At 35.5% G+C, this 144,179-nt stretch overlaps 9 protein-coding genes, 1 long non-coding RNA gene, 7 other non-coding genes and 3 pseudogenes across 20 annotated transcripts; 17 read left to right on the forward strand and 3 right to left on the reverse strand.

Moving 5' to 3' along the window:
• The first annotated feature begins 4,134 nt into the window (after nt 1–4,134).
• LOC115949651 lies at nt 4,135–5,163 on the forward strand. The gene is made up of 2 exons (XR_004083033.1): nt 4,135–4,516; nt 4,619–5,163. It is a non-coding gene; the product is annotated as an uncharacterized LOC115949651 (long non-coding RNA).
• On the forward strand, nt 4,152–4,347 carry LOC115951115. Its single transcript, XR_004083240.1, has one exon. It is a non-coding gene; the product is annotated as a U2 spliceosomal RNA (small nuclear RNA).
• A 2,875-nt stretch (nt 5,164–8,038) lies between the features above and the next one.
• On the forward strand, nt 8,039–8,234 carry LOC115951077. The gene has a single exon (XR_004083213.1). It is a non-coding gene; the product is annotated as a U2 spliceosomal RNA (small nuclear RNA).
• A 10,472-nt stretch (nt 8,235–18,706) lies between these two features.
• Nucleotides 18,707–18,902, forward strand: LOC115951072. The gene has a single exon (XR_004083208.1). It is a non-coding gene; the product is annotated as a U2 spliceosomal RNA (small nuclear RNA).
• A 1,038-nt stretch (nt 18,903–19,940) lies between these two features.
• Nucleotides 19,941–45,402, forward strand: LOC115994373 (uncharacterized N-acetyltransferase p20-like). Of its 2 annotated transcripts, XM_031118498.1 has the most exons (3): nt 19,941–19,970; nt 20,478–20,522; nt 44,529–45,402. In XM_031118498.1, the coding sequence occupies exon 3, from the start codon at nt 44,555–44,557 to the stop codon at nt 45,059–45,061; it is 507 nt and encodes a 168-aa protein (XP_030974358.1). In that variant the 5' UTR covers nt 19,941–19,970; nt 20,478–20,522; nt 44,529–44,554; the 3' UTR covers nt 45,062–45,402. The 2 variants fall into 2 exon arrangements, with proteins under 2 accessions (XP_030974358.1, XP_030974359.1); XM_031118499.1 differs by lacking the exon at nt 19,941–19,970 and having other exon boundaries at nt 20,478–20,521; nt 44,522–45,402.
• LOC115994630 lies at nt 20,826–35,116 on the forward strand (annotated as a pseudogene).
• On the forward strand, nt 42,818–43,013 carry LOC115951085. Its single transcript, XR_004083221.1, has one exon. It is a non-coding gene; the product is annotated as a U2 spliceosomal RNA (small nuclear RNA).
• A 2,886-nt stretch (nt 45,403–48,288) lies between the features above and the next one.
• On the forward strand, nt 48,289–48,484 carry LOC115951075. Its single transcript, XR_004083211.1, has one exon. It is a non-coding gene; the product is annotated as a U2 spliceosomal RNA (small nuclear RNA).
• Nucleotides 48,485–60,664: 12,180 nt separating this feature from the next.
• Nucleotides 60,665–63,344, forward strand: LOC115994370 (cytochrome P450 CYP82D47-like). Its single transcript, XM_031118496.1, has 2 exons — nt 60,665–61,722; nt 62,456–63,344. The coding sequence occupies exons 1-2, from the start codon at nt 60,769–60,771 to the stop codon at nt 63,077–63,079; spliced, it is 1,578 nt and encodes a 525-aa protein (XP_030974356.1). The 5' UTR covers nt 60,665–60,768; the 3' UTR covers nt 63,080–63,344.
• Nucleotides 63,345–86,281: 22,937 nt separating this feature from the next.
• LOC115994371 lies at nt 86,282–93,246 on the forward strand (annotated as a pseudogene).
• Nucleotides 93,247–103,488: 10,242 nt separating this feature from the next.
• LOC115994372 (uncharacterized N-acetyltransferase p20-like) lies at nt 103,489–105,084 on the forward strand. The gene is made up of 2 exons (XM_031118497.1): nt 103,489–103,526; nt 104,412–105,084. Exon 2 carries the CDS (start codon nt 104,439–104,441, stop codon nt 104,943–104,945), a length of 507 nt encoding a protein of 168 aa, XP_030974357.1. The 5' UTR covers nt 103,489–103,526; nt 104,412–104,438; the 3' UTR covers nt 104,946–105,084.
• Nucleotides 105,085–108,663: 3,579 nt separating this feature from the next.
• On the forward strand, nt 108,664–108,859 carry LOC115951074. Its single transcript, XR_004083210.1, has one exon. It is a non-coding gene; the product is annotated as a U2 spliceosomal RNA (small nuclear RNA).
• A 1,048-nt stretch (nt 108,860–109,907) lies between these two features.
• Nucleotides 109,908–110,985, forward strand: LOC115993927 (uncharacterized N-acetyltransferase p20-like). Its single transcript, XM_031117922.1, has one exon. The coding sequence runs from the start codon at nt 110,433–110,435 to the stop codon at nt 110,964–110,966; it is 534 nt and encodes a 177-aa protein (XP_030973782.1). The 5' UTR covers nt 109,908–110,432; the 3' UTR covers nt 110,967–110,985.
• A 563-nt stretch (nt 110,986–111,548) lies between these two features.
• Nucleotides 111,549–112,293, forward strand: LOC115993929 (putative [ribosomal protein S5]-alanine N-acetyltransferase). Its single transcript, XM_031117923.1, has one exon. The coding sequence runs from the start codon at nt 111,598–111,600 to the stop codon at nt 112,111–112,113; it is 516 nt and encodes a 171-aa protein (XP_030973783.1). The 5' UTR covers nt 111,549–111,597; the 3' UTR covers nt 112,114–112,293.
• A 382-nt stretch (nt 112,294–112,675) lies between these two features.
• LOC115951081 lies at nt 112,676–112,871 on the forward strand. Its single transcript, XR_004083217.1, has one exon. It is a non-coding gene; the product is annotated as a U2 spliceosomal RNA (small nuclear RNA).
• Nucleotides 112,872–113,638: 767 nt separating this feature from the next.
• LOC115993607 (uncharacterized N-acetyltransferase p20-like) lies at nt 113,639–115,260 on the forward strand. The gene is made up of 2 exons (XM_031117545.1): nt 113,639–113,771; nt 114,626–115,260. The coding sequence occupies exon 2, from the start codon at nt 114,672–114,674 to the stop codon at nt 115,176–115,178; it is 507 nt and encodes a 168-aa protein (XP_030973405.1). The 5' UTR covers nt 113,639–113,771; nt 114,626–114,671; the 3' UTR covers nt 115,179–115,260.
• Nucleotides 115,261–116,375: 1,115 nt separating this feature from the next.
• On the reverse strand, nt 116,376–117,291 carry LOC115950606 (uncharacterized N-acetyltransferase p20-like). Its single transcript, XM_031067812.1, has one exon. The coding sequence runs from the start codon at nt 117,035–117,037 to the stop codon at nt 116,507–116,509; it is 531 nt and encodes a 176-aa protein (XP_030923672.1). The 5' UTR covers nt 117,038–117,291; the 3' UTR covers nt 116,376–116,506.
• Nucleotides 117,292–125,788: 8,497 nt separating this feature from the next.
• LOC115994634 lies at nt 125,789–126,618 on the forward strand (annotated as a pseudogene).
• Nucleotides 126,619–128,849: 2,231 nt separating this feature from the next.
• LOC115995335 (uncharacterized N-acetyltransferase p20-like) lies at nt 128,850–129,735 on the reverse strand. The gene has a single exon (XM_031119854.1). It carries the CDS (start codon nt 129,518–129,520, stop codon nt 128,987–128,989), a length of 534 nt encoding a protein of 177 aa, XP_030975714.1. The 5' UTR covers nt 129,521–129,735; the 3' UTR covers nt 128,850–128,986.
• Nucleotides 129,736–131,311: 1,576 nt separating this feature from the next.
• Nucleotides 131,312–139,190, reverse strand: LOC115994864 (50S ribosomal protein HLP, mitochondrial-like). 3 transcript variants are annotated; one of them, XM_031119172.1, is made up of 4 exons: nt 139,091–139,190; nt 134,825–134,880; nt 132,735–132,826; nt 131,312–131,917 (listed from the first exon to the last, which is right to left on the reverse strand). In XM_031119172.1, the coding sequence occupies exons 2-4, from the start codon at nt 134,856–134,858 to the stop codon at nt 131,543–131,545; spliced, it is 501 nt and encodes a 166-aa protein (XP_030975032.1). In that variant the 5' UTR covers nt 134,859–134,880; nt 139,091–139,190; the 3' UTR covers nt 131,312–131,542. The 3 variants fall into 3 exon arrangements, with proteins under 3 accessions (XP_030975032.1, XP_030975031.1, XP_030975033.1); XM_031119171.1 differs by lacking the exon at nt 139,091–139,190 and adding an exon at nt 135,431–135,564; XM_031119173.1 differs by lacking the exon at nt 139,091–139,190 and adding an exon at nt 135,047–135,159.
• Nucleotides 139,191–144,179: the final 4,989 nt, after the last annotated feature.

Genomic DNA, 144,179 nt, shown 5'->3' on the forward strand with positions numbered 1-144,179 from the left:
TAAATTATTATATAAATTCAAAATTGTAGCATTTTTTTTCTTTCCAAATATAAGTATGTTTATATCATTAAAACTTGAATTTGAGGGTTGTAAGAACTGAATTTAGATTGGACCCAATATAGGATTGAGTTTTGGTCCAACGAGCCCAAACAATGAATTTATAGAGTATGGATGTGTAGGGGGCTTTTTTGCGTATTGTGCGTTGGGCTGGGCTGTCTTTTGCGATAATGGACCCGGATGTTTCTGAGTAAGGGAGTTGAGACCGGTCTAACTGTAACTCAACTTGGGCCGGTTTGTGCACAAACTATGCCTTGTCTGCCTGGAGTAGGCTTATGGCAAGCAAAACTGTTTCAGATGAGTTACAGTAGGCAGATATAATAATAATAACAAAATAGAGTACTCTGACTATTTAATAAGAATGGCCAAGTAATCCCTACTTATAAAACATGATTACAGTTGTGATAATGTCATTTACAGAGAAAGTAAAGGAGAAAGAGAATAATATGAACTACTCAAGAATGGGCATAAAGTCAAGTTTTAAGTTTGGTCCGCAGAAGCAAAACCAAAGAGGGGAGAACGCCTCCTCTCAATGCAAATAATCTCCCAGGAAAAGATCCTGCTGTGGGGATTAATGGCTTTGAGGGAGTCGAACCTGAATGGCTAATGCTCAAAAGGAATCCCTGTTATGTTTTGGAAGAGAGCAGGATTTGAAGGGGGAGAGAGGGAAATCAACCTACTTATGCATGCCCATTGTGTTATCTCTCTTTTTCCCTTAATTTCCTCTCTTTTTTCCTCTGTTTTCTCTCTTATCTTTTTCCTTTCTTTTTCTTGTTTTCTTTTACTCTGTTTTCTTTTTACTTCGTGAATACACTCTGTTTTTCGATCCCTTATTCAGGGCATGACAAAGGTCCTTTTATAGTGCCTGCCATGACTAGTTTTTTTTACTACTTTACCCCTTAACCGCCTTTGTCTGGTCTGGGCGTATTTGCCGACCACCAAGTCTGTGTAGTACTCACCCTTGCCAGACAAAGGTAGGTTTGTTTCATTCCTCAGTCCACCGTAGCACTCTTACCTGCCACGGTATAAATGCTTTATCTCTCTTTCCCTCAAGGCATGCACCTAATGGTTCCCCCCTCAACCTTACCTCTTTGGGTGGTCTGTCATCCCAGCAGGACGTACCTCCCAAAAGGGCTTGGGCAGGAGCCGCAAAATAGGTCTTTTCCCCTCTCCCTACCACCAAACCATACCCCCTTTACCTCTTACCTCTAGCCCATGGCCCCACCACGTCCCATATTGGCTGGGTACAGGCTGGTGGTGCCTGGGCCTTACGCGTGCTTTCCTTTCAAATATGTCCAAAAATCTGCCTGCTGCTCATGCGTTTGCCATGATCTGGAGGCTCGCCGTCCGTGTTTTTTGACCTCTTATGTGGGCTTTTCTTTGCTTTCCCGCTCCATTTAAGAGCTGGATTTTGTCTGATGATGGGCCTTATATTTCTTTGGCCCACTCTTGGTTTTCTTTATTTCTTGCAATGTTGTATTGTTATTCCTACCGTAATAACTTAATTCTCCTGGGCCTCTTTTGGGCCAGCCGTTTATTCCTTCTCTCAGTGGATTGTCATGGTCACTGTTTTGCTTTTACTTATGGGCTCTTATGTCCCTTTGGGCATCCACGGCCCGTTTGCTTTCTTTGGGATTCCTTAGCCCATTTGCTAATTTCACACTCCCATGGGCTTTTTTACTAACTTCATTGGGCTTCCCTAGCCCAATAACCTTATTCTCATCCTTGAAGTTCATGGGCCTGCTATAAACCCCTTACTCTCTTAGTTTGCATTGCCTTGGGCCTGCGGCAGCTCTTTCTCGCTTTTCTTTCTTATACATTGCCCATGGGATGCTATTTCTTTCTTCCCGGGTTTCTTTGAGCCCACTTGCTTCTTCAAGACCCATTTGTTTATTTCTTGGGCCTGTGATCTATTATTCCTGCTGCTTGGATCTAATGGTTTTTTGCTATCTATTTTGTCAATTCCTTGTTGCCCTTATTATTGGGTTTTCTTTCTTTCTGTCTGGGCTCTCACAAATGGCCCTCAACAGGATGAAAGAACTAGTTCTATTCGGTAAGAAAGACAATAATAATTGTTTATTTAAGAGAATCAAACACAAGTAAGGTAAGAAAATCGGTCATCGGCACAATCCGAGGAGCTATGTTATAATGTTAAGCTAATGATTAAGGTTACAAGAGTTCAAAGGATTATTACAAAGATTTCTTGGTTTTTCCTTCTCCCTCTTTAGGTCACCTTTCTACACTATATATTGTAATTTTGGTATCATCCCCATCACACACATGTAGGTTAGGTTCTAGGAACTCCTTCTTGTTCCATCCAACACCTCCTAGAACCTTCAATTAGCAGCTGTAAGGCTGCTTCACCATTGTTCAGGTATCACCTCCACATTAATGCGGTCAGAGAGTTAGTTGGGATGCATTTAATTTGGAGGTAGCAGTTTTTGTAGACATTTGTTGCCTCCCTCTACTCCTCCCTTATCCAATGTTTGACTTTTAACCGTAACGCAACCTTGAAGGATGTTCAGGATGATAGGACATTCCTATTGACCTCGGATCTCTATTTCCGAGATGACTTTTCTCCTCGGACATATTTTGAACTTATCATATATAATCTTTATTTCTTCTTCTTCTACCATTCTTATAATAACCATATTTGACCATCCCTGGACTAGTAAATATCCTCGGATTGGGCCATAGGCCCAATTCGTACAGTTTTAATAGTACCTTTTGACTAACTGGCCCCTACAAGGGTAATCTTTGGAATATTTATTATTTTTATGGTTTATATTTCTAATTTCTAATGCCTTTTTTTTTTTTTTGTATTTTTTAGTTCTAAAATAAAGAGTTTGGCCCAAAATTTTTTTTTTTCCAGCCTAAGACTAAAAATGAAGCCTACAAAGAATAAATTTTAGGCTCAATTAATCCAAAATGGATCGAATAAGATGGAATTGAACCGAAGTGAACCAAATGGATAGTTGTTCACTGAATTAGACCAAGTGGACTTAATTGACCGAATTAGACTAAATAAGACTAAAGTGGACTGAATGGATCGAAAGAGACCGAAATGGACCAGAGTGAATTGAATATACCGAATTAGGTTGAATAAGATTGAAGTGGACCAAAGTATAAGGAATAGACCAAAGTGGACCAAATGGACCGTAGTATTGGAATGGACTGAATGAACCGAAGTGGACCAAATAGGCAGAATGGATCGATAAGAACTAATTGGATTGAATAGACCGAATAAGACCAAGGTAGACCGAAGGGGACCAAAATGGACAGAATAAAACCAAATTGGATTGAATTGAACCGAAGTGGATCAAATAAAACTGAATATACTAAATGTACCGAACAGACTAAAGTAGACCCAATTGACTGAATGGATCAAAGTTTTATGCTACTGTGGCTCAAAAGTAACATAGTAACAATAAATATTGCGTTTCAACTTTTAAATATTATATAGATATATAGATATAGATTTGTAAGACTGATGTAGTAAATTATGTACTATTATTGATGCGAAACTAATCAATCATGTCACTTTGTAAAATTTTTAGTTAATGAATGATATAGTTTAAATGTTCTTTTTACTTTCAAAATCTTAAATCAAAACATTCGCATTATCTAAACCATATTTCTATATTGTGAATCTGCAGTTGCCACAATCATCTTGGGAATTGTAACACATTGAATGTTGTCATTAGCATCTATCATCCTTGCAATGGTAACAGGCTACATTTCCGGCCATTTAATGCTGCAAAAAATCATCTATTCTTTTTTTTTTTTTTCCTCTGGACAGCCACTTACAGAGCATCATTTTGATAATCTCGTAAATTATTTATTATACCCAAAGTTTCGATCTGTTTTAGACTCAATAGTCAATAGCCTAATCAGGATCAATCATAAGAATCGAATCTGTTAATACAAAACTGGTTTAACTTTGAGCTTTGTATTTGACATCTTAGCCAGAAATACAAAATTAGATCTAAAAGAAGTGTACATAGGTTACCGCAGTATTGTCCCACACTGCCTCCAGAAAAGGAGAACCAGGACGAGTTGGACAATAAAAGATGGCATGTGTGACAGAAATACTCATACCTTTCTCGGCCTTTTGGCTAAGATCAAGTGTAGTATCTGTTCTTATCAGTTTAATATCTGATATGTGGGTCATCGGCCCACACGATATTAAATTTATTTCTTGAGGGGGAGAGCCCACCACAGTAGCTTGCTACTGGGGCTCTCAAGCGTCGCCCATGCGTTGCACTACTGCACGGGCCTGGCGCACCCCACCCAATTCTAGTACGAAGCTTCACATGTTTTCTTAATTTATGTGGATGACCCAAATCTTCTGTATGTTTTCTAAAGCCATTAAGGTTTATCCATGTTTTCTAAGCCATTAAGCTGCAGTCAGTTGCTTTCTGTATGTTAATCACAGCTGAATTAATAGTGTAGAATAAAGGTAGAGCTGATTTTGACTCTGGTATCTTTGTGTGTTAATGCTGATTGATTAGTGCTCAAGTATTTGAAATTTAATTTGTTGTTAACCGTTTGATATGTGCAGCATCCAACCATGTCAAATGATCCACGAACAGTTATGTGAAGTGTCAGCCAATTATTGTACTCACCATGTGAAGTCTGGTTGCAACGGGTAGCATTATTGTACCAGTTTGTGCGTGCAAGAAGACTAATCAGAGCCATTCCTAGTATTATATAAAAGAGGAGAGTGTTTGCTCAAAAAAAAGAAAAGAGGAAGAGTGTGGAGTGAAAGAGCAATCGTTGACAGTCTTGCCTAGTTGCCTTTATCATGTTGAATTAATAAAACTTGTGTTTTGGTATAACTCGCTAGTTCTTGTTGCTTCATTTAACTTGTACAATAGAAGTCTCATAGTACAATAATACATGAATAGGTGTCCCAATAATGCATGGTTATGTACAACTTTTTTAATTCGTGGGAGCCATACTGTTTACAAGGATCCACCAAGCTTCACGCATGCGGATCCTATTCCTCCATTTGGTTAATGAGATTGCGAAATTCTTGTTATGATCGCAAAGAAATGTCATCTGCTAGTAAATATAAGTCATACAGCACATCAAGATATTTTCTTATGGTCATGTCTTTTTAGTAAATCTTTAGATTTTCTGACTTGATATGCAATACAGCAAGATATTTTCTTATGGTCATGTCTTCTAGTAAATCTTTAGATTTTTTGACTTCATCTATAGTTGGCGTGTAGTTGATTGGTACTAGAGTAACCCAAACTGGAACTCGTCGTTGTACCTGACGATTTGATCCAGCTCGTTTTGGATCGTGTAGTCGCGGACCGCCGAGAGTGGATCCATGTTGAGAAAGAGAGAGAGAGAGAGAGAGAGAGAGAGGGGTGAGATTAGTGAGTAGTATTAAAAATGGATGCTAGTATTAGAAGGAGAGAGATGGCACGTTAAACGACTATTGATTTTTTAAAATGACTAAACCAAGTAGGTGTTTTTTTTTTTTTAATGGTACTTGATTTCATAAAAATCAATTACCATGTAAATTTTTTAAATTAATTTTTGGTTATATTTTTCAAATTTTTTAAGGAGCACTTCTGTGAATTTAGTTTGAAAAAACATCTCATTCCTATCATTATTATGGAAGCACATCTCTGAATTTTAGGTGTTTTTTTAGAAGATTAGTATGTATATATATATATATATATATATATATATATATATATGAAAAACATAATTTAATCAAAATATTTAAATTTCATAATTATAATATTTTTTTTATATAAATGGAGATGATGTTATTAAAAGGGTTTTAAATATACCATAATCAGTTGACTAATTTGAGCATATCAAGAATATTAAAAAAAAATGTACACCCTCAATCCATGGAACACATGTAACATGTTACATTAAGTTTAAATTATTAAATAAGTTTAAAATTGTAGCATTTTTTTTTCTCTCTTTCCAAATATAAGCATAATACTTACATTATTGAAACTTGAATTTTAAGGCCCCTATCTCTAATTTTTAATGTCTATTTTATTTGTATTTTTTTAGCCCAAAACTACAGAGTTTGGCCCCTAAAAATTGTGAAAAAAAAAAATTCAGCCCAAAACTAAAAATGCAATATATAAAAAGAATAAATTTAAGGCCCAATTAGTCCAAAATGAACTAAATGATCCAAAGTCGATCGAAATTGACTGAAAAGGACCGGATAAGACCAAATTGGACTGAAGTGAACCAAATGGATAGATGTGGACCAAATTGAACCAATTGGACTGATGGACCGAATAAGAACTAAGTGACCAAGCAGACTTAAATGGACCGAACTGGACCAAGTGGACTGAATGGAATATAGGGGAATGAATTAGACTGAATTGGACTGAACTGAACTTAATGGATTGATATAGACCGAATTGGACGAAGTAGAGTGAATCGATCGCATTGGACCAAATAAATCCGAATTGGACTGAAGTGGACTGAATAAGACTGAACTGGACCGATTTGGACCAAATATACCAAAGTAGACGAAATGGACAGAAGTGGACCAAATGGATGGAAAAGACTAAATTGGATTGAAATGGATGGAATAAGACCAAACAGACTAAGTAAGACTGAAGTGGACCGAAGTAGATAAAATGGACTGAATTGGACCAAGAAGGGTTGCTTTGGATTCAGCTATAAGAGGATCCTAAACATCAATAAAGTCAGAACTTCTCCCTTAAGATTTTGTTTTGTCATCATTGATGGTTGCATTGAAGTTCACTTTTAACAAAAGGGGTAGAGGTGGGTTCCAACAGCTGCCTACAAATTCCCAAGATGTTAGATAATCAATATATATTTTGTTTATTTGTCTAAGAACAAAGGATGGACTACTTCCCTTTCTGATTTTCTTATGAACAAAGTTTAGCTACAAAATTGATTGTAACTTTAGGCTACAAACTCACTCAATATCTTTTTATTGAAGGTGAATTTTGACAAATCTACCATTGGATTACATCTTCTTCTTATATCTTCAATGTTTGCAAAATTTCAAGAAATTTAAAAATCAATAGTTATGTTATCAATAAATTTTTAAATTGCAAGTTTTTGTAATATAAAATTATGCATAAAATATAAGATTATAGATTATATAGTAAATAATATCTGATTGATACAAAAATTGACATGTGTTTTAAGAGCGTAAAGAACATTTAATTCAACGGTTAGATTTTCAAAATATGCAGTAATATTTATTATATTGAGTGACTTTGTCATTTTCTTATATAGAATGTTGTTCCTTTTCCTTCATATTTATACCACAACAAACTGCTACGAATGATGTAAAGTTTGTTGCATCTCCTTTTGAGAACTTCAACTTTTCTTGTGATTCTATCATTAGGCTCATCCATCAATGATGGAGTCAAATTGCATATCAAAAAGGGCCATGGTGAATTGATTTGACCCAATTAGTTTTTGTGGCTGGTGAACTTTCAATGTTTCACTTATTAAAAAAGAACGTTCTGTTTCATGTCTAAACCCTAAACCATGTTTCTATATTGAATCTGCAGAAGCCACATTCATCTTGGGAATTGTAACACGTTGAATGTTGTCATTACTCATTAGCAATCATCATCCTTGCAATGGTAACAGACAATATTTCCTGCCCCTAATGCTGCAAACAATCCTCTCTTCTTTTTCTTCTTCTTCTTTTTTTCTCTGGACAGCCACTTACGCTGCATCATTTTGATAATCTCGTAAATTATTTATTATACACAAAGTTTCGATCTTCTCTAGACTCAAATCCTTATCAGGTTCAATCACAAGAATCGTTATCTGTTAATACAAAACTGTTTTAACTTTGAGCTTGTATTTGACATCTTAGCTAGTAATACAAAATCAGAGGTAAAAAATAAGTGATAGGTTACCACAGTACCTGTCCCACACTGCCTCCAGAAGAGGAGAACCTGTACAAGTTGGACAATAAAAGATGGCATGTGTGACTGAATTACTCATACCTTTCTCGGCCTTTTGGCTAAGATCAAGTGTAGTATCTGTTCTTATCAGTTTAATATCTGATATGTGGGCCATTGGCACACCCGATATTAAATTTATTTCTTGAGGGGGTGAGTTCACCACAGTAGCTTGCTACTGGGGCTCTCAAGCGTCGCCCATGCGTTGCACTACTGCATGGGCCTGGCGCACCCCACCAAAACTAGCCCAAAGTTTCACAAGTATGCTGTATGTGATGGATAAGCCTGATCATTAAAGTTTGTAAGAGCTCTATTAATAGTGGTGCAAAATAGTTATAATACTATTTTTAGCACCATTAATACTTAAAATACATGTTATGTTATAGCAGTGGTGTTATAGCTAAAATATATATATATATATATATATATATATTTTATTAAATTCTTTTTCTTCTCTCATTAAAAAAATATTATGTCTTTTCTTTCTTTTGGATCTCTATCTCCTGCTCGTTTGTTTTTGTTCAGTTTTCTAGTACTTTTTGAGTACGTTTATATGTATATACATGTAGTTACATTTGTACGTTTGTGTTTGTTTTTCATTTGATGATGAAAATGGGTATTTAGATCTTTGTTTGGAGTGTATGAAAATGGATTTTTTAGTGTTTTTTTTATTCTGGGTTTTGGTTTATGTGGAAGGATTTAGATGAAATGAGAGTTGGGTTTTCTGGGTTTATTTTGTTTTATGGTTTAGTTGTAATGGAAATTCAAATAGTTGAGTTTTCTGGGTTGAAGGAAATCATTATTAAAAGTAAACTTTATTACTATAAAAAATATCAAAATCACTTCAATTTGGCCAAGTTAGCTTGAATTTGATTTCTTTTTGGTGGTGATTTGTGTGGTGGTTTTTGGCTAATTTGGATTTTTGGTAGTGGTTGTGGGTGGTTGTTCTTGGTTGGTACTGGTTGTGAATTGTGCCATTGATTGGTTTGTGATGTTTTTCTGATAGTGGGATGTATTATTTTATTATAGTAGATATATTATTTTATTGTAATGTTTATATTATTTTATTGTGTTGAAAGTTAAAATAGATCCACTACTGTTGGATGTTTTGTAAAATGAGTAGGTAAAATAGATAAAGTAGTTTTTTGTGGTGCCAAATAGCTCCACTACTGTGGATGCTAAGAAACTCATAACCTTAAAGCAAATCGGTCTTGCGACCATTGGGGGTCAATTTGGCATTACCCCGCAAGTAATCCATAATTTTAAGAGAAATTGTTCACACTTATGCAATTAACAAGGATCCACCAAGCTTCAGGCATGTTGATTTCATTCCTCCATATGGTTAATGAGGTTGTGATATTCTTATTCATCTAATGATGGAGAAGAGCTAAGACTTTAGCTATCATCAATCTAACGTAAGACTTCTATACCATCTGCTAGTAAAGATAAGTCATAGAGTAAATCCGGATTTTTTTTCTTGTGGCCATGTCTTCTAGCAAATCTTCAGCTTTTCTGACTTGATGTGCAATTGGCATGTAGTTGATTGATATTTGAGTAACAAACAACCTTTTGCCACCTATTACAATAATTTTTTTGGAAGGTTGATTCCTATATTTCTTTTGCTCTATCAAAAAAATTAATTAGATTTGTGCCCAATAATTTGTTTTATCAACATAAGCTAATTCATATGAATTAACTATTCCATCTTCAGCAAATTCTTCTTCCTTTGTTGCCTTTAAGAACCAAATTTGATATGGCTGGAAGAATTTTCACCTCTTTTTCTCCATCATGCTAAACTTGTGGCCATGTCTTGAATTGATTTGTTGATAAAGCTTGAAAAATCAATTGGTTAATGGTTCCCCCTTTTTTTTTTCAATAGGGAAAAAGTTTTGCTGCATAATGAGTCATGTGGCAGCAAAAAGAAGGCAACATATGCCAATGGTCATGTGCAATGCACATAATCAAGTGAACTGTTAGACACTTTTTGCTTTCTTTTTGCTGTCACATTGTTAGGACATATGTGTTTCATATGTTAAGAACATATGTCTTGATTTTATGTAATTGGCTTATCCTTTGACAAAACGCACTTTACTTGTATTTGGGTAGATTTAGGATATTTTAAATACTTCAAGAAACCTTGTTTCAAGATCATGTATTGAAGCTTTCAAGTCTGTTCAAGAAAACAAGTTCAGAGTGCAAAATCATTAAAGCTCGACAGCTGGTCGACAACTGCATCTATCGAGCTTAAGGAAGATGTTCTTCATTTGGTGTGCTCGATAGCTGCTTGACAACTGCTATCTGTCGAGGTTTAAGATTTCAGAATTTCAATATGATTTTCTTGGGATCTGTGAATGTGTTTTTGGGCCTTCTTTTCTCCTAAACCTAGACATATAAAAGGATCAGTTTAAGGGCCGTCAAAGGGTTCACAAGTTGCATAAGCATTGAGCAAACTTTGTTCAAGAAATTGTGACCGGAGACGAAGTTCTTGCCCTAGTTCATCTCCTTCTCTTGAATAAGTTGCTGTGTATGTGCACCGTTGGGTTTTGTGACCAAGCATCTTCATCGTTTGGATGAACTGAAGAACTTTGCAACCAACAACCTTCTTAGTTAGTGATTGAAGTCGAGTACTGGGATCCGTGCAATTGGCTAGTCACGTACTGGGAGTCTTGCATTAGAAAGGGGAACTGTCACTACAAAACAAGTCCAATTGGGTATTGGGGTAAGGGTTTAATTGTAGGTTGGTAAGGTACTTAGATTCCTTTACTTGTAACCACTTGTTGTGATAATAGTGAAGTTTCAGGAGTGGTGACCTGAAAATCACCCGATGAGGTTTTTGCCGTTAGGTTTTCCCCATTCGTAAACAAATCACCGTGTTATTTATTTTCCGCTGCATTATTAGTTTATTGTTGATTTGTTTGTGCTACCACGCGTTTGCATGTTAATTGATTAATTAATAACTTGGCTAATTAATTACTTAATTTCTATCACAAGGGGTCATTCAGTTTGTGGCCTATCAAGTGGTATCAGAGCGGGCACACTCTGATTAGAGTTTAATCTTTGCTGTGTTGATCCATTGACCCCTGTTTGTCATGGATAGAGGACAGTCATTAATCATACCTCCTTTGTTTGATGGCACTAACTATGCATACTGGAAAGTACGCATGAGAGCTTTCTTGCAGTCTTTAGATGAGAAAGTGTGGCAAGCTGTGGAGTTAGGCTGGACTAAGCCTACAGAAGCGCCAGCCGACTGGGATGATGCCAAGATTAAGGCAACAAACTTCAATAGCAGAGCTTTGAATGCATTGTTCAGTGCTGTTACCAATGAGGAGTTCAAGAAGATATCCTCCATTGAAACTGCCAAAGAGGCTTGGACCATTCTCTAGACAACCTATGAGGGTACTAAGGCTGTCAAAGACTCAAAGTTTTAGAGGCTCACTACAAGCTTTAAAGAGATAAAGATGGAGGAGGATGAGTCCTTCGATGAGTTCTATGCCAAGCTAAAGGACATAGTGAACTCAGCCTTCAATCTTGGGGAAATCATTCCTGAACCCAAGATTGTGATGAAAGTGCTCAGATCTCTGCCAGAGAGATTTCATGTCAAGATTACGGCAATAGAGAATCAAAGGATATTGACAAGATTCCTCTGACTGAGCTGGTTGGAAACTTGCAGACCTACGAGCTAGGGTTGACAAGAATAGGCAAGTCGGGTAAAAGCAAGAGTATGACACTGAAGGCCAAGAGCAGTGAAACAGATGAATCTTCTGATGATGAAGATTCCAAGATGAAGTCTTACATCACCAGGCAATTCAAGAAGTTCATGAAGAACGCTAATGGAAAGGGTTTCGACAAGGACCGCAGGCAATCCAGTTCTTCTCAATTTAAAGGCCAAGACATAGGGAGGAAGGATGCTAAGGAAGGTGGTCAATACATTGTTCCCTCAGGACTTAAGTGCTTTGGGTGTCAAGGCTTCGGTCACATGAAGCATGAGTGTCCCACATACCTCAAGAGCATTGAGAAGAGCAAGGCACTTGTTGTTACCTTGAGCAACACTGAGCTTGAGGATGATTTCGACAATGAGGATGATGAAATCTTAAATGCCTTCACAGCCACGGTCAATCCTACTGATGGGATTGTTGAAGATGTGGTTGAAGAAGAGGAACTGGTGGAATCTAAGTTTAAGAAGATGGATGACCAAGATGACATTCATACAGCCTATAAGAAGATGTATAAGCTTTCCAAGAAACATGAGAAATTATATAGGCTAACCACTAAAAAGCTCAGTGATGTGGAACTTGATCGTAAGGAGCTTTCCACAAAATTTGATGAAGCCAATCAGATTATTGGAGCACTGAGATTCGAGAACAATTTCTTGGCTGAGAAGACTAAGAAGTTTGAAGTGGAGCTGTTTCAAATCAGAGCTCAATTGGAGAGGACTTCAAGCGCAAAGCTGGATGAGATACTGAGTATTCAGAAATCTGCTTCAGATCAAACAGGTTTAGGGTATGGTCTTTCTTCCTCTAATACTGCTTCTTCTAGTACCACTGTTTTTATTCCTCCTACTAATAATGTTAAAACTGAGAACAATAAGATTAAAACTGAATTAGCTAGTGAGAACTTAGACAAAGTAAAATCTATCTTAGGAGCACCCCCTAAGCTTGAGATGAAAGATGTTAAAAACTCTAGGGCTAAGAAGGCTAACTCTCAAAAGCCTAAACAAAAGAAGCAGCATCTCTGTCATCATTGTGGAGCTGCCGGTCATACTCGACCAAATTGCTACAAGTGGCTTACCACTCAACAGAGCAACGACATGATAGCATCTGGGAACCAGAATCAGTTTCAATCATCTCTTGCTCCTCTTGGAGATCTTCTCAAAGCCCTCATGTTCCTTTTGAACTTGAATGGGTTTAATTCTTCCCCTTCATCGCCGGTTCAAGGGTTTGCTAGACGGAAAGGTTCTTCCAAGGTGTGGAAGGAAAAGGGCTCCAAGTGATTTTATCACTTTTCTCTCTCTCTTCATGTTTTTTGTGTGTGTGCATTACTTGTGTTTTGCTTTCATGTTTTGAGTCAGTCTAGTTTTTATGCTTTGTTTGTTTAACATGTTTTTGTTTGGTTATTTTTCAGTTTTTGCTTTGTTTTGTTTTTCTTTATAAAAATTAAAAAAAAAAAAATTGAAAAATCAGAAAAATACAAAAACAGTGTGTGTTTTGTACATTGGTACTTGTATACCTTGGATGGCCATTGAAACAAAGTCTTCTAAATTTTGTATCATTTGTAGCTTAGATGAGCATCTCTATGCACAACTAAGCAAGTGAGCTTTGTGGCTCGTGTTTGTGATGAGTATGATTAAGTTGTCTCCTAAACTTAACATGCATATCACTCTTTTTGAAGGGAATGACTAAAAAATCCTGAGAGAAAGGCATAAATAACCATCTCATTACTGTTGCCCGCCAATCATAATAAGACACTTGTATGCTTCGGCATAGCAAAAGTGCAGTGTCAATGACATTTGTGTGCATAGGCATAGCAAAATCTGAATGTCAATTATCATTGGGTATTTTTTTTCTCTCTCTAATAAGCCCATGCATGATATGTTTAAAAGAAAAATATGCAAAGAAAATCAAAAGCAAAAAGATCAAAAATGCTTTAAATATGATTGCAAGCATGTATTCTAGGAGATGTGGGAGTTATAGGATGTATCTCAAAGGTGATAGCCCCCATCAAGCAGTTATGATTGTGTGTGAGTTAAGTGATTTTCTCATATCTCAAATCGTCATAACATGTATACACTTATGCAATCTTGCGATATTTTTCACACACAACATGCAATATTCTTTGCTATTCTTGATACATGTGCAAGTACAATGTGATTTGGCTATCACGAGGTTTTACATGTATTAATGTATGCTCATTAAACTGTCTAAACTCGTTTTTGAAATATAAAATTGGTTAGACTTGTTTAGTGTGTGTGTGTGTGTTTGTGGAGATCCATGTGCTTAAATTTTCATTTGAGAGATGATTTTAAGAGCTTAATATATTGATTGGATCGTTGGTTGAGTTGCATGTTGGATTGCATTCATGTTTGTGTTTTTCACATCTCAAAAAACTACTTTTAAAAGCTAGCTCGACACCTCCTCGATAGCTGGCTATCTATCGAGCTTCCTTAATCTTTTTCTTATCGCAATCTCGCCTGCACCTCGATACCTGGTGGATCTATCGAGATTGGATCTGTATGCTCGATAGCTTCTCAATACCTGGTGGATCGATTGAGCTTCTGTTCTTAAATCAGATAAGTTGATCCTCGATACCTCCTCGATACCTCAACTGTCGACGTGTATTTTCTCGACACCTACTCGATAGATATCTCGATACCTGTCGATACCTTCATCTGTCGAGAATTACAGGCTTTCCTATATAAAGCCCATACGCGATCCCGTCTTCATTTCCATCGATCTCTCTCTCAACACTTCTCTGTTTCTCTCCAAAAAACTCTCCAATCTCACTCCTATCTTAGTTCTCAAGGATTTTCCAAGGTTTTTCATGTTTTTCCTCACTTGGTAAGCTTCTAATCCTTTCTCATTCATGCATTTCATGTTTTGAAACCTAGGATTTGGGGTTTTTGGAAAATTTTGGGGTTTTTCAAAATTGATGAGATTTCATTGAAATTTTGGGTTGGGTTTTCACTTACATGTGTTTAAAACCTCATACATTGCATCACATTCGCATTATAATGATCTTGCCATGCATTTAGATGTGTGTTATATGATTGTGTGCTGGTAGGTTTGGATTGGGCTGAGCCCATGGTGAAAATTCTTTTACATGTCACATGTTCATGCATTTCCCATGCATACGTACTTCTTTTTAATATATTTGATATATTTGAAAATGTTTGGGACTTTTCTGATTTTCTGTCTTTTTCTCCCTCTCTGTTGTTTACGTTAGTCCTGTCTATGGCACCTAAGTGTAAATCCACTCCAGCCCAGAACCCTCTTTGTTCCGGTGCTTCTTCTTCATCTGATCCTACCTTATCTCATATCCGGTTCCGTGATGATGATGCCTTTAAGGCATTTTCGAAGAACTTTTCTCGACAAGGCATTCATTCGGAACGCCAAGTCATCTTGTCAGATTTTGCTGACACCAACCTTCCTTCTGTCATTCACAGTAGGGGATGAAAGTCATTGTGTGATGCCCCGGTCACCTATCCTATCATGCTGATTCAGGAGTTCTACTCCAACATGCACAAGATTGATCGGTCAGTACCTCTTTTCTTCACTTGCGTTCGAGGTACGCGCATTCCTATCACACCGCAGCTAGTTGCGGATATGCTTCAGGTTCCTAGGATAGAGTTTCCTGATTATCCTAGTTGTGAGCGTCTGAGGACTGTGTCCAGGGATGAGCTCATGTTCGCTTTTTGTGAGAGCCCTACTTCTTGGGGTGAGCATCTTTTTACACCTTGTCGACCTTTTGCTAAAGGTCTTAGATTCATGAACATGGTGATGACTTTTGTTTTGCATCCCCTTCTCACTATAACTCCATCATAGAGCCTCGTGCTCGGTTTTTGTTGTCTCATCTTGAGCATCTCACCATAGACTTCCCTTCTCATTTCATTCTGTCTATCATAGATGTTCATCTAGATTCGGTGACCCATGATAAGATCATCTTTCCTTCTGCTATCACGAGGATTCTACACCACTTTTCTGTTCCACTTCCCTCATCTGACCACTTCACTATCATGTGTGCCATAGATTACGTAATCGTTAAAAGTAGTGAGGCCCAGCTTCGGTCACGGTAGTCGGATTCAGCGGCTCTTTCCTCTCGTTCCGCTCCATCCCGTTCGGCTCCATCCACATCGACTCCTCCTTCCTCTTCGAGCGATGTGTCTCTAGAAGATATTATGGCATAGCTACAGTGCATGGATGCTTGCCTCAATACACTCTCTACGAAGTTGTATCAGGTGAACGTTCGTGTCGGTCGTATTGCTCGACGACAGGCGTCTATGGGTGGCTTTGCTCCTGAGGCTACTTCTTCACTGCCTTCTCCTGTGGCTTTTGCTTCTGAGGATGAGGATGATGATGATGGTGATGACGATGATGATGATAGATATGCTAGCTCTGCCGATGAGATGTCTACTTGACACTCTTACCCTTTGTCATTCGTGACAAAAAGGGGGAGTAGTTTTGGTATGAGAGTAGTCTATCTTAGGGGGAGTGTTAGTATAGGATCATTTTGTTAGGGGGAGTTGATACATTTTTGAGGGATGTAGTGAGGATAGTATGCACCTTTTCTTTCATTTCTTTTTGGACACATTACTCTTGTACATGAGGTCTTGTGACTATTTCTAGACATACATTGTACTTATTTCCTTATTTATATTGATGTATGTTTTTCTTTCACCTACCCCTTCATGTGTTGTTTCTTTTCACTCTTTATACATATGTTTCTTATACTTGTATGCAATCTATTATTTCTGTTTCACACAAAGATACTTTGATGAGTTTTGTTTAAGGTGTTTCAGAAATACAGGTTGTCAAAGTCTACTTGCCATAAACTTTCTTCTTGCAAAGTTTTTCAAGAGTTTGTGTTAGGATAGATTTTATTGTATTCAACAAGTGAATATGAGTTGAGTGATTTATGACTTCTCTCATATGTCATTTGTTTGTTGTGGTTTTGTCACGGATTGCTAAAGGGGGAGATTGTTAAGACATATGTGTTTCACATGTTAAGAACATATGTCTTGATTTTATATAATTGGCTTATCCTTTGACAAAACACACTTTACTTGTATTTGGGTAGATTTAGGATGTTTTAAATACTTCAAGAAACATTGTTTCAAGATTACGTATTGAAGCTTTCAAGTCTGTTCAAGAAAACAAGTTTAGAGTGCAAAATCATTAAAGCTTGACAGCTGGTTGACAGCTGCATCTATCGAGCTTAAGGAAGTTGTTCTTCATTCGGTGTGCTTGACACCTGCTCGACACCTGCTATCTATCGAGGTTTAAGATTTTCAGAATTTCAATATGATTTTCTTGGGATCCGTGAATGTGTCTTTGGGCCTTCTTTTCTCTTAAACCTAGACATATAAAAGGATCAGTTTAAGGGCCGTCAAATGGTTCACAAGTTGCACAAGCATTGAGCAAACTCTGTTCAAGCAAATTGTGACCGGAGACGAAGTTCTTGCCCTAGTTCATCTCCTTCTCTTGAAGAAGTTGCTGTGTATGTGCACCGTAGGGTTTTGTGACCAAGCATTTTCTTGATCTTCATCGTTTGGATGAACTGAAGAACTTTGCAACCAACAACCTTCTTAGTTGATGATTGAAGTCGCGTACTGGGATCCGCGCAATTGGTTAGTCACGTACTGAGAGTCGTGCATTAGAAAGGAGAATTGTCACTAGAGAACAAGTCCAATTGGGTATTGGGGTAAGGGTTCAACTGTAGGTTGGTAAGGTACTTGGATTCCTTTACTTGTAACCGCTTGTTGTGATAATAGTGGAGTTTCGGGAGTGGTGACTTGAAAATCACCCGGTGGGGTTTTTGCCATTAGGTTTTCCCCATTTGTAAACAAATCATCGTGTTATTTATTTTCTGCTGCATTATTAGTTTATTGGTGATTTGTTTGTGCTACCACGCACTTGCATGTTAAATTGATTAATTAATAATTTGGCTAATTAATTAATTAATTTCTATCACAAGGGGTCATTCAGTTTGTGGTCTATCACACATAACCCATTATGCAGCAATTGCGCATATAAGTATGCAAGAAAACATTTTCCTTTTCAATTATTTGTGGCTTCAAATCAAGAGGGAATAAACATTTTTCTTTCTCAAATAAGATGATTCTTTTGTGTTTTTCATAATCTAGATTTAAATTTTAATTTTCTAGAAGTTAAAAATATTGACACATTATTTTTTAAGATTGTTTTTTTTTGGTACTCAAATACCAATCAACTACACGTCCAACTAAAAATCAAGTAAAAAAAGTTGAAGATTTGCTAGAAGACATTACCACAAGAAAAACTCTTGATGTGTCATATGGCTTGTTTTTATTAGCAAAGGACATAGAAGGCCTACGTTAGATTGATGATAATAACTAGAGCCTTATCTCTTTGTCATCTTTAGACGAAAAAGAATATTACAACCTCATCAACCAAATGGAGGGTTGAGATTTGCACATATGAAACTTGGTGGACCATTGTAACAGCAAGGTGCTAGCCAGATTACTATGAAAAAGAATATAGATGCCCAAGAATTATTGGGACACCTATATATTCTTTCGTTCCATCTCCCCTCCTGTAAAAGGAGTGTAATTCTTTTGTAAGAAACCAATGAATGCAAGAAGCAGTCTTCTTCCATATTTACATGTCTTTATCTTAGTGTTTGTGTTACTGATATCAAAGCCTACTACCCATCTAAATAATAAAAATCTAAATCTACTATTTTTGAGTATGTAAATAAGTGAGATGCAGTCTATCTACTATCTCTAAGATTTTGTAAGGTAGTTTGTTATATATTTTATCACCAAATGCAATGGCTCTTCGCTTTCAATTAATAGCATATGCTAAGACACCTTCCTGGTTAAGTGCATAAGAGAGATACATTGAATAGATGTGCTTCCACTCTTGCTGGTTTCAAATGCCGAGTCCCACATTGTGTAAGAGAGAGGAGGGATAAACAGAGCTGAGGTATAAAAGGGAAAATCAGAAGATGGGCAAAGCATACCTTTCTCGGCCTTTTGGCTAAGATCAAGTGTAGTATCTGTTCTTATCAGTTTAATATCTGATATGTGGGTCATCGGCCCACACGATATTAAATTTATTTCTTGAGGGGGAGAGCCCACCACAGTAGCTTGCTACTGGGGCTCTCAAGCGTTGCCCATGCGTTGCACTATTGCTCGGGCCTGGCGCACCCCACCCAATTCCAGTCTAAGAGAGTGAATTTGATTGAGGCATCACAAGCTTGTTCTCTTTTGGTCGAGTTTGATGTCCATTAAGTTCTAGTTTGTTTGGTGTAAGTATAATTTATAATTTATTTCTGATAGTCGATATAAAATGCAACAAGTTTCACGCTCTAGGTTTTTAATTACTACTTTGAAGGGTATGGTCACAATTCTAGAACGTCAAAGTATTGGTGTTGATCTATGAGCCACAATAAACCATATCAAGATATAAGACTTAGATAGATAAGACTTGATGAACAATAAACTATATTAAATACAAGACTTATCTAAGAGATAAGACTTGATGAACAATAAACTATATTAGATATAAGATTTATCTAAGACCTGATGTTCATCAAAAGTTTGTGGCTTAAGTTAATTTAAAAGAGATTTAAGAACTTTATAACTCAACTGACTATTATTTTTTTTGGTTTTTGTTGGATACGTCAAGGGTTTCAATTATTCTTACATAGAAAGAATAATAATTACTTAACTAACTTTTTTTTTAATGTTTTTATTGGAAGCAACTAGGGTTCAATTATTCCTAAATAGAAGAAAAAAGTAACTTTACAAATGCTTGGTGGTCCTTATGGTGTGGTCACAATTAGGTAGGGTAGTCACTATTTTCCCCACTCCTCATTTTCTTTCTATAAGCTAGAAAACAAAGTAATACTTAAGTTCTTTTATATGGTGCTGTTTATGACTAACTCAATTGACTACTTTTTCAAATCAAATAGCCTAGATTCCCATAATTTATTTTTCTGATAGAGCTTCTATAATTGTATAATTAATATTAAATAGAACTTTCACGTCAAGTAGGGACCTTGAATTTCCAATCTTTTGATGTTCTTCTTCCCTTCAAAACAATGTTGTTTTAACGTTTTCCCCTTGGATGCATCATCATTCAGAATCACAAGTTGGTTTTGTGAGATTTGTTTTTGGTTTTCCTTGCAATGATAGACAGATATTTAGTGAAATATGATTCTTTTTTTCTTCTTTACGGGTATCGCGGATGTGTAGTGGATTGGGATCCATAATAAGAGGTACACTATTATGTCGAAGTATTCCATTAGTTCTTTTTTTCTTCTTCTTCTTCTTTTTGCGAAGGGGGGGACGGAGAAGGTCAGCAAAGCAATGAAAGTATAATCACCATATTTTAATTTTTGAGTCAGCAAGAAGAACAATTATCTAGTGTTTGTTTGATATGATTTATTTTTATTGGTTTATTTTACTTAAACTGTAAGCTGAATAAAAATACAACTATATCAGAAAGAGAGAGAAAGATAAGAGATTTTAAAAGTTGTGCATTCTACAGTTTTGATTCTCACCCATCAACTATTTCATATATGTTTTTTCTACCACTTTTATGTGTTAAAATGTGGACATTCTTACATCAATTGTAGATGCTTGTGTGAAATAGTGGATGTAAACTAGTGTGAGAATATTTTTCTTTCTATTTTAGAGTTAAATTAATTAAACCACCAACTATAGCGGTTGCTAATTTCTAAAAAGCATTCTGTAACTTTTTCTACATTAATTGTGTAATGTAGGTTGGGAACAGTCAGAGCTTTGATACATCTTTAAGAAAGCCAAGGTTAGCATATCCATTGAGCTATTAAACTAGTTTTTCCTGTTTGTTGAATGAATAAACTAGGTTTTTTTTATTTTTTTATTTTTTATGATAAGGTCAAAAGTTAAAAGAATCCTATGATAGGTATTGCAAACTTTAGAAACACATATTACTTCCATTTCTCAACAAACCGAACCACCTATTGTTCCCACCATTTGACATGTCAAAGGAAATGGAGATTAAGGGGCTGTTTGGATTTATGATTTCCATAACTTATAACTTGATTTCCATAACTTATAACTCGATTTCCATAACTTATAACTCAAAAATGGTGGGACACATAGCTGAGAAGTCTGTTTGGTTTTTGTTTTCAGTTGTTTCCAGTTTTTGTTTCCATCACTTAATTCTCTAATTTTTTAGTGATGAGTTATGGAAACTGAAAACACATTTTAGGTGTTTTCAATTTCCAAAACTCAGTTTCCAATGGCAATTTGTAATTCTTCAGCACAAATGGGTCCCACTGTTAGTGTCCCGTCCCACTGAAAACACTTTTTGCCTTTACTCTCTATTTCTCTATTCTCCGTTTCCTTACTTCCTAACCTCATTTTCTCTGAACCATCCATGATCCATAAATGGCTCCAGCGCCGGCCTTGACCAAGTTGACCTTGTCGAGTGCCGCCATCATGGCATTGCCGTCACTAATTCCGGTGATGCCAACTCTGAGAAAGTGGCCGACTACGCTGTCACGCTTTTGCTTGATGTTTTGCGCCGAGTTTTCGTTGCTGACCGATTTGTTCGCTCTGGTTTGTGGCCTCAAATGGGAGAGTACCCACTTGGTTGTAAGGTGGCCGGCTTTTCGGTGGTGGGCCTCATCTATGGGTTTGTTTTAGCGGGGGTGGGTTTGGGTTTGAGTCGTGGTCGTGGGTTTGGGTTTCAGATTAGGTTTCAAGTTGTGGGTTTTCGATGGGCATGGGCCGTGGGTTTGGGTCGTGGTCGTGGGTTTTAGATCGGGTTTCAAGTTATGGGTTTCCAGTGGGCATGGGCCGTGGGTTTGATTGTGGTGGTACCTAGTTTGAGATTTGAGAAGTGGGTATGATTGTGGTGGTCATTGGTGTGGGTTTGGTATTTGGTTTGAGATTTTAGAAGTGGGTGTGATTATGGTTTGGCTATGGATTTGGGGTTTGGTGCATTAGGTTGATTCAGTGGTTGTTCAGGGGTCGGTGATTATGGTGGTGTCTGTAAGTTTTGGTTTGGCTATGGATTTGGAGTTTGCTCTGACCAAGTTTCAGGTATGGGGCCCACAAAAAGTTGAAAAATTTGAGTGATGTGTGCCAAACAGACTTCGAGTAGGGAGTTGGGGTAATTTAAGTGATGAGTGATGAGCGATGAAAATTGAGTGAGGAGTGATGAAAAAAAAAATCCAAACAAGGCCTAATCTTTCAAAGATCACACTTCGTCCATACAAAATTTCAGATGTTGATGACTTCTTAATGTGTGGTGGAAATGAAAAAGTTACGCGCTTCACAAGGTGGAACACCTTCACCTCCAAGCAAGAAGTAGTTTCTTACATCAATGACTATTGCATTCCACACCCTTATTGTAGATCCATATGCATAGACAATCGTTCAATTGGTTTTGTTATCATAATGCCACGTTCCGGTGATGACCGGTGTAAGGCAGATGTTGGATATGCCTTAGCTGTTGAGTACTAGGGGCATGGTATAACAACTAGAGTAGTGAAGATGGCTATTAGTGAAGGGCTAAAAGAATTACTAGATGTGGTTAGGTTTCAAGGTTTGGTTGAATTAGAGAACAAGGGTTCTCAGAGGGTCTTAGACAAAGTTGGCTTCCTCAAGGAATGTGTGTTGAGGAAGTATAGCTTTAATAAAGGTGAGACTAGGGATATGGTCATGTACAATCTTTTATCTATTGATTTTATGCCTTGAATTGTCCTTTCTCCAACACTCAGCTTGATTTTTAATGTGTTTATTTTATATCTTTTTTTTTTTTTTTTTTGGGTAGAATACGGGGTTAATAATATTAATCATAAGTAGTTGAAGCCCAAATTAAACGGGTACAAGGAACAACATTACAATCAAAAGAAAGAGCCTCCATAACAACAAAAGGAAGCGCTATATAAGAAATAAAAGGTTCAAATTGGCCACAGCCAAGTTTAGCAAGGAGATCAGCAACTTTGTTAGTTTCCCCGAAGCAGTGCTACATGTGGTATTCCTAGAAAGCTTGGGGCATGTTCCTGCTAGAAAAGGGAAATGACTTTAGCTGCATCAACATTAATAACAAGCTTGGTAATGTTGAGGTTTTTGGCCATAGTGATGCCATCTCTTAAAGCCCAAAGCTTAACAAGAAGGTAGTTTGAGGCACCAATGAGTCTAGAAAAACCTCTAATCCAAGAGCCATAAGAGTCCCTCATAAGCCCACCCCCACTTGCATAGTTTGAGGATAGCAAAACAGATGCATCCGTGTTTAGTTTATACCATCCTAGGTCCGGCTTGGTCCAAGAGACGAGATGCTGAATTTTTTTGTTTTGTTCGCCAGTTTCTTGGATGAGAAAGTGAAATTCAATAGCTTTTGCAATACATATTTTGGCAATAGAGGGGTTGGACTACTTTCCTTGGAAAGCTGCAGAGTTTTTGTTTAGCCATAAGGTCCATAGCCCAAAAATGAAGAGAGTTTTCCAATGAATGTGGAGGTGTCTTGAAGTGAAGCTACAAGTGCTATTGAAATGCAGCTATTCCAAAAGAGGGAGACCAAAAGATTGTATAGCTTTTGTAGGAACTCCAAGCTGATTCCAAAAACTAACCGAGGCCTAGCATTCCCTAAGAAGATGGTCAATAGTTTCCAAGTGGTTGTTGCAAAGAGGGCATGATTGATCAATGGTAAAACCCCTTGAACCCAACACTTCTCTAATCGTTATGCTATTGTAAGAGCATAACCAAAGGAAAATGAGAAGTTTTTGAAGAGCTTTCACTTTCCAAATCCAACTAGAAGCAAGAGTGGGAAGGTTCAAAGAATTTAACCCTTTGGCAAGAATATATGCTGATTTAAGAGAAAAATTACCATCCTTTGAGGGAGCCCAAGATGTAGGGAGAGATTGGGTCTCCTTGTCTAATCCCACGAGACGAGGTGAAGGATGTAAAGTTGTAATTTACAACTAGTTTATGTTGGCTTTAATTCCATACCAAATTGATTGTAATTATGTTTAATCTTATGTACCCTGTATTGTATGTGGGATTTATTTGTAAGGGTTGTGTGTGAGAGAGAGAGTGTAAAGACTCAAGACAATTGAAGACTAAAGTTGTTTTCACAAGTAGCTCACGAGTAGGCTTCCCGCGAAGCATGTGCCTTGCACATGACTGGAATGCAAAGAGTCAGGACAGGATAGAGGCAGCTGGTTTTCGCGAGTGCCTCATAGGTAAGGCCTTCCCACGAGATACCCACGAAACATTCTGTTTTGTTAAACTGTCATTTCTGATACACACTTTTAGTACCCACACTATATATACCCATATTACCCACAGATGTTGAGGAGTGCTTCTGAGAGAAAACCCTATCCACTATACTTAAGAGTTAGAGATTATTATACCCACATTTCTCTACACAATCTATTGTGATTTTTCCTCAACTCCTACCTCTCCATTTTCATATCCTTGAGAGGTTGATAGCCCAAACACTTACCACACCATTTCAGAGTGTCAAGTGAGGTTTTGGTGCTGCTGGGAAGCATTGGAGGAAGCCAGGCTTTGGCGGATGCAATTGGGTGTATTGCGGGATCCGGAGAGTTAGACAAGACACGGTTCCAAGAAGCTTTGTTGGAGTAGGAGCTTGGAGGGCTTAAGTACATTGGGTAGATTAGGCTTGAAGGGTCTCTTGCTATTCATGTATGTCAACTGATTGTCTAGTGGATCGATTACCGCTTGGAGGGCAGCAGAGAGGTTTTTCGCCGAGTTCTTCAGTTTCCTCTTTAATAACACATTGGCATGTTATCTTGTGTTTGCATTCTTCTTCCCTATTCTTTTACCTTTCATTTTACTGGTGTGGTTTTATGATTATGGGTTACATTAGTTTATTTGTTTATTCGCTTGCATTTACTCTATTCCGCACTTAGTTTAAGTTAGAGTAAAATCAATCGAACCGTAACTTTAATTTGGGGGTTTAAACAACTCTTGTATTTTAACACATTTTCGAGCTTTCAAAGGACTCTAGCTTACCCCCATTGAATAGAACAGAGACAGGAAGATGAGATACAATCCATAATGATGGCTATGAGGTCTGAAGGGAAGTTGAAGTGAATAAGAATTTCTCTGATAAAACTCCATTCCAACCTGTCAAAGGCTTTCTCAAGATCAATTTTTAAAGCCATAACTCCAGAACATCCTTTTTTCTTTTCCATTGAATGCAGAATTTCCTGGGTAATTATCATGTTATCTAGACCTTTCCTTCTTGGGATAAAAGCCGCTTGAAAAGGAGAAACAAGTTGCTTCATGAAGGACTGGATCCTGTTAACAATGATCTTCGAAACAATTTTATAAACTGTCGTGCAGAGGTTGATTGGCCGAAAGTGTCCTAGATGCTTAGGTCCAATTCTTTTCAGGATAAGAACGACAAGAGTTTGATTGAGGTAGGCTGACATTTTTTTTGAAGCAAAGATGTTTTGGACTTCCTCAGTGACTAAGCTTCTAAGAGTGGACCAGAAGTGGTGAAAAAACCCGCATGGAGCCCATCTGCTCTAGGAGCTTTGAAGGGCTTTAGAGAGAATAAAGCTTTCCAAATTTCTAGAAGAGAGATGTTGGCAGATAGCATCCTCGAGTCTTCTTCTGAAAGAGTGGTGGCCTAGTCCACTTCAAAATCATAGTGGGCAATTGAAGATGGGTGTTGTGATTTATAGAGCTCTTGAAATCGCTCTTGACATCCATCTTGAATATGGTTTATCACTTGCTGCTCAAAATCCAACCATTCCCCTAGATGATTTTTTAGGTGATCTATTTTGTTGGCTTTCCTCTTAATGATTGTTTTAGCATGGAAGAAAGTAGTGTTCCTATCCCCCTAAAGTTGCCAATTTAGATGGGCTTTAAGAGCCTAAAATTCTTCCTCCTGATTTAGAATCTCTGTGTACTCTGAAAAGAGTTCCTTCTCAAGGGAAAGGAGGAAGGCGAATGGTTTGGTTGCAATGGCTTTTTGGGCACCATTAAGTTGTGCAAGGATCTTTCTCTTTCGAACAAAAATGTTCCCAAAAACCTCTCTATTCCATGAGATGGCTACTTTGGTAAAGGAGGAGATAATATGGTTTAAAGGTGAGGACCCATCCCAGGCGTTCTTTATTATGAGGTAAAACCTAGGGTGGCTGAGCCACATCTTCTCAAACTTCAAGGGCTTTTCCATTCTACTAGCACAAGCTCTGGACAAGCATAGGAGAAAGGGCAGTGATCAGAACTTATGTGAGGAAGGTAAGTCACATTTGCTTCCAGAAAGGCTAGGGTCCAACTAGGTTTGGCCCAACATCTGTCAATTCTAGTTTGTGTAAGCCAACCAATATCTTTGCAATTGGTCCAAGTGAAAGTAGGCCCAGAGAAACCGAGGTCGATCATATTACAAAAGCTCATACAATTTCTATACGCAGAAGCTCTAGTCATACTGACCCTATTCCCTCCTCTTTTTTCAGAGTCATCCAAAACATCATTGAAGTCACCAACAATTGCCCAAGGAAGATTACGAAGCAGGGAGATAGAACATAGATTTTCCCAAAGAAGAGTGCACTTAGCAAATCTAGGACTACCATAAATAGAGGAGAGGAGCCAGGAAAGGTTAGAGTTAATTACCTTAACAATAGCATGGATTTCATATTCAGTTGTAGCAAGGACTTCCATTTCCACCATGTCTTTGCGCTAGAGAAGCCAAATGCCCCCCAGCATATCCAATGGGGTCAGTGGTGTGGATGCCATCATAAGGAAGGGAGCGAAGGATATCCCCAGCTCTTGAGCCGCTAATGCGAGTCTTAGTAACAACAATAATTCCAGGAGAGTGGAAGTTTGTTAGATCACGGATAGCACTTCTAAAGAAGGGTTTCATGACCTCCCTACAATTCCAAACTAATATATTCATTTTGAGAGATATATGGGGTTCAAAGGACTCACATTCATAGGCAAAGGCTCTCCTGGATGTCATCTAGTTCCATTCCACCTGGCGTAGATCCTCCCTGTGTACTATGGTTCCTGGCATCAGGGTGATGGCATGCTCCAACAAGTTTAGCTGAATTTGCTTGGTCAGAGTTCCGAGCATGAAGCTCGTTGTTATTGTGATAGTTTGGATTAGCTTCAACTGTGGGTGAATGCCTTGAATTAGGACTCCGGTGGGTTCCCAGTTAGAAACTTTCTCTGACATATCTCCAGTGGGACTAACTCTCTCTCCATTGAGTCGATGCTTTAGAGAGGTCGGACTCTAAGAGAGTCTTTGAGGTGTTGGAGTTGGTTTGTCCTAAAGGCAGAAGTGGTGGCCTATCCAGGGTCAATCGCCACCATGGGTTTGGAGTGTACAACCAGGCTGGGTCTATCAATGGAAGGCAACCGTCCTTCACACTCTTGTCCGTCAATGGGAAGACGAAGCTCCAAGTTTCCATGAGTTCCTTTTCCTTCCATCCGTATATCATTAATGGATCCCAGTGGATGTTATTGATCATGGTGTCTCCTAGTACTACAGCTTTGTTCTTGAGCTAGATTGCCCACAACATTTTGGTTGGGTTGAGAGATTGGGATAGTGGCTTCAGCTTGAGCGAAGAAGGAGAAAGGTGGGAGTTGTGATAGGTAAGGAGGTGTGGCTAGGTTTTTTGTGGAGTTAGATGCTATTTATTGGGGTCGGACCTTTTGACTAGGTGATTAATGGGAGTGGACCTTAGAGGGTTTGAGTGGGCCCTGAGCTTTAGGTTTTGGCTTATTGGTTTGTTTTAGAGTTCGGTTAGTTGGTGTAACTAATTTTCTTTTGCCTTTGTTGGCACCCAGTTCGACTTCAGTTACTTTGTTGGTGAAAAGGATATGATGACTGATGGGATTTTGCTATGTAGGAGGTTGGAGAGCAAACTGGGTTAGTGGTTGAAAAGACGTACTTGTGGTAGCAAGCTTTTTCTTGGGGTTTGGTTTTTTCCTTGAGACTAGTAGCCATAGGCCATACTGGTCAGGCCCAACGACCGTGGGATGGTCTTCGTAAGCCAAGGCATTTAGTTCTGACGAGGTTGAAGGGGAGGAGGGGCCAACATTGGTACTTTGGCTAGCATCATTACCTTGCTCTTGATTGGCGGTTCTAAGGTTCACTCTGATAGTTTAAGGACAAGTTTCTTTTTTATGGCCTAGCTGGCCACATAAGAAGCAAAGAGAGTGAATGCCCTCATAAACAACTGGTTGTCTAAGCTTTCCGATGAAGATATTTTTTACAAGAGGTTTATCCAAGCAAACTTGGACACAGAGGCGGGCAAAATGTCCTCTGGCATTTGTAGCTGTGTGCCCATCAATCCTGAGTACTGGCCTAATCATAAAGCCCATCTTTTTGAGGATAACTGGGTCGTAAAACTCAATGGGTAACTCAGGAAGGTGTATCCATAGAGCCACTTGGGAGAAGTTGGTTATGGATGCTTTAAACTCGGGCTCCCAGGATTTAATGGCAAGGAAGTCTTGTCCTATGAACCATAGGCCATCTTTTAGCACATGATCAAGCTCCTCATGCAGTTCAAAACGTGCTAAAAAATAGTTGTGGCCAAGGTCCACCATGTTAACGTGTATAATGTTGTGGGCTTTAGGCCTAACTAGATTACTTGTATAGCACACATTCTTGTACTACACTCTTACTTGTATTGCACACATATGCCCCCTATATAAAGGCACTTATGTATATTCTTTCACTATGAAATACAATACTATTGATTTTAGTATTTCTAACATAGTATCAAAGCCACTGCATCAACCTTTTCTTAGTAGTCTTGTCTTTATTAGTGTTATTGCATTCTCAACATCACTTCCGTTGTCACAACAGTCACCACAGCCTCTTACCGTTAAACTTCCGACATCTTCCAGCTGTTGTCTTTGGGTTCCAGACCTGCAGCTGCTGTCGTTGAGGAGTCCCACACCTCAAAGACCACTGAACGTGTCATCTAGGGCTGTAAACGAGCCGAGTTTTGTCGAGTAGTGAATGTTCAAGCTCGGCTCGACAGTAAAAGCAGAATGTTCAAGCTTGGCTTAGGCTTGATACGAGCCTACAAATAATGTTCAAGCTTGAGCTTGTTATAAAGTATAAAAGTTTGAGCTCGGCTTGGCTTGGCTTGGTTCATTAGTCAAGCCAAGCTCGAGCTCTATATCAAGCCTAAACTCAAGCTCAATATCATGTTTTTGAGCTTAAGATCCAACACAAGTATTTTATCAAGCCTATATCAAGTTTATTATCTAGCCTATTCAATTTGGATGAGTGGTCTTAACTTATAATTAATTAAAGTTTTAAAAGGATATAAGTTTACTTGTCAAGCTCATATCAATTTTATTACAAACTCATAAATAAGCCTAGGCTCAACTTGTTTTGTTATTTTTGTATCGAACCTTGGTGTTCACGAGCTTGTTCATGAACAATATTTTTTACTCGGCCTCGGCTCGTTTATTAAACAAGCCTAAAACTAAAACTTAAGCTTGGCTTATTTATAAATAAATAAACATGAACGAGCTTTTATCGAATCAAGCCCGAGCCGTTTATGAACGGCTTGGTTCATTTACAGCCCTAGTGTCATCACCACCATGAATATTGCTTTGATTACGTTTCTTTAGGTATCACTGAGATCGTCTTGCACTGATCTACACGTTGGTGGAAGCCTCACAGCCATCAGAGACCGCACGCACCCTCATGCGCCACCCAAAGTTTCTGTGTCGAAGCTCACGCGCCGTCATTAGCTCTAGGCTGATGTCACCTGTGACGTCATCAGTGCCACGCCAACCCTAGCTTACGTTAGCATCCAGTCATCTATTGATGTCAGCGCCACATCATCTTGCTAACATCATCTCTGCTGACCGTTGACCGTGTTGACTTTGACTGTTGACGGGATCGTTGCCCGTTGACCGAGCCGTTGACTTTTCTCTAGAGTTAACTTTTGCTGTCCAAGTTCTCCTTACCTAGTTTTTCGACTAGATTTCATTTTTTAGTCTGTTTTTGCATATTGTGTCTCTAAATGGATAAAAAAGATATTTTTCTTCCTCGCCCCATCAATACTATATTGGAGGGGAATAAGAATTACTTATGTTGGTCTCAAGCTATGTGCAGTTTTTTTAAGGGTCGCATGCTTTGGCAATATTGTACTAGTGTAATCATTATTCTTGTCAAGGGGGCAAGTGAAGAAGATGCTGCCTTCCTCAGTTGCATAATTGAATGGGATAGTCACAATCACGTGATCCTCACATGGATTCGGAACACTTCCATTTCGTCCATCTCCAATCTATTGAGAAGCTTTGATGATGCAAAATCAGCATGGGATATGTTGGCCAAAAGGTACTCCACTACTCACGAGTCCATGAAATATTAGTTAGTGGTTGAATTGCATCAACTCAAGCAAGAACCAGGAAAATCTATCAAGGACTACTATGATCAGCTTCACTTCATTTTGGGACCAAATTGACCTTTCTGACCCAACTTAGGTATACTCAAAGGATGCTCAGCAATATGCTACCATTAGAGATGAATTTCATCTCTATGAATTCCTGATGTCACTTCACAAGGACTTTCAGCCCATCCAAGGTTAGCTTCTTAATCTCAGTCCTCTTCCCTCTCTTGATACTGCTGTAAACGAGTTGGTTAGAGAAGAAGCTCGTCTTGCAACCCTTCAAGCCCAGAATAAGCTTAATCTTTTGGCTATTACTCCTTCTGCTCCACCCATAGAGCAATCAAGTGATTCCTCTGGCTTTAGCAATCGTTGTAAGCAGGTCAACAAAAAGTTCTGCAACTATTGCAAGCGTCTTGGCCACACTATTGAGAATTGTTACCGTCGCAACAAATCTACTGCTATTGTTGCTAATACTGAGCCTACTTCGCCGGTGCCTTCCAATTCAGCTGAGTCCTTGTCTTCTAGATTCACTATCAACCTCTTCCCCACTGAACTACAGGACATCATAGCTCAGGTTGTTCATATGGCTGGTAATGCATCTCTTTCTACTACTCTCTCAGTTTTACCTGGTAAGTCTCAAACTTAGCTTTTTGATTTTGCTTGTTGCAATCACATGAAATTTCACTCGTCTTTATTCTCCAAACTTGACCCTGCCCCACATCCTCTTAATATTCATATAGTTGATGGTTCCACCATGCAAGGGAATAGTCTAGGTTTTGTTTCAACCTCCAACATCTCTGTTCTTGGGGTCTTCCATGTACTTGACCTATCCTATAATTTGTACTCTGTGGGAAAATTATCTAAACTAGGATATTACCTTATTTTTTATTATTCTGGGTGTATTGTGTAGGATCCGAGGACGGGGCAAGAGCTTGGGACTGGTCCTAGAGTTGGGCGTATGTTTCCCGTGGAAATTTTCATCTTCCGCCTGTTGATTCTGTTTCTGTTGCTGCTGTGGTTTCTTCCTTACCTTCTCTTGCACTTTGGCATTCTTGTCTTGATCATGCACCATCTTCACGAGTACAACAGTTAGCTTCTAAGGGTCTATTAGGTTCTGTGTCCAAAGACAACTTTGATTGTACTTCATGCCAGTTAGAAAAATAGCTAGCTTTGCCTTTCAATAATAGTGAATCTATCTCTAATAATATTTTTTAGTTAATTTATTCTGATGTTTGGGGACCTTCTCCTATTGCTGGTATTGGTGGATCTCGATATTTTGTTGTTTTTATTGATGATTATTCTCGTTATAGTTGGATCTTTCTTATAAAATCTCGTTCTAAAATTTTACCAATATACAGTAACTTTGCAAAAATGGTTAAAACACAATTCTCCAAATGTATCAAAACTTTTCGATTTGATAAGCTCTATTACCTTCCTATGGAACTGTACATCACCTAACTTGTCCAAGTATCTCTTAGCAAAATGGTTGAGCTAAACGAAAACTTCATTATATTCTTGATACTGTTCGTGCTCTTCTTCTTTTTGCCAAAGTTCCTACCCCATTTTGGGGTGAAGCTGCTCTTCATGCTATTAATCGCATTCCAAGCATTATCATACATAATCAAGCTCCAAATGAACGCCTTTTTTGAGTCACCCCCTAACTATCATCACCTTCGCTCCTTCGGATCTGCTTGTTTCGTTCTTCTTCAGCCTCATGAGCACAACAAACTTGAGTCTTGATCTAGACTTTGTTGTTTCCTTGGTTATGGCGAAACTCAAAAGGGGTATCAGTGTTATGATCTTGTCTCTCATCGTCTTCGTGTTTCTTGTAATATTATCTTTTGGGAACATTGCTTGTTTGTTGAACTCTTTCACTTTCGTTCTTCCCTGACTACCTCCTCTGTTTTAGAAATATTTCCAGATGAGTCTCTTGTTCCTTCTACAAATACTCTTGATCCTCCTTTGGACTTCTCTATCCAATCTCTAGATATTTTTTATGCTTCTCCTAGATAGGTCGAAGATAAACAGGTTGATGATGAGCTACCCCACCTTGAGCTTGGGTCCCCTGCTCCTACTCTGCTTGAAGATCCTTCACAAGACATTCCTCCTCACCACTCAACCCGGGTAAGATCTATTCCTACACATTTACTTGACTATCATTATTACACTGCCCTTACTACACTCCACAATCCTCACACCTATCGTGAGGCCTCCACTGACCCTTTATGGCAGATTGCAATGAAAGAGAAACTTGATGCATTAACCAAAAACCATACTTGGGATCTGGTTACTCTCACTCCTAGACAGTCTGTGGTTGGTTGTAAGTGGATCTATAAGATCAAGACTCGCTTTGATGGGTCCATTGAGCACTACAAGACTCATCTTGTTGCAAAAGGTTTTACACAAGAGTATGGGATTGATTACAAAGAGACATTTGCTCCAGTTGCTTGTATCTCATCTGTTCGTGCCCTCTTAGCTGTTGCCGCTATTAGTAAATGGGATCTTTTTCAGATGGATATTAAAAATGCCTTCCTTAATGGAAATTTAAATGAAGAATTTTATATGCAACCTCCTCTTGGTCTCTCTATTGAATCAAACAAGGTTTATCGCCTTCGACGTGCACTTTATGGCCTTAAACAAGCTCCATGAGTTTGATTTGCCAAGTTCAGCTCCACCATCTTTTGTTTGGGTTACACTGTCAGTCCTTATGATTTTGCCTTATTTCTTCATCGCACTGATAACAGCACCATTTTGTTTCTCCTATATGTGGATGATATGATCATAACTGGTGATGACCTCGGTGGCATTCAAGAACTCAAGGATTTTCTTAGTCAGCAGTTTGAGATGAAAGATCTTGGAAATCTCAGCTATTTCTTGGGTCTTGAAATCACTCATTCCACATATGGTCTTTATATTACTCAAGCCAAGTATACTTCTGACCTCTTGTCTTGAGCTGGATTCACTAACAGCAAGACTGTTGACACCCTAATTGAACTTACTGTGCGTTTGACACCCTCGGGGGGGAAACCATTGTCTAATTCCTCTCTTTACAGAAAATTGGTTGGCAACCTAGTTTATCTCACAGTTACTCATCCAGACATTTTCTATGCTGTTCATCAGGTGAGCCAATATCTATCTGCTCCACAATCGACTCATTATACTATTATTCTACGCATTCTTCGATACTTGAAAGACACTCTCTTCTATGGCCTTTTCTACTCATCTCAGTCGCCTCTTGTACCCCATGTATTCTATGATGCTAATTAGGCAGGAGATCCCACTGATCGCAGGTCCACTACTGGTTATTGTTTTCTCCTTGGTTCTTCTTTGATTTCTTGGCGTAGTAAGAAACAAATCTTTGTGGCCCATTCCAGTACTGATGTAGAATATCGTGCCCTTGCTGATACCACATCTGAGCTCCTTTGGCTATGATGGCTTCTTAAGGACTTAGGTGTGTCCACATCCTCTGCTACTCATCTTTATTGTGACAACCAGAGTGCCATTCATATTGCTCACAATGATGTCTTCTATGAACGGACTAAACACATCGAGATTGATTGCCATTTTATCCGTTATCATCTTTTCCATGGTGCTCTCAAGCTCTTCTCAGCCTCCTCTAAAGATCAACTTGCAGATATCTTCACCAAATCACATCCTAAGAGACGCCTTCGTGATTTGGTTGACAACCTCAAGCTAGTCTCACATCCACCTTGAGTTTGAGGGGGGCTGTTAATGTGTATAGTGTCGTGGGCTTTAGGCCCAACTAGATTACTTGTATAGTACACATTTTTGTACTACACTCTTATTTGTATTACACACATATGTCTCCTATATAAAGGCACTTATGTATATTCTTTCACTATGAAATACAAAACTATTGATTTCAGTATTTCTAACACACCAAATCTAACCTTCCAGTTGGGGCGCAGAGTTCTTTGACTCTTTGAGAGGGAAAATGATATCCCACTGTTCGTCCAAAGGTCTTTATAATGAGGACCTTTGACCATTGTGATCTAATGCGGATCTTGTCCTCTTTTGTAAGAGATAACGCTACAACTCCTTCTTCAATGTCTTCTTCCTCAACATCAGATTCGGCATGTTCATGCATTTGATCAACAGGGCTAAAGGCATTTTCATAGGCACCAGGAAGTTGTCCTACAAGTTTTGCTTTGTAACTAAGATTTTGGAACGGTGGTTCAGGTGATGAAGGGGTGTGCCCCTCCTTGATCTTTTTTGTACTTCGATGCAGCGCGTCTTCTTCTTCACTAGAGAGAGAGGAGGTTCTAGAACTCATGTTTTCCATTCCCGTTGATGGCACTTTAACCATTGTGTATTTGAGCCATTATTTTGTTTTGTTACCATATCTTATACCAACAAAGACAGAGTATGCCTTCATACAGAATGAAAAGGTAAAAATGAATATATATGGTCAACTTGACGAATTTGTTGAGGATTTATACCCAACCCTTGATCTTGTTGTTACCAATATCATATATCATATTTACCAAAGGTAAATTAAGAATTGATCATAAGTACTTGATGTATTTTTCCAATCAATTTTTTTTAGCTTATCAAGAATTGTTAGTTACGTCTTGGAATGAATGTCCAATGGTCTGCTACTAGGGCTAAATTCTTAATAATGAAAACCATAATTGACCATGTCTAATGGTCCATGGCCATGGGGCCAGTGACGTTCTTGGCTTTTACAAAAAATCCACCTTATGTCTCATATATATGCCTGGTGAATCTATTTCAAACTAGTTTCAATGGATTCCTCACGACTTTCCCTACGTCCATTCAAGCTCTCTGATGTTGATGACTTCCTGAAATGGGCTAGTGATGATAGAGTAATGCAGTATCTTAGATGAGACTCCATCACCTCTAGGGAAGAAGCATTGACATATCTTGAGAAGGTTACCATACCCTATCCTTGGCATGGGTCCATATGTTTGGATGATCGTTCAATTGGCTACATTTCAATTAGGCCAGAATCTCGTGATGACAGTTGCAGAGCACACATTAGTTATGCTTGTTAGGATATATGTGATTCACTTGTTAGAAACATATGTCACTATTTTTTATAATTGGCTAATCCTTTGACAAAACGTACTTTACTTGTAATTGGGCAAATCTAGGACGTGTTTGATGCTTCAAGAAACCTTGTTTCAAGTTCAAGTTTTAAAGCCATGCAAATCTGTCCAAGATTCAAGTGCCAAAAGTATTGTTCATTAAAACTTGACAGCTAACTCGACAACTAGACATCTATTGAGCCTTGAAGAGTTGTTCTAGCCTGTGGCTCGATAGATAGGCATCTGTCGAGGTTTATGAAAAATAGAGTTTCAGTTATGTTTTTGATAGGCCACAAACTGAATAATCCCTTATGATAGAAATTAATTAATTAATTAGTCAAGTTGTTAATTAATCAATTTAACATGCAAACGCGTGGTAGCACAAACAAATTACCAATAAACTAATAATGCAGCGGAAAATAAATAACACAGTGATTTGTTTACGAATAGGGAAAATCTATCGGCAAAAACCCCATCGGGTGATTTTCAAGTCATCATTCCCGAAACTCCACTATTATCACAACAAGCGGTTACAAGTAAAGGAATCCAAGTACCTTACCAACCTACAGTTGAACCCTTACCCCAATACCCAATTAGACTTGTTCTATAGTGACAATTCCCCTTTTTGATGCACGGCTCCCAAGTACATGACTAACCAATTGCATGGATCTCAGTACGCGACTTCAATCACCAACTAAGAAGGTTGTTGGTTGCAAAGTTCTTCAGTTCATCCAAACGATGAAGATCAAGAAGATGCTTGATCACAAAACCCTATGGTGCACATACACAACAACTTCTTCAAGAGAAAGAGATGAACTAGGGCAAGAACTTCGTCTCTGGTCACAATTTGCTTGAACAGAGTTTGGTTAATGCTTGTGCAACTTATGAACACTTTGACGGCCCTTAAACTGATCCTTTTATATGTCTAGGTTTAGGAGAAAAGAAGGCCCAAAGACATATTCACGGATCCCAAGAAAATCATATTGAAATTCTGAAAATCTTAAACCTCGACAGATAGCAGGTGTCGAGCAGCTGTCGAGCACATTGAATGAAGAACAGCTTCCTTAAGCTCGATAGATGAAGCTGTCGACCAGCTGTCGAGCTTTAATGATTTTGCACTCTGAACTTGTTTTCTTGAACAGACTTGAAAGTTTCAATACGTGATCTTGAAACAAAGTTTCTTGAAGTATTTAAAACATCCTAAATCTACCTAAATACAAGTAAAGTGCGTTTTGTCAAAGGATAAGTCAATTACATAAAATCAAGACATATGTTCTTAACATGTGAAACATATATGTCCTAACAATCTCCCCCTTTGGCAATCCGTGACAAAACCACAACAAACAAATAAACATATGAGAGAAGTCATAAATCACTCAACTCATATTCACTTGTTGAATACAATAAAATCAATCCTAACACAAACTCTTGAAAAACTTTGCAAGAAGAGAGTTTATGGCAAATAGACTTTGACAACCTGTATTTTTGAAACACTTTAAACAAAAATCAACAAGGCATCTTTGTGTGAAACAGAAATAATAGATTGCATACAAGTATAAAAAACATGTGTATAAAGAGCAAAAAGAAACAACACATGAAGGGGTAGGTGAAAGAAAAACATACATCAATATAAATAAGGAAATAAGTACAATGTATGTCTAGAAATGGTCACAAGACCTCATGTACAAGAGTAATGTATCTAAAAAGAAAGAAAAGAAAAAATACATACTATCCTCACTACATCCCTCAAAAATGTATCAACACTCCCCCTAACAAAATGATCCTATACTAACTTTCCCCCTAAGATAGACTACTTTCACACCAAAACTACTTCCCCTTTTTGTCACGAATGACAAAGGGTAAGAATGTCAAGTAGACATCTCATTGGCAGAGCTAGCATCTCCATCATCATCATCTGAAGCATCATTGTCATCACCATCATCATCATCCTCATCCTCAGAAGCAGAAACCACAGGAGAAGGCGGTGAAGGAGTAGCCTCAGGAGCAAAGCCACCTATAGACGCCTGTCGTCGAGCAATACAACCGACACGAACATCACATGATACAACTCCATAGAGAGTGTATCAAGGCGAGCATCCATGCACTGCAGCTGCGCCATAATATCTCCTAGAGACACATCGCTCGAAGAGGAAGGAGGAGCCGATGTGGATGGAGCCGAACAGGATGGAGCGGAACGAGAGGAAGGAGCCCCTGAATCCGACTGCCGCGACCGAAGTTGGGCCTCGCTACGTTTAACGGTAGCGTAATTTATGGCACACATGACGGTGAAATGGTCGGATGAGGGAAAAGGAAAAGAAAAATGGCGTAGAATCCTCGTGATAGCGAAAGGAAAGATGAGCTTATCACGGGTCGCCAAATCTAGATGAACATCAATAATAGACAGAATGAAATGAGAAAAGAAGTCTATGGTGAGATGCTCAAGAAGAGACAACAAAAATCGAGCACGAGGCTCTGTGATGGAATTATAGTGAGAGAGGGGATGCAAAACAAAAGTCATTACCATGTTCATGAATCTAGGACCTTTAGCAAAAGGTCGACATGGTGTAAAAAGACACTCACCCCAAGAACTAGGGCGCTCACAGAAAGCGAACATGAGCTCATCCCTGGACACAATCCTTATACGCTCACAACTAGGATAGTCAGGAAACTCTATCCTAGGAACTCGAAGCACATTCGCAACTAGCTGCGGTGTGATAGGAATGTGCGTACCTCGGACGTGAGTGAAGAAAAGAGGTACTAAAGGATCAATCCCGTGCATGTTGGAGTATAACTCTTAGATCAGCACGAGAGGACAGGTGACCAGGGCATCACATAGTGACTCCTATCCCCTACTGTGAATGACAGAAGGAAGGTGGGTGTCAGCAAAATCTGACAAGATGACTTGGTGTTCTGAATGAATGCCTCGTCGAGAAAAGTTCTCCGAAAATGCCTTAAAGGCATCATCATCACGGAACCGGATATGAGATAAGGTAGGATCAGATGAAGAAGAAGCATCGGAACGAAGAGGGTTCCAGGCTGGAGTGGATTTATGCCTATGTGCCATAGACACGACTAACGTAAACAACAGAGAGGGAGAAAAAGAAAGACAATCAGAAAAGTCCCAAACATTTTCAAATATATCAAATATATTGAAAAGAAGTACGTATGCATGGGAAATGCATGAACATGTGACATGTAAAAGAAATTTCATCATGGGCTCAGCCCAATCCAAACCTACCAGCACACAATCATATAGCAAACATCTAAATGTATGGCAAGACCATTATAATGCTAATGTGATGCAATGTATGAGGTTTCAAACACATTTAAGTGAAAACCCAACCCAAAATTTCAATGAAATCACATCAATTTTGAAAAACCCCAAAAATTTCCAAAAACCCTAAATCCTAGGTTTCAAAAACATGAAATGCATGAATGAGAAAGGATTAGAAGCTTACCAAGTGAAGAAAAACTTGAAAAACCTTGGAAAATCCTTAAGAACCAAGATAGGAGTGAGATTGGAGATTTTTTGGGAGAGAAACAGAGAAGTATTAAGAGAGAGATCGATGGAAATGAAGATCGGATCACGCATGGGCTTTATATAGGAAAGCCAGTAATTCTCGACAGATGAAGGTATTGACAGGTATCGAGGTATCTGTCGAGGAGGTGTTGAGAAAATACACGTCGACAGCTGAGGTGTCGAGGAGGTATCGAGGATCAACACATCAAATTTAAGAATAGAAGCTCGATTGATCCACCAGGTATTGAGAAGCTATCGAGCATACAGATCCAATCTCGATAGATTCACTAGGTATTGAGGTGCAGGCGAGATTGTGATAAGGAAAAGCTTAAGGAAGCTCGATAGATAGCCAGCTATCGAGCAGATGTCAAGCCAGCTTTTAAAAGCAGTTTTTTGAGATGTGAAAAACACAAACATGAATGCAATCCAACATGCAACTCAACCAACAATCCAATCAACATATTAAGCTCTTAAAATCATCTCTCAAATGAAAATTTAAGCACATGGATCTCCACAAACACACACACACACTAAACAAGTCTAACCAATTTTATATTTCAAAAACAAGTCAAGACAGTTTAGTGAGCATACATTAACACATGTTAAATCTTGTGATGGCCAAATTACATTGTTACCTGCACATGTATCAAGAATAGCAAAGAATATTGCGTGTTGTATGTGAAAAACATCGCAAGATTGCATAAGTGTACACATGTTATGACGATTTGAGATATAAGAAAATCTTTAACTCACACACAATCATAACTGCTTGATGGAGACTATCACCTTTGAGGTACATCATATAACTCCCACATCTCCTAGAATACACGCTTGCAATCATATTTAAAGCATTTTTGATCTTTTTGCTTTTGATTTTTCTTTGCATGTTTTTCTTTTAATCATATCATGCATGGGCTTGTAAAAGAGAGAGAGAAGAAATACCCAATGATATTTGACATTCCAATTTTGTTATGCCTAAGCACACAAATGTCATTGACACTGCACTTTTGCTATGCCGAAGCATACATGTGTCATATTATGATTGGCGGGTAACAGTGGTGAGATGGTTATTTATGCCTTTTTCTCAGGATTTTTTAGTCCTTCCCGTCAAAAAGAGTGATATGAGTGTTAAGTTTAAGAGATAACTTAATCGTACTCATCACAAACACGAGCCACAAAGCTCACTTGCTTAGTTGTGCATAGAGATGCTCATCTAAGCTATAAAAGATATAAAGTTTAGAAGACTTTATTTCAATGGCCATCCAAGGTACACAAGTACCAAAGTACACAAAACACACACTGTTTTTGTATTTTCTAATTTTTCAATTTTTTTTAATTTTTATATCAAAAACAAAATAAACAAAACTAAAAATAAACAAACAAAACCATATTAAGCAAACAACATGAAAGCATGAAAGAAATATGCATATGCATGAAGGCATGATAGAAGGGTGCAAATGCATGAAAGCATGATTCCAAAAGCAGATAAGAAATCAAGCAAAGAGAGTCCTACTTTAGATAGAAAGAATTAAAGTAGAAGACAAACAGAGAAGACAATTAAGTCTTAGGATCTTTATCACCCATACAGCACGAGTCTTTGGCCGTGAAGATGAAAAGGCACGTGTCCTAGTATGACTACTAAAGGACATAGAGGAATTAGAATTCCCCTGAAATTGAGTTAAAAAGCTCAAAACTTTTAATAACTCACCAAGAATAGGTACAGAACCTTTAGACAAAGGATGAGACCTATTGGACACTCACTTATGAGGAAACAACTTGAAACAATTAGGACGAGTGTGATCGGAAGCACCACAATGGTGACAAACATGAGTAGTTTTCGAATTACTATGCTTCCTAGAAGGAGGTCTAATCTTAGAGGTTGACAAATTAGGACAATTTGGCCTAATATGACCAACAATATGACAATGATGACAAGTGGGGACAAATTCAGAATTTTCATGAACACTTTGATGGCCTTTAAACTGATCCTTTTATATGTCTAGGTTTAGGAGAAAAGAAGGCCCAAAGACATTAACGGATCCCAAGAATATTAGATTGAAATTCTGAAAATCTTAAACCTCGACAGATAGCAGGTGTCGAGCAAGTGTCGAGCAAGTGTCGAGCACACCGAATGAAGAACGGCTTCCTTAAGCTCGATAGATGAAGCTATCGACCAGTTGTCGAGCTTTAATGATTTTGCACTCTGAACTTGTTTTCTTGAACAGACTTGAAAGCTTCAATATGTGATCTTGAAATAAGGTTTCTTGAAGTATTAAAAACATCCTAAATCTACCCAAATACAAGTAAAGTGCGTTTTGTCAAAGGATAAGTCAATTATATAAAATCAAGACATATGTTCTTAACATGTGAAACACATATGTCCTAACAGTTTTGACTCCAATCCATAATTGTATGTTTGGGCTTTCTTTTCTTACAACCCTAAACATATAAAATGATTATTTTAAGAACCGTCAAAGGTGGAACAAGTTGCATAAGTGTTGAGCAAAGTTTGTTCAAGCAAATTGTGACCGGAAACAGAATTTGCCCTAGTTCATCTTTCTTGTGAAGAAGCTGCTGTGTTTGTGCACCGTAGGGTTTTGTAACCAAGGTGCTTCTCGATCTTCATCATGTGATGAACTAAAGAACTTTGCAGCCAACAACCTTCTCTAGTTGGTAATTGAAGTCGCATACTGGGATCTGCGTAATTGGTTAGTCACATACTAGGAGCCGTGCATTAAAATGAGAGATTGTCACTACAAAACAAGTTCAATTGGGTATTAGGGTAAGGGTTCAACTGTAGGTTGGTATAAGATACTGAGATTTCTTTACTTGTAACCGCTTGTTGTGATAATAGTGGATTCTCGAGAGTGGTGACCTTAAAATCACCTGATGAGGTTTTTGCCGTGTTGGTTTTTATTGTGTCAATTTATTTTCCGTTGCATACTTAGTTTATCGATAATTTGTTTGTGTTACCATGCATCTTACATGTTAATTTAATTAATTAATACATTTGGCTAATTAATCAATTAATTTATCACAAAGGGTTTTTGACCTATCAATGCTATGGGCACAGATTACTGGGGGTAGGGGATAGTCACCACTGCATTGAAGATAGCTATCTCTAAGGTGTTCAAAGAGTTCCCAGATTTGGTGAGGATTGAAGCAATGGTAGAGGTAGAAAATATGGGGTCTCAAAAGGTGTTAGAAAAGGTTGGATTTCTTAAAGAAGGGTTGTTAAGAAAATACGGATTTTGTAAAGGAGAGATCAGAGACATGTTTATCTATATCTTCTTAGTAACAGATAGTTTGTTGTGAGTGATATTAATTAAAAGCTGTGCCTTTAGTCTTAAAATCTTCTTCTTTCAATTCTTGTTTTCCCATGTCTTTGAGTTATGAACTATTGGAGCTAAATTTTAAAAGTTTGGTAAGGTTAGACCCTCCATTTATACCGGACCTGCAAAAGCTAGAAGTTGATTACATTTCCCAGCTGGAAATTGATTATATATTTATATCTCCTAATTGTCACAACATCCATTATCTCTGCATTCATTGTCAGCTACATCTGTGCCTCTAATGCTACTTATCACTTCTAAGTCATATCAACGTTTTAAATTTTTTTTGGTAAATAAGTCCTGACATTTCAGCAATATAAATCAGGTCCCCACTCTGTTGTCTTTCAACTAGAGCTTTAATTCAACTTGTCAGAAGCCAGGAAATTCATCTCCAGCACAAAATCAGTGTTCAAACTTCAGCTAAATACCAACATGAAATCCATGATAGTCTGATAGGCCTGTGAAGCTTACGATTGAAGTTAGTTAAATTGTTATACAAACATGATAAAAAATAAAAACAATCTAGATTTAAACAAAACAAAAAATCCAATATGCGGAGAAGCTGTTCCAGCTTTGAGCTCTTTAAAGGCAGAAATTTTTGTATTTCAAACATTATCGTCTACATCACTATGGTGTTTGTTGGCATCTACTTTGTTTTCTGTGAACTGTTTAAAGAAGATATGTTTGTATTCCTATACCAGCCATGTATAATATAAGCATAATAAGAGTTTGACAATCACGTCCCACATCATGAAAGCAGGAAAAGAGCTCAAATCAGTCTTACTATAAAAAAGAGCACATTTTAGGAGTAGGCTCATACCTTTCTCGGCCTTTTGGCTAAGATCAAGTGTAGTATCTGTTCTTATCAGTTTAATATCTGATATGTGAGCCATTGTCTCACACGATATTAAATTTATTTCTTGAAGGGGAGTGTCCACCACAGTAGCTTGCTACTGGGGCTCTCAAGCGTCGCCCATGCGTTGCACCATTGCACAGGTCTGGCGCACCCCACCCAATTCTAGACCAAGTTTTGTAAGTCCATAGAGTCTCCAAAACAATAACTTTTTTAGTAAATTCTTTTACATATTATTTACTGAATTAATTAATAATGGCGACCATTCATATACAGAAGTAGAACAAGCTATGGTCTAGGATCTAAGTATTGGGGCAAAGGCATTTACATTGGCAGTGACAAATGAAAAATGGTAATTTCTAGTGTGTTTGAAGAGATATATGGAGAGATTGGAAGGCATTGTTAATGTGGACATTGGTTAATGCGGACATTGGGACAAAAATTGGTACGGTGGACCCACTATTAGGTGAGATTGAGAGAAATCTATAACGGTTGCTTGCTATAAGGTCAGCCCTCACCAAATAAAAAAAGAAGCTACTCTTTTGGAGTAGGTATTTGGAATTAACTACTAGAGTCAAGATACCAAGTATGTACCACAATCATGCCTCAGTAGTCATACTAGTCATGTTTGTTTATAATGAAAATTTAATTTTGGAATTTTGAAGGTTAGATAGGATAATGAAATTCAAACAAGAACCAGGAAGAATGTCAGATAGGATGTCTTTAAATTAGTCATCAACAAGTTTATTTATCTGTCCTGAAAAACTTGATTTTCCTGTTGGTGTTGCTGATTGAAGCTCTGTCATTGATGCGACATGCTTTATTAGCTTCAAAGAGGGGAGTGAAGGTAAAGCTGATTTTTTCCCTGGTTAATATCTAGTGAAGGTAAAGCACTAGCATCCCCACTAAAAATATAGGTGGATATATTACCACATTGAAAATTTAAAGATGTCAAATGATCCAATATTTTCCATGCAGAGTGTATTTGTGTCCTTTAGAGTCTTGTGAAAGTAAAGTCCTACAAAATAAACACCTGAAATTAGTAGGACATCTATGTTATGTTTGGATTGTACTAATTCTGATCCTTCTAATTTAAAAACTGACTTTTTAAGCATAATAAACAGCTTGGAAGATGACTCATTAGACGAACTCCAACCAATTGTACAGATATTCCTACTTTGTCACTAAAGGGCAAAGCTTGGGTATAGTACACTAGACCCAACACAATATGAACACATGGTAAATTTTAATCATGTATCTGCATTATATTGGATTTAGTGCACTATCTGTGTCCGCCACTAAAAACATTTGAGTTGTGTGAAGTGTCTGCCAATTATTGTACTAGCCATGTGAAGTGTCATTGTAATGAGTAGAATTATTGTACTAGTTTGTGCGCACAAGAAGATCTTCAGAGCCTTTGCTAGAATTATAAAAGGGTACGAGTATGAAGTGAACAAGCAAAACATATGCAGTCTGCTTCCTTTGTTATGTTAAACATGTTTGAATCAATAAATTTTGTGTGTTTTGGTTCCCTAGTTTTTGTTGCTCCTTTTAACTTGTAGTTCTATTGCTTGATCCTTATAAGTTATAACCTATTCTTTTCTATATATTTATTCTCTCTTTTTCCCCCCTAAATATTTAGCAATCACTTTAGTGTTTGGTGTTAGCTACAAGCCCAAGATATTAGAGAGATTAATAAGATGGAAATCAAACTACGCCCCTACCAATTATCTGATGTAGACGACTTCATGGAATGGGTATGTGATGATCAAGTCATACGCACGAGCAGACTAAGGTACTACACTTCAAGAGAAGAAGCACTTGATTATCTTAGGGAAGTTGCCATTCCTCACCCATGGTACCGGGCCATATGCTTGGAGGACCGTCCAATTGGATTCATATGTGTCAAACCAGGGTCTGACTATGAGATATGTAGAGGGCAAATCAGCTATGCTCTTGGATCAAAGTATTGGAACAAAGGTATAACCACAGAGGCAGTGAAATTGGTTATTTCTAGTGTGTTTGAAGAGTTTCCAAATATGGAGAGATTGGAAGGCTTTGCTAATGTGGAAATTAAGGCCTCACAAAGGGTTTTGGAAAAGGCTGGGTTTCAAAAGGAAGGTGTACTTAGGAAATATGTCATTGTCCATGGGAAGACTATTGATGTTATTATGTATAGCTTTTTAAAAACTGATCAAACTAATTAAAGAATTGCGTGAAAATCCTTCACAATGCTTGGAGCAAAACTCGTGGCCTTAGGCCATGATTAAAGCTACTATTTAGGCAAATTCCTTTGTTTTTGCCTTTTTTAACCCTTTATTTTTTAAAATTTCCATTGTAACTTTTAAATTAAAGTCAGAATTATGTCTTGTCTATTATGGGACATCTCCTAGAAATATTAGTATTTAGTTTTGCAATTATCTCATTTTGCCACCTAATTTTGTGTTTAACGCAAATTAGGATTTTTGGTGTGTTTTCCTAGCTATCCCAAGGTTTATTTTACTATTTAAACACATTGTAGCCTACAAGGCAATTCAAACTTTTGTCTCTTTATTTCCTGGTAGACTTCAGACTAATCTCCTCTTGTGTATTCAAAGAACCCTCATGGATTCAAGTGTTCTGCTTCTTCTTGTGGCTTTCGTCCAAATTAATAGGTAACCTCATGCTGCTATAATAGTTTCCTTAGTCGATTACTTTACCATGTCAAGAAGTTTTGGTGACAACCAATGCAAAAAATGAGTAAATTAAATGACTATACATGCTAATGTCTTTGGTGCAAGTTATGAGACCATATACACTAATTGTGGTTATTTTTATGGGATTATACACACCTAAGAAAATAGTCTAAACCCCCCACATTAACGAAAAAAATGCTTCCCATTGTGTGCACAAGTATCGATCTCTCCATGTGATTTGAAGAAAAATTAACGCATTTGCTATTATAGAAAAATGTCGTGGTTGAAAGTTGAAACAAAAATAAAATAGGATTCTTCACACAAAACACACAAGATTCAAAGCAAGAAAAAATGAGAGTGGAATAGATTGTTTTGGCAACAAAGAGTATTTTCACAATGAAACTTATGTGTATAATTTATGCATTTTAGACTGCTTTGGGCTATTTGAAAACCCACACATTCTTAACATTTAATTTGTTTTAGTTCCTAAAGTTTAGAATTTAACCTTATCACTTGAAATTAGTAGGACATCTATGTTATATTTGGAATGTACTAATTCTGATCCATAAAACTTAAAATTTGACTTTTGTATTGTTGTTGAGGAATATCATAATAAACAACTTCGAAGATGACTCAATAAATGAATTCTAACTAATGGTAGAGAGATTCCTACTTTGTCACTGAAGGGCAAAGCTTGAGTCCAGTGCACTGAATCTAAAACAATATGGACACATGCCAAATTTTAGACACAGTATTTGTATCGTATGGGTCTAATGCTCTAGTGCACTAGATGCAAGTTGTGTCTATCACTAAAAAGAGTTGTGTGAAGTGTCGGCCAATTATAGTACAAGTCATGTGATGTGTGGTTGTAATGGGTAACATTATTGTACTAGTTTGTGCGTACAAGAAGATCTTCAAAGCCTTTGAGTATCATAAAAGAATATGAGTTTGAAGTGAAAGAGCAGAACATAGGCTCTCTTTTTCCTTAATTATGTTAAACATGTTTGAAGCTATAATTTTTGTGTTTTTGTTCCCAAATTCATATCACTCCTCGTAACTTGTAGTTCTAATTCTTGGTCTTCAAAAGTTATAACCTATTCTTTTCTACCTAAATATTTAGCAATCATTTTAGTGTTTCGGTGTTAGCTACAAGAACAATGCATAAAGATTAATATAATCAGATGGAAATCAAACTACACCCCTATCAATTTTCTGATGTGGATGGATTCGTGGAATTGGCATTCAACGATCAAGTCATTTGCACGAGCAGACTAAGGTACTACACTTCAAGAGAAGATGCACTTGATTATCTTAAGGAAGTTTCAAATCCTCATTCATGGTACAGAGCCATATGGGTAGAGGTGGTATTATGGTCACTACTAATATGGGTAGAGGAGGTATTGTTTACTTTTATTTTTATTTTATAATTTCGTAGTAAAGGCCCTAGAGGGAGGGATAAATTAAACCTTGAATGTTTCTATTGGAAATAACAGAAAGTATTAGTTGAATTACAAAACTTTTATAATTTTTTTTATACTACCTCCATTGGTTGGATATCTACAACATTTATACATACAATAATTCATGGGCATCTATATCATTTTACAGAGTATGATATGGTTGGCACCTTGCTATTAATTATTCCATTTTTAGCAAATTATTCTTCCTTTTTCTTTAAGAACCAAATTTGATATGGCTGAAAGAATTTTTACCTCTTTTTCTCCATCATGCTATACTAGTGGCCATGTCTTCAATTGATTTGTTGGTAAAGCTTGAAAAATCAATTGGTTAATAATTCCCCATTCTTAATCTTCAATGGCTATTGATTTCAATAATCCTTTGTGAAGATTGATATATTTGTGTCTTCAAAGCAAGAGGGATTTTGCTTTCTCAAATAATACGATTCTTTTGTTTTTTTCAAAATTTAGATTTAAAATTTCAATTTCTAGAAGATAAAAAATATTGACAAATTATTATTATTATTATTATTTTTTTTTTTTTTTTATGGTACTCAAATACCAATCAACTACATGTCTAACTAAAAATCAGAGTAAAAAAAGTTGAAGATTTGACATGACCACAGGAAAAACTCTTGATGTGTCGTATCTCGTATGACTTATTTTTAATGGCAAATGAAATAGAAGTTTTATCTCTTTGTCATCTTTAGACAAAAAAGAATATTACAAACTCATCAACCAAATGGAGGAATGAGATTTGCACATGTGAAACTTGGTGGACCATTGTAACAGCAAGGTGCTAGCCAAATCATACAATGTGAAAAAATACAGATGCCCATGAATAATTGGGACACCTATATAGATATTCTTTCGTTCCATTTCTCCTCCTATAAAAGGAGTATAATTCTTTTGCAAGAACCCAATGAATGCAAGAAGCAGTCTTCTTCCATATTTCCATGTCTTTATCTTTGTGTTTGTGTTACTGATATCAAAGCCTACTACCCATTTAAATAATAAAAATCTAAATCTACTATTTTTGAGTAAGTAACTAAGTGAGACGCAGTCTATCTGCTATCTCTGAGAGTTTGTAAGGTAGTTTGTATTACATTTTAAGTAATGGTTCTTCGCCTGCAAATAATAGCATACGCTAAGACACCTTCCTGGTTAAGTGCATAAGAGAGATACATTGAATATGTGCTTCCACTCTTGCTGGTTTCAAATGCTGAGTCCCACATTGTGTAAGAGAGAGGAGGAATAAACAAAGCCGAGGTATAAAAGAGAAAATCAGAAGATGGGCAAAGCATACCTTTCTCGGCCTTTTGGCTAAGATCAAGTGTAGTATCTGTTCTTATCAGTTTAATATCTGATATGTGGGTCATCGGCCCACACGATATTAAATTTATTTCTTGAGGGGAAGAGCCCACCACAGTAGCTTGCTGCTGGGGCTCTTAAGCGTCGCCCATGCATTGCACTATTGCTCGGGCCTGGCGCACCCCATCCAATTCTAGTCTAAAAGTTCGAATTTGATTGAAGCATCACAAGTTTGTTTTCCTCTGTGCGGGTTTGATGTCCATTAAGTTCTAGTTTGTTTGGTGTAATTATAATTTATTTCTGATAGTCAATATAAAATGCAACATTTTTCACGCTCTAGATTTTTATTTACTACTTCGAAGGGTATGCTCACAATTCTAGAACGTCAAAGTATTGGTCTTGATCTATGAGCCACAACAAACTATACATATCTAGATAAAAGACTTATCTAAGACATGATGAACAATAAAGTATATTAGATATAAGACTTATCTAAAACTTGATGTTCATCAAAAGTTTGTGGCTTAAGTTAATTTAAAAGAGAGTTAAGAACTTATAACTCAACTGACCTTTTTTTTTGGTTTTTATTGGATACGTCAAGGGTTTCTTACATTGAAAGAAAAACAATTACTTAACTCAGCTGACTTTTTTTTAATGTTTTTATTGGAAGCATCTAGGGTTCAGTTATTCCTGAATAGAAGAAAAAAGTTACTTAACAAATGCTTGGTGGTCCTTGTGGTCACAATTAGGTAGGGTAGTCACGGTTTTCGCCACTCCTCATTTTCTTTTTATAAGCTAGAAAACAAAGTAATACATAAGTTCTTTTATATGGTGATGTTTATGACTAACTCAATTGACTGCTTTTTCAAATCAAATAGCCTAGATTCCCATAATTTATTTTTCTGATAGAGCTTTTATAATTGTATAATTAATATTAAATAGAACTTGTTAGGACATATGTGTTTCACATGTTAAGAACATATGTCATGATTTTATGTAATTGGCTTATTCTTTGACAAAACGCACTTTACTTGTATTTAGGTAGATTTAGGATGTCTTTAAATACTTTAAGAAATCTTGTTTCAAGATTAAGTATTGAAGTCTTCAAGTCTGTTTAAGAAAACAAGTTCAGAGTGCAAAATTATTAAAGCTTGACAGTTGGCTCGACAGCTACATCTATCGAGCTTAAGGAAGCTGTTCTACATTCGGTGTGCTCGACACCTACTCGACACCTTCTATCTGTCGAGATTTAAGATTTTCAGAATTCCAATATGATTTTCTTGGGATCCATAAATTTGTCTTTGGGCTTTCTTTTCTCCTAACCCTAGACATATAAAAGGATCAGTTTAAGGGCCGTCAAAGTGTTCACAAGTTGCACAAACTTTGAGCAAACTCTGTTCAAGCAAATTGTGACCAGAAAGGAAGTTCTTACCCTAGTTCATCTCTTTCTCTTGAAGAAGTTGCTGTGTATGTGCACCGTAGGGTTTTGTGACCAAGCATCTTCTTGATCTTCATCGTGTGGATGAATTGAAGAACTTTGCAACCAACAACCTTCTTAGTTGGTGATTGAAGTCGCGTACTGGGATCCACGCAATTGGTTAGTCACGTACTTGGGAGTCGTGCATCGGAAGGGGAACTGTCACTATAGAACAAGTCCAATTGAGTATTGGGGTAAGGGTTCAACTGTAGGTTGGTAAGGTACTTGGATTCCTTTACTTGTAACCGCTTGTTGTGATAATAGTGGAGTTTCGGGAGTGGTAACCTAAAAATCACCCGATAGGGTTTTTGCCGTTAGGTTTTCTGCCGTTAGGTTTTCCCCATTCGTAAACAAATCACCGTGTTATTTATTTTTCGCTGCATATTTAGTTTATTGGTGATTTGTTTGTGCCACCATGCGTTTGTATGATAAATTGATTAATTAATAATTTGGCTAATTAATTAATTAATTTCTATCACAAGGGGTCATTCAGTTTGTGGCCTATCAGAACTTCCACATCAAGTAGGGACCTTGAATTTCCAATCTTGATGTTCTTCTTCCCTTCAAGACAATGTTGTTTTAACGTTTTCCCCTTGGATGCACCATCATTCAGAATCACAAGTTGGTTGTGTGAAATTTGTTTTTTGGTTTTCCTTGCAATGATAGATAGATATTTAGTGAAATATGATTCTTTTTTTTCTTATTTACGTGTATCACAGATGAGCAGTGGATTGGGATCCATAATAAGAGGTACACTATTATGTCTAGTATTCCATTAGTTCTAATAAAAAAGATATTGAATAAGGTTATAGTCTAAGACTACAACTAATTTTGTAACTAAATTTTGTCATTTTAAAAATAACTTCACAACTCCCATTAAAAAAAAAATTCATAACATGAGAACCTCTCCTATAAAAAAAAAAAAAAAATTAATTCTATTTATTAGTTGGAGGAGGGAAAATTTCAACCAATTAAGCTACATGTAAAATTCTAGCTTCATAGGCTCTTGTATTTTTTTTTTTTTTTTTGGTTAATGATAATAATTTGCATTAATTATAATTTGAGATTACAACATTTACTAAGCACAAAAACCCGTGAATAGTGTTCGTAAACAATGTTTTGTCTTTAAAAAAATATTTTACTACAATGTTTTTAGCAATAAGTTTTTAGTTTTCAACAAATAAGTGGTATCCAGACAAATCTTAAGAGTATGATGAAAAAATTATTTAACCCAAAAACGCAAAATGCTTGTCACATCCCTAATTTTTTAAATTTTTTTGTGATTTGATTTTTATGCTAAAACAAATGCAAATTTTGAGAAATACGAATGATCAAGATAAAGGTATGATTTTAAAAGATTACTGTTCATAAGCATAAAAGGACATTTATCATTTATGTGAGAAGCTTTTTCATTGATGAGCTGTGAGCAGCTTTTTATTTATCAGTAATCAGTTACAAAACCAAATTCAGATGCAACCATGGGACCACAATAATTAGGGCCCGTTTGGTAGAGGAATTTGAGTATCCAAATCTTAAATGTGTCTAGAAGAAAATTGCTTTACTTATTTTATTTATTTATTTTTACCAGCTATTTGTACTGATCCGGTTAGACTCTTTCAATTATGCATGCCTATGGAATCTAGAAACATTTTAAGCTTTTGTCTTTTCTCTTCATTTGGATGATTAGTGCCTAGTTTATATAAAACACATTGGTTATTGCCTATTTGTAAGTTATGGATATTAATATTTGTTACAATTCTCATAAAAAAAATTGTTATCACTAAAAATCTTAACTCCTTTTTTAATTTATTTATTTTTTATATAAAATAGAAATTCTACTCTAACCTAACCTAACCTAAGTGTATATGTGTGAAATTTTCTTCTAGAGACTTGAAACTCGGCCCTTACCTTCCCCACCCCACAAGAACTTTGTATTTGTGAAATAACCATTTCGCTAAATGTACGTGGTAGTACAATCTTAACTTTTAAGTGTATGTGATTATCTATGAGATCTTGTAGTTATGATGAATCATATTGTTTCTATTTTTAAAAATATTCTTTTTTATTTTAGTTATATTTTTGATGATTTTGATAGTTGTTATTAGTTTGTATAGCTTAAAATAAATATAAATTATGATTAATAAAATTGATTTAAATGTATAGTAATTAAATTTCATATATTGATCATATCTATAATTTATAATCTATAACATTCATATAGACTTGATGACATTCAACTTTTGGTTAATCTCATAATATTGTATTACCCAGGCTTTGAGATCTCACAAATTTACACGTCATTATTCTCATACATAGCATAATATATGTTCTTTAAATAGTAAAATATATATATTTGCATATACAAACATAATTTTATTAAATTTCTATTAATAATTATTATATTTATTGAATTTCATAATTTTTTAAAAATTGTATTATATTAATTTTTCTTGTGCATTACATGAGTCACTAACAAGTGATAGCATAATTTCTCAAAAATTGATTTGTGTATAGTAATTACTAATTAGTACGCACTATTGTGTACATTTCCGTGCATGGGTCCTTGCTTCATAGCTTTATCATGATCTCACAAGTTAAGCTAAAAAAACACAAGATTGTTTGGTGTCATGTGTCCGTGTATGCGTCCTTGTTGCATATAGCTTCATGATCTCACAAGTTAAGCTATAAAATACAAGATGCCAAGATTGTTTGCTTCAGAGGCTTATTCTAACCCAAAATATAAACCAAAATGTACCTTGTAGATTATGATTGCATGAGGCAGTGACTCTACCACAATTACCTTGAAAATTAAGAAAAACTAGTCGCTAACCCGTGCAACGCACGAGATAGTTGAACGAAAGTTATACATATTCACTTTTATTGGTACAATCATTTGAAACCAATCAAATTAGATAATTCTAATTCTAAATAATCGTTGAAAATATGTATAAATAAATTAGTCAAATAAACAACATTCATCTAAAAGCCACAATGATATGGTTCAAGCATGTTCCAATAAAAAACCATTTCAAATAATTACAACATATCAATTTTTGGAAAGAAACCTCATCCCCAAGAAATAATGAGCTATCCACGTCAAACATTTTATTACTTTCTATTTTTTAAATTATCACAATAAAAAATGATATGACTGGAAATAAAGGTGGATAAATACTAACAAAATTATACAAATCACAACAGTGAGCTATTATACATTTATAGGATTTGAATACCACATGATTTAAAAAGAGGTTGAGCTTAAGAGTAAAATAGTGATCCTAGACCAATTAAATATTTTATTAAGCCACTCTACCTCTTTGTCCTCAAATTAGAAACAAAGTCCATTAAACACACTCAATTATATTCACTAATTCCAAAGAATTTACAAATATTATTTTCTATACTACAAGCAACATGCAATGCCTTATCTACTTTTGACTTCCATCAAGTGTAACAATTTATATTTTGATAATTACTAAAAAAATGCTAGAGAATCAAATTTTACAAAAATATTTCTTCTTGATAAATTTATTTATATTTATTCCTTTAAAAAAAAAAATCTGTACTATGCAAAAAACTAATCAATTTATACAATGTAAACTTTTGGGCTCTCTTAATTGTTAGACAATATGCCTTGCATTCAACTTGTGTAAAGATTCTAATCCCAAACAAGATGTGTTTGTTTAACACATAAATTATAAACAACTTTTAGCCTATGAACACGACATCACCTATTATCATTCCAGGCAATATGTATGTCCATAGTCTTGGCATAAATTACAAAAAACTTTTAGCCTATGAACACAACATCATCTAATAATGTTAGTTGGTATGAGAGAAGACTTTTGCTTCAAGAATACAATCGACAAAAAAATATTTCCCACAAAAATCATAAGTCTAGAAATAATCAATTATATGTTGAAGAAAATGCAATCGCTCATTTTTCTTATTCTATTGCAACTCTTGCATCCAAGAAATAGACGTTGGACCAAATGATCTAGATGAATGTCATATTCCCATTTTCCTTGTCTCTTTGTTTTTCTCTTGTCAACTATCATTTGGCCAATCCTTGCAATTTGAGTTACTTCTCTAGTCACCTCTTTCTATTTTATCGTAGTTTAAATTAAAGATTACATAATATTTACAAAGGGAACAAAATTAAAGATTATATAATATTTACAAAGGGGAAAATATCATATAATGAGCCCATGAGCTTTAGGCTTTAGCTTAAATGATACTTCCTCTTCCTGTGAAAGCAAGGTGATGTGCAATTTACCAATTAAAAAAAATGCAAATGGAAATTAAATAAAGACCTTGAAAAATATTGATTCTTTGTTTGAAGAGAAAATTTTTGATTTATGTTAAATAGAGCTCAATACAGCAGTGGCAGTTGAGGTTGTAAGAATGGTGGATTGTGACCAATCCAAAAATTCCTATCAAGCAAATGAACTAAAAATATAGGTAGAGAATGTGATGTTGTGCTTGTAGCTCCATGAACAAAAACTTTAACTGTCTAAACTTCTCAGCTCTCTCTTTAAAACTTTAACTGTCTAAACTTCTCAGCTCTCTCTTTAAATGTGCCATTGAAGCTTGTCATCCCCTCAAGTATCACTTGAAATCATCACATATCTCTAGCCAATCTTATAGCTTCCATGGCTGCCATTAATTACCTCCACCATGGTTGAATCCTTATCATAACACTTATGCTTACTCAGTGTTGATACTGTTGCTCTCCTTGCATCTAGATGATTACTCCAGGGCTTCCTTAAAGAACACTGTTAGGTTCTATGCCTTTAGGAACTAAATGTATTAGAACTTCATTATGTATTATGTTGGCAAACCATGATCAAAACATAGAGTCTAGGTTTAGGCTTGCTCAAAGTGTGTTTATTTGTTAAAGTTGGAATCAAGTGATTGTAGGATTTATTGGTCTAAATCTGCAAGGCTCGATCGATCGAAAATGGGACTCAATCGATTGAACCTCGTGCAGATTAATTTTTTTGTAGAATTTTCCAACTCAGCCCAAGCTCAGTTTGACGTGTAAGGTTTTATGTTTTACTCCAAGTATAAAAGGAAAAACCCTAGCTACGTTTTAGAGGTCTTTGATGTGCCGTGTGTTGAATCTCTTGTGAGATCTAGATGTGTTTACCTTCATACACACTTAGGGTTATCAAGATCAAGATTCATGTCAAGAACTTGGTGATCGCTTCAGTTGCTGCATAAAGAATTTAAAGATGATTTGAAACCTTTGAGTGGATCAAGGAAAAAAGTAGTCCGTGGACTCGGAGTTGTCACGTGGTCGTGGTAGTAAGTTTTTTACTCGAGATAGCAATAGGATGTTAGTGGTCTAAGTCTTATTGTACAAACTTCAATTCTTTCATAGTGGATCTATTTTTACCTTGAGGATGGCTAGGTTAAATCTTTCCCAGGTATTTTACTGGTTTGGTTTTCCCGGGTTATCACATCGTGTTTTCTTTATATTTCCGCATTATTTATATGATATGATTTGAATGTGTTAACCTAGATTTGAATAATTTATTTAAGTAATCACTTGGCTAAATAACTAGGTTAAACAACTTGTATTTTAAGGGGTCTAAAAACGTACAAACACTGCACATTAAAATTTATCTTTACATACTACATTGAATTTATAAGGTTTCCAACTCAAATTGAATTCAATTTTTAAATATATAGTACTATTGATATATTAGAAATTAGACATTACATGATTTCATTCTTGTGAAGTGTGAAACTGCCTGGAAAATATTTATACCATTTAATCATCTGTTTCAATAAAGTTTAGAGAGTTAGAAAAAATAAAATAAAATAAAAGGAAACATTTTTAGAATTTTGTTTTTCCTGAATCAATAACCTATTGCCTTATATCACAAAACAACAAAGACAAAATCATAATAAATAAAGTAAGAATAGCTACAAACATTGAGAGAAAATACGAGTTTCAATTTTAATATATATTTTTCAAGATTGTAGATTTAATGTTTTAAACAACGCTAATGAGCTAAATCATATAATAATGGGCATAATGCATAGCCTTGTCATTGTCAACATTATATTAAAATTAATAAAATATTTAATTAGAATGGATAAGAGGAAGCTTGACTATGTTCCACTTGAAAGCTCTCTAGCTTCAGATTGTACATGCCAGTACAAGAAGAGAAATGAATGAGTTGATAGAAAAACAAAGAATCAAGTAAACCCATCAATTGACTTCAAGGGGGAAAAAAAGGTTGAAGAATTGGAGTTCAATAACATATAATGAGAAAGGATGCTCACAAAACTATTAAAGAATGATCATTTGAAACATAGCTCCTGCAAAATGATATTAACTCAACAAAGCAATTAAAATTTTATTTTTAGTAATATTAGAATTAATGCATTGTTCAAAAGAGTAGCATATATATTTTTTAATAAGCATGGAGGTGTTTACTTGCATTGTTCAAAATTGATGCATTGTTCAAAAGAGTACTAGCATATGATTCGTTTACCTACAAAGTGGGCAAGAAAAGAATTGTAAACGAATCAGACATCAGTAAGCTAGTCTATCTCCAAGCCATAGTTAAAGAAACATTATGTTTGTATCCCCTAGGTCGATTAGCAGCACCACATGAATCATTGAGAATTGCATTATAGGTGGTTACCATGTTCCAATCGATTAATCACAGATGTATGGAAAATCCAAACAGATCTACGCATATGGTCAGACTCATTAGAGTTCAAGCCCGAAAGATTTCTCACCACCCACAAGAATGTTGATGTTAGGGGTCAAAATTTCGAATTGCTCCCATTTGGAAGTGGTAGAATAGTATGTCTTGGAATATCTTTTGCCCTTCAAATGGTTCACTTAGCATTGGCTGGTTTTCTACACATGTATGATATCTCAATTCCCTCGAATGCAAAGGTTGATATGACTGAGACAGTTGGTCTTACATACAACAAAGCCACCCCACTTGAAGTTCTCATCAAACCTCACCTACACCTTCCAAGCTTTATGGATTAAAGACTGTCTAATATATAATTCATGTGCAGGTCTAAGAATTGTGATTTGATCAAAAATTTGCCATGATTTGTCTATACTTTGTTGCTGGGCGTGCCATTTTGCAGGACACTATGAGTTTACTATTGTGAAATGGAAATAACAATGCCTAATAATTAGGGCAAAATGGTTATTTCTCCACCTTCATTATGTTGGGTTATTCAAACATAAATAGATTTGAATTTTTTCAATCTGATCCTCCAAAGAGAGATTTGGTCATAAGAAATCGAAATTTTTATACACCACAGAATGTCAAATTTTGGGTTTCACATTTTATGAACGAAAAAATAATTAACTGTGATTGTGTTGTTTTTAAATTACATTAAGTTAGCACTACCATGCAATATGTTGTATCATAATCTAATATAAACTAAGAAGATTTTTCTCAAAAAAAAAAAAAAAAAGAGAGATAAAGTTTTTTTTTTTTTTTTTTGAAATCAAGGTGATCAGAGCAAAGCAGGTGGTCGCAGGAATAATTGCCTCCTAAACTTAATCACCCTAAAAGAAGCTCATTCCCTTCTAAACTACATGTTTGTGTTGCAAGTTTTACCCCCATTGACAGGAGAAAGTATGTTAAATTACTAATTGTGCTAAAAGTTTAAACTATTGAAATATTTTAAATTTAATCATTTAAACACATGCTTCTAACAAAGTATCTTATAAGTCTGACCCTTGAAATATCTCCCCCCGTCTCTCCTTTGTTTTAAATTCCATCTTTGATGGCTGTTTTGGATTCATTAGTTAATTGTAGGGCAGTCAAATTCCTTAATAATTGTCTTCTTTAAGTTGCATCTTGAACATTTCAATTTGAACTTATCACGTTACGAACTTGATTCAAATTATAATTTCATGGAATTTTCCAATCACAAAACATCAACATATAATATAACTATAAAGTTGTGATTTACAACTATATTTTATGTTGGCTTTATTCCATGACAAAAAGTGTTGTAATTGCTTTAATTTTGTTCCTTGTATTTTGTGGGATTTTATTGTATTGGGTTTAGTATTAAGTTGGTGAAGAATCGAGCATGAAATGAAGATCAGTGCATTTCGTGACTAGCTCGCGAGAAGTTTATGAGAAGGGTTCCTGTGAAAAGGGCATGTGAGAAGCACATGACTGGAAACTGAAGAGTCGTGCTAGGCTGCCAATTTCACAATTATTTCATAGGTAAAGCCTTCCCGCGAGATACCTGTGAGACTCTCTGCTTGGAGGATTTTTAAGTATGACTTTCTTACCCTTCACTCATACTATATATACCCTCATTACCCACAAAAGTAAAAGAAGTCATTCAGAGAGAAAAACCCTAGATAGATTTTCTACAACACACACACACACCCATCTTTTAGAGAGAGAGCTACTCATCTTTAGAAAGAAATCATTGTAGCATTTTCTCCTTCCCTCTACCATTGTCATACCTTAAGAGGAGATTTGTACCCAAACACAACCCACACATTTTCAGAGTGTAGGTAGTGTTTTGGAGCTTAGGAAGCTTTAGGGATTTGCCAAAAGATGCCGGTGAGGCTTAGAGGATGCAATCGGGCATATTGCGAGATTCGGAGGGCTAAACAAGACACAGTTTCGAGAAGCCTTGTTGGAGTATGAGCTTGGAGGGCTTAGGTGCATTGGGTAGATTAGGCTTGGAAGGTCTCTTGCTATTCGTGTATCCCAACTAATTATCTAGTGGATTGATTACCGCTTGGAATGCAGCGGAGAGGTTTTTCGCCGAGTTCTTCGGTTTCCTCTTCGATAACACATTGGCGTGTTATCTTGTGTTTGCATTCTTCTTCCTTACTCTTTTACCTTTCAGTTTACTACTATGTTATAGTGAATATGGGTTAGAGTAGTTTATGTGTTTATCCGCTTGCATTTACTCTATTCCACACTTAGTATAAGTTAGAGTAAAATCAATTGAGCCGTAACTTTAATTTGAGGGTCTAAATAGCTCTTGTGTTTTCAACACATTTTCGAGCTTTCAATAACAATTTTTTTACATGCGAGATATATATTCATTGCATTCACATGAATCACATGTTCTTTTGATTTAGGGCATAGCCCTCCCACTTTTGTCAAAAGAATAAATTTAGAGACATTTTTTTCTACAACTAGCTAAAGTGATAGGTTGTGAGTGGTGAAATTAAAAATGATATTAATGATGGGTTCATATATACGTGATATCTACCGCTCAGAACTTGCCGCTCAAAACTATACATGAAAAGGTTGTGCTCTCCTACTCTTTGGAGGGCCATCCTTTGTTGTTTTACAATAATTTATTGTTGCTTATGTTTTATTTCTTCCCCTAGCTCGTGGGTTAATAATTTTGTCATTTAAATATAAGCCACACAAGTCTATTAGAAAGAAAATGATATATCATGGAATAATATTTATACAGAACAAGTAGATGACTCAGAAAAGTACTAGAGATTGTTTCAAACAAAAGAAAGAAAAAACCAAAACGGAAAAGTACTAGAGATTTTTTCAAACCATTATTAATAAATTATATTATAAAATTTTTGGTACAATTTTTATGGAAAATATTAAAAGTTGTCAACAAAATTAACAATTTTTTTTTTAAATTTTCTTATAAAATGTTTTTAAAAATAGTTTCTAAACCAATGTACTTAGAACATTCTTTAACATATTCATAAGTAATTTATCTACTCTTATATGTCTCCTGCAGCAATTGTAGAAAATCACAAACAGGAAAAAAAAAAAAAAAAAGGATTCAAATCTTCTAAATTTCCTAGGGTACTCTACCAATAGATTTCCTTAAATCCTAATCACCATTTTATGATTTAAAGGTCTAGATTCTACCATGTCAGCATTCCACTAACAATAATCTTAATTGTTTTATTTGCAACATCATTTTATTATTTTAAGAGTATTGTTAGTGGAATGCTGACATGACAAAATCTAGACTTTTAAATTATTAAAGAATAATAGTTAAGATTTAAGGAAATCTATTTGATAAAGAACCCTAGAAAATCTAAAAGATATGAATCCAAAAAATAAAATAATATGTAAAGCAAGATTTGTGATTGTGATTGACGTTACCGTGCTTGGGACTTAATGCAATCACATTGGGGTCTCTTGCTAGCTGTTTCTTAAAGTAGAAAAATGATACCGAAATTCTTTTTATTTTTATTTTTTAATTTTTTATGTTTTGATAACTGAAATAAAGGAAAGCAGTACTTTGAAAAGTAAGAAAAAATTAATAGATCAAATAAATAAAAGAAATATTTTAGTAAAGTGAAAAAAAATAAAGTATAGAATAATGAATATGATATGATTGTTTAAAAAGTGACTGAGTAAAATACAAAAAATAAATAAATTTTTATCTTGAAACCACCCCCCCTCACCCACCCACACACACACATATAGAGAGAGAGAGAGAGAGAGAGAGACTACTTTAATTGCTCTTTATCTTAGAATCCTTTCTATTGTGTTGTCCACAGAAAATTTTGACAATAAGATTGTGATTGCTACTTGCTAGTATATTGTTAAACAATCAATTGTGCTTTACACCGTCTAATAATGGAGAAGAAAATAATGAAAAAAAAAAAAAACAAAAAACCAAAAAAAAAACAAACAAACAAACAAACAAACAAAACAAAAACAAAAGAGGAAAAAACTGAGGAGATATTTTCTTACCTAATCTATCAGCATGGGTCATATAGATGTTGTATATCTTATCTTATCTAGTTGTATATCTTATATATCTATCTTATCAGTATGGGTCAAATAGATATTGTATTTTTTTTTTTTTTTTTTTTTTGATGAGAGATATTGTATATCTTATCTTATCTAGTTGTATGTCTAATTTTATTTTTCAGCTTGCTTGCCACGTATCTTGTAAGAACCACCTAGCTCCTTACTACGTTTGGGCTATATATATTTTCCCACAAAACCATTAATTGTCACTCACCAGAAACATCAACCATGCTCTTCTCCTGCCCATTCTTCACAAATTCTATGGCTAGCATATTCACCATTTTCATGTTCATATTATTTCTAATATGGATATCAAGAAGAGTTCAAAGAACTGCTACTAAACAAAGATCAGTTCTACCTGAAGCTGGTGGGGCTTGGCCTTTGATTGGCCACCTCCACCAGTTAGGAAGGTCACAACCGGCGCATATAGCCTTGGGTAACATGGCTGAAAAGTATGGACCAATCTTCACCATTTGGTTGGGTGTGCATCGAACAATAATAGTAAGCAGTTGGGAGATAGCCAAAGAGTGTTTTACTACCAATGACAAAGTCTTTGCCAGCCGTCCTAAAGGTTTAGCTGCAGAAATCTTGGGCTACAACTATGCTTTGTTTGGGTTCAGCCCTTATGGTCCCTTCTGGCGCCAAGTGAGAAAAATGGTCACGCTAGAGGTCCTCTCAAACCACCGCCTTGAAACGCTCAAACACGTTCGAGAGGCCGAGGTAAATGATTCTATAAAAGAGATACATAAGCTATTGGTCAAGAACAACAAGGTGATATTGGAGATGGAGAGATGGCTAGGGTGCACAGCCCTAAACATAATATGTAGGATGGTTGTAGGACAACGATTTGGTAAGGCTACGACCAAGGTTGAGAATGATAAAAATGATCAGTGTCGAAAGGCATTGAGAAATTTTATGGGTTTGAGTGGAGAGTTTGTGGTCTCAGATGCACTTCCATATCTAAGGTGGTTGGACGTGGGGGGACGTGAGAAAGCCATGAAGAAAACTGCAAAAGAATTGGACGACGTGACTAAAGAATGGCTAGAGGAGCATAAGCAGAGGAAAATTTCTGGTGGGTTGAAGGAACACCAAGATTTTATGGATGTAATGCTATCCATTGTCACTGATGATGATGAGACTTCCAGTTCTGATGTTGATACAATCGTCAAAGCTACATGCCTTGTAAGCTTTTGATAACCCTATTAATTCACACATAGTATAATATATTTCCAAAATCCCATTTGCTACATATATTCAATTAGGTTAACTTGTTAAACACACGTTATTTTACACAATTTTTAACACGTGAAAAAAAAAAAAAAAAAAAAAAAAAAAAAAAAACCTGAAATTATAACCTTTTTTTTTTTTTTTGTGTTTGTAAAATTGTATAAAATAATTTGTATAATAAACACTGTTCTATTGAATTTGTAGAGTTGATCCATTGACTTTGTAGACTAACAATTAAATTTCTTAAATAGATGAACACATGCATGGCCCATGTAAGAAATATAAATTCTCTGTACTACTTTTTGTATTCCACTTTATATTTTATGAATCACAACTTGTTGTATATTGTTTTTACTTTTTTAATTTTATAAAATAATTAAAGTTTTAAATGAAATAAAATAAAACCAAACACATGGCATACCACAATTAATGGAGCATAAAGTACAACACAAAAAGTGGTACAGAATATTTGTATTCCCCGTGTCTCACATAAAATTCAACATGGATCTGGAACTTCATTTTACAGAATAAAAATGTTCAAAAAATTTCATGATAATTATCTTGTGCATAATGGTTTATCTTGTGAATTCTTGATGCTACTAAAGATTCTTGGACCATGGCTAGAAATCTTAAAGCTTTAGCCGACCATCTAACATTCTAACCAATTCATATTATGTTACTTTTGTAGGCCCTTATCTTAGCGGCTTCAGACACATCAACAATAACATTGACATGGGCTCTCTCTTTACTTCTCAACAACCCTGAGACCTTAAAAAAAGCTCAAGAAGAATTAGACATCCATATTGGTAGAGAAAGGCAAGTGAAAGAATCAGATATGAAAAATTTGGTATATCTCCAAGCTATCCTTAAAGAAACAATGCGTTTATACCCTGCTGTACCACTCCTAGTGCCACACGAGTCAATGGAAGATTGTACTTTGGTTGGTTACCACGTCCCAGCAGGCACACGACTTATTGTTAATCTTCCAAAACTCCATCGAGACCCAAATGTGTGGGTGGATCCTAGTGAATTTCGACCTGAAAGATTTCTTACAACTCACAAGGATGTTGATGTTAGAGGCCAAAATTTTGAATTGATACCATTTGGTAGTGGTAGAAGAATGTGCCCTGGGATCTCATTTGCCTTGCAAGTTATGCAACTCACACTTGCTACTTTGTTGCATGCTTTTGAAATTTCAAGCCCATCAAATGAACCTGTGGACATGACAGAAAAAGGTGGACTTACAAACCCGAAAGCTACCCCACTTGAAGTTTATCTCACTCCTCGCCTTCATGCTCAAGTATATGCATAATTTGACTAGGTATCATTTGATAAATTAAAATATGCATGGTGTGGTACAATGAATTGGTGTATGCGATTACCATGTAACCATTCAAGAGGCAAACATTAGAAAAGTAAAAGTCATTTGAAAAAGTTATCAATTTAGCTTTGTTTGAAGATAAGTTCCGTATTTGTCAAGTCATATTATGTGTGACTTGTAATTTGCATTTGTCTTGTGAGTTCTGTTTTTGAAGGTTGGATCTTTTTTGTAAAAATAAGTTTTTTATTTATTGTCATTTTATGGGTGTCTTGTAATTCGGCATTTGACTTATGTTGTGGGGAAAATTTTGATGTTCCCAAATAGAATATAGAGTAGCCAAGTCAAAACTCGATGATGGGCCCTTGAAATAAAGCCTTGGCTTTCGATTTCGTGTAAGCCCGCCCAAGCAGGAGATAGAAGCTGCACCCTGACGAGAAGACAACAATAAAGCCCAATAAACACATTAATGTTGTTAGTTTTTTATATTATTAGTCCTTTTACAACATCATAACTTAAATCAATCCTCCAACGGTATGGTAAATTATATTCAATCATTAAATAAATTTAATAAAGCATTAACTTCAGGAAATTCTTGTGTATTTTGTTCAATAGGGTCCACAATACTCTTAACCATCATTACATTAATATGAAGAAAAAATTCCAAAAAGTCTCAAATACATTATAGCCTCCCATAGTAAAACAATAAGTAAATATTAGCGGCTGCATAGTGATGAAAAAGAAGTTATTTGGCATGGTGTGAAGGGAGAGAGAGATCCTAGCTCAGTGCAGCAAGTATTAAACTAAGATTTTTGGTGAATGTGTGTTTATAAGGCATGAACGAGGTGAATGTGGGCTGTTTTGAGTGAGTGGGATAGGATTAATATTGAGATCAAGGCTTTTTGTGAGTAGTAGGCTGTTTGTAATTAGTTGGGAGACATTTATGAGTCGTGGCTGTGTAAAAGGGGGGAAAAAGAATATATGAGATTATATGAGTGTGGGCCAAAGATAATGAGTGGTGAGCTTAAGAAAAGCTAAAACTCCAGCAAAGTGGCAAGCAAATCAAGAGTTTCAGAAGGAGTGGTTGTCCTCCAGTGGGTTGAGGTGCTTATGTTTTTATAATGGAGCTTCAGAGAAGCATTAATTAACAAGAATCCAAAAAACTTAGGATTAATCAGAGGTAGTGAATCCAGGTTAATCTTCCTAGGATTTTTAGTCAAAAGTAGGAGATTTACTTTAGGGACTGCCTTGCTTCTTTGGGTAATGATGGGATTTTTGAAGTGTTTTGCATTAAATGCCAGGATTTCTGGGGCTGAGCTTAATCAATGGGATTAAGGCATGTATCAAGAACGAATTCTAATGCTACAACTGAGATTTGGACCCCCAAGAAATAAGATTTCAACACCCCAAGCCAGGTGTCAAACTTTAAGTCCACTTTAGGGGTTCCGTTGGAGATCCCTTTATGCCCTCCAAACCACATGTTCCCAATTTTTCCCCTTTAAGATTCATGGGCTTGGAACATGAATCATGTCTTAAACGTTTTAAACATTTATAGCATCAATTTATTGAGGTTTGGATAATTTGGTTTCAGCTCCCCTTCTGCTAGAGGTACAGTCTTAAGGAAGATAATGGAATTCCATCATCCTTTAGACTTCAGCTAATATGACATCCCTTGGGCACTGTTCACGTCAGGTAGAGGGTGGCAAAAAACTGATGGGACAGCCCCTAGTTCATCCTCAAAGATTGGTTCTCTTGTAGAGGTCTTTGTTTGTTTTTTGACCCCTTAAAACACAACTGAATTAACCTAGTAAATTAGCCAGGTGATTACTTAGTCCAAATTTTAGATCTAGGTTAACACAATCATATAATCATATCAATATAAAGTGCAGAATATAAAGAACACAAAGATATGATGACCCAGGAAACCACACCAGTAAAAACCTGAGGAGGATTTAGCCTAGCTATCCTCAAAGTAAACCAGAATCCACTATGAAAGAATCGAAGTTTTACAATAGCGACTTAGACCACTAGTATCCTATTGCTACCCACCAGTAGAAACTTACTGACACAACCACGTGCAAACTTCAAGACCATGGACTCCTTCTTTCTTGGATTCTCCAATAGATACAAGCACACCCGCTTGTGTTTCTTTTAGCTCTTTAGTGCAGCAACTGAATGATCATCAAGCTCTCAATAAAATCTCCTCCTTGATAATCCTAAGCATCTGTGAAGGAAACCACCTCTCAAATCTCACAAGAGATTCACACACAGAGCAAAATAGAGCAACCACAAAAACGTGGCTAGGGTTTCCCTTTTATACCTAGGGCAAAACATAAAACCCTACACGTCATATGGGCTTAGGGCTGAGTTGGAAAATACTGCAGAAAACATTCTGCCTGAATTTCGATCGATTGAGTCTAATTCTCGATCGATCAAGCCAGACCAAATTGCACAATGAATTCTGCAACAGCTTGATTCCAACGTTACACAAAAGACCTATACTTTGAGCAAGTCTAAACAAGACTAAAAACCTGTTTTAATCATAGTTTGCCAACAATACAAATTAGAGTTCTAATAAATAAGTTCCTAAGTACTTAGAACCTAAAAAACTCCCCCTTTGGCAATCCATGACAAGACACGAACACAATGCTCAAAGTTACAAGGAAAACAGCCTTTTACAAACAATAAAGCCCATTACCAAAAAAAAAAAAATTCAACCTAACCACTATCCATCAATTGTAAGTGTAGACAGCAGCACGACTGAATCAACCTATATTTTTCTTGAAATGCTCAACAAACACATAAACGCGTGTGTGGAAAATACAAGCAAAACAAAAATAAATTCTTGACTTCACAAAACACAAAACAAAGACATATATCATGAACAACTCATAAATATAAATCAATGAGCAGTGAAACAAGAAATATCTCCCCCTATCATGTATAGCCCAAAAACAATACATTAAGAGCCAAAAAGTAAGTACACAATAAAGCACCTAGATACAAACTAATAGCTCCACAAGATCCAACATACAAAAATCTCCCCCTAACTACAAAAATCCTCTACAAGTGTATTCCCCCTTTTTGTGACAGAATGCCAAAGGGCAATCAGAAACCATTATCAAAAGGAGGTGGCGAAGGCGAACGTCTAAGATGCGCCAAATCTGCTCACAAAGCACGGAGCTCATCAAGCATGTCCACCAAAAGCTGACCATGAGCCGCCTGAACAATTATGACAGTCTCCAATGTACGATAAATGTCAAAGTCATCCGAAGTAGATTGTGGAGGAACAGCAGCACCACCACCACCAGCAGGATCAGCAGATGCCTCACCAGAAGTAGTACCTGTACAAGAGGGAGGAGGGGGTGCGGTACCAGAAGGCTCAACTCTAGGACATTTAGAGCTCTCTCGCATATGAGTAGCCCTTTGCCTAAGAAAGGTGGCACCTATGGGAGCAACTATGTGTACGGGCTCAGAAGCGAGGAAGTCATCTAACCCTAAAAACAGCAAAATCCAATGAATAAAAAATAGGATGAAAAAGAGCATGAGTAGTAGAAGAACTCCTATAAACCTCATTCACAAAACGAAGAAACAAATTAGGAAAACTGATAGGAGCATCAGTAACAAGAGCGTACAAAAATGCACATCGCTCCAAAGAAATGGTGTGCAGATAAGAGATAGGCCACAAGGAATGACACGCTATCCTAAAGAAAAGATAGGTAGTCTCAGTGAGCTCAACAGAAGTAATCTGAGGATCAAAACCCCATCGGATATAAGTCTCAGTGATGTAAGACATGATGTCATCCAAGGGAGGAGACTCATCATAAGGATAGATAGGGTGCTGGACCAACGATACCCCAAGAGTATTAGCCACTACCCTAGGAGTAATGGTATACTCTACACCTCGTACCCAACTCTTTACTAAAGTGTTGGAATCATAGATGCAGATAGAGAAGTTCGAGTAGAACTCTTTAATCAGGGCAGCTGGAGGAAGATGACCAATATCCAACAGTGGCAACCAACCCCTATGCTCAAAGTTTTCCTTAATGGCAGAATCTAGCTCATCTAGCAAAACCTTACGCTCAGCCCAAATCTTTCTCCTAATGTTCAAAGTCTCATACAGCTCCTTGTTTTTCTCACTCGGAAACAACTTACTCTAAAAGGGAGGCTCAGATAAAGAGGAGGCTATCCTATGGGCTCTAGTCTTCCTAGGCATGGTGCTAGGGTAAGGACAAGACACAAGGACAAGACCGAAAAGAACAAAAAGAAAAAAAAAAAACAAGGGCAGACTGCAAGTTAGCACAAAAAAATAAAAATAAAAATCTATATGATGCATGAGCAGTATAATGACATGATGCATGCTCTAAATGCAGTGAGATCAAGTTCAATTTAAGTTTAAAATCACAAAATTGGCTTGAGCATAGAGTTTATAACAAAAAACCCCAAAATTTTGAAAAACCACTTGTTCAATTTGTACCAAATTGACCAATTGATCATTACACAAGGTAGAAAACAATTCATAATGATCAAATTAATCAATCCAACAAGCCAATTTCATCAATTAAACCCAGTTTGAACAAAATTCCCAATTCAGGTATATTCAAGCCCTAGAAATTTCAATTTCTCACAAAACAACAAATTGATCAAATTAAACCATCAAGAACAGTTATACATCCTCATATGACAAAAACCCATTGATCGATTTGAAGAAAATAAGCTTGAAACATCAAAAACCCAAAATCCTATAAGTTCGAAATTTCCCCACAAATGCATGATTTAATGCATGAAACATGAAAATAAATGCAAAAAGAAGGGTAAAAGGGTCTTACCGGCCTTAGAGGAGAAAAACTTTGCAAAAAGAATGGAGAAAAACAACAAAAAATCTTGATTGGAGCCTTGACCGATCGGATAAAGAGAGAAAGTGTTTGAACACGTGAGAATCAAGTGTTTTAAAAAACTCTCTCTACGATTTTCGATTGATCGAAAATTAGGTTCGATCGATCGAAACACACAGAACCAAGCCAAGAATTTTTAATTGCAATTTCGATTAATTGAAAAACAAATTCGATCGATTGAAATACACAGAGCCAAGCCAAAACTTTCTAGAATAAAGATTTTTGAAAAACAAAGCAAAATATTGCAAAAACTCCTCAAAGCATTGAATTTTATGAATAAAATGCATGAGTATGAGATGAAATGCTTCTCAAAAACACAAGTTTTGAACCCATTTTTCCCCAAAATTTAAGGAGTTCAAACCATTCTCTTAAACTCTCAAGCATCAAATATGATTTGCATAAAACTCAAGCAATTTTCAAACTTGGTTGGTCAAACCAAAGACACACACAATAACATGTACAAAGTTTAACAAAGAGTAACTTGTGTAGTGTATGCAACTAGCAAAAACTTGAGATACATATGAGGTGATATGTAAATAAAAATCAAACACAAAGTCTACAAAATTCATCACATAGAATTTGAAAAAGACTATCACCTAAATAGTTACATCATATAACTCCCACATCTCCTAGATCATAAGCTTGCGATCATATAAGTTTCTTAATTTGCCTCATATTGTACACACAAATTTTAATTTAGTAGAAATTTATTAAAATAACCGGGATAATGTACACACCAATTTTAAGCATTTAAACCGAGGTGACACTTTATGTTCTTTTTGTGCATGTGCTACATTTTCTCGAGCACACAATCTTACGATATACACTAAGGTGGTCATGATTGGCTAGTGAACCATGGTGAGAAGGTTATTTATGCCTTTCTCCAAAGGTTCAAGTCCGACAATCAAAGACATGTGACTTCAAGATCAAGACAAAGTGATCAAAAACTATAAACATCTTTCTCACACAACATGCACTACAAAGCTTCACCTAGTAAAGTGTAATAAATAAGCTCATCCAAGCTAAACAAGGAACAAAGACATGTTATGTGAAAATAAATTGACCAACCTTGTTTTCAATGCCAAGAAAATAATGCAAAACACAATTTGCTTCCATTTTCCTTTTTCCCTTTTTTTTATATTTATTTTGAAAAGAAGAAACAAAAAACAGTCATAGAATGAAATGCATGAATGTAATGCAATGCATATCCTAGAAACAAATAAAACAAAAAACAAAGAACAATGGTCACAAAGAGTATAGCATTGAAGCACAAGGACCATGTCAGAAAGACTCACTTAGACTGAGCCTTTTGCATCCAAAACTTTTTAGATGCACCTCGAGCATTTGAGTTATTATTCATATGAGAGTGATTACCAACTCTAGGATTGGAATAAAGGTTTAGAGCCTTTACCAATTCACCAGTAAGTACCATAGGATCTTGTGCTTGAGGCACAGACACTTTTGGTTTGTTTGCTCTCTTAGCAGCTTGCAGCTTGTAACAGTTTGGACGAATGTACCTAGACTTTCCACAAAAGTGACAAACCCATGCAGGCTTATCATGTGTCTTGCCCTTAGGAGGGTTAGGAGCCTTAGGTTTAGACTCATAAAGATCAACCCTAATCTTCCTAGGAGGTGTAACTTCTACAAATTTAGCCTCACTCACAGAGGGTTTGACAACCTCACTCACAAGGGTTTCGGAAGAAGAAGAAGGTACAAAGTTTGTAGAATGGGGTGCAGACACAAAGATGCTTTCTACAAAACCTAAGCCAATTTTGTCAGAGGAAGACTTTTGAACACTTATCATGTGATCAAGTTTGGAGCTTGCAGACCTATCAGTTTGTTCTCTAGCAATAGATAGATCATGTTCCAAATTCTTAACTTTTTCAAGCAAGAGCATGTTCTCAGTCTTCACATTATTCAAAAGATCATTAGCATCAAACAATTTAACAAGCAAATTTTCCTTTTCAAGCTCAAGAGATGCAATTTTCTTTAAGCCTAATTCAACATTCATAGCATCCTTTGCAGCAACTTTGCAAAGTTTATTATAGACTTCTTGAAGATCTGCATCCTCAGAGAGTTCCCCATTCGAAGGGTTCTCTTCAACAAACAAGCTTTCATTGACTACAGCAGTAGCAGTAAAAGTAATGAAGTTTCCATCCTTGTCACAACCAGACTCATCATCAGAAACTTCATCATCACTAAGAATTACAGCCATAGCCTTACCCTTAGACCTCAAGTATGTAGGACATTCAGATTTCATATGACCATACCCTTGACATCCAAAACATTGAGGACCCATAGAATTATTAGAAGGTTGACCTACTTTTTCTCTAGGTTTATCAGTGTTGTTAACCTTAGTGGGATCATTCTTCCTAAAGTTTCAAGGTTCAGCAATGTTCTTATCTTTTGCCCTTCTGTTGTTGTTTCTAAGGAAATTCCTAAAGTTCCTGGCAAGGTAGGCAACCTTTGTAGCAGAGAGCTCATCATCAAATCCACCAACATCAACATCATCAATTGACTTAAGAACCATTGATTTGGATTTGCTAGTCTTAGGTAAGTCCAACTCATAAGACTGAAGAGATCCTACAAGTTCATCAATAGGGATGGAGTCCACATCTTTGCTCTAGTGATGGCAATCACTTTAGGTCTAAAATCTTCAATTAAAGATCTAAGAATCTTCCTAACAATTTTAGGTTGATCATAGATTTCACCCAAGTTGTAAGCAGAATTAACAATATCATTAAGTTTAGCATAGAATTCATCAAAGGATTCATCATCAAACATCCTAATGCTTTCAAATTTAGAAGTTAATTGCTGTAACTTATTAATTTTGATAGCCTTTGTGCCTTTGTGCACAGTCCGGAGGATATTCCAAGCTAACAGGAGTAGTGGGCTTCTCCCATCCATATTCAACTGAGTTCCAGACTCTCTCATCAATTGATTTCAGGAAGGCTTTCATCCTTACTTTCCAATAAGCATAATTATTCCCATCAAAGTGAAGTGGAATAACAAGAGAGTGTCCGTGTTCCATGAAAATAGGGGTCAAGGATCAGCTCAAAGATCAAAAAATCTTCAACAAAAGAGCTACCCGCTCTGATACCACTTGTTTGTTTTTAGACCCCTTAAAACACAACTGAATTAATCTAGTAAATTAGCCAAGTGACTACTTAGTCCAAATTTTAGATCTAGGTTAACACAATCATATAATCATATCAATGTAAAGTGCGGAATATAAAGAACACAAAGATATGATGACCTAGGGAACCACATCGGTAAAAACTTGGGGAGGATTTAACCTAACTATCCTCAAGGTAAACCTAAATCTACTATGAAAGAATCAAAGTTTTACAATAGCGACTTAGACCACTAACATCCTATTGCTACCCACTAGTAGAAACTTACTGACACGACCACGTGCAAGCTCCGAGACCACAGACACACTTCTTGGATTCTCTAGTAGATACAAGCACACCCGCTTGTGTTTCTTTAAGCTCTTTAGTGCAGCAACTGAATGATCATCAAGCTCTCAATAAAATCTCCTTCTTGATAATCCTAAGCATGTATGAAGGCAACCACCTCTCAGATCTCACAAGAGATTCATACACATAGCAAAATAGAGCAACCACAAAAACGTGGCTAGGGTTTCCCTTTTATACCTAGGGCAAAACATAAAACCCTACATAACATATGGGCTTAGGGTTGAGTTGGAAAATACTGCAGAAAAACATTTTGCCGGACTTTCAATCGATCGAGTCTAATTCTCGATCGATCGAGCCAGACCGAATTGCACAATAAATTCTGCAACAGGTCGATTCCAACTTTACACAAAAGACCTATACTTTAAGCAAGTCTAAACAAGACTAAAAACCTGTTTTGATCATGGTTTGCCAACAATACAAATTAGAATTCTAATACATAAGTTCCTAAGTACTTAGAACCTAATAGTCTCTAGTTGCTTTTTGGTTAAGGGCTGGTTGTCCACTCTCAATCCTTTGCCTCTTGCCGGTGTCTTTTGGATTGGGCTTGCTTACATGGGCTGGTTAATTTGGACCAGGTTGTGTGCATCTTACAAAATGGACATTAACAACAAATGTTTGCCATGAGTTTTCATTCCTTAAGGACTTTTGTTAGTGAATACTTTGGGTTTTTTCATAGATACTTGCAATGGGCCTTTAGGCAATTAGTTGTAATATTTGAAACAATAGGACAAGCTTCAAAATGCTTTTGTAAATCATTTACCGTGAATTCCGTATTGTAAATAATGCTCGTGGTTTCTAATAACCGCATCATAATTTAAACGTTGAGCTTGTGAGTTTGAATATTTATCATGAGTGTTGATTGTTAGGACATATGTAATTCACTTATTAGGAATATATGTCACTATTTTATGTAATTGGCAAATCCTTTGACAAAACGCACTTGACTTGTATTTAGGTAGATCTAGGATGTGTTTAATACTTTAAGAAATAAGGTTTCAAGTTCAAGTATTATACTCATGCAAGTCTGTCCAAGATTCAAGTGTGAAAAGTATTGTTCATTAAAGCTTGACAGCTAGCAATCTATCAAGCCTAGAAGAGCTGTTCTAGCCCGTGGCTCGACAGTAGCTCAACAGATAAGTATTTGTCAAGGTTTATGAACTTTAGTTTTTCAAGACTGTTTTTCATTCAATCTGTGATTGTATGTTTAGGCTTTCTTTTCTCACAACCCTAGACATATAAGAGGATTATTTTAAGGGCTATCAAAGGTGATACAAGTTGTACAAGTGTTAAGCAAAGTTTGTTCAAGCAAATTGTGACCGAAGATAGAATTTGCCATAGTTCATCTTTCTTGTGAAGAAGCTGCTGTGTTTGTGCACCATAAGGTTTTGTAACCAAAGTGCTTCTTGATCTTCATCGTGTGATGAACTGAAGAACTTTGCAGCCAACAACCTTCTCTAGTTGGTGATTGAAGTTGCGTACTGAGATCTGCGCAATTGGTTGGTCACATACTGGGAACCATGCATTACAAGGAGAGATTGTCATTACAGAACAAATCCAATTGGGTATTGGGGTAAGGGTTCAACTGTAGGTTAGTAAAAGGTACTAGGATTCCTTTACTCATAACCGCTTGTTTTGATAATAGTGGATTCTCAGGAGTGGTGACCTTAAAATCACCCGGTGGGGTTTTTGTTATGTAGGTTTTCCCATTCGTAAACAAATCACCGTGTCAATTTAATTTTCGCTGCATACTTTAGTTTATTGGTGATTTGTTTGTGCTACCATGCGCTTTGTATGTTAATTTGATTAATTGATAAATTTGACTAATTAATCAATTAATATATCACAAGAGGTCAATACGCTTATGGCCTATTAAGTGGTATCAGAGTAGGCACACTCTGATTATGGTTAATCTTTACTGTGTGATCCATTGACCCCTATTTGTCATGGATAGAGGACAATTTCTCATTATACCTCCTTTATTTAATGGCACTAACTATGCATACTAGAAAGTATGCATGAGAGTTTTCTTGCAGTCTCAAGATGAGAAAGTGTGGCAAGCTATGGAAATAGGCTAGACCAAGCCAAAGGAAGCGCCGGCCGATTGGGATGATGCCAAGATCAAGGCGGCAAACTTCAACAGTGGGGCATTGATTGCTTTGTTCAGTGTAGTCACTAATGAGGAATTCAAGAAGATAGCCTCCACTGAAACTACAAAGGAAGTATGGACCATCCTTAAGATAACCTATGAAGGAACAAAGGCTATCAAGAATTCGAAGCTTCAGAGGCTCACTACAAGCTTCGAAGAGATCAAGATGGAGGAGGATGAGTCATTCGATGAGTTCTATGCCAAGCTCAAGGACATAGTGAACTCAGCCTTCAATCTTGGGGAAACCATTCCTGAACCCAAGATTGTGAGAAAGGTGCTCAGATCTCTACTCGAGAGATTCCATGCTAAGATCACCGTGATCAAGGAATTAAAGGACATTGGCAAGATTCCTTTGACAGAGCTGGTTGGTAATCTACGGACCTATGAGTTAGGTTTAACAAGAATTGGCAAGTTGGGTAAGGGCAAGAGCACAGCATTGAAGGCCAAGAGCAGTGTTACTAATGAGTCTTTAGACGATGAAGATTCTAAGATGAAGTCCTATATTACAAGGAAATTCAAGAAGTTCATGAAGAATGCCAATGGGAAGGGCTTCGACAAGGACCATAAGCAATCTAGTTCCTCTCAATTCAAAAGCCAGGACAAAGGGAAGAAGGATGCTAGGGATAGCGGTCAGTACACTGTTCCCTCAAGACCAAAGTGCTTCGGGTGTCAAGGCTTCGATCATATGAAACAAGAATGCCCCACATATCTTAAGACTATTGGGAAGAACAAAGCACTTGCTGCTACATTGAGTGACACCGAGCCTGAGGATGATTCCAACAATAAGGATGATGGAATCCTAAATGCCTTCACTGCCATTGTCAATCCCACTAAAGGGATTGTTGAAGATGTGGATGAAGTAGAGGAATTGGTGGAGTCCAAGTTTGAGAAGATGGATGAACAAGATGACAACCACACAGCCTATGCAAAGTTATACAAGGTCTTAGAGAAGCAAAAGAAGATGTATAGGTTGACCACCAAGAAACTTAGTGATGGAACGAGAAGAGCTTTCCACAAAGTTTGATGAAGCCAATTAGACTATCAGACTACTAAGGTTTGAGAATAATTTCTTAGTTGAGAAGACTAAGAAACTTGAGGCAGAATTGTTCCAAGTCAAAGCTTAGCTGCAAAGGACTTCAAGCGCTAAGCTCGATGAGATGCTCAGTCTTCAGAAATTTGATTTTGATCGAACCGTTTTAGGGTATAATTTCTCTTCTCGTAGTATTGCTTCTACTAGTACTACTGTTTTTGTTCCTCCTACTAATAATATTGAAACTGAGAACAATGTTGTTAAAAATGACTTAGCTAGTGAGAACATAGACAAAGGTAAATCTATCTTAGGAGAACCCTCTAAGTAGGATAAGAAAGGAGTTAAAAACCCTAGGGCTAAGAATGCTAACTCTCAAAATCCTAAACAGAAGAAGCAGCATCTCTGTTATCACTGTGGAGCAGCTAGTCATACTCGACCTAATTGCTATAAGTGGTTAGCCACTCAATAGAGCAACAACATGATTGCATCTGGAAACCAAAATCAGTTTCCATCCTCTTTTGCTCCCCTTGGAAATCTTCTCAAAGCCCTCATATTCCTTTCGAACTTGAACGGTTTCAATTCTTCCCCCTTACCACTGGATCAAGGGTTCGCCAAACAAAAAGGTTTTTGTGTGGAAGGAAAATGGCACCAAGTGATTCTGTCACATTTTCCCTCTCCTCTTCTTGTTTTTGTTTGCATTACTTGTGTATTTTGCTTAATTGTTTTGAGTCAGTCTAGTTTTATGCATTGCTTTGTTTAATTTGTTTTTATCTATTTTCTTTTCAGTTTTGGTCTATTTTGTTTTTCATAAAAAAAATTTTGAAAAATCAGAAAAAATACAAAAACATTGTGTGTTATGTGTACATTGGTACTTGTGTACCTTAGATGGCCATTGAAACAAAGTTTTCTAAACTTTGTATCTTTTGTAGCTTAAATGAGCATCTCTATGCACAACTAAGCAAGTGAGGTTTGTGCCTCGTGTTTGTGATGAGTAAGGTTAAGTGATCTCTTGTACTTAATACTCGTATCACTCTTTTTGACAAGAATGACTAGAAAATCCTAAGAGAAAGACATAAATAACCATCTCATCACTATTGCCCGCCAATCATGAAATGACATTTGTATGCTTCAGCATAGCAAAAGTGAAATGTCAAAATGTTTAACATAATTGGGTATTTCTTTTCTCTCTCTTATATGCCCATGCATGATTTGCTCAAAAAGAAAAATATGCAAAGAAAATAAGAAGCAAAAAGAATAAAATGCTTTAAATATGATTGCAAGTGTGTATTCTAGGAGATGTGGGAGTTATAGGATGTACCTCAAAGGAGATAATCCCCATCAAACAGTTATGATTGTGTGTGAGTTAAAGTGATTTTCTCATATCTCAAATCGTCATAACATGTAGACACTTATGCAATCTTGCGATGTTTTTCACACACAACACGCAATATTCTTTGCTACTCTTGATACATGTGCAGGTACAATGTGATTAGGACATCACAAGGTTTACATGTGTTAATGTATGCTCACTAAACTATCTTGACTTGTTTTTAAAATATAAAATTGGTTAGACTTGTTTTGTGTGTGTGTGTGTGTGTGTGTGTGTGTGTGTGTTTTGGGATCAAAATGCTTATCATTTTTCTATTGATAGATGATTTTGAGGGTTCAAAACGTTGTTTGGATCATTGGTTGAGTTGCATGTTTGATTGCATTCATATCTATGTTTTTCTCTTCTTAAAAAACTATTTTTAAGCAATCTCGACACCTCCTCGACACCTCTCGATACCTGGCTTATCTATCGAGCTCTTCAGTTGCTTTTTATTGCAATCTTGACACCTCTCGATAGCTAAGTGGATCAATCGAGAAAGTTTTTGTCCCCTTGATAGCTCCTTGACAAATCCTCGATCCATTAAGCTTCCTTTTGTCTTGGACACCTACTCGATAGCTGCATCTGTCGACCCTCTTTAAAGCTCGACACCTTTCGATACCTCTCGATCTGTTGAGAATTACTGAACTTGTATAAATAGGGTCAGCCCGATTCGGATCTCACTTTCCTCGATCTCTTTCAATTGCTCTCAACCGTTTCACCTCCCAAACACATTTTTCTCAATCCAAACCTCTTTCTTAAGAGATTTTCGACCTTTATAAAGTTTCTCTTCATTTGGTAAGTGTCCAAATCACTCATTTTCATGCATTTCATAATTTCTAACCTAAGTTTTGAGGATTTTTGAAAATTTTGGGGTTTTTCAAAATCAAAGAGGTTTTTGCAAAATTTTTGGGATGGGTTTTGAAGATTTGATTTTAAAAACTTCATACATTGCATCTCATGTGCATTATAACTATATTTTCATGCATTTAGATGTGTGTTATATATGTTATCTGACTGTGTGCTGGTAGGATTGGATTAAGCTGAGCCCATGATGCAATTTTCCTTTGCATGTCACATATTCATGCATTCCCATGCATATGTACTCTCTTTTCAATATATTTTGATATATTTGAATTGTTTTGGGACTTTTCTGAGTGTTTCTTTCTTCCCCCCTCACTCTCTAGTTTACGTTAGTGTGTCATGGCACCAAAGCATAAATCTACTCCGTTCCAAAACCCTCTACGTTCTGGGGCATCTTCTTCTTCTGATCCCACCCCCTCTTCTGTTCGATTCCGTGATGAGAAAGCCTGAAAGGACTTCTCGGAGAACTTCTCTAGACGAGGCGTTCATTCAGAACGCCAAGTTATTTTGTCGGACTTTTCCAACACTGACCTACCCACTATCATTCACAGTCGAGGTTAGGAGTCACTGTGTGACGTCCCAGTCACCTGTCCATCCGTGCTGATCCAGGAGTTTTACTCCAACATACATGGATTTGATTATTCAGTACCTCATTTCATTACTCGCATTCGAGGTACGCGCATTGTTGTCACAACGAAGATTGTCTCCGATGTGCTCCATGTCCTGAGGGTAGAGTATCCTGACTACCCCGGTTGTGAGCATCTAAGGACTGTGAACAAAGACAAGCTTATTTCTGCTTTTTGTGAGCGCCCTTCTGATTGGGGTGAGTTTACAAATAAATCATTGAATAAATTTGAAATTCCAGGAGACTATCTTCACCTGCCATGGAAAGATTACAAAAATTGAAACAACTTTTGGTTGGTACTTTATGTCATGCGAAATATGTCATAGAAAGGTTAAACCAAGAGGTGAACATTTGTGGTGTGATCGTTGTAACAAACTGGCAGGCTTCCCAATCCCAAGGTATGTATAATATAAAAGTATAAATAAATATATATATATATATATATATATAAAGTAAAGAGAAAAAAAAAATTAAAATTATATCTACCATGCCTTCTTTCAAGTATAGAATTGAACTGAAAGTTGAAGAAGACACAGGATTGGCAACATTCATTTTATTTGATTCTACGGCTATAAAATTACTCCACATATCAGCAAAGGAACTTATAAATAAATGTTCACAGGTGAGAATTTGAAATTCATAAATAGTACTTAATATGTTCTTTAGTATAATTGAACATAGAGTTTATGACCTACTATTTCTACAAGGTACCTGAAGAGTTTGACCTGCCTATGCAAATAGCAAACCTTATTGGGAAAACATTTGTCTTCCAATTGGAACTCAATGACTATAACCTCAAACAGGGATGGGAGATCTACACTGTGAAGAAACTTTTTGATCCTGTTATACAGACTAACAATTCAGTTAAAATTGATCAAATAAGTAATGTGAGTACTTTTATATTAAATTTAAATAAAAAATTAGATATTTTTAATGTTACTTATTCATATCATAATACAATTTACACCATATTCTTTTAACAGTATTATATGGGTGATGCTACAAATGATTCTGTCAACAATTTACCAAGTGAAGAAGATACTAATCCTACAAATGATGCAAGTGATGTAAAACTCACACCTATTGCAGATCAACAAAAGAGGAAGAGGAAACAAAGAGTCCTTTAATCTGTTGAAGCTTATGTTACAAATTATTTAAACTTTTCTTACAATAATGTAACCACCATTAGAAGGTGTTCTATTTTCTGTTGAGAATATATAGCTGACCTTACAAAATAGGTGACGAAGGATTAGTTGGTGTTAAATATTCTGAGAATTTGGGGTTTTTTTTTTTTTTTTTTTGAGCATGTATTGGTTTTATTTGATGGATGCATGATTGTCCACCTGCTGTTTTCTCATGTTTTTGGTAGTGTTACTGGTTTTGTCTACATGTGTATTGGTTTTATTTAATGGATGCATGATTATCCACATGTTGTATTGGTTTTATTTGATGGATGCATGATTGTCCACCAGTTGTTTTCTCATGTTTTTGGCAGTGTTACTGGTTTTGTCTACATGTGTATTGGTTTTATTTAATGGATGCATGATTGTCCACCTGTTGTATTGGTTTTATTTGATGGATGCATGATTGTCCACCTATTGTTTTCTCATGTTTTTGGCAGTGTTACTGGTTTTGTCTACATGTGGAAGCTTTCTTGATGCAAGCCTGTACTTGTCCACTATCTGGTTTTAATGGCTCTTTATTTCTTTTTCCCTATTAGTTCTACTAAGTTAACCTTTTCACTGTGAGCTACCCAAAATGACTTGATGTATTGATTTTGCATGGTCTGCTTTACTAAAACATTCAACCTTTATCACAAAAAAAAAAAAAAAAAAAAAAAAAAAAAAAAACCTTTTACTGTGGGCTTGTATTGCTTTAGCCAATGGTCTATTAACCCTGCCCAAAATTTCTCTTTGGGATTTTCAATATGAACCCTTCAACTTACATGCTTTCTGGTTTAATCTTATTTATATTAGAGGGTACTTGCGTCTGTTTTGTATTCTGTTTTGAGTTTATTTTTTCCATTATCTAAAATTGTCTAGAAGATTTCAATGAATATCATATATTTAAATACTGTTAAGTTGATATAATAATAATAATAATAATATAGTTTGATAAATGTCTTAAACGTATAGCTGTTAGCAAATGTTTTAGCTACATGATTTTATTTTACAAATTCAATTTTGGTGTTGTAGTAAAATAAACCAAGATTAAATTTTATATTGTACTCAATACCTTTCCCGTGCATCGCACGGGTTAATGACTAGTACGTATATATATATAAAGAGAGAGAGAGACATACGCACACATAAGTGGGGCTTTCTTTTATTTTGGAGCGATTGTATTGCATCACTTGCTTGTCTTCAACCAGCCATATTGGGTACGTGAGATATAAAATGACATTCCAATATATATATATATATATATATATATATATATTTTAGCTTGCTTGTTGGCTTTGAGAAAAGATCCTCTCCCTGTTAAAGTTTGGGCTATAAATATATTTCACCACAAAACCACTGTCACTAACCAAAAACAGAAACCATGTTGTTAGTTTTTAGACCCCTTAAAATACAATTGGATTAACTTAGTTAATTAGCCAAGTTATTACTTAGTCCAAATTCCAGATCTAGGTTAGCACAATCAAAAAATCATATCATGCATAGCAGCAGAAATAAAAATAACACAATGATATGATGACCCAGGAAACCACACAGGTAAAAACCTGGGGAGAATTTAACCCAGCTGTCCTCAAGGTAAACCTGAATCCACTAAGAAAGAATCGAAGTTTTATAATAGGACTTAGACCACTAACATCCTATTGCTACCCACCAATAGAAACTTACCGGCACGACCACGTACAAGCTCTGAGACCACAATTGTTTTTGTCATGGTTTACCAACATTACACATTAGAGTTCTAAATACATTAGTTCCTAAGTCTTTAGAACCTAACAAACTCCCCCTTTGGCAATCCGTGACAAAACACAACTAAAAGCTCAAAGTTTACAAAGAAAAGCCCTTTACAAAAAATGCCCATTATAACAAATCCAATCCTAACTACTATCCATCAGTTGCAAGTGTAGACAGCAGCTCAATTGAATCAACCTGTATATTTCCTGAAACACTAAACAAATCGCATAAACGCATGTGTGGAAAATACAAGTAAACAAAATTAATTCTTGATTTCACTCAACACAAAATAAAGACATATATCAATGAATAACTCATAAATATAAATCAATAAGAAGTGAAACAAGAAATATATAAAACAATAAATGTATCTCCCCATAACATGAATAGCCCAACAAAAATACATCAAGAGCTAAAAAAGGTAAATACAAAGTGAAGCACCTAGATACAATCTAAACTCCACAAGCTCCAACAACAACAACAAAAACTCTCCCCCTAAGAACAAAAACTCTACGAATGTCCCAAATGTACTAAATGTACTCCCCTTTTTTGTGACGAAATGCCAAAGGGCAATCAAAATCCATCATCAAAAGGAGGTGTCGGTGAGGATCGTCGAAACTGTGCCAACTCTGCTCGCAAGGCACGGATCTCTTCAAGCACATCCACCAAAATCTATCCATAAGTCGCCTGAATGGTCAAGACATGATCCAACGTACGTCGAATGTCTAAATCATCCAAAGTAGTCGGTGGAGGAACATCAGCATCAGTAGCAGCACCACCAGACGTCTCAGCCGTAGTAGCACCTGTAGAAGAGGGAGGAGGGGGTACAGCACTAGAAGACTCACCTCTAGGACGCGCATAGCCAACTCTCAAATGAGCAGCCCTCTGCCTAAGGAAGGTGGCACCTATGGGAGCTATAACATGTATGGGTTCACCAGCAGGGAAGTCAACTAAACCGAGAAACAACAAAATCCTATGAATGAAAATAAGATGAATAAGAGCATGAGCGACAGCTGAACTCCTATGAACTTCGTTCAAAGAACTAAAAAACAGATGAGGAAAACTAATAGACGCACCAGAAACAAAGGCATACAAAAACACTCATTACTCAAGAGGGATGGTGTAGAGATGAGAATAGGCCACAAAGAATGACACGCTATCCTAAAGAAAAGATAGGTAGTCTCAGTAAGCTCAGCGGACATGATCCGAGGATCAGAACCCCACTAGATAAAAGACCCAGTGATGTATGACATAACGTCATCAAGGGGTGGAGACTCCTTATAAGGATAGACAGGCTCCCTAATGACCGGAACCCCAAGAATTTCAGCCACTATCCTAGGGGTAATGGTGAACTCAACACCTCGTATCCAACTCCTAACAAGGGTGTTGGAATCATAGATGTAGCAAGAGAGGTTCGAGAAAAACTCTCTAATCAAGGCGGTCGGGGGTGGATGATCTACCTCCAACAGAGACAACCAGCCTCTACTCTCAAAGTTTGCCCTAATGGCAGGATCAAGCTCATCTAACACAATAGAACGCTCAGCCCAAATCTTTCTCTTACTGTTCAGCTTCTCATAAACCTCTCTACTTTTGTCATTCCGAAACAACTCACTCCTAGAGGGAGACTCAGAGGAAGTGGAGGGTGTCCTATGGGCTCTAGTCTTCCTAGGCATGGTGCTAGGATAAGGATAAAGACACAAAGCAGGACAAAACAAAACAAAACAAAAACAAAAAACAAGAAAGAAAAACCAAGGGCAGACTGTAAGTTAGCACAAAAAATATAGAACAAAAATCTATATGATGCATGAACAGTTAAATGTCATAATGCATGCTCTAATGCAGTGAAACTAAGTTCAATTTAAGTTCAAACTTACAAAATTGGCTTGAGCATAGAGTTTCTAACAAAAATCCCAAAATTTGAAAAACCACTTGTTCAATTTGTAAAAAAAATTGACCAATTGATCATCACACAAGTTAGAATACAAAATATAATGATCAATTACATCAATTTAACAAGTCAATTTCATCAATTAAACCCAATTTGAACAAAATCCCCAAATCGGGTAAATACAAGCCCTAGAATTTTCAATTTCCCACAAAACACCAAATTGATCAAATTAAACCATCAAGATCAAGTTTATAACATCCTAGAACAAAAACCATTGATCAATTTCAGAAAGTTTGGCTTGAATAATCAAAAATCTCAATTTTGCATAAGTCCAAAAATTTACCCAAAAACCATGAATTAATGCATGAAACATGAAATAAAATGCAAAAGGAAGGGTATAAAGGTCTTACCGGCCTTGGGAGAGGAAAACCTTGCAAAAAGAACGAAGGAAAATGAAAAAAATTTGATGGTAAGCCTTGTCCGATTCGGAGAGAGAGAGAGAAAAGTTTGAAAAACTTTTGAAAAGTGAGTTTGAACAAGTCAAACTCAGTTTTTAAAAAACCTGATTCACGATTTTCGATTGATCGAAAATCAGTTTCAATTGATCAAAACAGACAGAGGCTCCCTTACATTTTTAAAAACCAATTTCGATTGATCAAAAAACAGACTCGATCAATCGAAACAGACAAAGGCTCACAAAATTTTTTGAGAAAACACAGTTTTTTGAAAAAAAAACAAAACACAATTTAGAAACACCTCAAAGCATTGAAATTGATGAACAAAATGCATGAGTATGTGATGAAATGTTTTTCCAAAAAAAACAACAGTTTTAAACCCAGTTTTCCCAAAATTAAGATTTTCAAACATTCTCCATAAATTCTTAAGCATCAAATCTTTTTTGCATAAAAACTCAAAGTATTTGCAAACTTGGTTGGTCAGACCAAAGACACACACACTAACATGTACAATGTTTAGTAAAGAGTAACTTGTGTAGTGTGTGCAACTAGCAAAAGCTTGAGATACATGTGAGGTGATATGTGAATAGTAATCAACCACAAGGTCTAAAAAATTCATCACATAGGATTTGAAAAAGACTATCACCTAAAGAGTTACATCATATAACTCCCACATCTCCCAGATCATAAGCTTGCAATCATGTAAGTTTCTTGAATTTTGCCTCATATTGTACACACAAATTTTAATTGTTCAAAAACTTATTAAAAAGCCGGGATAATGTACACACCAATTTCATTTATTTGATTTAGCTTTAAGTCCAATAATGTACACACCAATTTTAACATTTAAACTGAGGCTACACCTTATATTCTTTTTGTGCATGTGCTACACTTTCTCAAGTACAAAATCTTACGATATGCACTAAGGTGTTCATGATTGGCTAGTGAACAGTGGTGAGATGGTTATTTATGCCTTTCTCAAAAGGTTCAAGTCCGACAGTCAAAAACATATGACTTCAAGATCAAGACAAAATGATCAAAACCATAAACATCTTTCCCAGATAACATGCACTACAAAGCTCAAACTAGTTAAGTGCAATAAAAGAAGCTCATCCAAGCTAAACAAGGTACATAAACATGTTATGTAAAGATAATACGGCCAATCCTTGATTATAAATCCTAGATGTGAAATACAAAACACAAAAATCTTTTTGGTTTTTAAAAAAAAATTATGACCAAAAACAAAAAGCACACATTATGCTAAATGAATAATACAAATGCAATGCATGACAGTGCTTAACTAAGCTATAGAGGGTACACAAAAAAGAAATATCAATTTCTTAATTAACCCATGAGTACATGTACAAACTAGTACATACATAAAATCAAAAATAGCTTAGCACTTATATAACACATACTATTCAAGTTTCTCCACAATGTCAAGCATATTCTAAATCAAGAGAGAGATATTATAACTCATGTAATCCTCAAGAAAAATAAAACAAAACACAAAATAAAATATTTTTGTCTTTTTGAAATTTTTCAATGTTTTTGGATTTTTTGAATAAACAAAACAACCTAAGAAAAAATAAAAGAACCAAAAACTAAAAGAAAACATGTCCACAATTAATTGAAAGAATTAAATTAGGGACAAGCCAGCAACACTCACCTTAAAAAATCTTTTCTCACCTATATAGCACGAGTCTTCGGCTTTGTACGTAAAAATCCATGCAAAGCAAAGTGTATTTGAGGGATTACACCAATCTTCTGAGAAAGACTAAAATCCTGCAAATTCCTTTCATAAGCCAACAAGCTCAAATTTTTCAAAAGAATATGAAACAATTTATATGGACTTATGGCAGGAGAAATATCATCACAAATCCTAGACTGAAACATAGAATGCTTAAATTTCAGTTTATGACAATTAGGACGAATGTGACCGGAGACACCACAAAAGTGACAAACGGGAACAAATTTAGGAACATCAGTATTCCTAACAACAAATCTAGTCTCAAATTTTGGTTTTTGCCTCAACAAAGAACAATTTGGTCTAATATGACCAACAACACCACAAAGGTGACAGGTAGGCACAAAAACAAATTTATTATGCTCTCTAACAGAAGGTTTAGACATAGGTTTAAAAACTTCAGCGTCTACATCAGAACTTTTACATTTGTCTAACCTAGTAAAATAAGTCTTTTCTTTATTATTCCTCTTAAAAGGAGAGATATAAACTTTCTCAGTTTTAGGCTTAAGAGAAACAAAAACACAACTGTTATCAGCAGGCTTGGTACTAGTTAAATTTTCAATTTTAGCTTTAGATTCAACTAACTCTTGTTCCAAGCTTTTCATCTTCTCATCTTGAGAGGAAATTTGATTTCTCAAAAATTCATTCTTTTTATTAGATTCATCTAATCTAACAACCAATTCCTCTTTTTCAAGATTAGCCAATTTTAACTCTTCCTTGAATTTCTTAACAATTTTCATAGATTTCAATAATTCCTTATGAAGAGTTTCACAGGCATTAATAAAATCAACAGAAGCATGAGCAGAAACATGATCAAAAGGACACTTCAAATTATCTATGACAACAGGGGTCAAGGATCAGCTCTTAGATCAAAAGATCTAAAACAAAAGAGCTACCTACTTTGATACCACTTGTTAGTTTTTAGACCCCTTAAAACACAATTGGATTAACCTAGTTAATTAGCCAAGTTATTACTTAGTCTAAATTCCAGATCTAAGTTATCACAATCAAACAATCATATCATGCATAGCAGCGGAAATAAAAATAACACAATGATATGATGACCCAGGAAACCACACCGGTAAAAACCTGGGGAGGATTTAGCCTAACTATCCTCAAGGTAAACTTAAATCCACTATGAAAGAATCGAAATTTTACAATAGGACTTAGACCACTAACATCCTATTGCTACCCACCAATAGAAACTTACTGACACGACCACGTGCAAGCTCTGAGACCACGGACTCCTTCTTTCTTGGATTCTCCAGCAAGTACAAGGACACCCGCTTGTGTTTCTTTAAGCTTCTTAGTGCAGCAACTGAATGATCATCAAGCTCTCAATCAAATCTCCATCTTGATAATCCTAAGCATGTGTGAAGGCAACCACCTCTAGATCTCACAAGAAATTCACACACATAGCAACTAGAGCAACCTCTAAAACGTGGCTAGGGTTTGCTTTTTATACTTAGGGCAAAACATAAAACCCTACACGTTTCAATAGGCTAGGGCTGAGTTGGAAAAATCTGCAAAAAAAAACATTCTGCCCGAGATTTGATCAATTAAGCCTGTTCTTCGATCAATCGAGCCAAGCCGAAAGTCACTAATACTTCTGCAGCCACTCAATTCCAACTTTACATACAATGCACACACTTTGAGCAAGTCTAAACACGACTAACAATTGTTTTGATCATGGTTTGCCAACATTACACATTAGAGTTCTAAATACATTAGCTCCTAAGTCTTTAGAACCTAACACATGCTATTCTCCTACCCATTCTTCACTACTTCTATGGCCAACGTATTCACCATTTTCATGTTTATATTCTTTCTATTAAGGATATCAAAAAGAATTCAAAGTACTACTAGTAAAAAGAGAGTTCCACCTGATGCTGGAAAAGCGTGGCCTTTGATTGGTCACCTCCACCTGTTATGAGGGTCACAACCGCCCCATATAACCTTGGGTGACATGGCTAATAAGTATGGACCAATCTTCACAATCTGGTTGGGGGTGCATAGAACCCTAGTAGTAAGTAGTTGGGAGATAGCTAAAGAGTGTTTTACCACCAATGACAAAGTCTTTGCAAACCGCCCAAAAGGTGTAGCTCTAGAAGTCTTGGGCTATAACTATGCCATGATTGGGTTAAGCCCTTACGGTCCCTTCTGGCGCCAAGTGAGAAAAATGGCCACGCTAGAGGTCCTCTCAAACCATCGCCTTGAGACACTCAAACACATTCTGGATGTCGAGGTAAATGATTCTATAAAAGAGATAAATAAGCTATTAGGCAAGAACAAGAAGGTGTTATTGGAGATGGAGAGATGGTTTGGGTACACAGTCTTAAACGTAATATGTAGGATGGTTGTAGGGAAGCGATTTGGTGGGGCTACGACCAAGGATGAGAATGAAGGGAATGATCAATGTCGAATGGCATTGAGAGAGTTTTTCAATTTGAGTGGAACATTTGTGGTATTAGATGCACTTCCTTATCTAAAGTGGTTGGACATAGGAGGGTATGAGAAAGCTATGAAGAAGACAGCAAAAGAATTGGATCATATGGCTAGAGGATGGCTAGAAGAACATAAGCAGAAGAAATTTTGTGGTGGGATGAAGGAACACCAAGATTTTATGGATGTATTGCTATCCATTGTCACTGACAATGATGAGACTTTTGGTTATGATCTAGATACAATAGTCAAGGCTACAAGCATGGTAAGTTTTTCATAATCCTATTAATTCAGCTACATATATACACTACCAAAATCTCATTTGCTACAATGCTACATATATTGAATATTGCCATCATTACTATTTGTTATTGTTACTGTAAAAACTGTTGCGTGATTGTAAGTGATGAGTGAATGATGAATAGAAGCATAAAAGAGAGAGTACACATGAAAGTTTACATGGTTCAGCCTAATGGCCTACGTCCATAGTATAAAAGCCCTTGACGCCTACATATTTAGGATTTTTAATGTAATCTAAATCTTGCAACTACTAAATTTGATAATTGGTCCAAGGTTAGAAAGCTTAAAACCTTAGCTGACCATCTAATCCTCCATTTTCTGTTATGTCACATTTGTAGACCCTTATTGTAGCAGGTTCAAACACATCAACAATAACATTGACATAGGCTCTTGCTTTAGTTCTCAACAATTGTGAAGCCTTAATGAAAGCCCAAGAAGAATTAGACATCCAGATTGGTAGAGAAAGGCAAGTGAAGGCATCTGACCTAAAAAATTTGGTCTATCTTCAGGCTATCCTCAAAGAAACAATGTGTTTACATCCTCCTTGTTAACAATATAAAGTGTGAGAAAGACTGAATAGTCTATATATTAATGTGTGTATAATAATGTACAATAGAGAGCCTTATATAGGCTAGGTATGTGTGCAGTACAAATAAAAGGAGTAAACTACAAGTACAGTATACTGGGCTAAGTCCAATGGGCTAAACTAGTCTAAGCTATACACTAACATCCCCCCTCAAACTCGAGGTGGCAAGGAGGAAGCCAACTGGAGTTTGGATATAAGATCTCGAAGACGACCAGGCGGGTGAGTCTTCGTAAAGATATCAGCAGGCTGGTCAACAGAGGAGATGGAGAACAACTTGAGATTTCCTTTCTTGAGATGCTGGTGAGTGATGTGGCAGTCGATCTCAATATATATGCTTGGTGCATTCGTGGAAGACATCATTATGAGCAATGTAGATAGCACTACGATTGTCACAATAAAGAGGAATGGCAGTGGGTTGTGGAGCATCCATGTCAGCCAAGAGCCAGCAAAGCCAAACAAGCTCACAAGTGGTGTCGGCAAGGGCACGATACTAAGCCTCAGTACTGGAATGGGAAACCACATCCTGCTTCTTGCTGCACCATGAGACAAGAGAAGTACCTAACAGGAAACAGAAACCTGTGATAGAGCATCGATCAGTCGGATCACCTGCCCAGTCAGCATCTGAATAAGTATGAAACTCAAGAGAAGATCGAGAGGAGTAATGCAGACCATGATAAAGTGTGCCTTTGACATATCGGAGAATCCAAAGAACAGTAGCATAGTGGACAGAACGAGGTGCATCCATGAACTTACTAACCATACCCACAGCATGTGCAATATCCGGACGAGTAACAGTGAGATAGATCAAACTGCCAACCAACTGACGATAGCGAGTAGTATCGGATATAGGTTCATCGTCCAAGAGTGTGAGCTTTGCATTGAATTCTAAAGGAGTGGAAATAGTCTTGTTATCAGTGACACCGGCTTTGGAGAGAAGATCAGAAGCATATTTGGCCTGGGAAAGATAGTATCCATCAGAGGATAAGGTAACCTCAAGCCCAAGAAAATAGCTGAGAATGCCCAGATCTTTCATCTCAAAATGCTAACTAAGAAAGTGCTGAAGAGAGCAGATACCTACAGAATCATCTCCAGTAATAATCATATCACCAACATAAAGAAGAATAAGAGTGATACCAGTAGAGGATCTTCGAACAAAGAGATCAGTGTCATGAGGACTCGAAGTGAAACCCTGCTGAGTAACAACTGAGCTAAACTTTTCAAACCAAACTCAAGGAGCCTGCTTGAGGCCATAAAGAGTACGGCGAAGGCGGCAAACTTAACTGCCTGAGTATGGATAGCTAAGGGGTGGTTGCATGTACACTTCTTCACGGAGGTCTCCATTGAGGAAAGCATTCTTCACATCCATTTGATAAAGAGGCCAATGGAGAACAGCAGCCACAGGAATGAGACATCTAACAGATGTAAGGCGAGCAACAGGAGCAAATGTTTCCTCATAGTCAATACCATACTCCTGAGTAAAGCCCTTGGCAACTAGGCGAGCCTTGTATCGTTCAACAGATCCATCAACCTTGGTCTTGATCTTGTAAACCCACCTACAACCTACTACAGACTGACCAGGAGGCAAATCAACCATATCCCAAGTGTGATTCTTATGAAGAGCATCTAGTTCTTCGTTCATAGCTTACTGCCAAAGAGGGTCAGTATGGGCCTCACGATAGGTGTGAGGTTCATAGAGGGTGGCAAGAGCAAAAGAGCAATGATAATTAGTGAGATAAGGTGGAGGAATTCTTACTCGAGTGGAACGACGAAGTTCAGGACCAACAGGAGACTCAGGAGAGGGTGGTGCCACAGGATCCAAGACAAGCGGGTCATATGCCAGAAACAGAACCAGAGATGAGTCGTCTGGAGAGGCAGCCGATGTTGAAGAATCCTCCACAAGTTCAGGATAGAAAGGGAGGAAAAGATCAGTAAAAATGGGAGACTCTGAGGAAGAAGATGCAGGAAACTGCTGAAGACTCGTGAAAGGACGATGTTTCCAAAACTCAAATGACGGGAGACACGAAGGCGATGAGAAATGGGATCATAGCAACGAAACCCCTTTTGAGACACACCATAACCAAGAAAACAACAAAGACAAGTACGAGGTTAGAGCTTTGTTCATTCATGAGGAGGAAGAGAGACAAAGCAAGCACAACCAAAAACCCGAAGAGAGGAGTAGTCAGGAATTTGACCATAGAGAAGCTCAAATGGTGATTTGTTGTGTGTAGACAACATCAAGAATGTGACGATGTTTTCGTTCTGCACGACCATTTTGTTGAAAGGTGTAAGGACAAGACCGCTGAGGAAGAGTACCATGACTGTCTAAAAGGATAGGAAAGATTTATCATTATATTTTTTAGCATTATTTGATCGAAAGACTTTAACGGTGCGATTGAACTGTGTTTCAATCATTTTATAAAAAGTTTGATAAATAGACATAAGTTCAGACCCATGGTGAAGCAGATAAATCCAAGTATATCGAGAAAAATCATCCACAAATATGACAAAATATTTAGATCCCCCCCTCAGTGGGAACAGGTGCAGGACCCCAAATATCAGAATGTATAAGATCAAAAGGGGCAGAAGAAAAGGAGTCACTTTTATTAAAGGGCAATTTTGTTTGTTTGCCAAAATGACAAGAAGTACAATCAAATTTTTGAAACTGAACTGAACCTAAATGACCTTGAGAAGCTAACAACTGAAGACGAGATAGGGATGGATGACCAAGACGAGCATTCCATAGATCAGGTGAGGAGGTGGCAGTGGTAGCAGCTGCAAAAACAACTTGTGAAGGAATCTTCAAATCATGAACCTCAAACATGCGACCAACCTTACGGCCTATCCCAAGCACTTGATCCGTCCGGGGATCCTGCACATCCACACCATGATTAGTAAATAGAAGATCTACGACTAATTTGCAAAGTTGACCAACAGAAAGCAAATTGAGGGATAACTTTGGAATATGAAAAGTGTCACTAAGGGATAAACAAGGAGAAGAGATTGTTCCTTTATGACTAACAGGCATAGGAGTTCCATCAGCAATGTAAATGGTGATTGAATGTTCTAAAGGTGCCTTATCAGAAAATTGGGATTCATCAGGAGTCATATGGTTACAACATGCAGTATCAAAAAACCAAGATTGTTTACCTGAGGTGACAGAAAGGGCAGTGGAAGTGCGGGATAAAACCTGTTAAATAACTGTCTTAATATCAGCCGTAGTAAGTGAGGAAGCCAAAGATGGACCTATAGGAACCGATGGATCTAAAGGACATACAGCAGCTGCCTGAGGAAGAGAAGCTTTATTCTGCTCTTGCACAAATTTCTGTAGTTTGCGACAAACAAAGATGTCATGGCCTTTGGCATGGCAAAACTTGTAGTGAGTACCTTTGGAAGACTGAGAGGTGGGACGCTTGGAGTTTATTCGTGGAGGAGCAGTGAATGCAACAATAGGAAGCTGTGGTGAGGGTGTAGCCAATACATGATCAGATGATGTCATGTGATAAGTAGGCCAACGATTCTCCTCAGAAATGAGCTCCTTTACTGAAGCATCAAGAGAAGGAGTAGAAGACCGGCTAAGCAGAGAAGCCCTAGTAGGCTCAAAATCCTCATGTAAACCCATCATGAAGTGCATAAATTTACGGCGATCCCGATATTTGACAAAGAGCTCAATATCCTTAGAACACACCAATAGAGGATCTACAGTAGAGAGTTGTTCCCACATAGTAGAAGTCTGAGAATAAAAATCAGAAATAAACTGACCTGTCTCTTGGCGCATTTGATAAAGCTTTGATTCAATGTGAAACTCCAAGCTTAAATCATTAGTGCAATTATAGCAATCAGCCAAAAATTTCCAAGCAGCCTCAGCAGTTTCAAGACGAGGAAGAATATTATGAATGGAGGGAATAGAGGTATTGATAAACCAAGACAAGATCTTACTCTAAATACTCTCTCATTCCTCTAGACGTTCTTCATAATCATCTGTTGTAACAGCAGTCTTGGAAAACTCTTCAGCAGCTGTGGCTTTGGACTTAGGGTTTGGTACTGGCTTAGGAATTGAACCAGTCACATATCTCCACAGTTTACAACCCTTGAGAAAGACAGTCATATTCTAAGACCATGCATGATAGCTAGTAGGACCATCCAACATGTTGGTGATAGGACGTATGATATCTCGTTCACTTTATTGAGCCATAATGAAGAAAATGACAAAAAATTAAATTTTAGAGACCTCAAATGCAGAAACGGAGTCCAAAATCAGAATCTACGCGAAAAACTGAGCAAGACAGGTCCTGTTGAAAATTTTTGACTTGGTCAAAGTCAACAGTCAACGGTCAAAGTCAACAGTCAACGGTCTAGTCAAGTCAACGGTCAACAGATGATGTGTGCTGACGTGGAATTATAACGTCACCCTAGGGCTGACGTGGCAGTTCGTGAAATGGAGTAGGCGCATGGGCGCGTGTGAGCGCGTGGAGGCGCGTGAAGGCCGTGTGTCCTAGCGCGTGCGGCGCGTGAGAGATACTGACGGCGCGTGGCAGTGCGTGGAGTGCATGATCGTGAGGCAGAATCTTCAGACGGCGCGTGTGAGGTGTTTTCTGGCCGTTCTTGGTTGGGTTTTGCTCGGGATTGTCTGTTCTGTCACTCAATGCCTTTGCTTTGATAGTTGGATGAGCGGAACAATGAGATCCGAAAGTTGCTGGGACTGTGGGCGTGACGGCGGTGACTCGCTTCTAACAGTGACTACTGGATGAAGTTGAGGGCAACGGAAGAATGCCGGAGATGTCCACAGGAACCAGAAAGTCAAAGGAATGGCTCTAATACCATGTTAACAATATAAAGTGTGAGAAAAACTGAATAGTCTGTATATTGATGTGTGTATAATAATGTACAATAGAGAGCCTTATATAAACTAGGTATGTGTGCAATACAAGTAAAAGGAGTAAACTACAAGTACAGTATACTAGGTTAAGCCCAATGGGCTAAACTAGTCTAAGCTATACACTAACACTCCTAATCCATTTTTAGTGCCACACGAGTCTATGGAAGACTGTACTTTAGTAGGCTACCACGTTCCAGCAAGCACAAGACTCCTTGTTAATCTTCCAAAACTTCAACAAGTCCCAAACGTGTGGGAAAATCCTAGTGAATTTCAGCTAGAAAGATTTCTTACAACCCACAAGCATGTTGACATTAGGGGCAATAATTTTGAATTGTTACCATTTGGTAGTGGTAGAAGAATGTGCCCTGGTATTTCATTTTCCCTACAAGTTACACAACTCACACTTGCTACCTTGTTGCATAATTTTGAAATTGCAAGCCCTTTGAATAAACCTGTGGACATGACAGAGAAAGTCAGGCTTACCAACCAGAAAGCCACCCCACTTGAAGTCCATCTCACTCCACGCTTGCATGCTCAAGTATATGCATAATTTGACTTGGTATCATTTGATAAATCAGTATCTGTTATGATGTAATAATAGGCTATTTAATTTTCAAGTGAGCATACGAGAGCCAACCATTGGAAAATTAAAAGTTACTTGGAAAGTGGTTTTTGATAATTTATCGAATTATCAAATAATAAGCTGTATTTGTCCTGTGAGTTGTGTTTTTTTTTTACTATCTTTGAAAATAAGCTTTGTATTCATTATGTCTTGTAATTTGTACGTGTCTTGTGAGTTAAGTTTTTAACTATTATAGTACTATCTCTTACGGAGAATACAAAAGTATGATCATGACATTTCTTATTGAATACATTGCTTTATCTTGATAAATTTGAAAATATCTACCAAATCAGAATGTACCTTGTAGGAGGCAAAACATTAATTAAGCTAATTATAATACGCCACATCAAAAATTAGTGACAAATTCCAAATTTATGCATCATTAAATTAATTAAATCAAATCATGACATGTGTCATCTAAGATGATATCACATTAGCAAATTAAAATTTGTCATATGTCATTTGATCCATAAAATAAAGATAAATTTTCTATCATAATTGATGGATAATTATCTTTATTAAAATAAATAAATAAGATAAAGATAATTATCTACAAGTAACAAATTATGGTGAGACTCTTTGTTGATTATTATCTTTATCAAAATAGAAACTATATCAAAACAAATAAATAGAAATAATTATCTATAAGCAACAAGTTTTGGTGAGATTCTTTTAAATCAATCAGAGTCTACTACTTATCTTTGAGATCAATTCAAAATGAGACTTCTCCTCTAAAACCACTATGTATAGAGGACACCCATTCTCATTCTCCACCAACTTTTCAAGATGTCAAAACTCTGGAGAAATTCTGCCAAGAACGCCCAATGAACATTCAAAGAAATTAATTTGAATCCTTCTTCCAAGATTTTAAGTTCTATTGGAATCAAGATCAAAAGCCTTCATAAACTTCAAAAAGCTCTCAATCATTTAAGTTCAATGAATCAAACCTTTAAAGCCCCGAGGAACTTCAACCCAAAATCCTTCAAATTCAAAGAATCTTCAAAAAACTTGAAGAACATTCAAAGAACTTGAAGAACAAAAAATCTCTAACAAGCTCAAAGCTAGAAATTTATTGTGAATATTGTTTGATCCATCTTCCAACCAAAGTGAAGAAGATTCCGTGTTAGAGTCAAGATTACAAAGAAGATAGAATCAGAAGATTCTACCTTATTAAAAGGATCAAAAACAAAGAATTGTATTCACTATTCAATCAATACAAATTATATTTGTGTTTACATACCTATATAAAAAAACAAAATCTTCTATATGCAACATTATAATTTTTTTTTTAATAATTAATTAAAATCCAATTGCAAAAACCAAAATATGTCACTTCCGATTATTTTTGTTTAACTAATTATTATTTTTGTCTGATTAAGTGCCACTATAGAATACTTTAAAAACAACTACTCTGAATACTTTTCCCACCAAAACCATAAATTTCTTCATCCAAAAGGATCCACACAAAAAAGACCTCATCAAAACCGCATAGTTCAACATCTAAACAGATTACTATCAACAATATTAACAAAAATAAAATAAAATAAAATCACTTACCGACCAACAGCTTTTGAGTGTGACTCTACTCTATTAGTAGAAAAAAAAAATCTCAAAGCTAAAATTTATCTAAAAAAATAATCACCCAAATAATTGAACAAAACAAAAGATTTAGCCTTTTGAGAGAGATAGACTAACATTTAGATAACAAGGTCATAGGCAAAAAAAAAATTGTTGCCTTAAGGTATGACATAACATCTATCAAAAATAAAAAAAAGCCAAGTCTTCAACTTATGGTAAAAAAAATTAAATTGAAAATGAAAGGAAAAAAATTTGTAGATTACTTTATAGCATCTTTTTGTTAAGGACTTTTATAGTATGAAATTTTAGCTTTACAAACTTGATCTAACATCTAGGACTTTATAACGTATAGAGGCGCTCTCTTCTACTCTAAGAGAGATAAAAATGGACCGAATTGACCAAAGTGGACTAAAATGGATGGAATGGACCTAATGGGATTGAAATGAACCGAATGTGACCAAACTGGACCAAAGTGGACCAAGTAAACCGAATGGGAACAAAGTGAGGAGATTTTGGCATTTTACCCTTAATTTTTAAAAAAATTGGCAATATACCCCTGTTTGCAAACTATATAGGGGCGTGCCCCTGTTTCGATACTCAATTACCCTAAAATCGAATTCAATTAAAAACTCGATTTGTAGAAAATCGAGTTATGCCCGATCAAACTTAAAAAAAATAATAAATAATAAATAAAAATTTGCATCGAACTCGAGTTTCAGGAAATCGAGTTCCATGCAAAAAAAAATTTATAAGTGTGATTGGCCCATATTCAAGGAGCCCTATAGTGACGTTTTAAAACCCTATAGCGGCGTTTTTCTACAAATTTTTTTATTAGTGTAATTGCTCCATATTTAGGGTGCCCTATAGTGGCGTTTTTAAGCCCTATAGTGACGTTTTAAAGCCCTATAGTGGCGTTTTTCGGCAAATTTTTTTTATAAGTCCCCATACCAGATTCAAGGAGCCCTATAGTAGCGTTTTTAAGCTCTATAGTGACGTTTTGGAACTCGACTTTCCTAAAATTGAGTTCAATGCATTTTTTTTTTTTTTTTAGTTTTATTGGGCATAACTCGATTTTCTACGAATCGAGTATTTCATTGAAACTCGATTTTAAGGTAATCGAGTATCGAAACAGGGGCATATCCCTATATAGTTTCAAAATAGGAGCATATTGCTAATTTTTTTTAAAATTAAGGGCAAAAGGCTAGAATCTCCAACAAAGTGAACCGAAATGCTACGCTCATGTGGCTCAATAGGAGTGTAGTAACAATAGATGTTAAATTTCAATTTTTAGATATTATATAGATTTAGATAGAAGATTTTTAAGAACTTGTAAACTTGTTAGGAATTGAATTAACTATGAGGGTGGTTATGTTTTTAAGATTATATGTATATATATGGAGGAGAAGTGGAACTTCAAATCAAGACTATTTATTTGAGTATTATCATTTGGTTGAGCATAACTCTTAGTTATTACTGTCTTTCTCTTTTTATGCCTATATGGATTTCTTAATTATTTCTTCGTATCAAAGTTGAGTGTAACGCTCTTGGTGTAGCTTCTTTATGTACTTCTTTCCATGGTAGCAGGAAGGAAAATATATCCACTTCTACAACTATATAAAAAGAGCCAATGCGCTTATCTACAGTAATTTTGGATTATTCAAGTGTTGTGCCAAAACGGTGTATTTGGGTGAGAAAAAGGAAAAACTTTAAATGGTGCATTTTGCTGAGAATTTTTTTTTTTCCAAAACAAAGGTGATGAGGTAGAGTGAAACGAGCAGAGGAGTCGGTGAGAGAGAGACTATGGAAATCACTAGGCCTCTCTCCCTCATGTTAGATTACAGACCTCTATTAAGGGAAAAATTAATTTCTTTCTCACATTCTTTGCTTAGTTGATTGAATTTTCGGATTTTTATGAGTTTTTCCTTGTTGGTTGCTCTACTTGCGGTGTTGGATCATGAAGATTTTGGATTTGGGGACACAAATGGAGGAAGAGAAGGATGCTTTTTGGGGCTTATAATTGGCATTTATAAGAGTCTATCTGAGTGTTTTCCAAGCTCAAGCCAAGTCTTCTATAATCTTTTTCATTCTTATAATCTAAATTTCTAACTTTATCTGTGTTTGAAATAGCTATGTAAAAGTAAATTTCTTTGTGGGTTTGTCTCATATTTTACATACCCAGTTAGGTTTGGCCTTGTAGCACTCACCATTTGTTATTTCTCATATCCTCAATAGGATGCTTGATAATTACTGATAAAAAGTCCATTTGCTAATATATAGCAGATTCAATAGTTGAACCATTAATAGGTGAAGCAAAATGCAATATTCCGCTATCATGTATATGCCCAACATCAAAACGCACCCATATCTTTAAAGATAAGGCAGTATTGAAATATAATCTTACAAAGAATGTAAAGTAAAAATGCACACATAAAGAAAGATGATCAGGTGATACTAGAAAGGGACAAGTGAAATAACACTAAACAAATGAAAAGTTTCTTTTTTTTCCCCTGAAAGTTCTGAAATGAACATAATTCTATAACTTTTTGTCCTACTTTTTCTCCTGGCCTTGGAACCTGATACAACATAAAGGGAAAGAAGCCATTACTTCATTCTTAACTCAAGCATAAACCAAAAAAAAATAAAAGTTACAAAGCAAGGAGAGAACATGGAAGATTAAATGTTGTATATGTGACAATAGTTCTACTTATAATTATTGGCTAAACAAATCATTTAAAAAAAAATACTTTACATCCAATCTAAGTTACTTGGATAATTAAATTACATTCATATTTAGATTGCAATAATCAAGGAGACAACTATCTTAATTGATAGCCTTGGTAGTCAACAATTGAAAAAGTTGACTGGCTTTAGTGAAACCTTGGACAACAGAGAAAATAGGAGAAGAGATTTTTTACGATTTTTCAAGAGAAAAAAGGAAGTTCCACATCCTTCTTCAGCATGATTTCCAAACCTTGGCGGTGTGTTTTTCTAATGCAATATGCACTACTTCACACTTTTTCCAAGGTATAGGTTTTACTTCTTGTGCTTGATGGATTTAATTTTATAGGTTTGTTCAATTTAAGTTTATCCGATTTCTACACATGTTATTTTAATTTCATTATGTGATTGTCTCAGTTAGCGAAACTGTATGTGTTTGCCTTTTCTATTTCTATTTCTTTTCTTTCTTTCTTTTTTTTTTTTTTTTTTTTAATTTTTATGTTGTAGTCATTGGTGGAAAGTTAGAGTAGTTATATAAGAGCATTCTCATCAAGAATGCTAAATATTTTAGCATTTACCACTTCAAAATCCTACTTTATCAATTTTAACATACCATTTTACAATCCACCAAACATCAAATATTCTATTTTTTTTACAACTTCATTTAAATAATATTATTTTTATTTTACCACTTTCTCTCTCTTTCCACCACTTTCTTCTCAATGGCTAGCCACTGTCAGCCACCACCACCATAAACCATCAACATTCAACAGCAAACCCAGACCCATGGCCAACCCACTGCCACCACAATCAGCATCCATCCAAAAATCAACCCCATAACCAAAAAAAAACTTGAGAGAGAGAAGCCTCACCATGAGAGGAAGAGAGGGAAGCGGAGGATAGAGCTGCGAACAAAACTCACAAACCCAAGACCCACGGCAAGCAAAACCCATCAAACCCAAGACCCACGCCTCAGCCACAGCAACCCACCTTAGTCACCACCCACCCACCCACCCACCTTATTCTCAACCCCAACCAAAACCCACCACCCTGATCTCAACCCCAGTCACGCCGATGATCCACGAACGCAGACCCACGAACTCAAACCCATGAACCTAGACCCACAATCCCAGACCCATGAACTCAGACCCACAAAATCGTCAGAGCACATCAAACCACAACCCACGACCATCAGCGGAGCACAATCATCGATAGAGCACACTCATCGGCGAACCACATCGACAAAGCACAGAGAGAGAAAAGAGAAAGATAGAAGAGAGAGAGCCTAAGGTGAATAAAAAATAATTTTTGTTTTACAATTGTAGCTACAATGCGGTCTCAAATATGAGATTGCACTGTAGCTTAAATCTTAAGCAGTTTTAATGGAGTGGTGTTTTTATCTCAAAAATGCTAAAAAAAATAGCATTTTTAGCATTTGAGAGGTTTAATGTGAATGCTCTAAGGTCTTCTACTTGTTAGCTAGAAAACAATGATTTACTAGGTTTTAATTTTCTACACCTATAATCTTATCTAATGGAAACTTTGAATACCCATATATGTCTTTCGTTATCTTGTTCTTTTTTATTCATTTTCTCATGTATAAAGGAGTTCATTAAGAACTAAGTAAGCTAAACATCATAGTTAGATAAGATAACGAAGGAAGTATTAATAACAAAATCTTGATTGTGAATGGTTGCAAGTGTTTGATGAAAAGTTTCAATTGCAACATATGACATCGCACATTTCAAAATGTTATCTATCATGAAAATGTCATAGCAAAACTTAGTTGCTTACTATTAGAAGTTGATGATATTCGTTATCATTCTTAAAATCTATTAGTCAATGGATCTTGCCTTTAACAAAGGGGTTCTAAGGGACTATCATAGTAAAATAAATATTCATTTGTTAATTTTCTACTCTAAGTTTTTATGTAATCAATATTCTTATAAAGGAGATTAGTATTATATGACATACTTTTTTTAGTAAATTGTTTTCATACTTCTTCAAATAGAAGCTCTATCTTAATTTTTCACTCAATGGCCAACCAAACTAGTATATATATACGGGTATAGTAGCTAGAGAGATGAAGTCCATTGCTGCCCAACCCACCACACAAAAATCTTCAACAAATATACAGGGGCGGAACCAGAAATTTTGGTTTGGGGGGCCAAGTTGTGATGTTAATATATTAGTTAAGACAAACCTCTACACACACACATATAAAAATTAATTTACTAAGAGAATTTATCATCTTCTAAATTTTAATGAGCATACAAAAGTCATGTATTTCTTCTATTAGACATGTACAAAAATTTATCATTTTTTACATTGTTTAATTTGTTAAACCTCTTAAATTATATGATTTTAATATAATTTCTCTTTCTTTTAAGAACACCATTGAAATGACTCAAAGTTTGGGAGGGCCAACTTCAATTTTTACATGCTACATTTTTTAAAATGTAGATAATATAAATACTATAAAATAATTTTTTAAAACTTTGGGGGGGGGGGGGGGGCCTTGGCCCCTCCACCCTTGTGTGTGGCTCCGCCACTACAAGTATGGCCCCCAATACTGCCTAACAACCTTCATCATCGTTACTATTTATGGTCAATGGTGGTGATTTTTTGGTAAAAAATATATGTAGTCCAAACTTATAAATTTAAAATGAAAAAAGATGTTCTCAACAAAAAAAAAAAAAAAAAAAAAAAAGACAAAGAGGTTAAGGCAGGATAAAATATTTGGCTACTAAGATCGGCTCAACAACTTTGAGGCGTAATTTTCAAATTCGGACCGTTCAATGAAGCATAAAAAGGAAAAAGTTAAGGTTTTTTTAGGTTGGACTAAGATTTAACCGTGATGACATCATAATTAATTTAATAATTATTTAAAATATTTTAAATTAATAAAAGTAGAAAAATGAACTAAAATATTCCAAATTAATATAAAGATCTATTTTTCAAATGTCTTTTTTCTATCATAACTTTCATAAGGTAGCTAAAAAATATTAAATTCTACACAAACCTAAATAATTTTTTTGTTAAAGTGCAATATTTTGCTCTTTTAATATTTTTATGAGAGCTTATGTTTGTCGGGGACGTTTTGCGACAATGACCAAAAATGTGAAAACGGCCCAAATCTCCCCTTGGGTTCTTTAGAAGTGTTTGTTTATGGAGAATCAAGCCCAAAATTCATAATGTATAAAAAACAAAGGCTAATGGTGCTTTGACAAGAGAGAATCAAAATGCTTACAACAAAAGTTCAGAAAAAGCATAAAAACATAACAAGTTTGAAATTTCGACCCACAGTTACACAGAAGAGGAAATTGAGGGAGGTCGTGAGGAAGAGAGGGAAGGTTCCCCTATACCCATATTTCCACCCCTAAGGTTTAGAATTCTGAGATTATTGACTGGCTGAAAGGGTTTTTGCTCTGAAGTTTCAGGTCATAGGTAGAACATGGCTCTCTATTTTGAATCTGATTTGGGCCTTTTGTATTGAACTTGGGATGCTCTAAGTGACTGGTTTATGGTCAATAGAAGAGGCTTTGAACCCCAAGGTCTCAATCAAAGAGGTTATGGTTAGATTTGCTTTAATTGGGTAAGAGAGTTGGCTTGCTTTTTACAAGATTTTGGAAATAAAGTGGCTGACTCCATTAGCCATTCTTTCCTTGTCATTGTAGGCTTTTGATAGCTGCATTTGGGTGGCTGAGTGGGCTAGGTTGTTCAACCTTTTTCTTAGGGTCAATTGTGTTTTGGTGTGGAAAATGGAGATGGGCTAAAAATTAGGGGCACAGTCACCCAGAGCATGAAAACTCTTTTGAGGTGGAAATTTTGGATACAAAACCTCCTCCATGAGCCTGAGGTGCTACCAGTGTCCCTTGCCCACTTGGTAGCACACATGGGCTAGGCTCATGCAAAAGGTCCGAAAGGAAACGACCCATACCCTCCAAACCACACTTCCTCAATTTCCCCAATAAGTCGCATGGGTTTAGGCCATGCTTTAAAAGAATAAAATAAAACATAATACATGAATCGGGCTTGTAAAAAAAATGTGTCGCGAAAATGGGTATCAACAATGTTTAAATTTTCTTAAGTCATGCTAAAACCATTTGACTACCCAATAAATTGTTTTTTGCTAAAGCCCATTTGAATATTCAATCATTTATGAAAATTTTAAAAATAAATAAATATATAAAAGCTAGAAGAGTGGCCTTATAAAGCATTAAATAATTGATTAAATAAAGAACAAAGTCCAATAAAAATTTTAAAATGAGTGAATGACACTTGATAGCACTTTATGTCAGAATTTCTGTCAATTATTCAGTTTTTTAAGGTCAATTTTTGTCAATTTTATGTCCGTATTTGTCAATAAATTGAAAATTTATCAATTTTAGAAGCGTTAAAGTCAGATTTATAAAATTTCTTCTGTTTGTTTAATTTTTTTAATTAAATGAGATTCACGTGATTTTAACCTTAACAAAAGTCGTTGACAGCGAATATTTAGTGGGTGACCGCATAAATTTAGTGAAAAATTCTGGTGCGACACCAAAACATTGGCCACAACTCGCCACATAGGCAAATTGTGGCCAATGGGGTGGCACCAGAATTACTCAAATTTAGTGGGTGACCGAAAGAAGTTGTATTGATCTATGTAGAACTTCAGAAGCCACGTGATAGGCACTTATTGGTGATTGTGTATGGTTAATTGGTTATCTCAAGCGTCGCCCATGGGTTGCACTACTGCACAGGCCTAGCGCACCCCACCCTATTCTAGACCAAGTTTTGTAAGTCCATACAGTCTCCAAAACAATAACTTTTTTAATAAATGCTTTTACATAGTATTTACTGAATTAATTAATAATGCCGACCTCCATATAGAAATTTCTGGCATGTTTGGAAGTTTAAAAAAGGAGGGGGAGTAGAGTAGAGGGAAGGAGAGTAATTCAATTACCTTGTTTGAAAGTTTTTTAAGGAATAAGGGGGAGGAGTTTGGAGGGGTTTCAACCACCTCTAACCCCTCATTTTTAATTCCCCTAAATTGGAGAGATTTGGAGGGAGAGTAGGGTAGATAAATTTCCCAATTTACCCTTTCTAAATTAATAATAGACCAATGTTGCAAGTCCATTTTCAAATAAGGGTAAATTTGTCTATTTTAATCATTTCCTCTCCTCTCCATCCTAATTTTTAAAACATCCAAACAAGGGGAAGGGCTAATTACTCCATTCCCCCTTACTAATTTTAAAAACATCCAAACAAGGTGGAAGGGAACCATTCCCCTCTACTCTCCTTCCCTCTACTCTCCTCCCTCTCTAAACTTCCAAATAGGCCATTCATGTTTTACAAACATGTTGATTGGATTCATATGCAGAAGTAGAACAAGTCATGGACATTGGCAGTGAAAAATGAAAAATACTAATTTCTAGCGTGTTTGAAGAGATATATAGAGAGATTGGAAGCCATTGTTAATGTGGACATTGAAGCATTGTTAATGTGGACAATGGGACAAAAATTGATACGGTGGACCCACTATTATGTGAGGTAAGGGAGAACCATAACAATTGCTTGCTACAAGGTCAGCCCTCATCAAATAAAAAAAGAAGCTACTCTTTTGGAGACTTGGAGAGGTATTTAGAATTAACTACTAGAGTCAAGATACCAAGTATGTACCACAATCATGCCTCAGCAGTCATTCAAGTCATGTTTGTTTATAATGAAAATTTGATTTTGAAATTTTGAAGGTTAGATAGGATAATGAAATTCAAACAAAAGCCAGGAAGAACGTCAGATAGGATGGCTTTAAATTAGTCATCAACAAGTACATTTATCTGTCCTTAAAACTTGATTTTCCTGTTGGTGTTGCCGATTGAAGCTCTGTGATTGATGCTTTATTTTTAGCTTCAAAGAGTGGAGTGAAGGTAAAGGTGATTTTGACTCTGGTTAATATCTTTTGTGTGTTCATGCTGATTGATCAGTGCTCAAATAATTGCAATTTAATTTATTGTGGGAATTTAGTTGACCACTTGATGAGTGTAGCACTAGCATCCCCACTAAAAATATAGGTGGATATATTACCACATTGAAAATTTAAAGATGTCAAATGATCTAATATTTTCCATGCAGAGTGTATTTGTGTCCTATAGAGTCTTGTGAAAGTAAAGTCCTACAAAATAAACACCTGAAATTAGTAGGACATCTATGTTATGTTTGGATTGTACTAATTCTGATCCTTCTAATTTAAAAACAGCTTGAATCATTTGACTCATTAGATGAACTCTAACCAATTGTAAAGATATTCCTACTTTGTCACTAAAGGACAAAGCTTGGGTCTAGTGCAGTGGACCCAACACAATATGAACACATGGTAAATTTTAATCATGTATCTGCATCATATTGGATTTAGTGCACTATTTGTGTCTGTCACTAAAAGCATCTGAGTTGTGTGAAGTGTCTGCCAATTATTGCACTAGCCATGTGAAGTGTCATTGTAATGAGTAGCATTATAGTACTAGTTTGTGCGCACAAAAAGATCTTCAAAGCCCTTGCTAGAATTGTAAAAGGGTACGAGTATGAAGTGAATGAGCAGAACCTATGCAGTCTTTTTCCTTTGTTATGTTAAACATGTTTGAATCAATAAATTTTGTGTGTTTTGGTTCCCTAGTTTTTGTTGCTCCTTTTAACTTGTAGTTCTATTGCTTGATCCTTATAATTTATAACCTGTTCTTTTCTATATATTTATTCTCTCTCTCTCTCTTTTCCCCTAAATATTTAGCAATCACTTTAGTGTTTGGTGTTAGCTACAGGCCCAAGATATTAGGGAGATTAATAAGATGGAAATCAAACCACGCCCCTACCAATTATCTGATGTGGATGACTTCATGGAATGGGCATGCGATGATCAAGTCATAAGCAAGAGCAAACTAAGGTACTACACTTCAAGAGAAGATGCACTTGATTATCTTAGGGAAGTTGCCATTCCTCACCCATGGTACCGGGCCATATGCTTGGAGGACCGTCCCATTGGATTCATATGTGTCAAACCAGGGTCTGACTATGAGATATGTAAAGGGCAAATCAGCTATGCTCTTGGATCAAAGTATTGGAACAAAGGTATAACCACAGAGGCAGTGAAATTGGTTATTTCTAGTGTGTTTGAAGAGTTTCCAAATATGGAGAGATTGGAAGGCTTTGTTAATGTGGAAATTAAGGCCTCACAAAGGGTTTTGCAAAAGGCTGGGTTTCAAAAGGAAGGTGTACTTAGGAAATATGTCATTGTCCATGGGAAGACAATTGATGTTATTATGTATAGCTTTTTAAGAACTGATCAAACTAACTGAAGAATTGCATGAAAATCCTTCACAACACTTGGAGCAAAACTCGTGGCCTTAGGCCATGATTGAAGCCGCTATGTAGGCAAATTCCTTTGTTTAAGTTCTAAAATTTGTGTTTTTACCATTTTTAGTACCTTTTTTTTTTTAATTTCCATTGTAACTTTTAAATTAATGTTAGAATAATGTTTTGTCTATTTTGGGACATCTCCCAGAAATATTAGTATTTAGTTTTGCAATTATCTCATTTTGCCACCTAATTTTGTGTTTAATACAAATTAGGATTTTTGGTTTGTTTTCTTAGCTACCCTAGGGTTTATTTTACTATTTAAACACATTGTAGCCTACAAGGCAATTCAAACTTTTGTCTCTTTATTTTCTGATAGACTTCAAACTAATCTCTTCTTGTATTCAAAGAACCCCATGGATTTAAGTTTATTTTCTTGAAGTAAACATGCTCTACTTCTTCTTGTGGCTTCCATCCAAATTAATAGGTAACCTCATGCTGCTATAATAGCTGCCTTAGTTGATTACTTACCATGTCAAGAAGTTTTTGTGACAACCAACGCGTAAAATGAGTAAATGACTATACATGTTGATGTCTTTGGTGCAAGTTATGAGACCATATACACTAATGGTTATTTTTAAGGGATTATACACCCCTAAGAAAATAGTCTAAACCCCCCACATTAACGAAAAAAAATGCTTCCCATTGTGTGCACAAGTATCGATCTATCCATGTGATTTGAAGAAAAATAAGCGTATTTGCTGTTATAGAAAAATGTCGTGGTTGAAAGTTGAAGCAAAAATAAAATAGGATTCTTCACATAAAACACATAAGATTCAAAGCAAGAAAAAATGAGAGTGGAATAGATTGTTTTGGCAACAGAGAGTATTTTCACAATGAAACTTATGTGTGATAATTTATGCAATAATTTGTTTTAGTTCCTAAAGTTTAGAATTTAACCTTATCACCTGAAATTAGTAGGACATCTATGTTATATTTGGAATGTACTAATTTTGATCCTTAAAACTTAAAATTTGACTTTTGTATCATAATAAACAACTTCGAAGATGACTCAATAGATGAATTCTAACTAATGGTAGAGAGATTCCTACTTTGTCACTGAAGAGCAAAGTTTGGGTCTAGTGCACTGAATCTAAAACAATACAAACACATGCCAAATTTTAGACACAATATTTGTATCATATGGGTCTAATGCTCTAGTGCACTAGATGCAAGTTGTGTCTATCACTAAAAAGAGTTGTGAAAAGTGTCGGCCAATTATAGTACTAGTCATGTGATGTGTGGTTGTAATGGATAACATTATTGTACTAGTTTGTGTGTACAAGAAGATCTTCAAAGCCTTTGAGCATCATAAAAGGATATGAGTATGAAGTGAAAGAGCAGAACATAGACTCTCTTTTTCCTTAATTATGTTAAACATGTTTGAAGCTATAATTTTTGTGTTTCTGTTCCCAAATTCATGTAGCTCCTCTTAACTTGCAGTTCTAATTCTTGGTCTTCAAAAGTTATAACCTGTTCTTTTCTTCCTAAATATTTAGCAATCATTTTAGTGTTTCGGTGTTAGCTACAAGAACAATGCATAAAGATTAATATAATCAGATGGAAATCAAACTACACCCCTATCAATTTTCTGATGTGGATGAATTTATGGAATTGGCATGCAATAATCAAGTCATTCACACGAGCAGACTAAGGTACTACAATTCAAGAGAAGATGCACTTGATTATCTTAAGGAAGTTGCAATTCCTCACTCATGGTACAAAGCCATATGGGTAGAGGAGGTATTATGGTCACTCCTAATATGGGTAGAGGAGGCATTGTTTACTTTTATTTTTATTTTATAATTTCATAGTAAAGGCCCTAGAGGGAGGGATAAATTAAACCTTGAATATTTCGGTTGAAAAAACCAAAAAGTATTAGTTGAATTACAAAACTCTTATAATTTTGTTTATTCTACCTCCATTTGTTGGATATCTACAACGTTTATACGTACAATAATTCAAGGGCATTTATATCATTTTACAGAGTATGATATGGTTGGCACCTTGCTATTAACTATTCCATTTTTAGCAAATTCTTCTTCCTTTGTTGTCTTTAAGAACCAAATTTGATATGGCTATAAGAATTTTTACCTCTTTTTCTCCATCATGCTAAACTTAGGGCCATGTCTTCAATTGATTTGTTGGTAAAGCTTGAAAAATCAATTGGTTAATAATTCCCCATTCTTTATCTTCAATGGCTATTGACTTCAATAGTCCTTCATGAAGATTGACATATTTGTGGCTTCAACGCAAGAGGGATTTTGCTTTTTCAAATAATACGATTCTTTTGTGTTTTTCAAAATCTAGATTTAAAATTTCATCTTCTAGAAGATAAAAATAATAATAATAATAAAATTGACAAATTTTTTTTGGTACTCAAATACCAATCAACTACATGTCTAACTAAAAATTGTGTAAAAAAAAAAAATAAAAGATTTGACATGACCACAAGAAAATCTCTTGATGTGTAGTATGACTTATTTTTAATGGCAAATGACTGAAGTTTTATCTCTTTGTCATCTTTAGACAAAAAAGAATATTACAACCTCATCAACCAAATGGAGGAATGAGATTTGCACATGTGAAACTTGGTGGACCATTGTAACAGCAAGATGCTAACCAGATCATACTATGTAAAAAAAAAAAAAACAAATGACATGAATTATTGGGAAACCTATTCATATATATATACATATTCTTTTGTTCCATTTCCCCTCCTATAAAAGGAGTGTAATTCTTCTGTAAGAAACCAATGAATGCAAGAAGCAGTCTTCTTTTCCTTCCATTTCGACAATTCCATTGCCACACATCAATTGCCACAATTTTTTTTTCCTCCAATTTTCGGCCTAAATCTTCTTCTTTTTTCCCCTCATTTTCGGCAACTTCATTGCCTAAATTACTATTAAATTTCTCCCCGAGTTTTCGGCAATTTGGTTGCCACAATTCTCTTCTTTTTTCTTTTTTTCTTTTTTTCCTCCCATTTTCGGCCACTTGGTTGCCACAATTCTTATTTTCTCTCTCCTCACTCCCCTACAATTTCGGCAACTTGGTTGCCACAATTGGTTTCCTTTCAGCCACTCCTCCTTCGGGCACATCACCTGGCAACTAGGCAGCAAATTCGAGCAACAAGAATTTCGGTAATGAGATTACCGAAATTCAAATCCTCCCATCACATCACTTGTCTTTCCTCTCTCATACTTTTTGTTAGAATTTTGGCAACGATGTTGCCGAAATTCACTCTCTTTCCTCAATTTTCCAAATAACTTTAAACAGTACCCATATCACAAATAAACTCAATTTTCTGCAATATTCAGCCAAAAGACTCTACTAACCATCTAAATAATAAAAATCTAAATCTACTATTTTTGAGTATGTAAATAAGTGAGATGCAGTCTATCTACTATCTCTAAGAGTTTGTAAGGTAGTTTGTATTACATTTTAAGTAAAATATATATTATCACCAAATGCAGTGGTTCTTAGCCTGCAAATAATAGCATATGCTAAGACACCTTCCTGGCTATGTGCATAAGAGAGATACATTGAATAAATGTGCTTCCACTCTTGCTGGTTTCAAATGCCGATTCCCACATCGTGTAAGAGAGAGGAGGGATAAACAAAGCTGAGGTATAAAATGGAAAATCAGCAGCTGGGCAAAGCATACCTTTCTCGGCCTTTTGGCTAAGATCAAGTGTAGTATCTGTTCTTATCAGTTTAATATCTGATATGTGGGTCATCGGCCCACACGATATTAAATTTATTTCTTGAGGGGGAGAGCCCACCACAGTAGCTTGCTGCTGGGGCTCTCAAGCGTCGCCCATGCGTTGCACTATTGCTCGGGCCTGGCGCACCCCACCCAATTCTAGTCTAAAAGTTTGAATTTGATTGAAGCATCACAAGTTTGTTTTTCTTCTGTGCGGGTTTGATGTTCATTAAGTTCTAGTTTGTTTGGTGTATTTATAATATATTTCTGATAGTCAAGTTTCACGCTCTAGATTTTTAATTACAACTTTGAAGGGTATGCTCACAATTCTAGAACGTCAAAGTATCGGTGTTGATCTATGAGCCACAATAAACTATATCTAGATATAAGACTTATCTAAGACTTGATGAACAATAAACTATATTAGATATAAGACTTGATGTTCATCAAAAGTTTGTGAAGTTAATTTGTGGCTTAAGTTAATTTAAAAGAGAGTTAAGAACTTGTGACTCAACTAACTTTTTTTTTTTTTGGGGGGGGGTGGCGTGGTGGGGGGTTTATTGGATACGTCAAGGATTTCAATTATTCTTACATAGAAAGAAAAATAATTACTTAACTGACTTTTTTTTTTTAATGTTTTTATTTGAAGCATCTAGGGTTCAATTATTCCTAAATAGAAGAAAAAAGTTACTTAACAAATGCTTGGTGGTCCTTATGGTCAAAATTAGGTAGGGTAGTCACGGTTTTTACCACTCATTTTCTTTCTATAAGCTAGAAAACAAAGTAATACGTAAGTTCTTTTATATGGTGCTGTTTATGACTAAATTGACTGCTTTTTCAAATCAAATAACCTAGATTCCCATAATTTATTTTTCTGATAGAGCTTATATAATTGTATAATTAATATTAAATAGAACTTTCACGTCAAGTAGGGACCTTGAATTTCCAATCTTGATGTTCTTCTTCCCTTCAAGACAATGTTGTTTTAACGTTTTCCCCTTGGATGCACCACCATTCAGAATCACAAGTTGGTTGTGTGAGATTTGTTTTTGGTTTTCCTTGCAATGATAGATAGATATTTAGTGAAATATGACTACTATATTTTAATTTTTGAGTCAGCAAGAAGAACAATTATCTAGTGTTGGTTTGATATGATTTATTTTTATTGGTTTATTTTACTCAACCTATAATCTGAATAAAAATACAATTGTATCAAAAAGAGAAAGAAAGATAGCGATTTTAAAAGTTGTACATTCTAGAGTTTTGATTCCCACACATCAACTATTTCATATCTGTTTTTTTACACAACTTTTATGTGTTAAAATGTGAACATTTTAAATGTGGACATTCCTACATCAATTGCAGATATGAAATAGTGGATGTAAACTATTGTGAAAATATTTTTCTTCTACTTCAGAGTTAAATTAAACCACCAACTATAGCACTTGCTAATTTCTAAAAAGCATTCTGTAACTTTTTTTACATCAATTGTGTAGATTGGGAACAATAAGAGCTTTGATACATCTTTAAGAAAGCCAAGGTTAGCATATCCATTGCGCTATTAAACTAGTTTTTCCTGTTTGTTGAATGAATAAACTAGGCTTTTTAATAATAAGGTCAAAACAAAAGTTATAAGAATCCTATGGTAGGTATTGCAAACTTTAGAAATCACATATAACTTCCATTTCTCAACAAACAGCACCACCTACTGTTCCCACTATTTGACATGTCAAAGGAGATGGAAATTAATCTTTCAAAGATCACACTTCGTCCATACAAAATTTCAGATGTTGATGACTTCTTAATGTATGGTGGCAATGAAAAAGTGACGCGCTTCACAAGGTGGAACACCTTCACCTCCAAGCAAGAAGTAGTTTCTTACATCAATGACTATTGCATTCCACACCCTTATTGCAGATCCATATGCATAGACAACCGTTCAATTGGTTTTGTTATCATAATGCCACGTTCCAGTGATGACCGGTGTAGGGCAGATGTTGGATATGCCTTAGCTGCTGAGTACTGGGGGCATGGTATAACAACTAGAGCAGTGAAGATGGCTATTAGTGAAGGGCTAAAAGAGTTCCCAGATGTGGTCAGGTTTCAAGGTTTGGTTGAGTTAGAGAATAAGGCTTCTCAGAGGGTCTTAGACAAAGCTGGCTTCCTCAAGGAATGTGTGTTGAGGAAGTATAGCTTTAATAAAGGTGAGACTAGGGATATGGTCATGTACGGTCTTTTATCTACTGATTTTATGCCTTGAAAACTGGGAAAATTATTAGGTACTTCCGAAATATTATAAATGCGTACTCCTCCCTCTCATATAAATGGTAAGTCTCACCATGAATTTAATTAGTGGGACCCACCATTTATGTGAGAGGAGGGAATATGCATTTATGGTACTCAAGGAGTACATAATAATTTCCCCTTGAACTATCCCTTCTCCAACCCTTAGCTTGATTTTTAATGTGTTTATTTGATATCTTTGTTTTTTATTTTGTTTTGTTACCATATCTTATACCAACAAAGATATTCCTTCATATGGTCAACCTGATGAATTTGTTAGGATTTATACCCAACCCTTGTTCTTGTTGTTACCAATATCATGTCATATTTACCAAAGGTAAATTAAGAATTGATCATAAGTACATGATGTATTTTTCGAGTCAATTTTTTTCAGCTTATCAAGAATTGCTAGTTGCGTCTTGGAATGAATGTCCAACTGTCTGCTACTAGGGCCAGATTCTCAATAATGAATACCATAATTGACCATGTCTAATTGTCCATGGCCATGGGGCCAGTGACGTTCTTGGCTTTTTCAAAAATCCACCGTTTGCCACATATATATGCCTGATGAATCTAATTGAACCTAGAACTATTTCAAACTAGTTTCAATGGATTCCACACGACTTTCCCTACGTCCATTCAAGCTCTCTGATGTTGATGACTTCCTGAAATGGGCTAGTGATGATAGAGTAACGCGGTATCTTAGATGGGACTCCATTACCTCAGGGGAAGAAGCATTGACATATCTTGAGAAGGTTGCCATACCCCATCCTTGGCGTCGGTCCATATGTTTGGATGATCGTTCAATTGGCTACGTTTCAATTAGGCCAGAATCCCGCGATGACAGATGCAGAGCACACATTAGTTATGCTGTGGGCACAGATTACTGGGGGCAAGGGATAGTCACCACTGCATTGAAGATAGCCGTCTCTAAGGTGTTCAAAGAGTTCCCAGATTTGGTGAGGATAGAGGCAATGGTAGAGGTAGAAAATAAGGGGTCTCAAAAGGTGTTAGAAAAGGTTGGATTTCTTAAAGAAGGGTTGTTAAGAAAGTACGGATTTTGTAAAGGAGAGATCAGAGACATGTTTATCTATAGCTTCTTAGTGACAGATAGTTTGTTGTGAGTGATATTAATTATAAGCTGTGCCTTTAGTCTTACAATCTTCTTCTTTCAATTTTTGTTTTCCCATGTCTTTTGAGTTATGAACTATTGGAGCTAGATTTTAAATGTTTGGTAAGGTTAGGCCCTCCATTTATACTGAACTTGCAAAAGCTAGAAGTTGATTACATTTCCCAGCTGGAAATTGATTATATCTCCTACTTGTCACAACATCCATTATCTCTGCATTCATTGTGAGCTACATCTGTGCCTCTAATGCTACTTATCACTTATATCATTTCAGCAATATAAATCAGGTCCCCACTCTGTTGTCTTTCAATTAGAGCTTGAATTTAAAGGCAGAAATTTTTGTATTTCAAACATTATCATCTACATCACTATGGTGTTTGTTGGCATCTACTTTGTTTTCTCTGAACTGTTTAAAGAAGATATGTTTGTATTCCTATGCCAGCCATGTATAATCTAAGCATAATAAGAGTTTGACAATCACGTCCCACATCATGAAAGCAGGAAAAGAGCTCAAAGCAGTCTTACTATAAAAAAGAGCTCATTTTAGGAGTAAACTCATACCTTTCTCGGCCTTTTGGCTAAGATCAAGTGTAGTATCTGTTCTTATCAGTTTAATATCTGATATGTGGGTCATCGGCTCACATGATATTAAATTTATTTCTTGAGGGGAAGAGCCCACCACAGTAGCTTGCTACTGGGGTTCTTAAGCGTCGCCCATGCGTTGCACTAGAGCTTGGGCCTGGCGCACCCCACCCACTTTTATACCAAGTTTTATAATTCCATAGTCTCCAAAGCAATTAGTTACTGAATTAATAATGGCGACCACCATATTGATTGAGTGCATTCATATGCATTTTTTTAGAGTTTTTCTCTCTCAAAAACAACACAACATTATGGCCTCACAAATGGTTATAGAAAGGTTGGGTTTCAAAAGGAAGGTTTCTATAGGAAGTATGAGGGGGAAGGCTATTGATGTTTCAATGTACAACTTCTTAAAACTGACAAAATAATCATTTAAATATTTTGTTTTGTTGAAAATTTATTTTTGTTATAAAATCTGTTAAAGTGTTAATGCCGTGAAGACAGACAAGCTCAGCAGGCTTGATTAGTTCTCTAATTCATTCTATTCCAGTGTGATGATGGATTTCCTACCAGAGCTTTGCTTTCTTTTTTCAGGATAAAAATTTAATCACAAGTTGGGCATCATCTTACTAAAACAAAACATGCAAATACAATATAATACACAAGTTGGGACACAAATTGGTACGGTGAATTTAATTGGTGAGGCTCACTATTATGAAAGAAGAGAGGGCAGCCCTCACCAAATAAAAAAAGAAGCTACTCTTTTGGAGTAGGTATTTGGAATTAAATACTAGAGTCTGGATACCAAGTATGCACCACAATCATGCCTCAGCAGTCATACTAGTCATGTTTGTTTATTATGAAAATTTGATTTTGAAATTTTGAAGGTTAGATAGGATAATGAAATTCAAACAAGAACCAGGAAGAACGTTAGCTAGGCTGATTTTAAATTAGTCATCAACAAGTTTATTTATCAGTCCTTAAAACTTGATTTTCCTGTTGGTGTTGCTGACTGAAGCTCTGTGATTGATGCGACATGCTTTATTTTTAGACTCAGAGTGTTGAATGAAGGTAAAGCTGATTTTGACTCTGGTTAATATCTTTTGTGTGTTCATGCTGATTGATCAGTGCTCAAATAATTGCAATTTAATTTATTGTGGGAATTTACTTGACCATATGATGTGTGTAGCTCTAGCATTCCCACTCAACATATAGATGGAATCATCACCACATCGAAAATTTAAAGATGTCAAATGATCCAATATTTTCCATGAAGTGTATCTGTGTCCTTTGGAGTCTTGTGAAAGTAAAGTCCTACAAATCAAACACCTGAAATTAGTAGGACATATATGTTATGTTTGTATTGTACTAATTCTAATCCTTCTAATTTAAAAACAGCTTGAATCATTTGACTCATTAGACGAACTCTAACCAATTGTAAAGATATTCATACTTTGTCACTAAAGGGCAAAGCTTGGGTCTAGTAAACTGGACCCAACACAATATGAACAAGTGGTAAATTTTAATCATGTATCCACATCATATTGGATTTAGTGCACTATCCGTGTCCATCACTAAAAGCATCTGAGTTGTGTGAAGTGTCTACAAATTATTGCACTAGCCATGTGAAGTGTCATTGTAATGAGTAGCATTATAGTACTAGTTTGTGCGCACAAAAAGATCTTCAAAGCCCTTGCTAGAATTGTAAAAGGGTACGAGTATGAAGTGAATGAGCAGAACCTATGCAGTCTTTTTCCTTTATTATGTTAAACATGTTTGAATCAATGAATTTTGTGTGTTTTGGTTCCCTAGTTCTTGTTGCTCCTTTTAACTTGTAGTTCTATTGCTTGATCCTTATAAGTTATAAACTGTTCTTTTCTATATATTTATTCTCTTTCTTGTTTTCCCCCTAAATATTATGTTAGTGTCTAGTGTTAGCTACAAGCCCAAGATATTAGAGAGATTAACAAGATGGAAATCAAACTACGCCCCTATCAATTATCTGATGTGGATGACTTCATGGAATGGGCATGCGATGATCAAGTCGTTCGCACAAGTAGACTAAGGTACTACACTTCAAGAGAAGATGCACTTCATTATCTTAAGGAAGTTGCAATTCCTCACCCATGGTACAGGGCCATATGTTTGGAAGACCGTCCAATTGGATTCATATGTGTCAAACCAGGGTCTGACTATCAGATATGTAGAGGGCAAATTAGCTATGCTCTTGGATCAAAGTATTGGAACAAAGGTATAACCACAGTGGCAGTGAAATTGGTTATTTCTAGTGTGTTTGAAGAGTTTCCGGATATGGAGAGATTGGAAGGCTTTGTTAATGTGGAAATTAAGGCCTCACAAAGGGTTTTGGAAAAGGCTGGGCTTCAAAAGGAAGGTGTACTTAGGAAATATGTCATTGTCCATGGGAAGACTATTGATGTTATTATGTATAGTTGTTTAAAAACTGATCAAACTAATTGAAGGGATTCTTTTCTTTTTATTTTCATCTCTCTCTCTATCTTTTGGGTTGCCAATTTGTATTTTTTTTTTCATCTATTGTTAATGAGGTTGTCCTGTCAGTTTCTGTTAAAGAGTTGAAGATGGACAAGCTTTAACAGGCTTGAAAAGTTCTATAACTCGATTCTGTTCTAGTGTGATGTTGGATTTCCAATTCCATACAGTTGTGGGGTTCACTCACTGGAAAGGCATCATGCGTATATTGTATGTATGAACTAATTCTGCATCAACAAAAATTGGTATTATGTCACAATCTGTTTAGCAAATCAGCATTTTTTGTCTGTAATCTATGCCATTTTTTGTCAATTTCCTTTCCCCCTTTTTAGAGTTTTGTGCCTTATTAGCCAAGATAAATAGATATAATTGATGTAATGATTTGGTTAGGTAAAAATGATGTAGAAAGTTGCTAGTGTGATTAGGAGAGGCAAAGACCAAGCATAACATTTCTGAAAATAAATACAATATAAACTATAAACTCAACACCTTTCAACTCCATAATAACCTTTGATCTTAAATCAAGTGCTTGGTTTATGTTCTTTGTCATCACCTCCTAATGAAGTAAAAGAATATGTATTTATCTTTAGGATAGAAGGTTTACATGATATTGTGTTAATTTATTGACGAGATCCGGATCCTTTGCAGCTGCCTGTGCATATGATATGTGTATGTGTTATGGTCTATTTCATGGCACTGAATTCTATGATAGGGAAAAGCATTTTCTATAAAGTGCCCGTCTGGGTTGGACGTTTTCCTGCGTTCAGAGTTTACGTTTTGAGCATGGGACCCACTCTACAGTAAACGTGTCCTTCCTTCTTTTTTTTTTTTTTTTTACGCAAAGTGATGAGGTTACTGTTCATGCACTGTTGTATGAACAGTAACCGCAAATGTTGACTTTCCACTGTGAACAGTGATTCGTGCACTGTTCACGGACTCACAAATTCCACTTTTCAATAACTTTTTCATTAAAAATGGTCCCACAGCACTATTCACACATTTAAAAAATATTTTGTTACAGTGTTTTCAATTTTAGTTTTCAGTTTCAGCAAAAATAAGCTCAATCCAAACGGACCCAAATAATCATGCATTTTCTAATAAATAAATTGTCGTGGATATAAATTTTGTAATCCCAAGAATATTCTACATGACAAGAAACAGCAGAAAGAAGACTAAACATCTAAAATTTTATCATAAATTTTAGAATTAGAATTTTTAACAATGTCTTATTCTAGTGGATGCTTTAAGATTCATAAAATCGCATACAAATTAAAACAACATTAACTCTGAACAAATACTCAGCTCTGGGGATCAGTAGAAAGAAGACTAAACATCATCAGGTCTCTAATTTTCTCCTTCAAAGTCATATACTTTCTTAGAACACCTTCCCTCTGGAACCCAACCTTTTCTAACACCCTCTGGGACCCCACATTTTCAACAAGAACTCGAGCTTGAAGTCTCTCCAAGTGTGGCCACTCACTAAATATAGTATTAGCCACTAGCTTAACTGCTTCAGTTGCAATTCCTTTGCCCCAGTACTTGTAGCCCAAAGCATAGCCAAGTTCACCTCTGCAGTCATCATTGCCTATATTTCTGGTCACTGAAATGGCACCAATGGGCTGGCCATTAAGGCAAATAGCCCTGAACCATGGGTGAGGAATAACCTTATTCTTGATAAAGTCCAGTGCGTCTTCTTTGCTAGTGTAAGCATCCCATGTGCAAAATCGAGCCACTTTATCATCAGTAGCCCACACCATGAAAGCATCTATGTCAGAAAGATCCAATGGCCGAAGAGTGATCTCAGTGAATTCATTTCCACCTACTTCCATTGTTACTTCTTGATGATAATGATTATGTAGCAGGGGTTTGTATGAATTTTGAGCCTGGCTGACAGGACTATGTAAGAAAGAAGGTACAAAAGAAAGAGTAAAGACTCACTTGGAAAGTGTGCACGGGTGTTGGCCTTTTATACAAGAGAATGATCCACAAGAAGTTGCCTGGAAGCAGAGGTTATTCAAGTCAGTCCACTAGACCAATTCTGCATTACTTGGAGTGACGACCAAGTTGGGGTTTGTGTTTACTAGAGAGTTAACCTGATGCTGCTTGCTATAATAGCCGCCTTTGTTGACTACTTTTCCATAGCAAGAAGTTTAGGTGACAACAACGCATATTAATGCATTTCAGAGAAATTACAAATGGTTTGTGTTTAATAGTAACTAGTGGCAGACCCGCGCACTGCACGAGATAATATTTTTTTAGGGTGATCTTATTAAATATATTTGGGGTAATAAATAATAAAACTCTCCCATTTTGTTTATATTAATAACAAAATATTTTAAATTTATTTAAGAATCTGTTTATAAATGTTTAACCATGGTTAATAAAGATATTACTCATAACTTTAAAATTAAAATACAAATTTACAAAATACCAAAACATTTGAAATGACAAATCTCTCCATATCTCATTGGGAAAAGAAAAGGGGGGAAAAAAGCAAAAAAAAAATTCTAAATATTTTGAAATACACTTTAATTTAAAATTTTAAAATAAGATAATTTAATTTTAAAATTAAGGATAATTTTTGAACCTACCTTAAGTATAGGCAGGTTAGCACACAATATTTTAATATTAATTTAACAAAGTTTGGTCAAACAAATGTAATTGGTGAAAATATTTTTTCCTTTCAAGTTTGGAGTAGAGTATCATTTCTTCAAACCTCAATGAAGGGGAATGTAATTACCCCTATATTCTTGTTGTTGTTGTTGTTATTGTTGTTGTTGTTGTTTTTAATAATTGATTTTTCATTTTCTTTTAAGTTAATAAAAACCTTACATATACCTTTTTATTTATTTATAGAATATATTTTTTTTTAACCTTTACATATCTTTTTTTTAATGTGAATCTTTACATATACCTTAAGTAAACTCTATATATTCCACTTCTTTAGATGTGTAAAATCATAAACTACTACTTCATAATGATAGTAGCTAATTAGTTTTATCACTTTTTTTTCATAATTTCAGTTATAACGATTTTTTTCTATTATCATATATTTACTGGCTAATGATTTTCATAACAGAGGTATTAAATGAGATGTAATATCATTTATTAGATTTTTAAATGTAATTGTGTATGAAGATTATACATACACACACACACACACACACACATACATACATACATACATATATATATATATATATATAAAGTTAAATGAAATGTCAAAAAAGGGATTTAAAAATTTTCTAACTTTATTTCTTATTTAATTTCTATTATTACATGAGAACATCTCCTTTTAGTTATGAATTAGAGTTTGATTAGTTTTAAGTTTAAATATATTGCTATGATTGTGTTTAATTATTGATTATTGATTTAATTTTTTAAGTGAATATAACAGTTGATTTTATTGCACTGTAAAGTTTTTAATGTTCCCCATAGGCAACCTACTGTTTTCCAAAATTTGATAAAGATTTTATTGCATTAAATATGTATTGTAGTTTTTTTTTTTTTTCCATTTAATTTTGCTACCCTTAAGTTAGTATATTCATAACTATTAGTTTCTTTATATTATATTTGGTTTGATTTCCTCATTATTATTATTATTTTTTAATTTAGTGTTTGTTTCCCAATTGGCATTTGTTTAGTATTATATTTTTTCTTTGATGTATTGGGTTTGAGAAAGAGTGTGTCCCTAGTATTACTCCACTTTATGAGGACACTTTTATTTATTGAATTTAAGTAAAATTTTAATTTTTTTTAAATAAAAAGGAGAGAAAAATATAAATAATTTAATGATATAGAAGATGTGGGAGATGAATAGTGATATTAAGGTAGAAGGTAGTTGGGAGATGAAAAGATAAAGGAATGGAAAAAGCTTGGACAAAGTGTAAATGTAAAAATAAAAAATAAAATAAAATAAAAAAAGTACAATTTTTTAAGGATAATTTTATTTAAAAATAAAAAAGAGAGAAAATATAAATAATTTAATGATGTGAAAGATGTGACTGAATTTAAATGTTAAATAACATAAGATGAGTAGAAGAAAAAAAGTAAAAATAAAATATATAACAATAAATACCAATAAAGAGAACAATTGCATATAAAAGATTTTTGTTCTTTCTTATAACTCTAATTAAGATTGATGGTTTTTTTTTTTAATATGTGTTTTTGTATTGTGTTTTTTAATTTCCCATCAGAAAGTCTTTTCTTTCCCTTTTATAATTTTGGTTTGGATTAATACTTAGTTGTTTTTGGAAATAGAGATTTGAATATGCCTACCAATTATTTGACTAATAAATTTTTTTTAAAATTTTTTTTTTAATTTATTTAGTTTTATTTTAATTTTGGTTAAGTTAACATTGTAATTTTGTGATGATTTTTTATTATTATGATAATTTCCTCATTCCTTAAGAGATGAGTTGTATACTAAGCAAATGTAACACACTACAACAAAGTTAGAAGAATAGGGTTCACCTAAAAACATATTAATGAAATGCACACAAAAAATATATTAAAATGATATATTTGTAGAGATAAAAAGATTAAAAAAAAATAAGTGTAAAAATCTTTTCTTTTTTTTTTTTGAAAAAAAGACAATGCTTGAAATAATTGTTACTTTTTATATATTACACTTCACTGCATAATATTTATATTTTCACGCATCGCGCGAGTCTGCGACTAGTTTCCTATAAAAACTAAATGATTCTACAAGTCTTCTATTGGGAATAAATTCTAATCTTAGGTTGCTAAATGCAAATCTAGTAGAAACATGGTGAGAGAGAATAATGGGTTGTGCTTATGATTAGTGTAATAAGCATGTGATATGATTGTGGGCTTCCTTTATAATAGGATCTTTTGTTACTAATGACACCCTTATCCCCACACAAAATGTTTTCCTATAATGACAAGCTTTATCTTTTAACCTCTAAGAAATGCAATGCAATGGCCAAAGGATATGCCCCTTTAATATATTGTCTCTAATCAAATAAACAAAGGCCCATGTCCCTTTAGGTACAGGTTTATATGGAATTCAATTGTTTTCAATTTTTTTTTTCTCTATAAGAAAGAATCATCAACCTTAACTAACCAAAAAAAAAAACCATCAACATTAATTAGAGTTATAAGAAAGAACAAAAATAGGATAACATTTAACAATTAAAGAAAAAAAAATAAAAACAAATCTAAATGGCATTAACCAATGTGGAGTTTTAAAGAACTCTTGGTTTACCTAGAATATAATAAAGAAAATAAAAATGAGACTAATACTAATTCTAGGAAACATATATAGAGAAATAGAAATAAGGACGCTAATTAAAGAACATTGGCAATACCATCAATCCCGTTTGAAGCTTAATCATAGCTCCACTAATTTGCTAACTTTAAACTTTTGGCTGGTATATATTCAGGCGTTCTCCAATGCCGTAAAATTCCTTATTGTCTAGTTTTAGTTGAATTCTGGCAAACTACCCGATTAAATTAAGTGAGAAAATGAGCATAATGATTCTAGCGTAGACAAAAGAGAGAGAGAGAGAGAATTCCCAAAGATTAGTAATTTGGCATAAATAGAAGAATGTATAAAAAATTCATCGAAAAATTGAGAGAGAAAGAGAGAGAGAGAACCTTTTTTTGAATTCCGGCAAACTACCCGATTAAATTAAGTGAGAAAATGAGCATAATGATTCTAGTGTAGAAAAAGAAAGAAAAGAAAAAAAAAGAATACAAAAGAAAGGATTCTCAAAGATTAGTAATTTGGCATAAATAGAAGAATGTATAAAAAATTCATCAAAAAATTGAGAGAGAGAGAGAGATAGAACCCTTTTTTGTGAGAGAAAATCATGTATAGAATGGAATAGATAGTTACACATTTATAGTAAGAGAGTGTGAATAAGAAGAGACAAAATAAAGGAAGATGAAGAGAAAGAAGAAGAAGAATATTTATGTAGAGGGTAGTGGGGAGATGAAAAGAAAAAGAATAATATTTATGTAAAGGGTAGTGGAGAGATGAAAAGGTAAGGGTGGAGAAATATTGGAAAAAGTGTAAATATTAAAATAAAATAAAAAGTAAATGTTAAAAACAATTATAGGAAAATTAGAAAGAAAATGATAATAAGGTGGACACTTACATGGCTCAACTGGAGCATAGCAACAATAAATGCTACGCTTCAGCTTTTAGATATATATAGATTTGTACTACAAGATGGGTGATGTTGAACCAACAACATAATCTTTCATTGAGTAAAGAGAGCATCAAAAAGTCAGTGCACAAAAAAATCCAAAATGTAGAAAAGCCCTAGTAGAAATCATAAGCGACAAAGACAAAATTGTGTGATAATCCGTCACGACACTTGAGGCAAAACTTATGGCCTTAGGCCATGATTGAAGCCACTATTTGGGCAAATTCCTTTGTTTAGGTCTTAAAATCTAAGTTTTTGCCATTTTTAATACTTTTTTTTTATTTCCATTATAACTTTTAAATTAAATTTTAGAATAATGTATTATCTATTTTAGGGCATCTCCTAGAAATATTAGTATTTAGTTTTGAAATTATCTCAATTTTGCCATCTAATTTTAGTGTGTTTTCTTAACTGCCCTAGGGTTTCTTTTACTACTTAAACACATTATAGCCTACAAGACAATTTAGACTTTTGTTCCTATATTTTCTAGTAGACTCCAAACTATCTCTCCTTGTGGATTTGAAGAGTGGTTATTTTCTTGAAGTAAACATATTTGGCTTCTTGTGGCTTCTACCCAATTCAATAGATAACCTCATGCTACAATAATAGCCGCCTTAGTTGATTACTTTACCATGTCAAGAATTTTTGGTGACAACCAAAGAGTAAAATGAGTAAATGACCCTACATGCTGATCTGTCTTTGGTACAAGTTATGAGACCAAATACACTAGTTGTGGTTATTTTAATTAAGGGATTATACACACCAAAAGAAAATAGTCTAAACCCCTCGCATTAACCAAAAAATTGCTTCCCATTGTATGCACAAGTATGGATATATCCTTGTGATTTGAAGAAAAATAAATGTCTTTGCTATTATAAAAAAATGTCGTGGCTGAAAGTTGAAACAAAAATAAAATAGGATTCTTCACATAAAACACATAAGATTCAAAGCAAGAAAAAATGGGAGATGGAATAGATTGTTTTGGCAACAGAGACTATTTTCACAATGAAATTTATGTGCGGTAATAGGCGAAAAGCACATTTTCGTCTCTATATTTTCACGTGATTTTCACTTTGATCACTATTTTTTATTTTCACCGCCTTTAGTCCATATTTAGAAAAACGCCATCCATTTTAGTCCTTTCCGTCCATGCCCTAACGGCAAAATTCTAGATGATAGACAGAGTGCATCGCTGGCACACTAAATGTTAACATCAACATTAAAATAATAATATAATATATTATTTAGCATTTTAAAAATGCCACGTCATTTTTTTAAAACAAAAAATTAATTTATGAATAAAAAAATAAAAATAAAAATAAAAAAAACTGATCTGAGCAACAACCCAGAAAAACTCAGCCATCACTCACTCAAGCCTAATCTGATGTGAGCAACAACTTGGAAAAACCCAGTTGCATCCACATCCTCGACCTTACTCCCACTCCGTCCCCCTCTTTCATAGAACTCGCCTTCTTCAACACCGTCGACGGCATCTACAACGACTCTCTCCTTATCACCGCCGTAGCCAATGGCTCTCTCAAGATCTATGATCTATCTCTTCCCCCAACCTCCAACCCAATCCGCTCCCTCCACAAACGCTCTCGCAGGGTCCAGTCCGTTGTACCGTCGACTACAACCCCGTCTGCCGCTACTCCTTCATCTCCTCGTTGTGGGATGACTCCACCACTAACGCCCATTTCCGTTCACCAGTAAGAGAGGAAAAGAGAGAGGGTGAGTTAGAGAGAGAGAGTCTGAAATTGCATTTTGAAGAGAGAGCTTGAGAGAGTCTAAAGAATCTAATAAGGAATTTGGGGTTTTGAATGTGAAAAAAGTTCAAGCAAGTGAAGTTGGGATTATGCTATCTCGTTTGATCGTTGATTTCATGTTTCTGATGTCAGGGAAAGAACAATGGGTTACTAAAAATTTTTTTTTGATAAACACTGACTGGGTTTATTTACTTATTTTCCCATATCAAAAAAAAATATTTTTGATAATAAAGAGTTTTCAGCTGATATTGTGTTTGGTTGCCAACAAAACAATGATTGGGATTGTTTGTGTTCTTGTTTGTTCTTACTCAAAATAAAGCTAGATCTCAATTCATATTATTTTTGGTTTTTATTTCTGTTTTTTCCTTTTTTTTCATTTAGTTAAAATTCATAAATTAATTTTTTGTTTTTAAAAAATGACGTGGCATTTTTAAAATGTTAAATAATGTATTAGAGGCGAAAAGCACATTTTAGTCCCTACATTTTCAGGAGATTCCCATTTTAGTCCCTAAATTTTATTTTTACCATTTTTAGTCCCTATCCTGAAAAACGCTTTTTATTTTGGTCCCTGCCGTTACATCAGAAATGGAAATTGCATAGCTGGCAAACAGCATGCACTGTTGGCCTAACGTGGCCATTAAAATAATAATAAAAAATGCCACTTCAGCATTTAAATTAAAAAAATTAATTTATTAATTTTAACTAAATAAAAAAATTAAAAACAGAATTAAAAACTAAAAATCATATGAATTGAGATCTAAGTGTGTCTTGAACAAGAACACCAAGAACACAAACTCAAATCCAAGAACACAAACCCAGAAATTAAAAAAACAAACAAAAAAAAGAAGAAGGTATTTTTCACTATTTATCCACCTGACACTTCTTCTATTAACTAAAACTAGAACCGGATAATAAAAAAACTCTCCTTCCCCGAAAACTCATCTCTCAAAAACGTTAAGTCCCCAAAAACCATCTCCCCTAACACTATTGAAAAAACAATCATTAGCATAAAAGAAAAACCCAAACTGAAAAACCCTTTTGAACCCATAGCTAACGCATCAATTTCTGGGTTTGGATCGTCGAATCCGTAGATCTCAGTCTCTCTATCCTTCCTCATTCTCAGATCGGAGCTTAGATTTTTTTTTTTTTTTTTTTTGTGGAGAACCAAACGGTCCTCACTCTCAGATCGGCATGGAGCTTAGATCAGTGTGGATTGTGAGATATCTCCATTGAGTGAAACGGAAAACAAATCAGTAAGTTGTGGTTTGGGTAAGTGATTGTTCTGATTTGGTATTTGTTGGGTGGTGGATTTCTGGGTTGATCTGAGCGTGACCGGAGCTGGGTGTGTGTTGTGATGTGTGCGTGGGTTTGGATCGGTGGGTTTCTCAGTGGGTTTCTAGGTTGATCTGGGCGTGACCAAAACTGGGTGTGTGCTGTGATGTGTGCGTGGGTTTGGATCGACGGAGATCGGAGTGGGTTTGAACTAATGCTTTGATGGGTTTTTTTTTTTTTTTTAAAATTTCTAGGTTTGTGTTCTTGGATTTGAGCCTGTGATGTGTGAGTAGGTTTGGATCGGCGGAGAATGGAGTGGGTTTGAACTAATGCTTTAATGGTTTTTTTTTTTTTTTTAAATTTCTGGGTTTGTGTTCTTGGATTTGAGCTTGTGTTCTTGTTGTTCTTGTTCAAGACATACTTAGATTTTAATTCATATAATTTTTTGTTTTAAATTCTGTTTTTTAATTTTTTTTATTTAGTTAAAATTAATAAATTAATTTTTTTAATTTAAATGCTGAGGCATTTTTTATTATTATTTTAATGACTACGTCAGGTCAACAGTGCATGCCGTTTGCCAACTGTGTAATTTCCGTTTCTGATGTAACAGCAGGGACCAAAATAAAAAGCGTTTTTCAGGATAGGGACTAAAAACGTTAAAAATAAAATTTAGGGACTAAAATGAGAATCGCCTAAAAATGTAGGGACTAAAATGTGTTTTTCGCCAATATTATTATTTTAATGCTGACGTCAACATTTAGTGTGCCAGCGATGCACTCTGTCTGCAACCTAGGACTTTGTCGTTAGGGCACTTACGGAAAGGACTAAAATGGATGGCCATTTTCTAAATAGGGACTAAAATCGGTGAAAATAAAAAATATGGACCAAAGTGGAAATCACGTGAAAATGTAGGGACGAAAATGTGATTTTCACCTTATGCAATTTACAGAGCTTTGGGCTATTTGAAAACCAACACATTCTTAACATTTAATTTTTTTTTTGTTCCTAAAGTTTAGAATTTAACCTTATCACCTAAAATCAGTAGGACATCCATGTTATATTTGGAATGCACTTTCTGATCCTTAAAACTTAAAGTTGACTTTTGAATGATACTAAACAACTTGGAAGATGACTCAATAGCTGAATTCTAATTAATAGTAGAGAGATTCCTACTTTGTCACTAAAGGGCAAAGCTTGAGTCCAGTGCACTAAATCCAAAACAATACGAACACATGCCAAATTTTAGACACAGTGCTTGCATCATATGGGTCTAGTGCTCTAGTGCACTTGACACAAGTTGTCTATCACTAAAAAGAGTTGTGTGAAGTGTCGGCCAATTATAGTACAAGCCATGTGATGTGTGGTTGTAATGGGTAACATTATTGTACTAGTCTGTGCGTACAAGAAGATCTTCAGAGCCTTTGCTAATTGCTTGTATCATAAAAGGATACGAGTATGAAGTGAAAGAGCAGAACATAGGCTCTCTCTTTCCTTAATTATGTTAAACTTGTTTGAATTGAAGCTATAATTTCTATGTTTTTGTTCCCTAATTCATGTAGCTTCTTTTAACTTGTAGTTCTAATTCTTGGTCTTCTTAAGTTATAACTTGTTCTTTTCTTCCTAAACATTTAGCAATCATTTTAGTGTTTTGGAGTTAGCTACAAGAACAACGCATATAAATTAATATAATCAGATAGAAATCAACCAATGCCCCTATCAATTTTCTGATGTAGATGAATTTACGGAATTGGCATGCAATGATCAAGTCATTCACACTAGCAAACTAAGGTACTACACTTCAAGAAAAGATGCACTTCATTATTTAAGGAAATTTCAATTCCTCACTCATGGTATAAAGCCATATGTTTGGAGGACCATCCAATTGGATTCATGTGTCAAACCAGGGTCTAACTATGAGATTGTAGAGGGCAAATCAACTATGCTCTTGGACCAAAGTATTGGAACAAAGGTATAACCACAGTGGCAGTGAAATTGGTTATTTCTAGTGTGTTTGAAGAGTTTCTAGATATGGAGAGATTGGAATGCTCTGCTAATGTGGATATTAAGGCCTCACAAAGGGTTTTGGAAAAGGCTGGGTTTGAAAAGGAATGTCTACTTAGGTAATATGTCATTGTCTATGGAAAGACGATTGATGTCATTATATATAGCTTTTTAAAAACTGACCAAGTAATTAATTGAAGGGGTTCTTTTCTTTTAACTCTCTCTCTCTCTCTAGTAATTAATTGAAGGGGTTCTTTTCTTTTCTTTTAACTCTCTCTCTCTCTCTCTCTCTCTCTCTCTCTCTCTCTCTCTCTCTCTCTCTGGGTGTTGCCAATTTGTATATTGATATTTGATCTATTGTTAATAAGGTTGGCCTATCAATTTCTGTCAATGAGTTGTAGATGGACAAGCTTAACAGGCTTGAAAAGTTCTATTAACTTAGTTCTTTTCTAGTGTTATGTTGGATTTCCTATGCTATACCACACAGTTGTGGGGTTCACTCACTAGAAAGAAATCATGCGTATATTCTATGTATGAAACAATAATGCAGCAACAAAAATTGGTATTATGTCACCATTTGTTTAGGAAATCAACATTGTTTTTTGCCAGTAAACTATACCACTCCTGTCGATTTCCTTTCCCCTTTTTTAGAGTTCTATGCCTTATTAACTAATATAAATAGATAAATTGGTATAATGATTTGGTTAGGTAAAAATGATGCAGAATGTTGCCAATATGATCAGGAGCCATTAGGTAAAGACCAATCACAACAATACTAAAAGTTGCAATTGCTTGTATATGATATATGTATTTTATATGGGCTATTGCATGGCACTGAATTCTATGGTAGGGAATAACATTTTCTATACAAAATCACGCATTTTCTTACAAATTAATTGTTGTGGATATAAAATTTGTAATCCCAAGAATATTCTACATGACAAGAAACAACATTCATAGCATGCATTTAAATTAGATTTTTTAAGAATGTCTTCTACTACTGGGTGCCTTGAGATTCATAAAATCGCATACAAATTAAAACAACAGTAACTGTGAACACATACTCAGCCAGGGGGATCAGCAAAAATAAGACTAAACATCACCATGTCTCTAGTCTTCCCCTTCAAATTCATATACTTCCTTGGAATACCTTCCGTCTAGAACACAGCCTTTTCTAACACCCTTTGGCACCCCACATTTTCAACAAGAACTAGAGCTTCAAGTCTCTCCAAGTGTGGCTACTCACTAAATATAGTATTAGCCACCAGCTTAACTGCTTTAGGTGCAATTCCTTTGACCAATTACTTGTAGCCCAAAGCATAGCCAAGTTCACCTCTGCACTCATCATTGGGGCAGAGGTATAACCATCAATGATAGTGAAAATGGTTATTTCTAGTGTGTTTGAAGAGTTTCTAGGTATGGAAAGATTGGAAGGCTTTGTTAGTGTAGATATTAGGGCCTCACAAAGGGTTTTGGAAAAAGTTGGGTTTCAAAAGGAAGGTGAACTTAGGAAATATGTCATTGTAATTGGGAAGACTATTGATGTTATTGGGTTGCAAATTTGTTTTTCAATTTAGTTCTTTATTTTGATCTATTGAAAAAGAGGATACATATATTCAATATATGAAATAATCATTGTACATGTGACGACAATAACTACTGGTATCATGACATGAGCAAATCTACGTTTCTTTTTCTTTTTTGTTAGTAAATCAACAACTTAAATTAAGCCATTCTTGTCAATTTCTGTTTCCCTCTTTAGAGTTATGTGCACCATGTATATGGATATATAATTGGTACAAAGATTTAGTTAGATAAAAATGATGCAGAAAGTTGATTGTGTGATTAGAATTCTATCCCACCCTGGAAAAGCTGGCCATAAGGAGCCACAGACAAGGCCCAAAAGTACTAAAAATAAATACAAGATAAACTCAGTTCCTTTGCACTCCATAATAATAAGTAATTGCCCTTTTTAGTCTTTTTGATCTGACATCAAGTGTTTGGTATATGTTCTTTCTCATCATGGATATTTGGCACCTAATAATAGTAAAATAATATGTATGTTAGGGAAGAAGATTTACATGATGTTAAATTTTAGGGGAAGGTCCATTGCAGTTGCTTTGCACTATTGGAAAGACTTGCAGCAGGGACCGAATCTTTGAGACCCCATTACCATTACATACAGGAATTTTGTGGGTTTCAAGTTCAACTGTCATTCATGCCTGAGAAGCATATTATATGTGCATTTTACATGGTATATGTATTCTGTACTTCAACCAATACAAATTTTATATGCTAGATGGCCTGGCACTAAACAAATTTCCTATGTACGATTAATCTGTTGCTATCTTATGGAAAGATTGTAGTAGGAATAACATTTTTTTTTAAAACAAATATTATATGTTATGGATATAAATTTTTATAATCTCAAGAATGTTCTATATGACAAGAGAGAACATTCAAAGCATTTGAATAGAATTTTAATTAATGTTTTCTGCTAGTGGGTGGCTTAAGATTCATAAATCACATACAAATTAAAACAAAAACAAAAACTTTAAACAAATAGTCAGCTCTTGGGATCAAAAGAAAGAAGACTAAACATCACCAGGTCTCTAGTTTTCCCCTTCAAAAGCATATACTTCCTTAGAACACCTTCCCTTTGGAACCCAGCCTTCTCTAGCACCCTTTGGGATCCCGGATTTTCTACATCAACTATAGCTTCAAGCCTTTCCAAGTGTGGCCATTCAGCAAATATAGTATTAGCCACCTGCTTAACTGCTTTAGTTGCAATCCCTCTACCCCAGTACTTGGAGCCCAAAACATAGCCAAGTTCACCTCTACACTTATCATTGCCTGAATTTTTAGTCACTGAAATGGCACCAATGGGCTGGCCATTAAGGCAAATTGCCCTGAACCATGGGTGAGGAATAACTTTAGTATTGATAAAGTTGATTGCATCTTCTTTGTTAGTGTAAGGTTCCCATGAGCAAAAGCGAGTCACTTTCTCATCTGTAGCCCACACCATGAAATCATCTATGTCAGAAAGCTCCAATGGCCGAAGAGTGATCTCACCTGTGAATTCATTTCCACCTCCTTCCATTGGTACTTCTTGATGATAATGATTATGTAGCAGGGGTTTGTATGAATTTTGAGCCTGGCTGACAGGACTATGTAAGAAAGAAGGTACAAAAGAAAGAGTAAAGACTCACTTGGAAAGTGTGCAAGGGTGTTGGCCTTTTATACAAGAGAATGATCCACAAGAAGTTGCCTGGAAGCAGAGGTTATTCAAGTCAATCCACTAGACCAATTCGGCATTACTTGGAGTGACGACCAAGTTGGGGTTTGTGTTTACTAGAGAGTTAACCTGATGCTGCTTGCTATAATAGCCGTCTTTGTTGACTACTTTTCCATAGCAAGAAGTTTAGGTGACAACAACGCATATTAATGCATTTCAGAGAAATTACAAATGGTTTGTTGTCTATATCCCACTAGTGTGAATACTCATCGATTAGGTCTAACCCAATTGACAATGAGAGGATTCGCACTTGGCCATCTTATGAGACCATTATCTCATTGCATATAGTCCCACATACATGGGATTCAGACTCTAGGGGGTTTGTACTTGGAGTGGTGAGCAAGTTGTAGTTTATTTAATTGCAAATACATATATAATGCTTCTCATGGCCGCTTTATTGACTACTAACAGTCACTTTTTTGTTCTTTTTGGGCCATTCACAATCAATGACATGGAGACCGTGAATTTGCATTATCTTATGCTCTTTTCCTCTGAAAATAAATAACAACCTTCGTGTCTTCCAACAAGACTCATGTGACCATACTGTCTTTAGAGTTGCAAAATATGAGACATTATATTCTTCTTTGTATCTTACAGCAAGTACTAAATTTCGACCAGTCCATGTTATATGAAGAAAGTGTACAGCTCTTTGAGTGCACGAGAAAAATTATGGTAATTTTATAGAGTTAAAGCATTGGATATCTACAGGTCACAAATCACAATAAGCACACTGCTGATTACACCGTGACAAGTTCAATGAGTAGCAAATTAGTAGTCTAGTTGGAAGCCATATTTTGATAGGACACAATTATCTATCATGATAATTTGATTATAGCCAAAAGCTTTGTAGCTCAATTGGCATCTCCTGGTATTTCTAACAAAATCATATAAGGTTCAAATCTCCTCTCTCCTATTATATCTCTCAATAATTATATTATGATGGAGTAGAAGTGTGCACACACGATACGTGCGCTTATAACAAAATAACAAATAATTGAAGGAGAGACTTTAGTATATTTTCCTAGCAAAGAGAAAATCAATTAATCAATGAAAGCATAAAGGGTAGGGTTCACCATTTCTGTTTACCTTTGATTGAATGGTATCAAAGCATTCCCTTAAATGCTTTAAAAATTCCACATCTCATATGGTAGTAGAACGATCAAAAAGAAGTGAGAAAGAAAAGATAACTGAGGAAAAACACAGTATGTTTACATTCTTCTTGGTCTGGTTATAGTAGCATATTAAAATTAGAAGGGGTAAAACAAAAAAGTTATTTTTCTTAGATACGTTTAGTAAAACAAAAAAGTTATTTTTCTTAGATACGTTTAGTAAAACAAAAAAGCCATTTTTCTTAGATACGTTTACACACCTACAAAGTAGGTTTTACTGCTTCTTGGGTTGTTAGTCGTTACTATAAATTAGGGTGTGAGAGTTGACTCCGTAAGCATACAAACCTTTTTTATTTTATTTTAGTTCTTTAACCGTATTATTTGACTTTCTATTGGTTGGTCTATCTAATGATGATAATTAGGTAGGTTAGAAATATGAGACCAAGTGAGGAATCCCCATTCTACAGCGGCGTAGATAATACACGAATTGAGCTAACTAATGGCAGCATTATAAGCATTGCTTATTTGAATATTACAGGTCATTCTATTACCTCACTACTTGAAAATTGATGGGATAAAAGACATTCCTTTCGGGTTTTTTTCCCCTCTCACAAAGAAGTGCATAAAATTGAAATAAATTTCAAGCGTCTAACAAAGCATATGCTAGATCTATTATACTATGCCTATAGCTGTCACTCATGTATCTGGAGTCCCTCCTTTAGGCAATATGCTCCGCCAAAGTAAGAATCTTGACATGCTTTTTCTTCCTTAGCTCATGAGGGACGGGCCCAAAAACTCTTGTCCCAATTGGTTGCCCTTGCTTGTCAACAAGCACCACAGCGTTGTCATCAAACTTAACCTCACTGCCATCACAGCGGCCGCGTTGCATGGCAGCACGCACAACCACACCATATACAACCTTTCCTTTCTTGACTTTTCCATTTGGATGGGCTTCCTTGACTGATGCAACTATTGTGTCTCCCAATCTTGCACCTTTCTTCCCCTTTAAAGCTTGTATGCACATCACCTTTTTTGCCCCCGAGTTGTCCACAACTTTGAGAACAGTCCTCATCTGAATGAAAGTCCTTTGTTGCTGTGAAATTGCAAAGAACAAACTAAGGCAAAATCCAGAGGAGATAAAAACAGCGGACCTTTATCAGGGTTTCTTTTAATCTTTCAAATAAATTGTAGGCACTAGGCAATTTTTAGAACATCCTTACAGCCTTCCAAAGGGAGATGGCTAACATTATTTAGCTACCATTTGGGGCAGATGTAATAAGAACCAAATTTAATATAGGCTTGGTCAAAAATATATTTTCAACCCCCATCAAATACCACCTTGAATTCAGAAAATCCAGGCAGGTTTCCTACTCTGACTCTGGATGTGAATATATCTACCCAGACTCCCAGAGGAATAAACTTGTCTGGCCTACTGAGAATCAAAAGGTTCAACTCATGTATGTCATATATTTTTGACAGAATATTTTCAAAAGATATCTCAGGTAAAAATAAATTACACAAACTGACAAAAACCACATAATTATGCCTCTTCTACTATAACCATGCCCAGGTAGGATTGCCACTGCTAGACAACCCCTTACCCGTTTTCAGTCAGCTAAAAAAAAGCATAATCATGACTCTTCCTCATAATTAGCCCATCAAAAGCTGGTCCTCGGTCCATCTCATTTTGCCTATTCTATGCATAGTACTGTTCAAGATTACAAAGAAATTACTTCCATTTATCAACCATCCAAACGATACAAGATCTCAAAGAATATTGCATGAGAACCAAAAGAAAATTTTCTACAATTATAACTATAAAAATAATATTTAAGTAGATTAAAATTTAAAATAAATTTAAAAATAAATAAATAAATAAATAAACTACAGCAGTGGAGGAAAACACTAACCTGAAATAAGGGATTACCGCATGTTATCTCATGTGATGTGCTAAGTAAACCAGAAAAGTTGTTACCGAGGCCCCCTAGCAATTGACGGCCCACTAGTAGTTTTTTTCCCCCAATGCATTGAACAAGATGCAGTGAGCCAACCAGATAAAAAATTCAGAGTCCAAAACTATAAAATATGTCTTCATAGGATGAAATGCAGTTTCCACATATTCCAAGACATGCATCACACAAATATGGACTGTGCAAACATAGCATAGACAGGAAAGAAAGAACAAGGCAAGAAACTTAATTAATCCAAGCTTGGCATGGTTCACATCCAATCAGCCAATTTACATCAGATACTAAGCAAGGAGCAACCATTCAATTCCCCCCACCAAAAAAAAGAGCAGCCCTCCAATGGGTACCACAACTCCACACCAAGTGAACCAACAGTTATTTGCCACATAATTAGAAAATCAAGTCAGCAGCATGTCATCCCTTAAAGAAAAGAGTGTCCATGCACAACCCAAAACTTCTATTACAACAAATGCTCATTGGCATACTTGTTGTGTAGGTGTTGTGACTTCAACATGCATGCTCTTAAGCAAAAAACTGGACTTGTTTTATAACCAGAACTTCTGCACATAATAGAGGCCGGCATCCTCTTAATCAATCAGCTAGAAACTTTTAAAATCAACTATTTCTTATGCACCTCATTTTAAATTATCATGAAATCCTAGATAAGTGAACCATTTGTGTAGAAAGCATGCTAGGTTATAGCCAAATCAGCTATCTACAAGACATGGCAGTCTATGTGATTGAACCTTCATGAACTCTTTTGTCCCAACAGTGTATAGTTACAAGCTCCAGATCAATTCTTCAAAATCATTCATGTACTAATACAAATAGGGTTTCTAGATTCACAACACAGGATTTTTAACATCCATGGACTATCATTCATGAACATCTTGTACTTCTCTCTTCTTTTTTTTCCTCTTTAATATAAGTTTTCTAATTACCTATCAAAAAAAAATGATTATAGAGTACTCCCAAAGAAATATTAATTGATCTGATGGTATTTGAAATTCAGATTTAACAACCATACATGTCAAGCAATGCACAAAACTACCTGGTAGGATGTGGGTTATGGTCTGATGTTTTGTGAATACTTCATTCCTCACCTTTGCTTTCTTTAAATTTCCTTATTTTTGTGGTAGGGATAATTAAATTACCAACGGAGGTCATTTAGTTCTTGGATTACGCACTGCAAGAAACATATTAAGAACCAAGACTCTTGTACTCACAAAGGTGACTTTCTAACTCTATATGAGACCAACAAGGAAGTATTAGTAGCTAATGAATTCTCGCTGAAGGTTATAAGTTAGATATCTACCTCTAATTCTCACCAACTTCAAAGTTGCTTGGATACTAATTCCTTCTATTGAAGCCAATTCAATTAAGCACCAATAGTTTCAAAAGCATACAGTTGACTCTCATGAATGAAATTTAGCTTTGGCTAAATCACTAAATCTATTCAACCCAATCTTGAATGAGGCAAACCAATCATGAGTAAAACTCCACTTTCTTATTGGTGGTGAGTAATATAAAAGAATGCAAGTACAAAGACTAGAACCTAAGCTAATTTATTGAAGATTTGCTTAACCTGGTTTTGAACCTCAGTACTCGCATTCTCAATCTTACTACAAAGTTTAACAACATCAAGATTCAACACTCATTTGATTTCCCAGCTCAAGCTCATTTACACACCAAACTCATAAAGTAAATTAAAACCCGACATACGTCTAAAAAAAATGTATCAGCCTAATGCATTACCACCCAAACAATCGTAGATTCACATGAATAATATTTCAACAAGAACTTATTATTACCTCTTCCCATACATTAAATTAAGAACTAGTACCAAGAAAAGGAACAGCTTAACAACCTATGAACAAGCATTTCAATCAATGCACTCACATATCATATCATATCAATTAAACCCATATGAACTGCATGACTAAAATCTACATTTAAACAAACCAAAGCATCAAAAGGCACAATATAAGCAACTTATGGGCCAAAAATTGAATCTTTAAGTATCAATCACACACCTTTAGACCATTTCGAAGCAAAACCAGAAGCCATCTTTGTACTTATCTATTATTCCCTGTGAATATGAGATTATATTACCATCAAAAGCATTCAATTAAATGATTGTCCATTGAACAAAAAAACAAAAACAAAAACAAAAAATTGACAGATTAACAATGACCCAAGTGACCAAACAATGATAAGAACAAATCCAAAAAAGAACAAGGAGATGGGACAAGCACCTCAAGTAGATCGAATCTCAACCAAACACAGACCCTTTTGCCACAAAGGTTTTGGGGTTGCGAACAGGGCCGGCCCTTCCCTTAGGCGAGTTAGGCAATTGCCTAAGGCCCCCAAGTGGAAGGGGGCCCCAAAATTTTAGAAAAGAACCAACCGGGTAGTAGAGGAAAAAAAAAATATATATATATATATATATTTAGTTTCAAATGAATTACAAAAATAATCTGGCACATCCTTTTAACCAAAAAAAACAAAAATTTTGGTAAATCCTATTAAACATTGGTTCTAAACAAAATCATTGACCAAAAATCAACCAGATAAACTACAAATCCGGTCTAAGAGATTAACCACGAAACAATCACAAATCAAAACCCTAAAAATTTTACCTTTCTCTCTAGTCTCTGCTCTCCACTGTTCAGTCTGTTCTCTCTCTGATGCTCTGCTCTCCGCCTCTCTCAAGTCTCAACTGCTCACCTCACCGTATCAGGTTCTGAGTTTCAGGAATCAGGTATAAAATTATAAAAAAAAAAAATTGGGCTTTTATTTGTTAAGAACTTAAGATAACTTTGTTTATTTGGGCCCTCCCTGTCCCTGGCTGGTTTTGTAACTTTGTTTATCACTTATCAGTTTATCATTATGGCTGCCTGGACCCTCCCTGGACTGGGCGTTAAGTTTGGGCCTTCAAGTTTTTTTTTTTTTTTTTTTAATTTTTTGTTATTTTTTTATATATTATTATTTTTTAAAGTCTGCTTTTTTTTTTTTTTTTTTAGTTATAGATAGGATTTGTATTTGTTTGTTTGTTTATTTTTTTTTTTTTGGTGGGTGGGCCTTATTAATAAGTCTTGTGTCAGTGTTATGGCTGTGCTTAAATTTTTGTTATGCTTGTGCTTAATTTTTTTTTTAATTTATGTAGGTTGAGATTGCTAAAAACTTGTTATTGTTCAGTGAAACTACAACAATACTTTTTATATAAATCAAGTTCTATTTCTTATTTGCTCTACACTTGAAAGTTATTTTTTTATTTTAGTCTTTATAAATATATTGTTTGATTAGAAATGTCTACTAGAAAATATATATCTGGATATGAAAAACTTAAAAAAAAAAAAAAATTAATTGAGTCTCAAAAAGGATCAATGGATAAATTTTTTATTAATAATAAACAAAATATAACACAAAATTTAGATGAAAATATCACAAATGAGCAAGAAATTCACCAAAATAATTTAGAAGAAGATGATGTTCAATTTTGCAATACAACAAATCTTGATAATGAACTTCAAAATAATTTAGAAGAAAATGAAAATAATTATGAAAAATATAATATAAAAATATTAAATAAACATTAATTTAATTAACATATAAGTATAAAAAAAAGGCCCAATTTTTAGTTCTCACCTTAGGATCCAAAATGTCTAGGGTCACCCCTATTTTCCTCTCATCCTCTCTCTGCCTCAACCCACATCACACCGTGCTCCATGGCTGATCACCAAGCTCTCCTTCTAAACCTCTATGGCCAGAGCTTTTTAAGCTCATCACCTCTAATCATGCATCACTACTGAAACCCAGCCAAAATCAAATCGCAACAAAAACCCAGAAGCCCACCAAATCACAAATCAAATCACACCCACCGAAATCAAAACACAAAACCCACAAAACAACCAAAATCACAAAATGAAAATACTGAAAGTGAACCCACCATTAAAAATATATATATTGGTTTTGTTATTATATTTTAGAAGAATAATCATCTTGTTGAACTAATTTTAGATCCAAATTAATCAAACAAATAAATAAATAAACAAAAATCACACACCATAATCTGGTGAAGTCTCGTGAGCCACAATTTCACCTAAATGGATCGTCTGAGTTGAGAGGAAGAGATTTTCATAGTTTTTGGCTCGGCAGCATAATCTTCGATTTCCTTTCTTGATGTGGCTTTCACTCGCTCCTCTCCTGTCAGCCTAGACGACGTATAAAGAGAAATAAAAAGAAGAAGAACAAAGCACCGCATAAAAAAGAAGAAAAGAAAAATAGTGAGAGAAGAAAGACGAACTGATATCAGGTGCACTGTCGCAGGTATTTTTTTATACATTTTTTACTCTTTTTTTTTTTAACTTTTTAACTCTCCTTTAATATATTTTATTTAATGGTTGAGATTGAAAGTTGTTTTTTCAACTTTTAATCTCAGCCATTAATTATAATTGCATCAGGGTATTGCACCTGAATCTAAAAAAGACAAAGAGATCTACAAATACACATACATATACACATACACATACATAAGTACGCATAAACATATACACATACACATAAACATACATAAATATAACCACGCATAAACACATACACATACACATACATAAGCACACATACACACACATACATAAACATACACATACACATATACATACACATACAAATACACATAAACATATACACACATACACATAAATATACATATACATAAACATAAACACACATACACAAAAACACGTATAAACTCAAATAAACGTAAACATACACACACATAAACTTAAATATAAACATAAACACATATAAAAACTCGATTTAGCACACTAAAGTAACTAACGAAATTGTTTGAGGATTGGTGTTAATTTGCAATTTTTTCTAGTCTATATGAAGGTTTAATTTTTTTCAGTCTGTATGTGTGTTTATGTCTATGTATGTTTATGTTTATGTGTGTGTGTTTATGTGTATGTGTGTTTATATTTGTTTGTTTTTGTTTATGTTTGTTTATGCGTGTTTATGTGTATGTGTGTTTATATTTGTTTGTTTTGTGTATGTTTGTTTGTGTTTGTGTTTGTGTTTGTGTTTGTGTTCATGTATGTTTATGTAAATATGTGTTTATGTTTATATTTATAAATATATATAAACATACACACATACATAAACATACACACGTACATACACACTCATACACATACACATACATAAATATACACACATATATAAACATACATAAATATAAATGAACATAAACATAAACACACATACACATAAACATAAATATAAACATACACATACACACACATAAACATACACATACACATACACACTCATACACATACACATACATAAATACACATACACATACACATATATTTCTAATTCTCACCTTAGGCCCCAAAATGTCTAGGGCCGCCTCTGGTTGCGAAGAGAGGAGGGTTTAGTGAACAAGTGAACTGAAGAAGGTAAAGAAGATTTTGTACTGTAAGTCGTTGAGCTAGTGGGCATGCATGAGTTATTGAGTTACATACAAGTCACAAGTCGTTTAGCCCAAAAAATAAATGGCCACTATTATAACAAGGGCAACTTATGAGTTAATGGAACATTTTATAAAAGTTTTAATACAACTTTTATAAGAAATATAAAAATTTGTAAAAAAAAAATTAGTTGCTTTTTTTCTTTCCCCATAAAAAGTTTTTCAAAATATTTAATAAAATACTGTTAGGACATCCGTTCACTTTTCCTTATAATATATATCACTGCAATTATTTTAAAAATAGTAATAATAATTCTACTATACCATAAGTCACTAAATAAAAAGCTAGGTAACTTTAAAGCCAAAATAGGGGATTGCATGGGTTATATATTGGAAAATCCTAAAGCTGCAAACTATTTTACAAACGTTTTTATAAATTATTGATGAGGTAAATGGTTATTGATAAGTACAAAAATGATATTAGAGGTGGGCTTAAATAAAAGCCAGTAAAAATTTACCACATCAATGATATTGTAAAAATGTTCTAAAATGGCAAAAATAAACATGAGTACTGATAATGGCTAGCCATCTATGAAGGGATACAAATTGTGGATGTGGTTAGGCTTCAAGCTTTGATTGAGTTAGAGAACAGGGCTGCATATATTTAAATTGTGGTTGTGGTTAGGCTTTAAGATTCACAATTCACAAAGACACAAACACACAGTTACAAAGCCAAAAAAAAAAAATTAACACAAGCACAGATTCACTAAAAAACAAACACCACAAGCACAGATTCTGAGATTTTAAAGGATAGATTAAATACTTGAGTCAGTTGAGTGTGAAGGCTGGAGTAGATCAAAGCCAGCAGCGGCGTCACGGCGAGATGGGTGTCACGTGGGTCTGTGAGATGGGTCTCGCGTGGTGGCGGCAGAGTCTCTCTCAGTCTCTGTGTCTTGTGGGTAGCCTGGGTTTACATTTTTGAACTTACCCTTTTTCTTTTGTTTTTTCCTTTTTTTTTTTTTACATGTGGGCTGGCCAGCTGATTTTCATATGTGGGCTGGTCGGCTGGGTTTTACAAATTTGGAGGGAGCCCAAGCTAAAAGTAAATGGGCCCAAGTCTTTTTTTTTTTTTTTTTTTTGAAAATTAACCTACTAAAAAAAAATTTTGGGCCAGAGGGGCCCAAGCCCCCACCTGTATCTGTCCCTGCTTTAAGCTTTGATTGAGTTAGAGAAGAAGGCTGCATATAGGGTCTTGGACAATATGGATTCCTCAATATTGATGTATTGACTATTGAGGAAGCAATATCACTAGACATTAGTAAAAATAAAATTAGGTAGATGGTCTTGTCTAGTTGTCTTGCATTCTTCTTTTTTTAGTGAAGTCCTGTACAATCGTTGAATTCTCCCTCTTCTAACAATAACAGCAACTATGCTTATAGATTATTCTTCCATAGCTCAATATTGTATTTGGTACCCATACTACAATAATGATCAAAACTAGTTTTTTTTTTTCCAATGTTGTATTATTGGAATTTGGAAAACGACTAAGTGTAGCTTGGTATGATAATGGTCAATTTATCTTATACTAAAGGCAAGTCCAAATTCCAATAATACAACATTAGAAAACAAACCAGATTTGTTCATTACTGTAGTATAGGTACCAAATACAATATTGAGCTATGGAAGAATAATCTACAAGCATAGGTGCCATTATTGTTGGAAGAGGGAGAATTTCAAAGATCGTACAAGACCTCACTAAAAAAAGAAGAATGCAAGACAACTAGACAAGACTATCTACCTAATTTTATTTTTACTAATGTCTAGTGATATTGCTTCCTCAATAGTCAATACATCAATCTTAAGGAATCCATATTGTCCAAGACCCTATATGCAGCCATCTTCTCTAACTCAATCAAAGCTTAAAGCCCAACCACATCCAAAATTTGTATATATGCAGCCCTGTTCTCTAACTCAATCAAAGCTTGAAGCCTAACCGCATCCACAAGATTGTTGGAAGAGGGAGAAATCTAGTCACAAGTCTTGGACAATATGGATTCCTCAAGATTGATGTATTGACTATTGAGGAAGCAATATCACTAGACATTAGTAAAAATAAAATTAGGTAGATGGTTTTGTCTAGTTGTCTTGCATTCTCCTTTTTTAGTGAGGTCTTGTACGATCTTTGAAGTTCTCCCTCTTCCAACAAGAGCAGCACCTATGCTTATAAATTATTCTTCCATAGCTCACTATTGTATTTGGTACCTATACTACAGTAATGAACAAAACTGGTTTGTTTTCCAATGTTGTATTATTGGAATTTGGAAAACAACTAATTGTAGCTTGGAATGATAATGGCCAATTTATCTTATACTAAAAGCAAGTCCAAAATTGCCAGCTCTTTATTGTTTGGACAAGGTTTTTAGTGTTTGAAGATCATCATTGATCTGGTTCTTGGAATTGAAATTATTGAATGGCTGATAAACCACATTGTTGTCACATTTTCAGCCTTAACATAAAAGCCAAATCATGTATTAAAAAGTTAAGGTAAGGTCCACATCCATATAATCCAATTTATATAGGCTTGCTTAATTATTCCAACTGAGCATGGGACCTATCTCTCTCGCGCGCTTGGAATTTATCTCAGTAGTAAACTACAAATTGTGGCCTATATTGTGTCAATGTGAATATGTCTAAATGGATAATAAATCATGTTAATTTTTGTTTTTATGCTAAAAGACAGTAAGTTAATATGTCACAGGTGCTTTAGCAAAGCCAAAACAGGATCTTGTTTTTTTTTTTTTTTTTTGATGGGAAAACTGGATCTTGTTAATAATTAATATTGTTATGCATTTTGCTTGCCCTATGTCAGTTCAAACTTGGAACCTTTACTCTGGAAGTGTATGTGGGGTTTTGTGGGCACAGATCCAATTATATGGTTCAGCACAGACTTTACTATTTGCACTAAGATGGGGGCAAGAAACAGGTTTCTAGAACTTTAAGTTTGTAATGAGATGTTTTAGACAGTTTAGCTTAGGTTGAGAAATGCAAAACAATGTGGTAATAGATCTTTTGGCTCAGCAAGCTAAAACTTAGGATAGTGTATAGGTGTTGTCAGAGGATTGCCCTAAGCTTTTAATTCCCATTGTAAATACTATTGTAATTATGTGAATACTCCGTGATAAATTTGAGGATCCGGTTAATGAATACCATAAGGAATAAGATAATGAAGCATTTGATACAATTAGCTAAAATCACTTTTATATGCTTTTATAACTCATACATGATACATGCACTTATTACTCTTTTCTTATCGATCGCATAATTAGTATTCTCGATCCTAGTGTTTTAGTATATTTAGTGCAACCTTCATGGGTATGCACTTATTACTCTTTTCTTATCGATTGCATAAATAGCATTCTTGATCCCAGTATTTTAATATATTTAGTGCAACCTTCATGGGTACCCGATACTTAAATATAATATTACTATTGTCTTTTAAGTTTAAAAAAAATGGAGAAAAAAAACCCTCTTACTCTTACCTGCCAAGTTCATTGTGTCACTTTAAGCCTCACCTTTATCTAAACCAATAAGTAAATAGGAACATATTAAAATCAAGGAATCGAAATTATTTCCATCTTTATGCAGCAAAACAGGCCATGTCTTTATCTTGAAAAAACCATAACACCACCTAATATGTGACTTGGGGAGCTCTAAAGTCAGGTTGAGATTTGAGGACGTCAAAATCAGATTGCTAAGGAAGTCCAATTGAATTTTTTTTTGAAGTCCAATTGAATTGAAATTTGGTATCTGAGTTCTCTAATGCGGGACCGCTATTTGGTTCAATTCTAATTGAGATCCAAATATGCAAACATAGACCAAGAAAAAGAGTACCCCCACCACTTGATTGTGCTCCATAAAGTGAAAGAAATTCACAATAAATCTTAATTTTATTAAGCTATAAAAAAAAGAATCTTAATTTTGTTGGAAGAAAAAATAATATGTAGCTAGTTCAGTTTAGGTGTTCCTTTTTTTTCATTTTTGTTTTGTATTTTTGGGTAAAAGTTAATATTCAGATTTCAGATTGAGGGCATCTTGGATTTCCGCAGTTTCTTGGATTCCAAGGAAATTTGAAGGAGCAAAATGAATTTGTTGATCAGCCAAATAAACTGATTTACTAAGTGAATTTGCCACTAGAGGCTAGGGGTTACCCATATTAGTCTTACGTAAAATACAAATTGGATTAAATTTGTTGTACATAAATTGTTTTCCAAATTAAAATTCGTAATTAGAAGTTACAATTTCAGTTACTTTTGAAGGGATGTGTGTAGAACAATTTGTGTGTAATAAACACTACTCATAAAAATTCCTCTTGTGGCCATATGACTCACTTTCTTCTCCTTTACTCCTGTTTTCTTTTTTTATGCAATTACTTTCTTGAATTTCTTCTAGCTACTTTTTAACTAAATCTGACAAATATTTTAGTGATTTAATTAAAAAAATCAAATAAAAAAAGAAAAGAAAAAACCACCACTATTTAAAAGCTTAAGATCCATTAGAATTATTCATAATTTTATTTTTTTTAAATCCATCAGAATTAAGTTTGTACCACCAAAAGCAGGGCCGGGCCTATTTTACCATATTTAATGGATTAAGGGAAGCACTCAACAACATGCAAATATTCAGTCATTTCAATTGCCCATTGACAACAAACTTTGTCCGGATCTAAAAGGACCTGATCTAGTTGAAATACCTTTCAGTTCCTAGGGAACCGTCTGGGCCAAAACCCAATTAATACATGCCTGATAGGGAGCCCAGACATAAGAGGATGTATTCTGTGTTTTTTTTATTTATTATAATTTGATAGTTGAAATACCATGAATGTTTTTATTAGAAATAATAAGTAGTACCAACCAATTAAGTTACAAGACTCTTGACATAAAATGATATATTCTTAAAAACACAATTGCCTCAGAATCAAGTTTGAGGGGATGGAAGTAATTAATTGGGTTTGCAACATGTTCCAAAATTGTTTGGCAAAGATGCAGTCTCTTTGAAGGTGAAGAACTTTATACAACCAACAAAAAAAAAAGTATGAAAATTTTATTATGCTCGGAAAATTCAAATGTGTAGGCGCATTGAATTTAATTGATCATGAAAAAATAGCATTGAATATTTTTTATTAGACAATATAATATAACCATGTGTTTGAATTTAATTGAGAAACTTAATATTCTAGGTACAAGGAGCTTAATGGCTTCTAACTTAATCCAATGCGGACAGATTGTTTGGAGCTGGTACAGTATTCCAACAAAGTCCATTGAAATTCCAATCCATTCAGATACAATACTATATAGGACACAATGATAAAAGCAATTCTTAAAAATTAAGGATAAAACACAGTGAAAATATGATAATTAATTAATAAAATATTTGGGTCAAGAATCAAGATCAAGTTACATTGTAACTTCTTGACACATTGAGAACACAAATTCACAGTATCCGGACATGCCTATATCCTACACAAACATGGCAAAAGTTTTAGAGTGTCCGTGTGCTTCTCAGATTCTAAAACAAAGATAAGGTAGTATAGCCTTAGAGTTGACACCATTTAGGGGTCCTTAAATTCCTCTCTAGCAAAGATTTTTTTTTTTTTTTTTACCCTTACTGTTTTTGAGAGAGACATTTTTGTTTTGCTTCGGCTAAATGTTGAGAGTGACTTTGGTAAACTAATTGAACATGAGAAAGGCACTGGACCTGGCTTCTCTTGCTAGTGTGTACATTATCTACTGATTACAGGACATGGTCCCTTAGGCCTTAACTAGTGCATGCCTGAAAAAACGTACAAGTGAAAGGCTAAGCCCTACAAGTGAGGGACTAGGGTGGTGGGGGAACCCAACTAAAAGCCCACTAAA

The sequence above is a fragment of the Quercus lobata genome, chromosome 6 (assembly GCF_001633185.2).
Source record: "Quercus lobata isolate SW786 chromosome 6, ValleyOak3.0 Primary Assembly, whole genome shotgun sequence".
In the NCBI taxonomy this organism is placed as follows: Eukaryota; Viridiplantae; Streptophyta; class Magnoliopsida; order Fagales; family Fagaceae; genus Quercus; species Quercus lobata.

Bases quoted from the DNA above. Each gene is read 5' to 3' on its own strand.
- LOC115994373 (XM_031118498.1), top strand. From the start codon at position 44,555: ATGGAAATCAAACTACGCCCCTACCAATTATCTGATGTAGACGACTTC.
- LOC115994370 (XM_031118496.1), top strand. From the start codon at position 60,769: ATGCTCTTCTCCTGCCCATTCTTCACAAATTCTATGGCTAGCATATTC. The intron at 61,723-62,455 runs GTAAGCTTTTGA...TTACTTTTGTAG, and splicing joins TCGTCAAAGCTACATGCCTT to GCCCTTATCTTAGCGGCTTC.
- LOC115994372 (XM_031118497.1), top strand. From the start codon at position 104,439: ATGGAAATCAAACCACGCCCCTACCAATTATCTGATGTGGATGACTTC.
- LOC115993927 (XM_031117922.1), top strand. From the start codon at position 110,433: ATGTCAAAGGAGATGGAAATTAATCTTTCAAAGATCACACTTCGTCCA.
- LOC115993929 (XM_031117923.1), top strand. From the start codon at position 111,598: ATGGATTCCACACGACTTTCCCTACGTCCATTCAAGCTCTCTGATGTT.
- LOC115993607 (XM_031117545.1), top strand. From the start codon at position 114,672: ATGGAAATCAAACTACGCCCCTATCAATTATCTGATGTGGATGACTTC.
- LOC115950606 (XM_031067812.1), bottom strand. From the start codon at position 117,037: ATGGAAGTAGGTGGAAATGAATTCACTGAGATCACTCTTCGGCCATTG.
- LOC115995335 (XM_031119854.1), bottom strand. From the start codon at position 129,520: ATGGAAGGAGGTGGAAATGAATTCACAGGTGAGATCACTCTTCGGCCA.
- LOC115994864 (XM_031119172.1), bottom strand. From the start codon at position 134,858: ATGGCTTCTGGTTTTGCTTCGAAATGGTCTAAAG. The intron at 132,827-134,824 runs GTGTGTGATTGA...AAAAACTACTAG, and splicing joins TGCTTCGAAATGGTCTAAAG to TGGGCCGTCAATTGCTAGGG. The intron at 131,918-132,734 runs GTTAGTGTTTTC...GCAATTTCACAG, and splicing joins GCGGTAATCCCTTATTTCAG to CAACAAAGGACTTTCATTCA.